The sequence below is a fragment of the Microcebus murinus genome, chromosome 2, assembly GCF_040939455.1.
Source record: "Microcebus murinus isolate Inina chromosome 2, M.murinus_Inina_mat1.0, whole genome shotgun sequence".
Taxonomy (NCBI): domain Eukaryota; kingdom Metazoa; phylum Chordata; class Mammalia; order Primates; family Cheirogaleidae; genus Microcebus; species Microcebus murinus.
Window position 1 is genome coordinate 38,752,512 of NC_134105.1, and position 118,248 is coordinate 38,870,759.

General features: G+C 37.8%; 1 protein-coding gene and 2 pseudogenes across 2 annotated transcripts; 2 read left to right on the forward strand and 1 right to left on the reverse strand.

The window, feature by feature from the left end:
- Positions 1–6,513: 6,513 nt before the first annotated feature.
- LOC105877531 (centromere protein P-like) lies at positions 6,514–7,398 on the reverse strand (annotated as a pseudogene).
- Positions 7,399–35,870: 28,472 nt separating this feature from the next.
- On the forward strand, positions 35,871–63,405 carry C2H1orf185 (chromosome 2 C1orf185 homolog). Of its 2 annotated transcripts, none has more exons than XM_012776168.3 (5): positions 35,871–35,922; positions 47,314–47,419; positions 54,072–54,213; positions 61,827–61,863; positions 63,018–63,405. In XM_012776168.3, the coding sequence occupies exons 1-5, from the start codon at positions 35,907–35,909 to the stop codon at positions 63,368–63,370; spliced, it is 654 nt and encodes a 217-aa protein (XP_012631622.1). In that variant the 5' UTR covers positions 35,871–35,906; the 3' UTR covers positions 63,371–63,405. The 2 variants fall into 2 exon arrangements, with proteins under 2 accessions (XP_012631622.1, XP_012631623.1); XM_012776169.2 differs by having other exon boundaries at positions 35,884–36,055.
- A 9,854-nt stretch (positions 63,406–73,259) lies between these two features.
- On the forward strand, positions 73,260–73,695 carry LOC109731183 (small nuclear ribonucleoprotein G pseudogene; annotated as a pseudogene).
- Positions 73,696–118,248: the final 44,553 nt, after the last annotated feature.

Below are 118,248 nucleotides of genomic sequence, written 5' to 3' on the forward strand. Positions count from 1 at the left end.
TACATAAAATTTCAAGCTGCTGCTGAACACATCAAATGCATATTTTAGTTTGATATATTTTAGTGTGTATAGTGTATGTGTGTTTACATATATAAAAAATATATATGTGTATGCTATTGTTATTTTTTTTTCCTGTTAGGTCGAGTTCCTTGCATATTCTTTTTTTTTTTTTTCTTGAGACAGGGTCTTTCTCTGTCACCCAGGATGGAGTGCAGTGGCATCATCAAAGCTCACTGCAATATCAAATTTCTGAGCTCAAGCAACCCTCTTGTCTCTGCCTCCTGAGTAGCTGGGACTATAGGAGTGAACCACCACACCTGGCTAATTTTTCTTCTTCTTCCTCTTCTTCTTTTTTTTTTTTTTTTTTTTTTTGTAGAGATGGGGTTTCACTCTTGCTCAGGTTGGTCTTGAATTCCTGGCCTCAAGCTACCCTCCTGGTTTGACCTCCCAAAGTGCTAGGATTACACAAATGAGCCACTGTGCCTGGCCTGAACCACTTATTTTGAATCAAATTCTTCTGAGGTAGAATGAAGTACACTGGTAATTGTCAAATATTACAATGGAGACCAACTCTAAGTGAAAAGATTAAAATGACAAATGAAGAATTTCTAATATGGATTATAAGGAAGCACAATGAAATACAAGAGAAAATGGAAAACAAATACAAAAAAGTCACAAAAACAATGCAGGAAATGAATGAAAACTTCTATAAAGAAATCAAGTTATTAAAGAAAAACCAAACAGAACTTCTGGAAATTAAAAATTCATTAAGAAGCTACAAAACACAGTGGAAAGCCTTTAGAATAGGCTAGATAAGGCAGAAGAAAGAATCTCAGAGCTTGAAGATTACACCGTTGAGCTAAACAAGTCAGTCAAAGAGAAAGATCAGAGAAATAAGAGGAACACACAAAGCCTACAAGGAATGTGGGATTATGTAAAGAGGCCAAACATAAAATCATAGACATCCCTAAGGGAAAAGAAGAAAACACACAGGGTTGGAAAATTTATTTGAAGGAATAATCAAGAAAAATTTCCCTGCCTTTGCTAGAAATCTTGATATCCAGATACAGGATGCTCAAAGGACTCCTGGGAGATTCATTGTAAAGAGGCAATCACCACAACACATAGTCATAAAACTGGCCAAAGTATACATGAAAGAGGCACTCTTATGAGCAATAAGGTGAAAAAAAATCAGGTAACTTACAAAGGAAAACCTATCAGACTAACTGCAGACTTCTCAACTGAGACCTTACAAGCCAGAAGGCATTGGAGCCCCATCTTCAGTCTTCTTAAACAAAATACCAGCCAGCCTAGAATTTTGTGTCCTGCAAAACTAAGTTTATTATATAAGGGAGAAATAAAGACCTTCTCAGACAAGCAAATGATGAGGGAATTTTGGCAAGACCAGACCTCCCTCCATGAAGTACTCAGAACTGCATTATACATGGATCAACACAATAGACACTCACCAGTGGAAAATCACCGAAATGATAAAGATTAGAGCCCAGATACCACAATGGCTCAACAGGTAAAACAGAGTAATAAAATTCTACACAACAGGAAAAACAGAAATGTATCCCACTTATCAATTCTTTCAATGAAAGTGAACAGCTTGAATTTCCCACTCAAGAGACAGAGGTTGGCAGAATGGTTTAAAAAAATACATCCAAGTATCTACTGTCTCCAGGAAACACATCTAATCCACAAGGATTCATTCAAACTCAAGGTGAAGGGATGGAAAGCAATATTCTATGCAAATGGAAATCAAAGAAAGCTGGTGTAGCCATCTTCATATCGGATAACATAGATTTCAAATCAACAAAAGTAAAGAAAGACAAAGATGGCCAATATTTTATTTTAGAGTCTCCCATTCTGTTTGTTATTTAGGTTGACAGTTAACATTCTTTTAATCATTATTCGCTTTTATTAAGAACTATATCTTAAAATTCTTCATAAGTCTTAAAGATATATATTTTATGAAATTCGTCTAGTATAAAGAGAAATGAACTAGAGACTTGAAAGAAATTGTTCAATTTTGCTCTGTTACATACACAGCTAGATCAGTGTAGCTATCACATATAACTAGAATCTTTGGTCCTTGCAAATTCTTCTTTTTAGAAATACTTTTTGAAAATACTATAAAATTAAATGATAGAAGTATTTTCTGTTCTATAATATCATTCCAAAAAAGTGTTCTGAAACTCAATTAAAAAATAAATTAGAATTACACTGTGATATCATGTTTTCCCTAAATTGGCATAGGAAAAAAAGTTGAATACACTACCATATTGGTGAAGATGTAGATATATAGTCATTCTCATACACTGTTGATGTTATCATATAATGCACTTCCATGGAAAGCAGTTTGGCAAAATCTATCAAAATTACAAATGCACAAGTATACCTCAGAGATATTGTGGGTTCAGTTCCAGACCACCACAGTAAAGTGAATATTGCATTAAAGCAAGCGACACAAAATTTTTTGTTTTTCAGTGCACATAAAAGTTATGTTTATACTATACTATAGTTTACTAAGTCTGCAATAGCATTATGTCTAATAAAACAATGTATCTTAATTTAAAAAAATACTTTATTGCTAAAAATGATAACATTCATCTAACCTTTCAGTGAGTCTTAATCTTTTTTCAGGGGGAGGGTCTTGCCTCACTGTTGATGGCTGCTTACTAATCAGCATAGTAGTTACTTAAGGTTGAGGTGGCTGTGGTAATTTCTTAAATTAAGACAACAATGAAGTTTGCAGCATCAATTGACTCTTCCTTTCATAAAAGATTTCTCCATAATATGTGATGCTATTTGATGGCATTTTACCCATAGCAGAACTTCCTTCAAAATTGGAGTAACCCTCTCAAACCCTGTTGCTGCTTTAAGAACTAAGTTTACATCATATTCCAAATCCTTTGTTGTCATTTCAACAATGTTCACACCATGTTCTCCAGGAGTAGATGTTTATCTCAAAAACCTACTTTCTTTGCTCATCTGTAAGAAGTCCATTCAAGTTTTATTATGAGATTACAGCAATTCAGTCATATCTTCAGGCTCTACTTCTAATTCTTTTTGGAAAATTTGTATATATTCATGGGGTACAAGTGCAATTTTGCTACATTGATATATTGCACTGTGGTGAAGTCAGGGCCTTCAGTGCATGTATCCATGGAGCAATGCACATTGTACCTACCAAACAACCTCCCATCATCGACTCCCTCTCTCCACCTCCAATTCTAGTTCTCTTGCTGTTTTTACCACATCTACAGTTACTTCCTTCAATGAAGTCTTGAACCCCTTAAATGTCATCCATACGAGCTGGAATCAACTTTTTCCAAACTGCTATTAATGTTAACATTGTGACCTTCTCCCATGAATCATGAATGTTCTTAATAGTATCCAGAATGGTGAATTATTTCCAGAAGGTTTCCAATTTACTTTGCTCAGATCCAGAGGAAGAATCACTATCTTTAACACGTATAGCCTTTTGAAATGTATTTTTTAAATAATAAGGCTTAAAAATCAAAATTACTCTTTGATCCATGTGATTCAGAATAGATGTTGTGTTAGCAGACATGAAAACAACATCCATCTCCTTGTACATCTCCATTATTTTATTTTATTTTACATATTTTTTTTTGAGACAGAGTCTCACTTTGTTGCCCAGGCTAGAGTGAGTGCCATGGCGTCAGCCTCACTCACAGCAACCTCAAACTCCTGGGCTCAAGCGATCCTCCTGCCTCAGCCTCCCGAGTAGCTGGGACTACAGGCGTGTGCCACCATGCCCAGCTAATTTTTTCTATATATTTTCAGTTGGCCAATTAATTTCTTTCTATCTATAGTAGAGACGGGGTCTCACTCTTGCTCAGGCTGGTTTCGAACTCCTGACCTCGAGCCTCCACCCACCTCAGCCTCCCAGAGTGAGTACATCTCCATTAGATATTGGTTGAGCTCTTGGGTTACCAGGCACACTGTCAATGAGCAGTAATATTTTGAAAGGAATCTTTTTTCCTAAGTAATAGGTCTCAACAGTGGACTTCAAATATTCAACAAATCATGCTGAAAATAGATGTGCTGTCATCCAGGCTTTCTTGTTCCAATTCTAGGGCACAGGCAGAGTAGATTAATCACAATTTTAAAGGCTCTAGGATTTTCGAATTGTAAAGGAGCACTGGCTTCAACTTAAGTTACCAGCTATATTAGGCCCTACCAAGAGAGTCAGTCTTTCCTTTGAAGCTTTGAAGTCAGACATTGACTTCTCCTCTCTAACTATGAAAGTCCTAATAGCATCTTCTAATAGAAGTTTGTTTTGTCTACACTGAAAATCTGTTCTTTAGTGTAGCTACCTTCATCAATTATTTTAGCTAGATCTTCTGAATAACTTGCTGAAGCTTCTACATCAGCACTTGCTGCTTCACCTTGCACTTTTATGGCAAAGAAATAGCATCTTTCTGTAAACCTCCTAAACCAAACTCTGCTAGCTTCCAACTTTTTGTCTGCAGCTTCCTCTCTTCTCTCAGCCTTCATAGAAGTGAAGAGAGTTAGGGCTGTGCTCTGGACTAGTCTTTGGCTTAAGGGAATGTTGCAGCTGGTTTAATCTTCTGTCCAGGAGGGGATGGGTATATATATGTGTGTATATACATATACATATACATATATATATACATATACATATACATATATATATATATTGAGTACGATGAGCACCATCTGCAGGATGGACACGCTTGAAGCTCTGAATCCAGCGGACAAGGGGAGGGAAGGCAACACACATAATCTAAACATTTGTACCCCCATAATATGCTGAAATAAAAATAGGTAAATAAACAAAAGAAGTTAATGAAAAAAAACTTTCTCCATATCAGTAATAAGGCTGTTTTTCTTTCTTATCATTCATGTGTTCTGTGGGGTAGCACTTCTAATTTCCTTCAAGAAATTTTTATTTGCATTGACAACTTGGCTATTTGGCACAAGAAGCCCAGCTTTCAACTTACCTTTCTTATGAAGCTTAATCATTTCTAGCTTTTGATTTCAAGTCAGAGAGGTGAGATACTTCCTTTCACTGGAACACTTAGGGGCCATTATAGGGTTATTAATTTCAATATTATTGTGTCCCAGGGAATAGGAAGGCCCAAGAAGAAAAGATGGTGGAACAGCTGCTCAGTGGAACAGTCAGAACACACACAATATTTACCAATTACTTTCACTGTCTTACATAGGTGCAGTTTGTGGGACTCCAAAAACAGTTACAGAAGTAATATCAAAGATTACTGCTCACTATAACAGATAAAATAGCAGCACAAAAGTTTTGAAATACTGCAAGAATTCCTAAAATATGACACAGAGACATGAAGTGAGCACATGCTGTTAGAAAAATGGCACTGACAGACTTGCTCAACCCAGGGTTGCCACAAACCTTCAAATTGTGAAAAACATAATATCTGCAAAGTGCAGTAAAGAAAAGCACAATAAAACAAGGTATGCCTGTATCCCATTTTCCCCAACACCATTTATGGAAAAGACTAACCTTTCCCCATTGTGTGTTCTTGGTACCCATTTCAAAGATCAGTAGACCAAAGATACATGGATTTACTTCTCAGTTCTCTATTCCATTCCATTGGTCTATATGTATCTGTTTTAAGTCAGTAACACATTGCTTTGACTAATGTAGCTTTGAAATATATTTTGAAGTCAAGAAATGTGATGCCTCCAGCTTTGTTCTTCTTGCTCAAGATTGCCTTCGGGTCTTTTGTGGTTCCCTATGAATTTTAGTAGTGCTTTTTCTAGTTATATAAAGAATGCTATTGGGATTTTGATATAGATTGTACTGAATCTGTAGACCACTATAGGCAGTATGAACATTTTAACAATATTAATTTTTCCAACCATGAATATATATACATATATATGATATCTTTCCATTTATCTATTTCTTTTTTATTTTCTTTTTTCCTCAAAAACTGGCACTGTAGTATATTTCTTCTTTAATTTCCTTCATCAATATTTCATATTTTTCAGTGTACAAGTGTTTCAGCTTTGGTTAAGTTTATTTCTAAGTATTTTATTTTTTTTGTAGCTATTGGAAATGGGATTGTTTTCCTAATTTCCTCTTTAGATAGTTTTGCTGTTTGTGTATAGAAATGCAACTGATTTTAGTAAGTTGATTATATATATATCCTGCAACTTTGCTGAATTCATTTATTAGTTACAACAGAGGTTTTGGTTTTCTTGTGTGTCTTTAGGGTTTTGTACATATATGGTGATGTTATCTGTAAACAGAAATAATTTTACTTCTTCCTTTACAATTCAGATGCTATTTATTTGGCATTTTGTATCTAGATATCTGTACTTATTTTTATCATGAGAATTTATATATAATGTGCCATATAATGCATAGACAGCATGTTTTAAGGGTGTTTTCTAAGGAGAAAAAGAGCAAATGCGTATACACAATAAAATTACATGCTCCTCAGTGCACTATCTTATTCTTACACATTCACTGTTTTGGAACTAATCATTTTCCTATGTACAAAGCAATTTTATCAGGCTTTCTAGAGCATCTTCAATTCTAAACACTCCTAGCAGAGTTCAGAAGCTGAAAGGAGTTTTTATGACTCTGTTCTTGTGCAGTTCCAGGTCTTACTGTGGGACTTTGGTGAGAAGATCTAGCTTTGGTGAAATCTTCCCTTCTTCATCTATTTGTATCCCCTAAACAATGAATAATTCAAATCCCAGCAGGCTGGCATTCTGGATCCCCAGGTAGTGGGAGGAGCCCCCCTTTGAGAGGTATACAGTATCTGGGTACTTTTCCATGAAATGTTTTTTGTGTTTTTTTGTGTTTTTTTGTTTGTTTTTTTTTTTGAGACAGAATCTCGCTTTGTTGCCCAGGCTAGAGTGAATGCAATGGCATCAGCCTAACTCACAGGAACCTCAAACTCCTGGGCTCAAGCAATCCTGCTGTGTCAGCCTCCTGAGTAGCCTGGACTACAGGCATGCGCCACCATGCCCAGCTAATTTTTTTTCTATATATTAGTTGGCCAATTAATTTCTTTCTATTAATAGTAGAGATGGGGTCTCGCTCTTGCTCAGGCTGGTTTCGAACTCCTGACCTCGAGCAATCTGCCCACCTCAGCCTCCCAGAGTGCTAGGATTACAGGCCTGAGCCACCGCTCCTGGCCCCATGAAATGTTTAAACCTGTGCTTACAATGTTCAAACCACTCCACAAAAAAACGTAGGCATGAACAGATCTCTTCTTTCTTCTGTTCTAGAAACAAATTCACTTAATTCTGAACATTCCATGGGCTCCATTATTATGTAGAGGTCAGTAATAAAAGAAGATAACCTCTCCTTATTCTGAATTCCAGAATCTGAAATTCAAGTTGAAATGTAACCATGTAGCAATTTTCTGATAATCTATGATTTTGCAGAACTTTCTTTTTTCTTTTTTTTTTTTTTTTTTGCTGAAAAACCATTTTTATCATGCATGCTATGTAATTACAATTCTTTAACCCTCAGATTGCATTTGAACTCATAAGAAGTTAAATAAGCGGTCAAAATGCATACTATTCCCCCAAACCTTCCCTCTCTTTTACTTCATGTGCCATATATTTTTTTAATTAAAAAAAAAAATTAAAGAATTCTTTAAAGTGAGTAGATTTTTCCCATGACCTACTATCAATTACCAAATCAATGAGTTTTAACTAGAAGGTCATAGAGGAGAGGAAAGTCTTGGGTGATTCCAAATTTTCTAGCCTGGGAAGGTGGGAGAATAGGAGCAGTATTAACAGAACTTTCTTTATATTCTTTTCTGTCATCTCAGTGCTTGTGAGGTCCTTTGTCTCCTTTGAATAATTTCTAATATTGATGCCAGTGGCATTCTTAGAAATGAAAGTTCTGATTCTAAATGTCCAAGCTGACTTCTCAGATCTTTTGAAGATTTCCATCCATCAGAATCTGATTGGGGTATTTCTTGAAATGATATTTGGGCTCTAGATGTCTCTTCCCAGGGCATCGGAGGCTCCTCTCATGCCACTCCATGGTGTGATCGCAGCTTGCGAGGTATACACCTTGGCTAGCTTGTGCATATATGTTTCCTGTAGCCTTGTGCTGTTTTCTCCATATTTGATGAAGCAGTCCCCTCTTCTGCACATTACTAACTGGCTTCAGTGGGGAAGGATGGTGCAAGGATGCGGACTGGTGGGCATCCAGCCTCTAGGACAACAAAGAATATAAATGGCAAGAGTGAACATCCTTGCCTATTCTTGATCTTAGTGAGGAAACTTACATGTCTTTGATGTTAGCTGTGGTTTTTCATAGATGTCCTTTATCAGGTTGAGGAAATTCCCTTCTATTCCTGGTTTATCGAACTTTTTATATATATAATGAAAGGGTGTTGGATTTTGTTAAGTGCTTTGTGTATCTATGAAATGACTGTATGGTTTTTATCCATTATTCTACTAATATGGTATATTATAGTATATGTTGTGCTTGTATTCTTGGTATAAATTCTACTTCACCATGGTGCATAATTCTTTTTATGAGAAGCTGGATTCAGTCCAATAGTATGTGTTCATAATAATAGTTTATATTTATAAAGTTACTGAAAATAAATTGGCCATTAAATTATCAAGAATACCTCATACATGATGAGCTACTTCCCTCTTGCTGCTTTCAAGATACAGAGAGTATCCTGTCACTGAACAAATAAACAACAAAAACAAACAAACAATTAGCAATAACAATAAACTTTGGAGAAGGGGAGAATATGATTTCCATAGTTATTATATTATTTTAAATGACCATTTTCAACAGAAAAGTATGAGACTCAAAAGAAAAAATGTATGGCTCATATACTGGGGGAAAAAAATCAGTCAATAGAAACTTCTTCATTAAGCTAAGATGCCAAACAAAGACTTTAAATCAGCAATATTAAATGTGCTCAAAGAACTAAAGGAAACTATTTCTAAAGAGCTAAAGGAAGGTATTTAAATGATGTTTAACTAAAGAGAGAATATCAATAAACATATAGAAATTATTTTAAAAAGAACTGAATAGAAATTCTGTAGTCAAAAAGTACTGAAATGAAAAAAATCACTAGAGGGATTCAATAGCAGATTTGAGCTGACAGAAGAAGAAATCAGTGAACTTGAAGATAAATCAACTGATATTATCTTGTCTGAGAAAGAGAAAGAAAAAGGAATGAATAGAATCTCAGAGATCTATGGTATCAAGCATACCAGTATATGCATAATGATAGTTACAGAAAGAGAGAAGAAAGAGGAAGGAACAGATAATGTGCTTGAAGAAATAATGGCCCAAACTTCCCAGATTTATTTAAAAAAAATAAATCTATACATAAAAGAAGCTCAACAGACTCCAATTACAGCTGACCATTGAACAACATAGGTTTGAACTGTGTGGGTTTGCTTATATGTGGATTTCCCTCCAGTCCTAAAATAGCAAGACCAACCACTCCTCTTCTTATCTTAAGCCTACTCAATATGAAGACAATGAGGATGAAGACCTTTGTGATGATCCACTTCCATTTAATGAGTAGTAAATATATTTTCCCTTCCTTATAATTTTCTTTTCTCTAGCTTTCTTTATTGCAGGAATACAGTATATAATACATATAACATACAAAACATGTGTTAATTAACTGTTTATCAGTAAGGCTTCCAGTAATCAACAGACTACTAGTAGTTACATTTTGGGGAAGTTAAAAGTTATATGCAGATATTTGTGTGTGGGGTCAACCCCTAGTCCCCACGTTCAAGGGTTAACTGTAGTATAAACTCGAAGACAGGCACACCTACACACAACATAACAAACTTAAGTCAGTATCTTTCCCTCTTGCTGCTGTCAAGATACTCTCTGTCATAACAATTTTGTTTTGTATCATTTTCTGATTGTGAACAATATTTTTTATCATTATGAACTCACGGATTTGATCGCTTTCAGTTTATTATGATTATGATCCTTACTGAAGCTCAATTTTTCCCATATCTGGCAGTGGGAACCACTCCAAATTTGGGTCTATGTCCTTTTGATTTAATCCTAACAATCTTTGATAGCTTCTTTGCTAACTAGCACAACAAGATGTTCCAGTCTTGCACATTTCCTGGAATGAACCATTTTTCTAAGAAGCCCTGATTTCTTTGAGTTGCAAATATTAATTTAAGACATCTGGGTATGTGGGTGCTAGGTTTGCTCATTTTTACTGGGTTATTCATTTTCTACTCCTTCTTTTTTTTTTTTTCTTTGAGACAGAGTCTCGCTTTGTTGCCCAGGCTAGAGTGAGTGTCATGGCGTCAACCTAGCTCACAGCAACCTCAAACTCCTGGGCTCAAACAATCCTCCTGCTTCAGCCTCCCGAGTAGCTGGGACTACAGGCATGCACCACCATGCCCGGCTAATTTTTTCTATATATATTAGTTGGCCAATTAATTTCTTTCTATTTATAGTAGACACGGGGTCTCGCTCTTGCTCACGCTGGTTTTGAACTCCTGACCTCGAGCAATCTGCCCGCCTTGGCCTCCCAGGGTGCTAGGATTACAGGCGTGAGCCACCACGCCCGGCCCCATTTTCTAGTCTTTTAGTGGACAGAGCTAAGATATACATCCATCCATACACATATATACATATAAATAACATCTTATAAGTCCTAATACTAATACTTCCAATTTAAATTTAGTGCTACAGGTTTTTTATGACATCTTCTATCTTCTATATTACTTTTCTGTCTCCTCTTTTCTTATTGAGAATCCTGGTTCTTAAAGACACAGGGGATGGTAGTAACAATTGGAAATTTTAATGTATCAATCAGTAATTGATAGATTATACAGATTTTTTAATGCAGTAATATAGAATATTTGAACATAATTAACAAGCTTGATTTAATGGGAACACTTAAAACATTGCATCCCAAACTGAATAATTCATGTGTCAATCAGGAAACATATGGCACATTTGAAAAAGTATAATTCAGTGAAGACTTATTTATAAAGGGATACTTATAAGGGAGTAGGTATAGGGTGACCATTAGAGATAGTTCAGTAACCTTGAGCTTAATACCTGTAGTAGCCAAGTTGTCACCACACATATACCCAGAGAGGGAAGGGAGGTTATCATAATTTGAAAGGAAAGAATTGTGTATAACTAGCTATCTATAGAAGAACAATGGCATTTATTCATTTATTTATTGTGGTGCAAAAATGTTTGATTTATTATTTAATCTCACTCTAATCTTCACAGGCTGTGTTGTTTCTATTTTTTTTTTAATTTCGGCATATGATGGGGGTACAGATTTTAAGGTTTCAATGAATGCCCTTTCCTCCCTCCCCCCACAAGTCTGAGTCTCCAGCATGACCATCCCCCAGACGGTGCACATCTCACTCATTATATATGTACATACCCATTCCCGCCCCCAGCCCAATACCCTATTACTATAGTACCTATGTGTCCACTTAGGTGCTGCTCATTTAATACCAGTTTGCTGGTGAGTATATGTGGTGCTTGTTTTTCCATTCTTGGGATACTTCACTTAGTAGTATGGGTTCCAGCTCTAACCAGGAAAATATAAGATGTGCTATATCACCGTTGTTTCTTAGAGCTGAATAGTACTCCATGGTATACATATATCACATTTTATTAATCCATTCTTGGATTGATGGGCACTTGGGCTGCTTCCACAGCCTTGCAATTATGAATTGTGCTGCTATAAACATTCCCGTGCAGGTGTCTTTTTTGTAGAGTGTCATTGGATCTTTGGCTAGATGCCCAGCAATGGGATTGCTGGATCAAATGGTAGATTCACTTGTAATGCTTTAAGGTATCGCCATATTGCTTTCCACAGAGGTTGAACTAGTTTGCAGTCCCACCAGCAGTGTAGGAGTGTTCCTCTCTCTCCGCATCCACGCCAGCATTTGTTGTTCGGGGTCTTTTTGATAAAGGCCATTCTCACTGGAGTTAAGTGATATCTCATTGTGGTTTTGATTTGCATTTCCCTGATGATTAGAGATGTTGAGCATTTTTTCATATGTTTGTTGGCCATTCTTCTGTCTTCTTTAGAAAAGATTCTGTTCAAGTTCTTTGCCTACTTTTTAATAGGGTTACTTGATTTCTTCTTCCTGATTTTTGTGAGTTCTAAGTATATTCTAGTTATCAACCCCTTATCGGATGCGTAGGATGCAAAAATTTTCTCCCACTCTGTAGGTTGTCTGTTTACTCTCATGACTGTTTCTTTGGCTGTGCAGAAGCTTTTTAGTTTGATCATGTCCCATTTATTTATTTTTGTTGCTGCTGTGATTGCCTTTGGGGACTTCTTCATAAACTCTTTGCCTAGGCCGATGTCTAGGAGAGTGTTTCCAACATTTTCCTCTAGAATTCTAATAGTTTCATACCTTAGGTTTAAGTCTTTCATCCAGCGTGAGCTGATTTTTGTGAGAAGTGAAAGGTGTGGGTCCTGCTTTAGCCTTCTACAAGTGGCTATCCAGTTTTCCCAGCACCATTTATTGAAAAGGGATTCTTTTCCCCAGCGTATGTTTTTGTCTGCTTTGTCAAAGATTAGATGGCTATATGAGGATGGTTTTATATCAGGATTCTCAGTTCTGTTCCATTGGTCAATATTCCTATTTTTATGCCAATACCAGATTGTTTTAATTACTACAGCTTTGTAGTATAGTTTGATATCTGGCATATTAATGCCTCCCATTTTGTTTTTGTTGCCTAGAATTGCTCTTGATATTCAGGATCTTCTTTGGTTCCATACGAAGCGTAAAATTATTTTTTCTATATATGTGAAGAATGCTGATGGGATTTTAATAGGTATTGCATTGAATCTGTAGATAAGTTTGGGTAGTATAGACATTTTAATGATGTTGAGTCTGCTGATCCACGAGCATGGAATGGATTTCCATCTGTTTACATCCTCTGCTATTTCCTTCTTTAGTGTTTCATAGTTCTCCCTGTAGAGGTCTTTTACCTCCTTGGTTAAGTATATTCCTAGGTACTTTAATTTATTTGTTTCTATTGTGAAGGGAATTGAGTCTTTGATTTGGTTCTCGATTTGTTGTTGGCGTATATGAATGTCTCTGATTTCTGTGTATTGATTTTACTAAATTTTACTAAATTTACTAAACTTTACTAAATTCATTTATCAGTTCTAGGAGTTTCTTGGTTGAATCTTTGGGGTTTTCTAAATATAATATCATATCATCAGCAAAGAGTGAAAGTTTGATCTCTTCTGCCCCTATTTGGATACCTTTAATTCCACTTTCCTGTCTGATTGCTGTAGCCAGGACTTCCAGCACTATGTTGAGTAAAAGTGGAGATAGTGGGCAGCCTTGTCTGGTTCCAGTTCTAAGTAGGAATGATCTAAATTTTTCCTCATTCAGTATGATGTTGGCTATGGGTCTGTCATATATGGCTTGTATCAGTTTTAGGTATGTTCCTTCTATGCCTATTTTCTTAAGTGTTCGTATCATGAAAGGGTGTTGAATTTTGTCAAAAGCTTTTTCAGCATCTATTGAATCATGTGGTCTTTGTTTTTGTTTCTGTTCATGTGGTGAATTGCATTTATAGATTTACGTATGTTGAACCATCCCTGCATCCCTGGGATGAAGCCTACTTGGTTGTGATGGATTAAATTTTTGATAAGCATCTGGATTCGGTTTGCTAAGATTTTGTTAAAAATTTTTGCAATTATATTCATTAGGGATATTGGTTTGTAGTTTTCTTTTTTTGTTACATCCTTTCCTGGTTTTGGTATCAGAGTAATATTCGCTTCATAAAAGGTGTTGGGGAGATTTCCGTTCTTCTTGATGTTGTGGAATAGTTTCTGCAAGATAGGTACTAGTTCTTCTTTGTAAGTGTGGTAAAATTCAGGTGTGAAGCCATCTGGACCAGGACTTTTCTTTTTAGGGAGATTTTTAATTGCTGTTTCTATTTCAGCTCTTGAGATTGGTCTGTTCAGGGAATCTATTTCTTCCTGGTTGAGCCTAGGGAGGCTGTGTGTCTCTAGAAATTTGTCCATTTCCTCCACATTTTCCAGTTTGTGTGCATAAAGATTTTTGTAGTACTCATAAATTATATCTTCTATCTCTTTGGGATCAGTTGTGATATCTCCTTTTTTGTTCCTGATGGAGCTTATTAGAGATTTCTCTTTTCTGCTTTTTGTTAGCTTAGCCAATGGTGTGTCAATTTTGTTTACTTTTTCAAAGAACCAACTTTTTGTTTTATTAATCTCCTGAATAGCTTCCCTGTTTTCAATTTCGTTTAGTTCTGATTTGATCTTGTTGATTTCACTCCTTCTGCTGGGTTTGGGGCTGGTCTGTTCTTCTTTTTCCAGCTCTTTGAGTCATTTCATTAGATTGTCTATTGGTGATCTTTTTGACTTTTGGTTATAGGCATTTATGGAGATAGCTTTCCTCTCAGAACTGCTTTAGCTGTGTCCCAGAGGATTTGATAACTTGTCTCTCCATTGTCGTTTTCTTCATAGAATTTTTTTATTTCCATCTTGATTTCTTCATTTATGAAGTAATCATTTAGTAGGAAATTGTTTAATTTCCACGTTTTTGTGTAGAAATGTGAGTTTCTGTTAGGGTTGATTTCTACTTTTATTCCACTGTGATCTGAGAAGATACATGGTACAATTTCTATTTTTTTAAATTTCTTGAGGTTTACTTTGTGTCCTAGGATATGGTTAATCTTAGAGAATGTCCCGTGAGCTGATGAAAAGAAGGTATATTCAGTGGATTTTGGGTAGAATGTCCTGTAAATGTCAGTCAGTCCCAATTGTTCTAGAGTTTTGTTTAAGTCCATTATTTCTTTGTTAATTTTCTGATTGGAGGATCTGTCTTGTGCCGTCAGTGGGGTGTTGAAATATCCAGTGATTATAGTATTGCTATTAATCAATTTGATTAGATCCAGTAAGGTTTGCTTTATGAATCTGGGTGCACCTAAGTTGGGTGCATATATATTTAAAATTGTTATCTCTTCTTGTTGAAGTGTGCCCTTCACCATTATATAATGACCCTCTTTGTCTTTTACTACTTTTGTTAGTTTAAAAACTAAATCGTCTGAAATTAGAACTGCCACGCCAGCCTTCTTTTGGTTTCCACTTGCTTGGAATACTGATCTCCACCCTTTTACTTTTAGTCTATATGCATCCTTGCAGGTTAGATGTGTTTCCTGAAGACAGCATGTACTTGGCCTGTATTTTCTTATCCATTCAGCCAGCCTATGTCTCTTGAGTGGAGAGTTTAAGCCATTCACGTTTATTGAGAGAACTGATAGGTAAGGTAGATTACTGTCATTCTGTTGGGTTGGATGTTGTTGCTTTGATTTCTCTCTTGAGCCATAGTAATATCTGGCCTTTACTCTTTGGGTTTTGGTTGTTTTTATATTCTTGAGTTTTTATTATGGTGTTCCGTGCGTAGCACTGTTTTGAGTACTTCTTGTAGGGCTGGTCTTGTCTTGGTGAATTCTCTGAGGCTTTGCTTGTCTGGGAAAGTCTTTATTTCTCCTTCATATACGAAGCTTGGTTTTGCAGGGAATAAGATTCTAGGCTGGGCATTGTTTTGTCTCAGAAGAGTGAGAATGGGGCCCCAGTCTCTCCTTGCTTGTAAAGTCTCATTAGAGAAGTCTGGTGTTATTAAAATTGACTTTCCCTTGTAACTTACTTGCTTCTTTCGTCTTACAGCTCTTAGAAGGGCCTCTGAAGTTGATATTTTGGTCAGTCTGATTACTGCATTACATGACGTCTTCCTGTTTGCATTGAATCTCCCAGGGGTCCTCTGAGCTTCTTGAACTTGTATATCGAGATTTTGATCAAGGCCTGGGACAATTTTCCTCTATTATATCTTCAAAAAGCTTGTCTAACCCTTGACTGATGTCTTCTTCCCCTTCTGGTAACCCTATGACCCTCATGTTAGGTTTCTTCACATAATCCCACATCTCTAGTAGGCTTTGCTCTTTTCTCTTGTTTCTCTGCTCTATCTCTGTGATGTTTTTATTTAGTTGGAGGGTGTTATCTTCAATCTCTGAGATTCTTTCTTCTGTTTGATCTACCCTGTTCTTGAGACTTTCCACTGTATTTTGTAGTTCCCTGAGTTGATTCTTCATCTCCAGGAATTCGGTTAAAGTTTTCTTCACTGTGTCGATCTCTTTAGTGAACTTTTGTTCTACGTCCTGGAGGCTTTTTGTGGTTTCTTTGTGTTGGTTATTGAGTTGTTGCAGGTCGGTGAGTGTTCTTATGATCCAGATACGAAATTCCTCTTCTGTCATTTTGGTTGCCAGGTTTTGGTTGTTGTTTGTTTCTAAGGTGCTGGTGCTGCTCTTTGGGGGTGTGTTTTCTGTTTGTTTCTTCATATTTCTGGAGTTCCTTCGCTGATTTCTTCCCATGTCGCTCAGTTGTTGTTTCTTTCCTTTAGGTTTTCGTTTGGGTAAACACACGTCTTGTTTAGTTTCTGAGCCAGTAGGTGGTGTTGCTCACTGGCGGCGGCTGTCGCTGGGCTGGTGTCTGCAGGTCTCTCTACCCACTGGGGATCCCACCAGCAGTCCAAGATGCAGTGGAGGGGAAATGGCCGATTCACTTACCCTTCCCACTTGTCTCCGGGCTGCTCTGGCGGCCTCCCGTCTTCTGCCTCCTTAATTACACAGGTGGAGATAGATGGCAGGAATGGGAACAGTTCCTATCTCAGCTCCACCCCCAAGGCGGGGCTAGAAACTTTGGAGCCACAGGCCCAGCCCCAAGTCACCAGAGTGTGTGGGTCGTAAAATCTCTCTGCCTTATATCCACCAAAGGCAGCCTCCTACGGGGCTCGGCCCTGCCCAGGCAAACTCCAGGGCCTAGACACCGAGTGCAGGAGACCTGTACAGGGAGAGACTGTCCTGAAGCCGGCAGGCCGGTAGTCAGACCCACCTATCCCCATCTTCTGTCTCTTTAATTATACAGGTGGAGATAAGCGGTAGAAATGGGAAAAGTTCCTATCTCAGGTCCGCCCCCAAGGCGGGGACAGAGACTTTGGAGCCAAAGGCTCAGCCATAAGACACCAGAGCGTGGTGGACATAAAGTCTCTCTGCCTTATAACCACCAAGGGCAGCCTCCTACGAGGCTAGGCCCTGCCCCGGCGGGCTCCAGAGCCTGGACACAGAGCGCAGGAGATCTGTGCAGGGAGAGACTGTCCTGAAGCCGGCAGGCAGGTAGCCAGACCCACCCATCCCCGTCTTCTCAACAATGGCTTTTAGTTAAGGAACACAGCCAGGTGACCTTGCAGGGAGATATCCAGGGGAATAATTACCCTGACCCCCATCTAACCCTCCCTCTAATCTCTTTTGGGGATCTTTCACTGGATTACTTATTGCAATACCATCCTAATTAGTGCCCATGCTTTTCCCACCACTGTATTCCCAACACAGGGACCAAAGTGACCCTCTTAAAATATAAAGCAGATCAGGTCACTCATAATATCCTTTCACAGTTTCCCTCTCAATCAGAGTAACAGTCAAAGTTCTAATTATGACCCACAAAGCCCTTCATGATCTGAACCCCCTCACATTATCACTTCTCTTACTATGTTTGCATCCCATATTCTGCTCCTGCCACTCTGGCCTCAAGGCCTCTGCACTTGATATTTCCATCTATCGGAATGAATTTCCCACAAATATCTGTTTGGCATTTTCTCCAATCTCCTTCAAGTATGGTCCTCCCTGCCCATCCTACCAAAAATTGCAACAGTCCCCACCACATACTTCCTACCCCCGTTCCCTACTTTAGTTTTCTATTCAACACTTATCAACTAATGTGTGACATATTTTGCTAATTTATATTTATTTGATTGCCTGTATTTCCAACCAGAATGTAAACTCCTTGAAGATGGGGACTTCTGTCTGATTGATACTATGATTCGTACAAAACAAGAAATCAACAAACATTTGTTGGATTAATGAATGGAAGAATATGATTTAAGAAGTAATAATCTATCTTTTATATCCATTCAAAAATGGCTCATGTATTTTCACCAATTTGCATGTTTTTCTGAATTGTTTACAGTTATTAATGCTAGCCTGGGCTTGCTAATCATAATTTCGAACGCTGTCTATTCCACTATAATGTTGTCTGCTTTTCCTCTGCACTGTAAATGGGGTTAAATGCACCTGGAGGCAAAAGCCAAGAACATATAGAAGAGGGACATGGACATGGACTATGGAATCACACAGATCTGGATTTACATCTCAGATACTCCCTTGATAGTATAGGTTTTTCCACCTCTTTGTGCCTCCATTGGTGTAAAGACAGTGTGAAATAGTTGAAACAGCACATTGGCTTAGGAATCTGAGAGTCTTGGATGACAATCTAGTTGTGATTTGGAGCAAGTTATTTAATAATATACCATTCAGTCTCAAATTCTTCACCTATAAGATGAGGATAATGTCTCCTTTTCAGGGCTCTTGTAAAAATGTAAAACAAAGCACCCAACATAGAAGGTAGTCAGTAAATGTTAATTTCTAACATTGAGTAGCCATGAATTTTCTGCCCAAAATAACTCTGTTCATTGGTAAGAAGACGCTCACTCTAGAAGTATTCTTTCCCATGGCTGCTACCCTCCTAAAGCATCTAGGGCAATTGTGTTTCAATATTACTAATAACCCCTATCACTAGGCACTAAAACCAGAAGCATATTCCTATTAGAAGATTTTACTCACAAATATACATTCTAAGGGAATGGAAGGTGATAGCAATGACTGCCAACTTACAACATTCTTTTTGCATCCACTTTGTTTTCTGTTACAGGTGGAATCCATTTTCATGAATACCATTTTAAACATCTGTTTCTACACAGTGAGGCTATTTTTGTGTTTTAACAGATGAGCCACAGGAACTGTGCTTTGTTGACTTAGCTAAAACAAATTCTAAAAAATGAAAATTCTTTCTTCACAAGTACTGTCCCTACAGAAATAAGTTTTTAAATAAAAGGCAATTGTCATTTGTAAGTGAGATACCTTGGCCTAGGCTAGTTCCAAGAAAACAGACCAAGGGCTGGGAGGGTAGATAGATGGCAAAGTAGGCTGGAAAGCAAGATAAAATAAAAAATAAAAATCGAGCAAAACCCTTAAGTGAGATCTGTTACAACACTTACACCACAACTCCACTTTTAAACATAACCTCTCCTTCCAGGGCTATTTTACATGTTGCCTGCTCTACAAAGCTTTTCCAATTTCCTCTGAACATATAAGTCAGTTCTCTCTCTCCCATACTCCCACTTGTTCTGAATCTGGGTAGTAGCATTTAACAGTCTTGTGTCTTGTTCCTTTATAGATAATTATTTTATGTTCTGTCCTCACCAAGATTGTGAGCTCAAAGCACTAGGACAGAAAACGATTCAACTTTCCCTATGCTCAGTATTTAGCACAGAGCTTAATACATAACAGGTGTTTAATAAATGCTCATTAAATTTAACATATAAGAAGTATCGATATGATTGAATTGGGTATGTTTACCTTAACTGGGTGCTTCCTGAGAGCAAGAACTATGTTTCAATTCCTTAGGATTTGGACAAAGATGCTCAGTGCAGCCTGTTGGTTGAAAATTTTATTGAAATTAATATGCCAAAAATTGATAAAACCAAAGTCAAAATGTTTGACCTTTAATTTCTTTCAGGACTTGGATGCACATATAAAGTTACTACATGCTTGGAAGGCTGAAGCGGGCGCATCACTCAAGGTCAAGAGTTCGAAATCAGCCTGGGCAAGAGACCCCGGTCTCTACTAAAAATTGAAAGAAATCAATTGGCCTAATAAAAATATATAGTAAAAATTAGCCGGGCATGGTGGCGCATGCCTGTAGTCCCAGCTACTCGGGAGGTTGAGGCAGAAGGATCACTTGAGCCCAGGAGTTTGAGGTTGCTGTGAGCTAGGCTGACGCCAGGGCCTTCTAGCCCGGGTAACGGAGTGAGACTCTCTCAAAAACAAAAAAACCCCACAAACAAAGAATTACTACATGGTGCTGAATTAAATGCTATTAGTAAGTGACTAAAATACACTGTGTGCCTTTAAAAGGCCCAGCCTAAGGTTCTTCACTCCAGCCACAGGCTAAAAGGAGTGGCAAAGGTGAAGATCCCCAGGACAGGGACTCAGAGGGTTTGGCACACCACTGGGTTTGGTGAGCTGCAGAAACAGGTTACCTCAAAAGAACCTGAGCCGGAAGCGGGACTGTGAAACTTGCCTTGAAGGAGCCTGCTGGCAGTGCAGCGGGAGGCTTGGGCCCCTTACCTCAGGATACATCAAACGAGGGGCTGGTGCCAACTTGAGTCAATCATTTCAAAACAGCTATGGCTGTCTGCCGCCCCGAAGACCCCGCTTCAAGCCACCTTCTGGGCCCATGCTCACTGTTTAGGGACTCGAGCTTCCAGCCCTGGAGGCTGCGGGTTTCCGCGCAGGGTTCTGGCTTCAGACCAGTGGCGGAGGCACAACAGCACTGTCGCGAAATCGCCGAGCTCGCGCCTCACCTCTAGGCCAGTCGGTTGGCCTGGTTGATCTTCCACTCCTCACTCGCCCAGGGCACGTCCTCTCTCCTTTCTGCAGCCCCAGCAAGTGTCAAACGTGCTGGGGGGGAAAAAAGTCTTCGCTCCTTTTGCTCGTAGGGACGTTGGCGGCCTCCATGGAGACTGTTCGCAGGTCTGAGTTAGACACATGGCATCCATTTTCGCTCGAGTTTTCCCTTGCTGCCTTTCTTTGGCATCCACTGGGCTTTGGGGTTAATGGCTTCCCTCTCTGATCTGGAGTTGAGAGATTCACTCACCATCATTATAGTAATGGAGTATTCTGAATTTGACGATGAATATACCTCTACCGGTATATTTATACTTCCATATGTTTTTTTTTCTTTTTGTTTGTTTGTTTTAATAGGGATATTTTCTTTTTTTTATTTTAGCGTATTATGGGGGTACAAGTGTTAAGGTTATGTATATTGCCCATGCCCACCCATATGTTTTCATGATAGTAATTATTGTCCTTTCATTTCTGGTTGAAGAACTCTTTTAAGCATCTTGTAAAGCAAGTCTAGCAATGATGAATTCCCTCAGCTTTTGCTTGTCTAGGAAGATTTCTCCTTCATTTCTAAAGGGCAGATTTTCTGGGCATAGTATTCTTGGCGGCCAGGTGTTTTTTTTCTTTCTTTCAGTACTTTAAATATATCCTCCCATACTCTCCTGGCAAGATTTCTACTGAGATGTCTGCTGGTATTCTAATGGGGATGCCTTTGGGTGTCACTTTTTCTGCTTTTAAAATTGTCTCTTCTTATGCCTTTTGAAATTTTTATTAGACTGTTCCTCAGTGAAACCCTCTTTGGGTAAACCTGTTTGAGGACCTTTGACTGTCATGGATTTGGATGTTCATATCTCTCCCAGGACTTGGGAAGTTTTTAGCAATTATGTTGTTAAATATGCTTTTGTGTCTTATTCCTTCTCTTCTCCCTGTGCAACTCCCATAGTATATTTGTTTGCTTAATAGAGTCCCATAGGTTTTTTTCTTCTTTTCTGACTCAGTTATTTCAAAAGACTTGTCTTCAGATTCATAGAATTCTTTGTTCTGCTTGATTTAGTCTGCTGTCAGAGCTCTTAATTGTAATTTTTATTTCATTCATTGAATTCTTCAGCTCCAAGATTTCTGTTTGATTTTTTCAAAATAATATGCATCTCTTTTGAGTTTCTTATTCAGTAAAAAATCAGTTTTATTGAATTATCTATCTGTATTTTTTTGTATCTTGCTGAGTTCCTTAAGATAATTATTTTGAATTTGTTTTCAGGCAATTTGTAAATTTGTTTTTCCTTGGGGTCATGTGTTGGAGAATTATTATAGTCCTTTGGTGGCATCACGTATCCTTTATTTTTCATGTTTCTTATGTCTCTGTGTTGATTTCTGTGCATCTGATGGAACCATCAGTGCTTCCAAACTTTACAAAGGTTTTTTTTCATAGGGAAAGAAAGACATTCACCTGCAGATAGATCTTAGGGTGCCAGTTGGGAAGGATGTGGTGGCTTTGGTTCCAAGTGGATGTGGTGGTATAGCCTCCATGCAGCATCTTCAGCTGCATTCAATGTCAGTGATGACTGTGTGTGCCTCATTGGCCTAAGTGTAGGAGTTTGTTGCAGTGGTAGCAGCAGCATGTACTGTTAGTGTCCTCAGTAGGAAGGGTTTTTGGGATCCTCTTTGTTGTTATTTTTCCCACAATTGGGAGTCTTAACTGAGGGGATCCCTCTCAGTGTCAGGTCTACTATGAACCACAAGCAGCCACAGTGGCACTGGGTTCCAGGGCAGGGGTGCTCAGAACAACTGTAAGCTAGGATCCTGAGCTCAGGATCTTACCAACCTACTGTGGCATCTGGAAAAGATTCACTCCCTGAGTCATGGAAAGATGCTGATTGCCCACAAAGCCAGAGTCTGTGACTCTGAGGCATGTCCTAACTGCTCTGGCCTAGAGAGCTGGGTTGTAACTTTGACTTTGGGCATAGCACTTGCCCGATTCTGGTGAAGAAGGGGTGGTTAAGGCTTTGAGGAGCAGGGAACAGATAAAGTTTGGGAACCAGAGGCTATAGGACACAATGACAACTCACACACCCTGGAGGGATGAGATACTGTGTAGTGTTAATACTGGACTATATGGGATGATAGGACACAGCAGTATCCTAGGCTCTGTGAGTCCAAGTGCAGTAGCAGTAAGGTCCCAGGAATGGCAGAGCACAGCTGTGGCTTGGGCCCTAGGGGACAGGGAGCCATACAGTGATGGCTCCATTCCCTAGGTAGGTGGGGTGCCTCAGCAGCTCAGACTAGGAGACTAGTCCAATTCCAGGGAAGTAGGGTGCTACAATTTTTCAGCCTGGAGAGCAGAGCTTTCCAGCTCAGCCAATAGTTTGTTTCCCTGAGATTTGGGGTGCCACATGGCTTAGCTGTGGGAGGTGCAGCTGCTTGGTTCAATCAAGGCACTCATTATCTTGTGAAGTGGGGTGCTGCTTCAACTCTAGCAGCAGGTGGGTGACTACTCTGGGCACCAGTTCCCCAGGAGGCACTGCATTAGCTGTAGTGTGGGGGAAGCATGGCTACTCTGCATGGCCAATGTATCACCTCCTCAGAAGGTGAGATGCCACTGCTTCAGCTCCTGTGTTGTGAGGCAGAGTGCAGCATCCCCTAGAAGGGGCAGGGCACAGCAGCCTGGACCCATTAGGTAGGGTGTAGCAGCAGCTTAGTTCAGGGTTGGTGTACTACTGAGCAGGGGTGGTACAGGGTCAACAAAACCTCAGGGATGAATGGGTGCAATGGCCACTCACCCCCAGAACAGTACACACTGCAGCAGTGGTTCTGGTTTTACGATGATGTAGCACAGTAGCAGCACAGGCCACAAGGGGCAGGTTGCATCAATCATCGACTCCTCTGATGGCAGCACAGCTATGTGGATACCAAACAGCAGCCTCAGCTGGACTTAGCACCTGTGAGGACTGCAGGAATTACCAGTGGTGAGCACTATAAGTATCCTCAGTGGTAATAGTGGCTGCTGGGTTCCTCTTGCCTACCTTTTCCTTGCAGGGAGAAGCCCCTCCTGATTGTGAGCTGGTCCTTACTGGGGGATAGATGGGGTGGCAGAGGTGAGATATTTCTTTCTCTAATCTATGCAGCCATCCTGGGTTTCTCTGTTCTATAAGGTTTATTCCACTCCTTAATATAGTCCTATTTTCCCCTTCAGTTATTTTCATCAAAATATAGTTGTTTATTCATTGGTCTCTGGCTGTCTTTGTGTGTGGGACAAGTGTAAAGGCTTCTAGTTGGCCATCTTGCTGAGGGCTTTCTCTTAAAATATGAATTAAAGGTTTTTCAGAATTCCACATTACCATTTATTATTAGTGGTATCAGTATTATTTATACTAATAAAACTGCATTTCTTCTAGATATTTACTTAAATCTTACACTAAGCACTATCATGATGTTTTGTGAAGTTGACAACTTAATGAAAATAATGAAACACTACATATTTTATTCCTGTGCCAAAAGCTTTATAAAAGCTATTTCTCAAAAACTTTGCTTCTCTGAAAAACTATGAAATAGTCGGGCACAGTGACTCATGCCTGTAATCTCAGTGACTGGGGAGGCTGAGGTAGGAAGCTCACTTGAGGCCAGGAGTTTGAGACTACCCTCAGCAAAATAGTGAGACCCCATCTCTAAAAACAATTTAAAAATTATCCAGGACCCCTTCTCTAGAAAAGAAAAACAGGCCAGGCATAGTGGCTCACACCTGTAATCCTAGCACTCTGGGAGGCTGAGGTGGGAGAATCACTTGAGCTCAGGTGTTTGAGACCAGCCTGAGCAAAAGCGAGACCCCATCTGTACTAAAAATAGAAAGAAATTAATTGGCCAACTAAAAATATATAGGAAAAAATTAGCCAGGCATGGTGGTGCATGTCTGTTGTCCCAGCTACCTGGGAGGCTGAGGCAGGAGGATCGCTTGAACCCAGGAGTTTGAGGTTGCTGTGAGCTAGGCTGACGCCATGGCTCTCTAGCCTGGGAGACAGAGTGAGACTGTCTCAAAAAAAAAGAAAATAGAAAGAAAAACAAGCTATAAAATAAATTAATGCCCACCAGAGGATGCTACAACTGCATGAAGAAAAGCAAACAATGGCCTCCGTGACCTCACATCTTCTTAACTCAAGTCAGGGAAACTAATACTTATGTATTTATCTTAGACAGTGATGCACATTTATATTTTGGCCTATGACCTACTCAACTTTTGAAAGAAAGGTTATAACATGAAGAGAACCCAGAAAAATTCAGAGGAAAGTTGAAAGATAAAATTGGAAGACTACCTTAGTGAATGTCAGCAGACTTCTGTTGTTCTCCAGTGATATCATAATATTCAAGATCTACTTTTGCATCCTTAAATGAGATTCCCTGGCACTGTAAAAAAGAGTACATTCAGTGATTGAATTGGTGATAATTATAGGTAGTATGTCTTTTATATTTACAATTCAAAGCTTTCTATATATGATAGTATGAGCTTACATCTTCTCTTAAGGCATCCTTTGCAACTTCCTCTTCGTTGTTACAATAGGTGATTTCTTCAAGACCTGTATCAATCTCTGAGAGCATCTTATTTGCTTTATTATTTGTCCCCTTCTACTAAAATATGAGCTCTGATACTCTTGTTTACCACAGTATTACTAGCTTCTATAGTAGAACATAGAAGGTGCTCACTATATATTTTTGGAATTGATGAGTTCCACTTTCGTTATATAGTGATCCTTTCGTGATATGAAAGGATCATGATATGAACTCTTCATGTTAAATCCCTGCTGTGTGCCAGGCGGCAGGCTAAATTAAGGATAAATTTAATGACTTAACATTATTTTAGTATGTATTATATATGGTAGATATACAGGTAATAAAGTGAGTGATCTATTTTTAGAATTAGGGAAGTTGACATTTATTTTCAATAGATTAATAATAACATTTTTGATGACTCTTTCCAGCTTTTAATATTTTTTTATTTATTAGCTCCTATAATCTTTCCTACAACCCCAAGAACTAGATGTCAAGAGACATAATCAGAATTCAACTCAGAACTTCTGCCATGAAGTCAGGTACCTTTTTTCAACTAAGCTAGCCTGTCTTTAAAACAAAAGACGAATCCCAAGAGTATCTGCAGTGACAACTACATTTTCTTCTGTATTTAAGTATCTGCCCATCTGATTTTTAATATTATGTCCAGAAAGACACTTTAGGATAAGTTAGCCATAAAATTTACCTGTATGTAACTGAAACACATACCTAATGAACCATATACTTGTCATTATCCATTTCAAAACTGGAAAGTATTTTCCATAAGTAGAAATACTGATTTTGGTATGCTTGATGTTAAACTGTTCTTTCTAGTTTGTGATGGTAAGAGTAGGACATTAGCTTTAAGACATGTAATCTTCTTTATCTCAGGAGTGTAACACAGCTTACAAGGGTTCATAGCCAGTACAAATTTAAAAATGTAATAAATAGTTAAGATTCAGGATTGGGAAAATATTTCTTAGAATAGAAATTCTACATAGTAACTATATTTAATCTAAAATTGTTTACATTTTCCTTTTATTTTTGTGGACATGTAATAAATGTACATATTTATGGAATACAGAGTGTTATTTTGATATGTGTTTACAATGTGCAATGAACAGATCAGGGTAATTAGCATATCCATCACCTCAAATATTTACCATTTCTTAGTGTTGGGAGTGTTCAAGATCCTTTCTTCTAGCTTTTTGAAAATATATAATAAATTATGTTAAATAGATAACCATATCTATCCTACAGTGCTGTAGAACTGCGGTCCCTAGCCCCCAGGCCATGGGCCAGTACCAGTCTGTGGCCTATTAGGAACCGCGCTGCACAGCAGGAAGTAAGCGGGTGAGCAAGCAAAGCTTCATCTGTATTTATGGCCATTCCCTATTGCTCAAATCACTGCATAAGCTCTGCCTCCTGTCAAACCAGCAGTAGCATTAGATTCGCACAGAAGTGTGAATCCCACTGTAAACTATGCATTCAAGGGATCTAGGTTGCACACTCCTTATAAGAATGCAATGCCTGATGATCTGAGTTGGAGCTGAGGCAGTGCTGCTAGCACTGTAGAGCAGCTGCAAATGCAGATTATCATTAGCAGAGAGGTTTGACTGCATGATAAATGTAATGCACTTGAATCATCCCAAAACCACCCTACACCACATCCATGGAAAAATCATCTTCCATGAAACAAGTCCCTGGTGCCAAAAAGGTTGGGCACAGCTTCTATAGAACACCAGAACTCATTCCCATCCTCCCCTTGCCCCATCTTTCCCAAAATCTAATACACACAATTCTATTTTCCACTTCAACGAGCTCAACATGTTTTTAGCTCCCACATATGAGTGAGAACACACAGTATTTATCTTTATGTGTCTTACACATTTCACTTAATATAATGCCCTCCACACTCGTCCATGTTGCCTTGAATAAAAGGATTTCACTTTTTTATGGCTGAATAGTATTCCATTGTGTATACATGCCATGTTTTTTTACCCATTCATATGTCGATAAACATTTAGCTTGATTCCATATCTTAGCTAGTGTGAAGAGTACTGCAATAAACATGAGGGTGCAGGTATCTCTGATATACTGATATCCTTGTCTTTGGATAAATACCCAGTAGTGGAATTGCTGGATCTTACGGTAGTTTTATTTTTAGTTTTTTTGAAAAAGCTCTGCACTGTTTTGCATAATGGCTATACTAACTTACATTCCTACTAACTGTATAAAAGTTCCAGTTTCTCTACATCCTCACTGGTGTTTGTTATTTTTTGTCTTTTTGATAATTGCTGTTCTAACTGGGGTAAGATGATATTTGTTTGGCCGTTTTTATTTCTTCTTTTGAGAAATGTGTATATCCTTTGCATATACATGTCTTGAGTTGTTAAAAAAAAGAACCTTTGTGCAATTTTTAATTTAATTATTTAATAGTTATTCTAACTAGGGTATGATGGTATCTCGTGGTTTTGCTTTGCATTTCACTGATAATTAGTGATGTTGAGCTTTCTTTCATATACCTGTTGGTCATTTGTATTTCATCTTTTGATAAATGTCTGTTCATATCCTTTGCCCATTTTCTAATCAGATAATTTGACTTTTTGTGGTTGAATAGTTTCAGTTCCTTATATATGCTGGGTATTATTCCCTTGTCAGATGAATATTTTGCAAATATTGTCACTCATTGTATGAGTTGCCTCTTCACTCTGTTGATGTTTTCCATTGCTTTGCAAAAGGTTTATAAATATATATATATATATATATATATATATATAGTCTCATTGTCTATTTTTGGTTTTGTTGCCTTTGCTTTTGAAGTCTTAGCTATAAAATCTTTGCCTAGACTAATGTCCTGAAGCATTTCCCCTATGTTTTCTTTTTTCTTTCTTTCTTTTTTTTTTTTTTTTGAGACAAAGTCTTGTTCTGTTGCCCTGGCTAGGGTGCCGTGGTGTCAGCCTAGCTCACAGCAATCTCAAACTCTTGGACTCAAGCGATCCTTCTGCCTCAGCCTCCTGAGTAGCTGGGACTACAAGCATGTGCCACACCATGCTCGGCTAATTTTTTCTATATATTTTAATTGGCCAGTTAATTTCTTTGTATTTTTAGTAGAGGCAGGATCTCACTCATGCTCAGGCTGGTTTCAAACTCCTGACCTTGAGCAGTCCTCCCGCCCCAGCCTCCTAGAGTGCTAGGATTACAGGCGTGAGCCATGGCACCCGGGGGCCTTCCCTATGTTTTCTGCTAATAGTTACACAGCTTCAGATCTTACATTTCAGTCTGTAATTTATTTGGAGTTGATTTTTGTGCATGGTGATAGATAGTGGTCTGGTTTCATTTTCCCACATATGAATATCCAATTTCCCCATCACTGTTTAATGATGAGGTTGTCCTATCCCCAATGTATGTTCTTGGTGCTTTGTTGACAACCAGTTGGCTGTGAATATGTGGATTTTTTCCCTAGGTTCCCTACTCTGTTCCATTGTTCTATATGCCTGTTTTTCTGCCAATACTATGCTGTTTTGGTCACTATAGCATTGTAGTATATTTTGAAATCAAGTAGTGTGATGCCTCAAGCCTTGCTTGTTCTTTTGCTCATGATTGCTTTGGGTATTTTAAGTCTTTTGTGGTTCCATATGAATTATATGATTGCTTTTTCTTTCAGTAAAGAATGTCATTGGTATTTTAATAGGGATTATATTGAATCCAAAGATTGCTTTGGGTAGAATGGTCATTTTAATAATATAAATTCATTCAATCTATGAGCATGAGATGTCTTTCCACTTTTTTATGTGATCTTCCATTTCTTTTATCAGTGTTTTATAAGCTTTCATTATAGAGATCTTTCGCCTCCTTGGTTAAATTGATTCCTAGATATTTTTTGTAACTATTGAAAATGGAATTATTTTCTGGATTTTTTTCAGATAATTCTTTATTAGTGTATAGAAACACAACTGATTTTTTTAAATTTTGTATTTAAAAAAATTTTTTTAGAGATGGGATCTTGCTCTGAAACTCAGACTGGAGTGTAGTGGCATGATCATAGTTCATTGCAGCCTCGAATTCCTAGGCTCAAGTGATCCTCCTACCTCAGCCTCCTGAATACCTGGGACTACTGGTGTGTATGACCATGCTGGGCTAATTTACTTCAGTTTCTTTTAAGTCATGGTCTTGCCATATGGGCCCAGGCTGGTCTCAAACTCCTGGTCTCACGTGATCCTCACACCTCAGCCTCCTGAGTAACTGAGATTACCGGCACAAACCACCATGTCCAGCACTACTTATTTTCGTATAATGACTTGGTATCCTGGAACTTAACCAAATGTAATTATCAGTTCTAAGAATTTTTTGGTGGCATATTTAGTATTTTCTGTATATAAGGTCATGTCACCTGCAAAGAAGGACAATTTGACTCCCTCTTATCCAATTGGATGCCCTTTATTTCTTCGTCTTGCCTAATTGCTCCAGCTAGGACTTCCAGTATTATGTTGAATAAGACAGATGAAAGTGGGCATCCTTATCTTGTTCTAGCTCTTAGGGGGAATACTTTCATCTTTTCCCCATGAAGTATGATGTTGGCTGTGAGTTTGTCATATATGGCCTTTATTTTTTTGAGGTATATTCCTTCTATGCCTACTTTGTTAAGAGATTTTATCTTTTGAGTCAGAGCCTCACTCTGTTGCCCAGGCTAGAGTGCTATGGCATCAGCCTTGCTCACAGCAACCTCAAACTCCTGGGCTCAAGCAATCCTTCTGCCTCAGCCTCCCGAGTAGCTGGGACTACAGACATGCGCTACCATGCCCGGCTCATTTTTTCTATATATATTTTCAGTTGGCCAATTAATTTCTTTCTATTTATAGTAGAGATGGGATCTCACTCTTGCTCAGGCTGGTTTCAAACTCCTGACCTTGAGCAATCTTCCCGCCTCGGCCTCCCAGAGTGCTAGGATTACAGGCGTGAGCCACCGTGCCTGGCCTTTAAGGGATTTTATCATGAAGCGATTTTGAATTCTATCAAAGGTTTTTTCTGCATCTATTGATACAATCATATATGGTTTTTGTCCTTAATTCTGTTTATGTGATGTATCACATTTATTGACTTACATATATTTAACCATCCTTGCATCTCTGGTATAAAACCCACTTGATTGTGGTGTATTACATTTTTTATGTATTATTGGATTCAGTTCACATTTTGTTGAGGATTTTTACATCTATGTTCATCAGGGCTATTGGCCTATAGTTTTTTTTTTTTGGTTTATCCTTGTCTGGTTTGAGTATCTGGGTAATGATGGCCTTGTAGAATAAATTTGGAAGTATTTCCATTCTCTCCTTGCCTATAAGCTTCCTGCTGAGGAATCCACTATTAGTATCATGGGGATTTTCTTATATGTGAATCGATACTTTTCTCTTGCTGTTTTTAGAATTCTGTCCTTGTCTTTGACTTTTGACAATGTGAGTATAATGTGCCTCACAGAAAACCTTTTTGGACTAAATCTTTTGGAGATTTATGTATCTCTTTTGGGGATTTTTTTAGCTATTATTTCATTAAATAGGTTTTCTATGCCTTTTCCCATGTCTTCTTCTTCTGTAAGTCCCCAAATAGAATATTTCTTTTCTTTTTGGTGTCCCATATGTTATTATGTTATGTAGGCTTTTTTTATTTGTATTTTTTTTTTTGTCTGACTGGTTTATTTCAAAAGACCTGTTTTCAAGTTCAGAAATTCTCTGTTTTTCTTCTTGATCTAGTCTGTTATTGAAGCTATTGTATTTTTTTATTTCATTAAATTCTTCAGGTACAGGATTTCTATTGGTTCTTTTTTATCATAAGTATCCCATTCAATTTCTCATTCAGATCATGAATTGTTTTTTGATTTCTTTGCATTTTTTTATACACTTTGTTTTCTTGTATCTTGCTGAGTTTTAAGATCATTTTGAATTCCTTTTCAGGGATTTCATAGATTTCCTTTTCTTTGGGATCTCTTATTGGAGAACTATTGTGTTCCTTTGGAGGTATCATGTTTCTTTGCTCTGTCATGTTTCTTGTGTCCTTATGTTTATATCTGTGCATCCTATATAATATTCACTTCTTCCTATTTTATGGATTAGCTATTGTAGGGAAAGATTTTTTTCCTGTAGATGTAGCTATAATGTTGGTTGGGTAGGGTACTTAGGCTTTAATTGTGGATAAGTGCAGTATTCTAGTCTCTGTATGGTTTCTATGGCCATAATCAACATCAACTGTGTGTGCAAATTCCTCAGTGGCTTAGGCTGTAGTTGTTAATGGAAGTTGTGGCAAGACTTTGCTGTGGAAAGAGACACCAGGTTGGCTGGGTTTTAGGTCCCTAAATGGCATATGCAGGTACTGGTGGTGGTGGTTGTGGGCAGGGTGTGCGAGTCCTAAGGCCTCTAGGTGGCATACATGGGTGCCCATGGCAGCAGTTGGGGTGCCCATGTGGGCTGGTCCTCAAGCCCCCAGTTGGTATGCATACGTACCACCACTGGCAACAATAAGCTGGGAAGGCCAGTCCTCAGGTCCCTTGGTATTGTTCATGATGCTGGTGATCACAGTAGTGGTGGTAGGCTAGCCCTGAAGCCCCTAGGTGGTGCTGCAGGCACCAACAGTGTCACCACTGGGTTGGGCAGGCCCATCCCTGTGCCTTTGGGATGGATGCCAGTGGCAGCAATGGTAGGTTGGTCTTGGCCTCCAGGAGCTGCATGTAAATACCAGTGGCAGCATCAGGTGGGTAGACCTGTCCTCAGGACCCTGGATGGTTGCCAGTGTCACCTGGAGGGGGAAGGGGGAAGCAGCCTCTTTCCAGTGGTTCCCAGGCCCTGGCAAGCATGCAACTCACTTTTTTTGTCCTAAGGGTAGCCTCCTTTGTGTGCTGGACCACCTGTTCCCCACAGTGTAGGACACTGCATGGGCTAAAGTGTGGGTCCAGCTGGCTTTGTGACAATGCAGCCCTCTGGGTGTACATGGGGTGATGTCTGCAGGGCTCCAGGGATGTGTTAATGTAGGGGCTCTTTGATACCTACCTCTGACCCTATACAAAAATCAACTCACAATGGATCAACAATGGATCAAAGATCTAATTATAAGACTTGAAACTAAAATTTCTAGAAGAAAATAGAGGAAACACTCCAGGACATTGGTCTGGGAAAAAATTTTTAATAATACCTCAAAAGTACAGGGAAAAGAATCAAAAATAAACAAATGAGATTGTATCAAACTAAAAAGCTTCTACATAGCAAAGAAACTATCAAAAGAGTGAAATAACAAGCTACAGAATGGGAGAAAATATTTGCAAACTATGTATCTTACAGGTGATTAATATCCAGAATATACAAGGAACTCAAGCATCTCAACAGTAATAGAAATATCTAACTTAAAAATAGGCAAATGATCTTAACAGACATTTCTCAAAAGAAGATACACAAATGGCCAAAAAGTATATGAAAAATGCTCAACATCATTAATCATCAGGGAAATGCAAATAAAATCACAATGAGGTATCATCTCACCCCAGTTAGGATGCTATTATCAAAAAGACAAAAAGTAACAAATGCTGGTGAGGATGTGGAGATAAGGGAACTCTTATACACTATGAATGTGGAGATAAGAGAACTCTTATATGCTGTTGGTGGGAATGTGAACTAGTACAGCCACTATGGAGAACAGTATGGAGGTTCCTTAAAAAAGTACTAGAACAACCACATGATCCAGCAATCCCACTCCTGAGCATTTATCCAATGGAAAATAAATCAGTATATCAAAGAGACATCTGTACCCCCATGTTTATTGCAGCACTATACACAATAACCAAGATATGGAATCCAACTAGGTGTCCAACAACAGATGGATGAATGGATAAGAATGGCTGGGCGCAATGGCTCATGCCTGTTATCCTAGCATTTTGGGAGGCCAAGGCAGGAAGAATGCTTGAGGCCAGGAGTTCAAGACAAGCCTGAGCAAGAGCTAGACTCTGTCTCTACAAAAAATTGAAAAATTAGCTGAGCATGGTGGCTTACACCTATAGTCACAGCTACTTGGGAGGCTGAGGCAGTAGCATTGCTTGAGCCTAGGAGTTTGAGGTTGCAGTGAGTTATGATGACATCACTGCACTCTAGCCTGGGCAACAGAGAGACACCTTGTCTCAAAAAAAATGTGGTGTATATACACAATTATATATACACAATGGACTACTATTCAGCCACAAAAAAGAATGAAATCCTGTCATTTTTAACAACATGGATGGAACTAGAGGTCATTATGTTAAGTGAAATAGCCAGGAACAGAAAGTTAAACACCATATGTTCTCACTCATATGTGGAAGCCAAAAAATTTTTTCATCTTACAGAAGTAAAAAGTAGAACAGAGGATGTTAGAGGCTGGGAAAGGTAGGATAAAGGGAGAGATTTGTTAAAGGATACCAAAAGTACACCTAGAAAGTAGGCATAAGGTCTAGTGTTATATACCACTGTAGGATGACTACAGTTAAGAATAATACATAGTTTCCAACACAAAGAAATGGTAAATGTTTGAAAGGATAGATGATGGATATGTTAATAATCCTGATCTGATCACTATACATTCTATGTATCAAAACATTACCATGTACCCCATGAGTATGTACAATTTTTTGTCAATTTAAAAAATAGGAAAATGTGATATATATACACAATGGAATATGTATTCAGCCATAAAAAAGAACGAAATCCTGTCATTCATAGCAACATGATGGAACTGGAGGTCATTATATTAAGTGAAATAAGCCAAGGAGAGAAAGACAAATATCACATGTTCTTACTCATATGTGGGAGCTAAAAAAGGAGATATTTCCCAACAAAAGGAAAGAAATATATGAGTTGTTGGATATCCTAATTACTCTCATTTGATCATTACTCGTTGCATATTTGTATCAAAGTATCACATGTACCCCATAAATATATACAACTATTATGTATCCATAAAAATTAAAAAGAAAAAAAGTGGATCTCATGAAGATAGAGAGTAGATTGGTGACTACCAGAGGGTGGGAAGGGTGTGGGGAGGTATGGATTAATGGGTGCAAATATGCAGTTAGATAGAAGAAATAAGACCTGGTATTTGATAGATCAGTAGGGTGACTATAGTTAACATTAATCTATTACACATTTCAAAATAGCTAGAAGAGAACAATTCAAATGTTTCTAGTATAAAGATAAATATTTAATGTGATGGATATCCCAATTACTCTGATTTGATTATTTGAATTATCAAATTATCACATGTACCTCATAAATATGTATACATTATGTATCAATGAAAAATAAAAATAGAAAAAGCTCAAATGTGAAAGGACATATGGCAGCTACATCTTTCTCTTTGTTAGAAAAAAATTAATTTCTCATTTAGAATTTCATTTAGGGCCTATTTGGTGATGTTGCAAGAGGCATCCCCAATAAAAATATTATAGCAAATATAGTAATGTTTCTTGTCAGTATATGCAAAAGATGATTCAAGTTATTTAAGAATAAATTCAAGAATCAAGGTTGGAATATCACTTTATATAAGGCTAGAATTTTGTACCAATCATGTAACTCTAAAGTTTATAACACTTTTAAATATAGGAGGAAACTCAAAAAAAAAAAAGAGAGAGAGTATAACATGAGAGAGAAGGTGATTTGGAAGAGAAGGTCATTTGGTATAGTGGTAGCTGGGGTTGAAAATTTGAGCAAAAAGATGAAAGTTCAGAACACCTGCAGTAAAGAAAGAGCTGACTGAAGATCTACATAATTCATTAGATTTAATTTATTTTAAAAATAAGCAAAGCAGAAGTCACCAAAGAAACAATTATTTCCAAAGCCTCCCTGACTACCCATGTAAACTATTAGATTACATATTCTAGATTTATATTAATAGTTCATTGGGAATAAAAAATGGAATAACTTTTCGATGAAATACATAATATAATAATGGTTCCATAATAACAAATGCTGAAGAAGATAAAACCTCTTGAGTCTTACTTTGTGGCCTTGTATATGCATGTTCAGTAGATATGTCTTTCCATTTATTATGTTATTAATTTCTTACAGTATTATTTATTCCATACTGCAATTCTGTAAGAGAAATAGTATGATTCCCATTTTTCTAGTGAGAACAGCAAGATCAACCAAGATAATAAATAACTTTTCAAAGTTCACAAATCCAGTTAGACTTATCTAAAACTAAAGGGTTACCTTTTTTTGAAAAACTGGTACATTATACCCCCTGAGTGTTGCTTTAGTGGCATTACACACATCCTGATATATTGTGTTTTCATTTTATTTGTTGAAAATATTTTCTATTTTCCTTTGAGACTCCTTCTATATACTTAGAAGTAAATATGTTATTTAGAAGTTATAATAATTTTCAAATTTCTCTATATTAGAGAATGTACCATTTGCACGTGATAAGAATATGTGGGTTTTTTAAATTTCAAAATATTATGGGGGTACAAATGTTTTTGGTTACATGTATCAATTTTGTTATGCTTAAGTCAGGGTTGTAAGTGTGCCCATCCCCCAGATAGTGTTCATTGTACCTGTTACGTAGGTTTTTGCCCATCCCCTCCTCCCAAGAATATGTGTTTTGCTCCTGTTGGGTTGAATGTTCTATAAATATCAATTAGATGAAATGACTGATAGTAGTGATATCAACGCATGGCTTCCCAGGTTTCTCTGGGGATCATCTCTGTCCCAGTCAGCCTAAAGGGAGAAAGAACATGGAGAAAAGTGCTTGGGAGGTTTTTATGACATCACTTTCACTCAAATTCCATTGGTTAGAACTCCGTCACATGGCTTCACCTAATGGTATGGGAAGCTAGGACATGTAGTCTAGTTTTTTGCCTGAGAAGAAGAGGAAAATGTATTTGGACAGCCAGCCAGCAATCTCTTTCTGTTCTCTGGAAGAGCTTGTATAAGATAAGAAATGCTTGAATCATGGGTATACAGTAGAAATTGTAAAGTTATTGGGGCCTGCTGTTTAATTTGGGGGAAATTTTGTAACTGCTGATTCAATTAATGGATACATGTTCATTTATGTTTTCTATTACTTCTTGAGTCACTTTTTGTAAGTCACTTTTTAGGTATATATCATTTTATATAAGTTTTAAAATATATTAGCATAAATTCATTGCAAGTATTTTTTCCTCTGCTTTATCTGCAATTAAGTTCTTTCTTCATTTTTAATATTGTTTACTTATGCCTTCTATTTTATATTTGGTTAATCATACTAGAGAGTTGCCTATTTTATTAGTCTTTACCAAGAATCTTAATTTTTATTTCATTAATTTCTCTTCTTTATTATTTTTTTCTCACTTTCTTTGGGTTTGTTTTGCTGGTCTTTTTCAACGTTTAATTGGGATGCTAAGCTCATTATTTTTCAAACTTCTTTTCTAATACATACATTTAGGGCTATGTATTTCCCTTAAATCTCTCCAGCTGTGTTACTGCAAGTATTTATACATAGTACTTTTACTTACACTCTTTGCCCAGGGTAGAGTGCCATGGCGTCAGGCTAGCTCACAGCAACCTCAGACTCCTGGGCTCAAACAATTCTTCTGCCTCAGCCTCCCAAGTAGCTGGGACTACAGGCATGTGCCACTGTGCCCGGCTCATTTTTTCTATATATTTTTAGTTGGCCAATTAATTTCTTTCTACTTTTAATAGAGACAGGGTCTCGCTCTTGTTCAGGCTGGTTTTGAATTCCTGACCTTGAGTGATCCTCCTGCCTCTGCCTCCCAGAGTGCTAGGATTACAGGCATGAGCCACCACACCTGGCCTACAATGTGATTTTAAATTTCCACAAGCATGCGAGATTTTCTTAGGGTATTATTTTAGGTTATTCATTTAGAAATTGTGTTGTCAGAGAATGTGGTATATGTAATTGTGATTTTATAAGACTTGTTGATTCTTGCTTTATTGCCTGGTGTATGCATGTTCAGTTGATATGTCTTTCTATCTATTATGTTATTAATTTCTTACAGTATTATCTTATTAATTACTTTCTACAATTCTGTAGGTAGATAGTATGATTTCAATTTTTCAAGTGAGAACATGATTAAAATCCAATCAATATAATAAATAACTTTTCAAATTTCACAGATCCAGTTAGACTTATATCAAATCAAAGCAGATACCTATTATAAACAATCAGTTTGGCTGGGTGTGATGGCTGAGGCCTGTAATCCTAGCACTCTGGGAGCCCAAGGTAGGAGGATTGCTTGAAGTCAGGAGTTTGAGACCATCCTGAACAAGCATGAGACCCCTGTCTCTATTAAAAATAGAAAAAAATTAGCCAGGTGTGGTAGTGCTCACTTGTAGTCCCAGCTACTCAGGAGGCTGAGGCAAGAGGATTGCTTGAACCTAGGAGTTTGAGGTTGCTGTGAGCTAGGTTGATGCCATGGCACTCTAGCCCAGCAACAAAGCGAGACTGCATCTCCAAACAACAACAACAACAACAAAAAACCCACAATCAGTTTGGTCAACTTTACATACTGGTTGCATGTCAACCCTGTTTATATTTCATTATAGATTTTTAAACCTCAAAGTAAGGATTCATTCTTATTTTTAATAGCTTTTTATTTTCCCCCTAGGATACCCTATATAGTATTTCATACATATTTGATGTTCAACAGATATTTGTTGAATTGGAGTAAACTACTTATAAATAGCATTAACCAAATACTGAAATCTGACAAAACTCCAAGAAAGCAAAATAAACAGGTAGTTTGTGAATACTCAAAAAATAAATCAGGACTTACAGTTCCATAAACTTTGAAAACAAAATTTTAAACTGCAGGTACAAACACCTAGTAATTCTTATTTAATACATAGATATATAACATATAAATATATAACACATAACTATATAAATGTATATAGATGGGCTAAGGGAGAAACAGCTACAAAGGCAGTAAAGGTATGGACAGAGAAATAGGAAAACCAAGTGAATTTAGGTTGCAGACATCAAGGGAAGAGAAGGAGAAAAGTCAGTAGTGGTCTTTAGATTTAGTGTTGATGAAGTTATTAATCACCTTGGAAGTAGAAGTTGCAAGGAAGTAGAAAATTTCTATTTTAAGAAGTTTGGCTATAAATGGTGAAAAGAGGGTCAATTGTGAGCTGGAGGGTGTTGTGGGTAGAGAGAGTTTTATTTGTTTATTTTCAGGTGGACAAATCATAACAAGGTTTAAGACTTAATACTTTGGGCTAGCTATTTCTTACATTCTGGAAGATTCAGCTCAGGTGTCATTTCTAGAAAACTGTTCTTGCACTGGGTCAAACTGCCTCTGTTGTTACAGCACTATAAATAGGTCATTATTATAGCACTTAGGATCTTTTAAGGAACATATCTGTTTAAATGTCTTGTCCTCTTCCAGATTGTATGTGTTACTTATCTTTGAATCACCAATTCTTGACAAGGATTTGGCAATCAAAAGTTCTCAGGCAATGTTTAATTATGAAGTATCTCCTTTTTTTTTTTTTTTTTTAACTTTCCCCTGTGATTCTATACATATTCCTACATCTTTATTTTCTACTTATTTCGTCCATTGTAACATCTATAATACTTTTTATTGCATTTTTTTCTATGTATGTCCTTCCTACTAAGCAACATACTTCTTGAGGGGAAGAACCTTATATTATTCATTTCTATCAGTCATTCATTGAATATGCAAACATTTCTTGAGTAAGCAGTCATTATTTTAAACTCTGAGAATACTATAGTGAAAAAGACTTATGTTCTAGTGGAGGAAGACAGACAACAGCCAATAAACCAATAAATAAAAATATTATTAATGATATTTGTTAAAGGCAAAGAGATAGGATAATATGATAGAGTGTCTATTGCAAGTGAAGAGTCATTACTTTAGATAGCACAGTTACAGGCAGAGTCAAAAAAGTGAAAATACTACCTTGTATATAATATTGCTTTATAATATTTATTAACGAAACCTTCAGAGTGGGAGCAGAACTTAGTGATCAGAAAGTCAAGGCTTCTCATTTTACAAATTGATTTAGAGAGAAAGCATGACTTGTTGAAGGTATTAGCAAATCTGTAATTTGTTATTCCCTTGGTAAAGTGTTTTGGAAACTTTCAGATTCTTTGTATCCCATTAAAATTCTCCTGAGGTGTAAATGGTCCATTTAAACCAGAGGCTGGAATAATGTACTAATCATACCTACTTTTCTTCTCTAATGAATAATTTTTAAAAGCAGGATAAATGTGAGGGCGGAGAGCCTCAAGAGTTAAAAGCTAAATGGGCTGTAAACGCAGTGATAAAAATATAGAAGGAGCTACAAGGAGACTTGTAGTATCTAAGTAGATGAGTCAGGAATTACATATGAAGCTTCAACAAAGTGTTTTATTTTTTAAAGACATTCATGGTAGAAAATTTGAATATATAGAAAAGTCTGGAGTGAAAATTTTACCTGTAAGCCCTTACTCCAGGAATAGCCAATGTTGATTATTTTCCTTATACAAATATGTTCCTCTCTTTTTTGTTTTTTTAACAAAATTATATTATTTTTACATTTTAAAACATTTGAGAAAAGCAGAAAGATGAAAAGAAAAAAGAAAAAGAAAAAGAATAACAAACACCCATGTAATCTCCTAAATGAACTTTTTTTTTATCATATAAGCTTCAGGTCTGCAATTTTTTTAAGAAATGAAACATTACCGAGAAAGTCTAAGTTTATGTTCTATCCACAGTCCCATCCTTCTAATTCCTCCACCAGAGACAAGTAATATCATACATTTGGTGTATTTTAATACTTTTATTACTTTTAATTATTAAAAATATTGTTCTTTTGTGTTTTCTTCCAATGTACATAAATGGGATCAGTACATAATTGGAGTCATTGAATATAAATTTATAGAACTTGCTTTTCTCACTGAACATTGTTTTTCAGTTTTATTCATGCTGATATGTAGCTAGATCTAGTTTATTCACAAGTGTTAAATTTGATAAAATTTCATTGAACAGACCTATATAACCAGGAGCCAGATCAAGAAACAGAACATTATGACATCCTAGAACTCCTCCTGATGTCTGTGTTTCAACTTTATATCAGCCTTCATTTGTTCAACATTATGTTTGTAAAATTTATCCATTTTGTTATATGTAGTTGTAGTTTATTCTCTCCCATTGCTATAGCATATTTTGTTTTCTTTAATTCATTTTTAAATTTATCCATTCAAGTATTGAAAGGCATTTAGGCAGTTTCCAATTTGTGGGCTATCTCAAATAGTGCTGCTATAGATATTCCAGTATATGTTTTTGTGTATGCTCTTCATTTGGGTTACTTGTCTAAGTGTTGAATTGCTAGGTCAGAGGATATGCATATGTTCAGCTTCAATAATAGTGCCAAACAGTTTTTTAAAGTATTATGCCAAATTACATTCCCACCAGCTGTGAATGAGAGTTCAGGTTGCTCTGCCTCCTTTCTAACTTCTTTCTCTTTTTAATTTTAGGCATTATGTGTAATGGTCATAGTATCTCATTGTGGTTTGATTTGCACTTCTTTACTGATGAATAAAGTTTTTGTGTTCATTGGCCATTTGGATATTCTCTTTTATGATATTCTTACATTTTTTGGTTTCATTTTTGTTTTACTATTTTTTAATTGACACAATAATTGTGCATATTTATGGAATAGAGTGTGACATTTTGATACATGTGTAAAATGTGTAACAATCAAAGCAAGGTAATTAGCATAACATTGCCTCAAACAGTTATCATTTTATCTGTGTTGGGAATATTCACAATTCTCTTTTCTAACTATTTAAGCATGCAATAAATTATTGTTAACTATAACTGTTAACACTACAGTGCCATAGAACACTAGAATGTTTTCCTCCTATCTAGCTGTAATTTTGTATCCGTTAAACCCCAACCCTTGCAGCCTCTAGTGACTACTATTTTACTCTCAATTTGTATGAGATCCAATTTTTTAGTTTCCACATATAAGTGGGGACATGTGATATTTATCTTTTTGTGCCTGGGTTATTTCACTGAACACACTGTCCTCCAAGCTTATCCATGTTGCCACAAATTACAGGACTATTTTCTTTTTTAGGTCTGAATACTATTCCATTGTGTATTATGTACCACGTTTTCTTTATTCGTTCATCTGTTGATGGACACTCAGGTTGATTCCAAATCTCAGCTATTGTGAATAGTGCAGCAATAAGCATGAGGGTACAGATGTCTCTTTGATATACTGATTTTCTTTCCTTTGGATAAATGCCCAGGAGTGGGATTACTGGATCATATGGTAGTTCTATTTGTAGTTTTTTAAGGAACTTCCATATTATTTTTCATAATGACTATTCTACTTTACATTCCAACCAACAGTATATAAGAGTTTCCTTTTCTCTGCATCTTTGCCATCATTCATCATTTTCTTTCTTTTTGATAATAGCCATTCTAATGAATGAGACAGAACATCATTGTGAGGTGATATCTCATTATGGTTTTGATTTGCATTTCCCTGATGATTAGTGATGCTGAGCATTTTTTCATATATTTGTTGGCCATTTGTATATCTTTTGAGAAATGTCTGTTCAGATCATTTTTCCATTTTTTAATCCAATTGTTTTTTTGTTTTTTTTGCTGTAGAGTTATTTGAGTCCCTTATATATTCTAGATATTAATTCCTTGCCAGATGAATAGTTTTACAAATATTTTCTCCCATTGTACAGGTTGTCATTTCAGTTTGTTGATTGTTTCCTTTGCTATACAAAATGTTTTAGTTTGATATAATCCCATTTGTCTATTTTTGGTTTTGTTACCTGTACTTTTAAGGCCTTATCCATAAAATCTTTGCCCAGATCAATGTCTTGGAACCTTTCCCTTGTTTTCTTCTAGTAGTTTCATAGTTTTTGGTATTACATTTTAAGTCTTTAATTCTTTGTGAGTTGATTTTTCTATATGGTGACAGATATGTGTCTAATTTTATTTCTCTCCATATGGATATCCAGTTTTCCTACCACCATCTATTGAAGAGGTTGTTCTTTACCCCATGTATGTTTTTGGTGCCTTTGTCAAAAATCAGTTGGCTGGCCAGGCAGGCACAGTGGCTCACACCTGTAATCCTAGCACTCTGGGAGGATGAGGAGGGAGGATTGCTTGATCTCAGGAGCTAGAGACCAGCCTAAGCAAGAGCAAGACCCCATCTCTACTAAAAATAGAAAAATTAACCAGGTGTGGTGGCACACGCCTGTAGTCCCAGCTGCTCAGAGGGCAAATAAATAAATACATATATACATACATACATACACACATACATACATAAAATCAGTTGGCTGCAAATACACGGTTTTGTTTCTGGGTTCTCTATTCTGCTCCATTGGTCTGTGTGTCTGTTTTTAATGCCAGTACTATACTGTTTGAGTTACTATGGCATTGTAGTATATTTTGAAGTCAGGTAGTGTGATGCCTCAAAACTTGTTCTTTTTACTCAGGATTGCTTTGGCTATTTGAGGTCTTTTGTGGTTTCTTATGAATTTCAGGATTGTTTTTTCCTATTTCTGTGAAGAATTTCTATTGGTATTTTGGTAGGGATTGCATTGAATCTGTAGAATGCTTTAGTTTACCCTTAAATTTTTAACACCCACACTTAATTGGTTTTCTGACAAAATCTAAAGATATTCAGTGTCTCTATTCTTCACCCAATTATTCTTCACCTTAGCAATATTTAAATTACTAGGTGGGACACAGTGGCTCATGCCTATAATCCCATCACTTTGGGAGGCTGCTTGAAGTCAGGAGTTTGAGACCAGCCTACATAACAGAGCAATACCTCATCTCTAAAAATGTTTTTCCTTTAAATTTGCTGAGTGTGATGGCTCATGCCTGTAGTCTCAGCTACTCAGGAAGCTGTGGCAGGAGGATTTCTTGAGCCCAGATATTTGAAATTGCAATGAGCCATGATAGCGCCACTGCACTACAGCCTGGGTGACACAGGGAGACCCTGCCTCTAAGAAAAAGAAGTTGCTACTGTTCCCCCACTTACCAGTTATATGCTTTTGAGACAATTACTTAGCCTCAACTTACTTCATCTGTTTTCTCATCTGCAAAGTGGGGAAATAATAGTACTTAACTTATAGAGTTGTTGTGAGACTAAATAAGTTAATATATAAAAAGCATTTTGAACAGTGCCTGGCATATATGTACTATTTACTGTATGAGTGTTAGATGTTATTTTTGTTATAGTTATTGCTAAAAGGATAGATAACATAGATCAAGGGAACACAATAAAGAGAACAGGAATAGACTTACAAAAATATAGTTAGGTGATTTTTGACAAAGTTACAAAGGCAACACAATCTAAAAAGATCATCTTTTCAACAAGTGGTATTGAAACCTTTGGATATCCATATGCAAAAAGAAAAAGAAAAATAACTTTACTCATACCTCACAGCTTATAAAAAATTAAGTTAAAATGAACCATAAATTAAATGTAACACATAATCCTATAAAAATGTTATTTAAAAAATGTAAGACAAAATCTTTGTGACTTAAGTTAGACAAAGAGTTCTTAGATAGGACCCATAAGCACAATCTATAAAAGAAAAAAATTAATAAAGTTGACATCACCTAGACTCTATAAAAGACAGTTAAAAGAATTGAAAAGGTAAGCCATAGACTGGGAGAAAGTATTTACAAATTACATATCTGACCAAGGACTTGTATGCAGAATGTGTGAACACTTCTTAAGACTCAGCAAAAATTTGAACAGATACTTCACTGAAGAAGATATATGGATGGCAAATAAACACATGGAAAGATACTCCACATTATTAATCATGAAGGAAATGCAAATTACAACCACAGTGAGATGCTAGTGCACATCTATTAGAATGGCTAAAATGAAACTGACAATATCAAGTGGTTGTGATGATACGGAGCAACTGGAACTGTTGTATGTTGCTGGTAGGAAAGCAAGATGGTGCAGCCACTTTATAGAGCAGTCTGAGACTGGGCACAGTGGCTAATGTCTGTAATCCTAGCACTTTGGGGAGGCCAAGGTGGGAGGATTGCTTGAGGCCAGGAGTTCAAGACCAGACTGAGCAACATAGTGAGACCCTGTCTCTTAAAAAAAAAAAAAAAAAAAAAGTAGCCAGAAAAAGAGGCATGCAGAAGCTGAGGCAAGAGGATTTCTTAAGCCCAGGAGCTTGAGGCTACAGTAAGCTACTAGCCCAGGTTAACAGAGTGAAACGCTGTCTCAAAAAAAAAAAAAAAAATTTTTTTTTCGTTAAAAAGCTGTTTGTCAGTTTTCATATAAATTTGGATATATTTTTGCTGTATGACCCTAGTGAAATAAAAACATATGTCTAAACAAAGACCTATATGCAAGTGTATAGTAAATGTATTCCTAATCACTATAAAATGGAATATTACTCAACAATAAAATGAAATAAAATATTGATACATACAACAACATGGATGACTCTTAAATACAGTATACTGAGTGAAAAAGATCAGACTCAAAATGCCACATGCTGTGGATTCCATTTATATGAAATTCTGGAAAAGGGAAAAGGATGGAGAGTTGGAAAATAACCAGTGGTTGCAGCAGTTAATGTGTGACCCCAAAGAGGCAGTGTGAGGAAATTTTGGGGGGGTGATAAAACTGTTTTGTAACTTAGTTGTAGTGGTGATTGAACCCTCTTTGTATTTGTCAAAATTTGTAGAACTGCACACCAATAAAATGAATTTTACTATGTATAAACTTAAAATTTTTTAATGTATTTCATGCCTTAGGTTTAAGAAAAAAAAATTTTTTTAATGTAAAAAAATCTTAGGTTATATCTCTTAATATTGAGTATTGCTTCTCTGCTACTTCTATATTCTCTCTTTTGGAACTCTTTTTAGTTTTATGGTATATATTCAACCTTTTCCATGTCTCATAATTTCTTTTTCATATTTTTCATTTATTTTTGTAATCAGGTGAATTTCTCAGTATTATCTTTTTTTTTTTTTTTTTTTTTTTTTGAGACAGAGTCTCGCTTTGTTGTCCAGGCTAGAGTGAGTGCCGTGGCGTCAGCCTAGCTCACAGCAACCTCAAACTCCTGGGCTCGAGCGATCCTCCTGCCTCAGCCTCCCGAGTAGCTGGGACTACAGGCATGCGCCACCACGCCCGGCTAATTTTTTATATATATATCAGTTGGCCAATTAATTTCTTTCTATTTATAGTAGAGACGGGGTCTTGCTCTTGCTCAGGCTGGTTTTGAACTCCTGACCTTGAGCAATCCGCCTGCCTCGGCCTCCCAAGAGCTAGGATTACAGGCGTGAGCCACCACGCCCGGCCCAGTATTATCTTTTGTTTCATTAATTCTTTGTGTTCAAAGAACAGTTTATTTCATTTTTTAATTTTTTAATTTTTTGTTTCTAAGATGCCTCAATGGTCCTTTTTTTAAATTGGCCTATTGTTGGTGGCTCAGAACTCCCTTCTCACAGAGATTTTGGTAATATAGATTCAGTCACTGTGCCAGAGAATAGTTTGGACTAGGTCTTGTCTCAGTGATAGCCTCTGTTTTGGTTAATTCATGCTTCTAGATCTCAGAGCCCAGCATGTGGTTTTAACCCTACTTGTTTCTCTGTGTTGCATTTCTTCTTTTGTCCACAGAGATCCTTATCTTATATTTGAGTATGACCATGTCTTTTTAATTTTTTAAATTATAGGTTTTATCATGTTTTTGTCATTTCATATTATCTGCTATTTCCTTATACCCCTGCATCAGTGGTTCTCAACTGGGTACAATTTTGCCCTTGAGGGCACATTTGATAACGTCTGGAGACATCTTTGGTACAATGCACAGGACAATCATCCACAACAAAGAATTATCCAGTCCAAAAGATCAATAGTGTTGAGATTAAGTAACCCTGCACTAAATAAAGAATACTATATTTTTCATATACAACATCATTATTAACTTATTTGACTTTCTAATTTGGGGCATTTAGAGTTTTTATCTTAAATGTATCACTTTGGTAAGTCACTTTATATAACTTGTTTTATACCATTAATTAATTCTTGAATGTAGGCATTTCTGAACTCAAAATTAAAATTTTAGAGGCAGTATCTTGAAGCTGAGAATTACTTAGGAGACAATAAAACTATGAAAAACAACAAAGTCTTTATCATGTAATATCCTTAGTAGAACTTGATAATATGTTCACACAAAAAGATCTTCAGTTTTATATTTCTCAATCTTTTTTTCCAAATAATATATTCCTCAGATGTCTTAAGGTTCTCCAGGGTCTGTATAGCCTCTGTGAAAGATTTCTACAGTTTTCTTTATGCTTAGGTAGCAGATTTCAGAATCTTAATGAAGACTTGACCAACCTGACTATAATTACTTCATGCTTTCTTTACTTCTAAATGTTTTTAATACATACCAGCATTAAGATGATTGGTAGCAGGGATAAGATAATAGGAAAAAACAGAGGATTGGCTTTAGTCTGCGGCATAACCTTAGTTCAGTTACTTCTCTTACAGGGACCTCAATTTTACCATCTGTGAAATGAAAGGGTAATACCTTATCATTCCTATAGGCTTGTCCAATTATAAAATTTATGATGTTATTATTTTATATTGCTTTCAATTAGCTTTTTTTCTTATAATTTTGTATAATTTTCTTATAATTTTTTCATCCTAATTTGTCCTATCAATTAGTTTTTGATCAAGATCTTTTACAGTCCCTGAGATAAAGACAAAACTTTTAAAGATTTCTAAAATTCCTCATATTTTTTACTTTATTATCCTCATCTATGTCCATGTAGGGATTGATAATACAAATCTTAAAATGAAAAATGTCTTATGTTAGAAGACTGCTGGGAATGATACTAGAGAAATAACAAAAAGCTGGACTGGGAAGGAAGAAAACCTGATAAGAAGGAGGTAGCAACTATACAAAAACAAACAAAACCTGGGTTTCAAATCCTGGCCTCATCAAAAAAAAATTTTTTTAAAAACAGTGCCCTAGGCTCTAATCAGCAGAAGGCCCTTTATAATTCACTAACTCAGGGTCTTGAAGTTTATTAGAATTGCATGGGACTAGAATTCAGGTCTCTGAATCTCCTGGTTAATGTCTTAACACTATACTATGTTATATCATTTGAAATATTATATCATTTAATTTTACCTAGAGAATGAAGATACATGCATGAAATAATCTTTTATAATTTATTTGTATAGGTTTTTTTAACCACTTAACCTATTTTCTGGCTGCTGGTGCTTTCACTTTGGGAATTGGTTTCTTTGCTTTGGCATCTGCTTTGTGGTTCCTGATTTGCAAACGAAGGTAAGGCTTATTAGAATACTTGTTTAACTTTTTTAATTTTAAAAATTCAATGAAGCACTTTTTCAAATGGTATTAAATAACTATAATAGTATTGACTCTGTAATTTGGGGTTTGGTTATAGACCCTTTGGTTGAGGTGAGGGAAGCTTTACGTGTTTTAAATATCCTGAAAAGAAAAGTACTAGTAAAAGCAATCTTCATGCATTAAGATTTTTTTTTTCCTTTTTTTGAGACAAAGTCTCACTCTGTTGCCTAGGCTAGAGTGCCGTGGCATAAGTGTAGCTCACAGCAACCTCAAACTCCTGGGCTCAAGCAATCCTTCTGCCTTACCCTCCTGAGTAGCTGGAACTACAGGCATATGCCACCATGCCCGGCTAATTGTTATATATATATATATATATATATATATATATATATATATATATTTATTTTTTTTTTTTAGTTGTCCAGCTAATTTCTTTCTATTCTTTTAGTAGAGATGGGATCTCACTCTTGCTCAGGCGGGTTTCGAACTCCTGACCTCGAGCTGTCCTCCCGCCTTGGCCTCCCAGAGTGCTAGGATTATAGGCATGAGCCACCATGCCCAGCCTGCAATAAGATTTTGAGGAATAATAAGACCTATTTTATTTCTCAAAGACATGGGTCTGATTATAATGTAAGGCTAGAAAATTTTTAAAAATTGTAATCCCAATTCATAGGTTAAAAACATTATTGAGAGAGGACCAGGTGCAGTAGCTCATGCCTATAATCCCAGCATTTTGGGAGGTCAAGGCAGTTGGATCACTGCCTTGAGTGAGACCAGCCTGGGCAACATGTGAGACCTCATCTCTAAAAAACTTTTTTAATTAGCTGGCTTGGCGCAGTGCGTGCCTGTAGTTTCAACTTCACAGCTGCTCCAAAGGTTGAGGCAGGAGAATCACTTGAGCCCACCAGTTCAAGGTTACGGTGAGCTATGATAACACCACTGCAATCCAGCCTGGGCAACAGAGCAAGAACCTGCCTCTTAAAAAAAAAAAACTGAGAGGGAAACACACTCTTTCTTTAGTAGATATTTAAGAAAAGAGCTGACAGAATGTCCTAGTATGGACTAAAATGGACTAAAAGTAGTCTCTTGCCAGAAACAGAAAAAAAGATTATTTGACACTTTAGTTCCTTTCGACCATAACATTTTGTGTTTCTAATTGTTTAATCAGTTCAGCATTTGCATTATCTGATGTTTTAAAAAATGTAAATTGTAACATAATCTTCTCATACAGTCTTCTAGTTGTTCCCTACCCAGGAAATTAATACATATTACCCATCCATGTGCACAAGTCAGAAACTTATCACTTATTTGTTCTTCCAATGAATTTGTTTATTTATTTATTTATCTATTTGGTGCTTGCCATTGTTCTAGGTATTGAGGATACAACTGTGAACAAATCAAGGTTTCTTTTTCATAGATTTGCATTGTCACTGGCAGGGGGTAGATAATGAACAAAATAGATAAAGTGGTCAGGATATGCCTATACAAATAGGTTGTATGAAATCTAAAACCTGAATTAAAAGAAGCAGCCAAACATATGAAGACTTTGTGCAAGAACTTTCTGAACTGAAAGCATAGCAAGTACAAAGCCCCCAAGGCGGGAATGATCTTGGCATTATTCAGCAAACAGAGAGAAGGCCAATGTGAAGGCCTCTTACCCATAGTGAGAGAAGAAAATAATTATGAGATTGAAGCGGCAGGTAAGGACCAGATCACATAGGAATTTTAGAGAGTTTAGATTTTATTTGTGCCACTGGAAGGTTTTAAACAGAAGAATGACCTTATCATTATAATAGCTAACACTGAATGCTTATGACATGCTAGGCATTATTCTAAGTGCCTCATATGTTATCTCATTAAGACTTAGCCCCATGGTGTAGAATTAATATTATCCCCATTTTATCCCCATTTTAAAGACTCTATACTGTCTCCCATAACTGATTTACATTTTAATACTGCTTTTTAAAAATTGAGGCATAATTTACATACAATAAACCACATAGATTTTAAATGTACAATGATGAAGTTCAACAAATACATACCTATGTAACCACCACCCCAGTCAAGATATAGAACTTGGGGAGGGAGGAGGAAAAAAAGAAAAATTTAAAAAGAAAGATATAGAATTTTTTCATTACCATAGAAAGTTCCCTCATGTTCTAGGCATCATTCCCTACCTCCTACCTCAAAGGCAAGCATTATTCTGATCTCCATCATCATGGATTCATTTTGTCTATTCCCAAACTTCATATAGATGGAACCATATGGACTCTCATATATCTGCTTTTTTTCACTCAACATAACATTTTAGAGATTCATTTATATTGCATTATTTTTATGGATGAGTAGTATTCCATTGTATGACTATACCCTGATTTGTTTATCCATTATTTTGTTAATGGAGATTGTGGTCACTTCTAGTTTTTAGCTCTTAGGGAAATGGCTGCCATGAACATTCTTATATGAATCTTTTGGTATATATGTTTTCACTTCTAAGTAAATACTTTAGAATTGTTAGATCATATGACTAACTTTATAAGAAACTGCCAGTTTTCCAAAATGGGTGTACATTCCCACCAGGCATATATGAGAGTTCTGATTTACCTTTTTTGAAAGATATTTCTTACTTCTCTGTGAAGCCTGGATTTTAATGGAGTAAGAGTGAAAGGAGAGACAAGTTAGAAGGCTATTGCATAGTCCAGGTGAGAGCCTATAGTGTCTTGAACTAACATGGAAGTAGAGGAGATGAAAAGAAGAGGTTGGATCTGCGATATGCTTTGCATGTAAAGTCAGCAGGGCTTGTTAACAGATTGGATGAAAATGGCAGAGTTAATGCTGACACTTAGATCTTCACTATAAGCAGCTGAAAAGCTAACATTCTCAACTCAGTTAAGCTGAGCCATTCACTGAGATGAAGAGATGATTAAAGCAGGCAGAAACTTTGGGGAGTGGTGATAAACTAGGAGTTGTGTTTTGCATGTAAATTTGAAAGCCTGTTAGACATCCAAGTGGAAAAGTCAAATAGGCCATTGGACATAATGTATAAACTTCAGAAGAGGATTCAGGGCTGAAGCTCTGATATACAGAGAGAATCAAGTCAAAGAATTGGATGAGACTAACCAAGGAGTCAGTGTTGAAAAAGAATAGGTCCTACACCTGTCGCCAATATTTTGAAATCTAGCAGAAGAGTGGGAAGAATCAATGTCTGAGAAGAAAGAAAAGCAGAAAGGTGTCCTATCAAGGAGGTCAAAATTTTTAAAATATTTCAAGAAGAAGGCGGTGGCAGCTGTGTTGAAGGTACTTAAGTTGAAAAAGATGAAGACAGAGTTTGGGTTTGGCAACATAGATGTCATTGGTGACCTTGATGAATAGTTTTGGTGGTATGATGGAGTTCAGAAGCCCACCTTTGAATAGAACACGAGAAGTGAGAAAATTGAGACAAGTCTAGTTATCTCTTTCAAGATTTTTTTTTAATGAGGAGGTGCTGATAAATGGAGCAGTAAATGGAGGAAAATGTGGGATCAAAGAAAGTTTTTTGTTTCTTTCTAAAAATGAAAAACATGCTTATCAAACATGCTTTCCACCCCCAGTAAATTTGAACTATCACCAATTTCTATTTATTTTACCTCATAAATCACTCTAATCTATTCATTTCTCTCATTACCACTGCCGCTACCCTATCCAAGTTATCATTATGCCCCACATAGACTACTACAATCGGAGTTATAAATGACTCCTTACCTTCACTGTTGTCCTCCTTTAATCTTTTCTCCACACTTCAACCAGACACTTTCCAAATGCAAATCTGATCCCTATTCTTCTACCCCACACCCACTATAATTTAAAGGACATCTTATTGCTTTTAGGATAAAGACAAAATTTGTAAGGGCCTTCATGATCTATTTGTGCATACTCCCCAGTTTCATCTACTGCTCTCCCTCTTGCTTTCTGTGTTTCTGCTACACTGTCCTATTCTGACCGTTAGGTCTTTGTATTTGATATTCTCTCTGCCTGCTGTAGTCTTACTTTCACATCTTTCTTTTCCACCACATTCTACCTAAAAACTACTACTTTTCTTCAGATGCCCAGTTAAATCATCCCTTCCTCAAGAAAGCCTTGCCTGACCTCTCTAACCAGGTTAATTCCCTTTGTTACATACTCACATAGTACCAGATAGCGTTCCTCAATAGCATTTTCCACAGTTGTAATTTTTTATTTTTGTGACTATTAATATCTGTCTACTTTAACAATGTTTAAGCTTCATGGGAGCAATGACAGTTCTATGAGGGTAAAGGTTGTGCTTTTTTCCCCCTTCTCCTGTATATACAACACCTAGCATAATGCCTGGCACATATTCAGCACTCAATAAATATTTGTTAAGAAAATTGAATTCAGTGAATGAGGGAATCCTTATTGTTAATACCTCATCAAGGCCAGGCACAGTGGCTCACGACTGTAATCCTAGCACTCTGGGAGGCCGAGGCAGGTGGATCACTCAAGGTGGATTGCTCAACCAGCCTGAGTAAAAGTAAGATCCCATCTCTACTAAAAATAGAAAGAAATTAATTGCCCGACTAAAAAATATATAGAAAAAATTAGCCGGGCATGGTGGTGCATGCCTGTAATCCCAGCTACTTGGGAGGCTGAGGCAGGAGGATCGCTTGAGCCCAGGAGTTCGAGGTTGCTGTGAGCTAGGCTGATGCCATGGCACTCTAACCAGGGCAATAGAGTGAGACTCTGACTCACAAACAAAAAACAACCTCATCAAGTAACATTATAGGATCTCTCAAATTAATTTGGAAATTTTCTAGTACCTCTGAAAGAAAAAATGGCAATCAACATTATTATTATTAGAGGGAAATTTACAACTGATGAATCTACATTGATTTGTCATAGTTTATAGTTTACATTAGGGTTCACTCTTGGTGTTATACATTCTATGGGTTTGGACAAATGTATAATGACATATATCTACCATTATAGTATCGTACAGAGTATTTTCACTGCCCTAAAAATCCTCTGTGTTCCATCTGTACATCCCTGCCTAACCCCTGGCAACCATTGACCTTTTTACTGTCTCCATAGTTTTGCCTTTTCCAGAATATCATATAGTTGTAATCATACAATATGTATCCTTTTAAGATTGGCTTCTTTCACTTAGTAATATACACTTAAGTTTCCTTCATGTCTTTTCATGGTTTTATTTTTTATTTTATTTCTTTTTTTGAGACAGAGTCTCACTGTGTTGCCTGGGCTAGAGTGCCAGTGGCATCAGCCTAGCTTACAGCAACCTCAAACTCCTGGGCTCAAGCGATCCTCCTTCCTCAGCCTCCTGAGTAGCTGAGACTACAGGCATGCGCCACCATGCCCAGCTAATTTTTTCTATATATTTTTAGTTGGCCAATTAATTTCTTTCTATTTTAGTAGAGACGGGGTCTCACGCTTGCTCAGGCTGGTTTGGAACTCCTGACCTTGAGCGATCCACCCGCCTCGGCCTCCCAGAGTGGTAGGATTACAGGCGTGAGCCACGGCACCTGGTCCTTTTCGTGGCTTTATAGCTCATATCTTTTTAATGCTGAATAATATTCTATCATCTGGAGGCATTATTTTTAAAATCGTTAAGAATGACTGTTGGAAACTATATTCCCTTATACATGACTGTGTGTCTTAGATCAGCTGAGGTTTTACTGGGGCTTTATTATTTTTAACCTCTCATTTGTTTGTGGTTGCATGGACAAGAAAAAATCACAGGTACTCTTCCAGTTTAAGTCATTAGTTTCAAGTCTTACTTTTAGCCAGAGGGATATTATTAAGTACCAAAATTGACCAATGAGTTGCATTTTATTTAATTTCCTTTACTATTAAAGACAAATTTATGAAAAGGCTAATTAACATTAAAGTTGATTAATTTTCTCACAAGCAAAAAGTATATCAGAGACTCCTGCTTAATATTCAAACTGAAAATACTAACCCTATACAAGTAGCTTATTTTACATTTTATGAATAAAATAAGCAGCTTAATTTACATTCTGTGAATAAAATAGGCATAATGAAATCTAACATATGAGAAGGGAGTAGATAAGTCGATTTATGCTTTTTTTTGAGTATAGGTTAGACATGATCGATTTATGCTTTTAAAAATGAATATGCTGGCAGGCTATGGTGGCTCACACCTGTAATTTCAGCACTTTGGGAGGCTGAGGCAGGAGGATTGCTGAGGCCAGGAATTTGAGACTAGCCTAGGCAACATAGCGAGAATCTGTCTCTACAAAAATTTAAAAATTAGCTGGGCATGGTGGCACATGCCTGTAGTCCCAGCTACTCGGGAGCCTGAGGCAGGAAAATCGTTGAGCCCGGGAATTTAAGGCTGCAGTGAGTTATGACTGGGTCACAGCATTCAGCCTAGATGACCAAGTGAGACCCTGTCTCCAAATATATATATATATATATATATATATATATATATATATATATATATAGAGAGAGAGAGAGAGAGAGAGAGAGAGAGATACTGTAATGTATTTATTTTAATTTTGAAACCTTTGTGTATAAATGCTAGAAACAATAATTTTAATTGGTTAATAATCTAATTCATGTTTAACAATATTCTGTACAATATATTTTTCAGAGAATTGTTTCAAAATTCCCAAGTTACTATAGCTGTAGCTGATGAGAGATGCAGGGAAAGACCATCAGAGGTGAAGATTAAATCTCATCCTCCATGTGTTTTTATTTCTCGAAATTTTCATACTGGAGCATTTCAACTACAGGTAGAGTGTAATATTTTATAACAATCTTTTTAAATAATTTCTTTTGATACCATGCATTAGCATTGCTGTCTTAACATTTGAAGGACAGATAATCTGTTACTTTTTAATTTCAGGTACAATAGTATGGAGCCAAGTTTAAATTGTCCAAACTATTTAGCATTTATAAAGTAGGAAAACTGAAAAACTAAATGAAAATATATCTCCTTCTACAGTTGCTTCTCTGTATCTCTAGCCCAAGAAACTACATTCCACATATGGACATTGCCACAGCATAAAAAGACTGACAACAAAATTACCAGGCCTGTCAAAGGAAGAAGATTTGGAGATAGATACTCAGATAACCTAACCATACCAACTAATTGAAATTATATTCACTTTGATAAGAATGTAATAAGCCTTTATTATATTCCAAGCTCTGGGTCCCCCCTGTTGGGGATAGTAAGACATGGCCTTTACCTCCAAGGTGCTTACACAGAACAAGTAAGAAAGGCAGAAACTTTGGATAATGTAGTAAATGTCAAAACAGTATTTTATGAATAAAGTAAAACAAGGCAGAGACCAATAGAAATTTAAAACTAAGATAATAGCTAAGCAAAAGAAATAGTGCTCTTACAGCATTAGTAGATAAATAGTGAGTGACAAACTGATAGGTTGGCAAAGTTTCATTATAAATCTTGAGTATTGAACTCAAGTTGAACTCAGCGTTCGTCTATTTGTTTAATTACATATGGCAGCACTAGTTTTGCCACTGAGGCTGTATAAACAAATAATATCTGAGCTGAGCTCTAAATGAGCCCAAGGCCAGTAGAGAAGGAAAAATATATAATCTAGTAATTACACCGTAATATAATAAGAGCTCACAAAGTTGAAGTAGTAGAGATGAGGGAGCCTGTGTGGAGGAGGGCTTCACAGAGAAGACATTCAGAACCAGGTTTTTTGTTTTTTGTTTTTTGTTTTTTTTTTGTTTTTTTTTTTGAGACAGGGTCTCACTTTGTTGCCCAGGCTAGAGTGAGTGCCGTGGCCAGCCTAGCTCACAGCAACCTCAAACTCCTGGGCTCAAGCAATCCTCCTGCCTCAGCCTCCCGAGTAGCTGGGACTACAGGCATGCGCCACCATACCCGGCTAATTTTTTCTATATATATTAGTTGGTCAATTAATTTCTTTCTATTTATAGTAGAGACGGGGTCTTGCTCTTGCTCAGGCTGGTTTCGAACTCCTGACCTCGAGCAATCTGCCCGCCTCGGTCTCCCGGAGTGCTAGGATTACAGGCGTGAGCCACCGCACCCGGCCTAGAACCAGGTTTTGAGAGATGAATAGAAATTTGTTAGGAGTAAACAGAACAGAGGGCATCTTATGTTCAAAGGCTTATAGCTGTAAAAGGAAGCAATAAATTCAGTACAATTGTTATAATGTTCGAAGCCTATGATTCATTGAAGAGAGTGGTAGAAAAAGCCCCTGGAGATGAGATTGTAATGAGCCTCATTTGCACCCTAAGGATTTTGGACTTTATCCCAGGGCATCATAGGAATATGGTCAAGAGCAAGATCTATAGAGTCGGATCACACAGGTTTGAATTCTGGCCCTACCACAACTAGCTATGTAATCTTAGGCAAGTTACCAAACTTCTCTGTGTCTCAGTTTCCTCATCTGCAAAATGATGATAATTTCACCCCCAGAGAGTTGGTGTGAGATTAAATGAATTATGTGAAAAAGCATTCAAAATAGTGTCTGCTCATATAGTGAGCACCATACAAGCTTATTATTATTACTGGAAGGTTTTAAGCAGGTGGATATAAAGATCAAATTAATTCTGAAGGTTATTAGCTGTGACTTTCAAATGAAGGATAGTTTGTTCTTTTTTTTATTATTGTTTATTTATTATTTTATTATTTTATTTTTATTTTTGTTCCCCCTGAAACTTAACCACTAAGATAGTTTGTAATAGAGGTTGCAGAGAAAAAATTGTTTCTATTCATTTAATATTAATTTAATTTATTAAGCACCCATCACATGCTAGGCATTTCACTGGATACTAATGAAACAATAAATGCCATCGTATTTGATGATATATATATACACAAATAGACAATTATAAAGGTGTCATGAGTGCAGTTTAATTAGGGTATTATTTATTCAACAAATATGTAGCAAGTACTTATTTGGCAGGCATTGTTCTAGGCAATTGGGAATTTGGTGGTGAACAAGGGAGATAACAGTCCATACTTCTATGAAATTTATAGTGTAGTGGGGGAGATAAGCAATGTATAAGTAAATATGAAATATTATTCAAGATTCTTTTTTCAATTATTTTTAAAATTGACAAAAAGTGTATATATTTGTCGTGTACAATATGATGTTTTGAATATGTATGCCTTGTGGAATTGCTAAATTGAACTAACATATGCATTACCTCATGTACTTATCATTTCTTTGTGATGAGAACACTTAAAATCTACTCTTAGTACAGATTTTAAGGTTTCAATATTGAAAAAAAAAATCTACTCTTAGTGATATTCAACACCACTATACATTGTTATTAATTGTCACTATGTTGTACAATAGATTTCTTGAATGTATTCTTCCTAACTAAAGTTTTGTATCCTTTGACCAACATCTCCCCACTCACCCTGCTACTCCCAGCTCCTGGTAACCACCATTCTACTCTCTGCTTCTATTAGTTCAGCTCTTGTAGAGTCCAATGAGTGAAATCATATGGTATTTGTCTTTCTGTGCCTGGCTTATTTCACTTAGCGTAATGTCCTCCAGGTTCATCAATCCTGTCACAAATGACAGGATGTCCTTCCTTTTTAAGGCTGTTATTTAGGATTCTTGATAGTCACTGATAGGAACCCCATTCAAACTGGCATGAAGAAAAAAGCGAGATGGAGTCTCACCTTGTTGCTAGGCTAGAGTGCCATGGCATCAACCTAGCTCACAGCAACCTCAAACTTCTAGGTTCAAGCAATCTTCTTTCCTCAGCCTCCCAAGTAGCTGGGACTACAGGTGAGCACCACCACACCCAGCTAATTTTTTCTATTTTTAGGAGAGATGGGGTCTCACACTTGCTTAGGCTGGTCTAGAACTCCTGATCTCAAGCAATCCTCCCGCCTCAGCCTACCAGAGAGCTAGGACTAAGGGCGTGAGCTACCACGCCCCGCCTTCTCTCTCACTCTTGATACTGTTAATTTGTGTTTTCTCTCTTTTTCTACCGAATCATTCTGGCTAGAGTTTTAAGGAACCATATTTTTGTGTTATTGATTTTCTTTGTTGCTTGTGGTTTTCTTTTTAAATGATTTCTGCTTTTATTTGCATTATTTTCCTCATCTCAGACTTTGGATAGGTAGCTCCATCCAATTCAAAGGGATTATTGACCATTGCCTAAAAGTAACTTAATGTATCTCAGTAGGGAGAAGTAAGGGATGTGATAAAAACAAATATAAGTAAAGAAAATAATTTTTCATCTAAGAAAAATGGGAAGAACGCCACTGAAGTTTTGCTATGTTCAACAGATGTGTACACTGATATTAGGAAAAGAAGAACAAGTACTTATAATTAGCCCTGGAGGTATTCCAAACTTTAAAAGTTTAGCATTAGCAGGGGGTTGGGGGTGGGGGGGTGGGAAGGGCAATATATGTAACCTTAACATTTGTACCCCCACAATATGCTGGAAAAAAAATTATAAATGAATGAAACCTACCAGCTTAAATGAAGTAGCCAATTTGCATTTGACATTTATAAAACAATTTTTTAAAAAGGAAAAAAATAAAATAAAATAAAAGTCAACATCTTGTAAAAAACACTCTTTTTTTTTTTTTGATTTTTTTTTTTTTTTGAGACAGAGTCTCACTTTGTTGCCCAGGCTAGAGTGAGTGCCGTGGCGTTAGCCTAGCTCACAGCAACCTCAAACTCCTGGGCTCAAGCAGTCCTGCTGCCTCAGCCTCCCAAGTAGCTGGGACTACAGGCATGTACCACCATGCCCGGCTAATTTTTTCTATATATATTAGTTGGCCAATTAATTTCTTTCTATTTCTTGTAGAGATGGGGTCTTGCTCTTGCTCAGGCTGGTTTCGAACTCCTAACCTCGAGCAATCCACCCGCCTCAGCCTCCCAGAGTGCTAGGATTACAGGCGTGAGCCACCGCGCCCAGCCAAAAAAACTCTTAAAAATAATGATAGAGTAGAAATATAGATAAAACAAGAATATCAGAGTGTTGGTAATTGTTGACGGTAGAAGGGTATGTGAGGTTCATTTTATTATTTTTTTTTATTATACAAATCTTTAAACACATGCAAAGTAAAAAATGTATGCTGAATTTTAACTCTGTGTTGCAGCAACAGAATCAGATATTTAGAATTCTAATATTTTGAGTTTAAAAAATTCACTTGGCTGATTTTTATTATTTTCATTCTTTGTTTTTGAAAGATAAGCTAAACAATGAGATCTCAGGCTAGGCATGGTGGCTCATGCCTGTAATGCCAGCACTTTGAGAGGCCAAAGTGGAAGGATTGCTTGAGGCCAGGAGTTCAAGACTAACCTGGAAACATAGTGAGACCTTGTCACTACAAAAACAAAAACAAAAGTAACATCAGCCAGGTGTGGTGGTGCCCACCTTTATTCCCAGCTACTTGGTACTTGGAAGGCTGAGGCAAGAAGATAACCTAAATAAGATTTCAATCTTTTTTTTCAAGCTTTTCTCTCTAAATACCACATTGCAAGTGAGGAATGTCTTTATTGCTAATAATTAAAAAGGATAAAAAAAAAAGTTTAGCATTAGCCAGTGTGGTAGAAAGAGAACCAAGAGGTATCCCAAAAGGCTAGTGAAGAAAGTGTTTAAAAGGTGGGAGTTATGAACTATGTCATATGTGTATATGTGTTTATACTTATTTTTGCTGAACCATTTAAGAGTAGGTTGTGCATTATTTTCTCTTACTCCTTAACACTTCACTGTAAATCCTAAAAATGAGATATTCTCTTATATTACTAGAATATGGTTTTCAAATTCAGGAAATTTAATATTGATTCAATATTTTTGTATAATCTACAATCCATGTTCCATTTTTGCCTATTTCCCCAATAATGTCCTTTATAGAATTTTCCTCTAGTACAAGATCCAGTCCAGAATCACATTTGCATTTAATTGTCACGTCTCTTCAGTCTTCTTTAATCAGAACAGTTCTTTAGCCTGTCTTTGTCTTTCATGAGATTGACAATTTTGAAGAATACAAATAAGTCATTTTATAAATAGTAGGTTATTCTTAGTTTGAGTTTTCTGTGTGATCAGATTCAGTTTACCACTTTTTTTTTTTTTTTCAAAACAGGGTCTTGCTGTCACCCAGGCTAGAGTGCATTGGCACTATCATAACTCACAGCAACCTCAAACTCTTGGGCTCAAGCAATCCTCCTGCCTCAGTCTCCCAAGTAACTGGGACTATAGGCCTGAGCCACCATGCCAGGCTAATTTTTTGTTGTTTTTGAGACAGGGTCTCAATATGTTGCTCAGGCTGATCTTGAACTCCTGGCCTCAAGCAGCCCTCCCACCTGCCTCAGCCTCCCAAGTACTAGGATTATAGGTGTGAGCCACCATGCCCCACCTAGTTTATCACATTTGAAGGCATACAATTTTTGTCTGTCCTTAATTAGAAATTTTAGTTTGATGGCATAATCAAGATAATGTCTGTTTTTGCCCCACTATATTATTCCTATTTTTACACTTGCAATTAATAAGCAATCTGTGTGGAGACACTTTGAAACCATGCAAATATCCTTCTCCTTATCAAATTTACTTTCTAGCTATAGAAATTATTCTGAGTCCATCTTTACTAAACTGTAGTAAAATGATGATTTTCCAACTCTACCACTCCTATCCACGATTGTCATTTGGCTTTCTATGAATATAAGGGAGTAGCTGTCCCTTCTCCCTGATTTTATTTGTTTATTGTCACTATGGACTCATGGATTACTATTTTATTCAGTAGATCATAATCCATTAGTATCATTATTTTGATGTTCAAATTTTCCCAAATTTAATTAGTAGGTACCTCTTCAAGATTGTGTCTCTATCTTTTTGATATGTTCCCACCATTTTTTGAGTTCCTCCTTACTTACTTATATATAGAATCATTTGTAATAGTTAAAAGAATATTCATCAAATTACTATCTATGTATCATAATTCATTTAACAATTTCCTTACACTTGGAATTTTAAATCGCAGGTTTTAAAAAAATGCTAAACATTTCTTCCTCCATGTTTTGTAAAAAGAGAAATAAAAATATAAAAAATTTAAAAAATTAAAAATGCTAAATAATGTTGGATGGACATCTGGTAACTTAATATTTACACAAAACAAAATGATTTTGTTGGCATAATAAATTTCTAGAAGTGGGTTTATTAAATTTCACTCCAAAAAATTCTACCTACGTACATGTAGCAGTATGTAAGAATGCCTGTTTTGTCATCCCCTTAGTTTGGATAGAATTTTGGGCAACTTATTCTTTGGTTCCCAGACCAGCAATATCAGCATTACCTGGGTGAGTCTTATAGAAATGTAGAATTTTAGACCCCACCTCAGACCTACTGAGTCAGAATCTGCATTTTAATAAGCTCCCAGGATAATTTCTCAGTGCAGTAAAGTCTGAGAAGCAATATTATAATGTAATTTATACAAGAGTCACAAAATGAATTGGTCCCAATTCCAGGCAAGGTAAGTTCAGAAGCCCATCCATACTGGCATTTCTTAATAAAAGGTGAAAATGACAAAGAATCAAAGTTGGTTTTAAGAAAAGTGTTTACGTGTTAGAATGCATTATATGTGTTCTAAGTAAGCCTTTTTGGGAGACAGGACAATGCAGATCAGCACAGAGCATTAACACCTTTTCCCCTAGAACACAAGAGATAATGTTATTATTTCTCCAGCTTCATCTTATCCTACTCCATCCCAAACACCCTGTACACTAGCCCATTGTTTCTTTAGTGGACTAAGGAAAACCAGAGTTAGACTCACTTGCAGGGTATGTTACAATGCATACTTTCAAGCCCTCCCAGGGAATCTGTTTTGGTAAGGTCTGATATTATGCTCAAGAATCAGAATTTTAACCAGCGCACTAGGTGATTCTAATGCCCTAAAGTTTGAGAACTACTATCCTACTACACTTCCCAGAACCCATCTGGAATGTATTGTTAAAGCAATGTTTGAATTGCTTTAAAAGAATATTCCCACTTTTATAAATGGCTTCAGCCAGAATTCACTTTTTTGTTATTTTTGTTTAGTTAATTAATTAAGTCTAGGAATTCTAATTATTTGTTAGCCCTCTCTAGTTCTAACTAAGTGACTCTTAAGTTAGTGAGGATGGAAAGAAGTCATCTTGTTTGAACTATAGTTCCTGGAGACTGCCTTCCTGGGCCAATCCAAATTAGCTTCAGATGATACCTCAACATTTTTCTTTTTCTGTCAATATATTTTGGTGAAAGAAATTCATATTGTAGAAATAAACGTTTCCTATCAAAAGTTATAATGTTCAAATTTATTACTCTCATATAAGTATATAAATTAAGTATATCAAATGTTATATAAAAGCTATTCAGTTTTTTAAATACAAATAACTTTTTTATGTAGGAGGAGAAAAGAAAACAGGAAGCATCACGTATAAAAGGTACTTTTTCTCAACAATTTATTAGAAGAAATCTTAATCAACTTTAGCAATTCATATCCTAAGGAATCAAGAGGCTATCCTAAATGTTATCTAAGTATTTTTAAATGCTACGAAAATTTAAAGGAAACATTAATTTATTAGTATGTGAATGGGCATCTGCTTTTTAGAAAAAGAAAACTTGCAATGTCATATCTTAAAATGTGAAATTTTAATTTTTATGTCTTATGTGTACCCCAAAGTGTCATAGTCAATGCCATATAGTAATGCCTCAGGGTCAAAAGACATGTCTTTGTACCTCAAAACATTACCTCCTACATAATTTTAGAGATCCTGAATATAAAACATAATAAGGTATTCAAAACAGCTTTAAAAATTAGTGTGGAAAATATTAAAAGTTAATATGTAAAATATTATAGAACATACTTTAGGATATTATATAAATGTGATATTTTCTAAAACTTGACATTTTTTAATGCCAATATGAAGACTAAGTAATATAATGGGAAAAACATGAGACTTAGAGTAATAACAATGTAGGCTGAAATTCATTTTGTATCTGATCTGTGATGAGTAATTTCTCTAAATCTGTTTCTTCTTTTGTGAAGTGGTGTTAATACTAGCTACCTTAAAGAATTGTTGAGAGTGTAAATAAGATATAGAAGTATATCTTTGTAAATTGTATAGCTCTGTAAATTGTAAGGCTCTATAGGAATGTTTGTTATTATTAGTAGTATAGAGCCAATGCATAGGCCTTTCCCAATGCAGACCAAATATTTTGTAATCTGCCTGCTCAAGGAGGCATGTGTTTTTTTAGCTGATTTTTAAAATAAGGAAATATTTAGCTATAAATAGTTAAGAAACTATATGCCTTTTCTGATTTTAAGCAACATTTCAGAACTGAGATTTCTAGCCTAGTTAGAATGTTTTCTTATTAAAACGGTTGGTTTTATTTAGAATAAACTTTTCTACTCTTGAGTATTATGAAAATATTGCTAATTCCTAATTACAAGTAACATTGCATGGATAATGATAGCAACTCAGGTTTTTCTTTATAGCGTTATCCTGCCCATTATAACACTGTCCTTATAATTAAGATTTGGCTTATGAATCTGTAATATTCATAGTAAATCAAGTAAATCTGCTTGTTTTTACAGCAATTAAAAAGCCCTCTAAACATGAACTCTGCCTTGCAACACAAAAGGTCACTCGTGACCAGGACCCATCAGAGACTAGCTCAGCAACAAATTGCAGCAGTGCCACATTAAGCTTATCAACATTGCCATCTGATTCTTGTTGCAGCCAAAGTATAGAAGCAGCTGATGACTGGTTTTCTGATGATTCTTTAGTGAAAAAGAACACTCCAACACCTTTTCTCACGGAACCACTAATGGAAAAAGTATTTTCATACCTGTCAACCATTTCATTAGATCAATCTGCTCAAAATGTACGGAATATGACACCAAATGATGATCAAAAAGATGGCAGCATTAAGGAAACATGTTCATGAAGAAACACAGAGGTTAAAATACAAAACCTTCAACCTAATATTGAATGACTTTTTTCTTTTGAAATTTTGTATTCACTGAAATCAGGTAAAGATAAAACTGAATTACTAGCTTCTGAGTCTCTTAACATGTCCATGCTAATATTGCTTTTATTGTTCTTTACCATAGAAGGGTCCTACTTCCCTTGTTGGTTATTGCTAGAAACAAAATTGCAAGAAGAACTAGAATGATATCATGAACATAAGCTTAACTCTTTGTATCTCATCAAAAGACATAATAAATAATAGGAATGTATGTCAACATACAGGAAAAATAATTTAAGAAATCTTCAGCCCAAAATAATATATTTTTGAATAAAACATCTGTAGCATTTCCTTATACTTTTGATGTTTTCAGTTTTATTTCAATGTGGGCAGGGCTGGGTAGAATACCTCTATCAGCTCTTCTAAATTTAAAATACATAAATCACCTAACACTCAAATATTATTATGTTATGCTTTTGGTAAGCAATATAATTTTCCTCCTGCAAGAGAGCCTGACACACTGTAAAAACACTGTAAAGAATACAGAAAATAATTTTCATTCCCCTTTCCTATCTCAGTTTCTCAGAATGGTACCCTAGCTCTCACCCTACTATAATGAAGATAGTTTATAGGTACTTGACTCAAGCTAGAAGAATCAGTTTCTCTCTAATCTGAGATATCTTTGGTCAGATTTCTATTTATGGTTGTTAGGGATTTCTGACACCCACCGTGTAATTAGTCTTTTCTTTTTTCCTTTTTCTTAAACATTCTCCATGTTATTAACCCCTTTTTTTCTTTCTCTTGGGAAAAATTATTAATTAACAAAGTATAATATTACTTTTTGTGCTTAACTTACTCATATTAGACCTTTCCATACTTTCCCAGGAGATAAATCATACCTATTACGACAAATGCAGAGAAACTTGTCTCAAGATAATAGCATTATCCAAGTCTATTATTTCTGTCCCAAGGGAAATATTAAAAGGAGTTAGAATATTTATCTCTTTTGAAACTGGTCATTTCCACACAGTGTGCTATGAGTTCTGGACACATCTATCTCCATCCACCTCTAAATCTAAGTAAGCTATTTCAGTACAAGCTCTGTAAGGAACAGTAAAAACAAAAATTTTAATTGCCTCTTGTCTCTTGGTGTCCTGAAACTTCCATCTTACTGCCTATTCCATAGAAGGAAGTTAGCTCTATTTTTGGTGAGGTCCTAAAACTTACCTAGAAATTTGGAGCTAGTGACAAGAGATTCTAGCCTTGCTCTGACTAGTCTCTGGAATAGAAGAAATATAAACTGGGATGTATGGATTGCCACGTCCCATCATGTGGCTTAGAAAGTAAAAACAGCAAATGTGCAGTGAGAGAGCAATGAAGCATTTGCAAAGTGAAAACTGGACATGAGACCTTGGAGAGTGTGACTCCTGGCTTTCTAATAGTGTTTCATTCCTTTGCTCTAGCTCTTCAGGAAGCATGGCTATAATCCCTTCCCTTGACTTGGTAAGATATTCTTATATCCTAATTATAAACTCCCTTTTTTGCTTAAGCTAGCAAGATTTAATTTCTATTACTGGCCACCATCCCTGAGGCCTGGCTTTAGCTGTTGTTCTTGGCTTTGTTAAGGTACCCTTGTAATTTTATAATAAATTCTCCTTTTTGCATGAATTAGAGTTTTGTTTCTGTTACTACAACCAAAGCATCCTGACCAAATTCTTGTTTATATTACAAATGAGAAATAAAGAGATTTATGCATATAAAGTAATTATTACATTACAATGATATAATAAATTGAATTTATTTCTTAAAAACCTATTTATTTGTGTATTAAAATGTTACTCCATATCATAGCTATATACATTGTTCTGTTTGAAAAGTCCAGTGAACAGTACTTGTGAAATTATACCAGTCTAAAATAATCTTATTCTCATGAATAAGGATCTGAGATTTCACTATGCAAGCTGACAAGTTAGCCCACAATAGTTTCATGTTCCTTGTGTTAGAGACAAAGGCCATTTTATTATTTATTTTTTATACCAATAGCAGAGTGTCATCATTTTTTCATTGTTTCCTGAGGGCTTTGCACCAGAGGGAGCTACTATATCTTCCAAGGTTGTTTGCTATATAAATATCCTTAAAAAGATAGTTTAGAACACAGCAGTTTGTGTCTCTAAACACAGACATGCAAAAATGCATGACACTCATAATTAATATTGCCATATGGTATTAATTACAGTTCTTTTGATTACAAATACCTGAAAATGAAGTCAAGTTAGCTTAAGGGAAAAAAAACTGTTTCATAAACAGAATCTGAATAATGTTTGAACAACTAAATATAGGAAGCACAAGGTTGTAACTGGGTCTCAGGAACAGGTGAAACAGGCTCAAATTCCATCAAGATTTTTCCTCTTTCTAGCAGTCAAGGTTCTATGAGGGAAGAACCACTATCAGGTATGGGATAAGAAACTTATTATAGGACTTATTACATCTTACATAATTGTAAGAAGAGCTGAGGAAGTGAAGGTTCAGGAGAGAAATTAGAGAATCAGAGAAGTTACCAGTCAGTTAATCTGAGAAGCCACCTTGTCCGACTGCCAAAATGAGACGGGAGAGGAAAGGCTTGTGGGAATGTCCGTGGAAAGCTGTGCCTTTGAGTAGCAACTGCCTTTGACAGTGTGCTGCCAAGCATCTGGTGGTAGGCCGGGGGCCACTGTTTGCCAACATGACCAGAAGTTGGAAGGAAGAAATGGACACTGGAAAGAAGAACTAGACACAAGGCAGAGGAGTGAGGACAAGCTGGAACCCCCAGCCTCTCTGTAGTTTGTTACCACATCTAAGCAGGATGAGCTTCACAGAGTAATGGCTTATACTTAAATTATGTCTTCTAAATATTGCAAAAATTCCTCTTTGTGTCAACTTTAACCCAGAACCATACAGAGAAAAGAATTCTGGGAAACATAATTTTAGCTTAACCAAATTAACACAGTACAAACCACATTCTACCCATCATCAATTTGGCATTTATTTATACTTTAACTTTGTTTGTTTATTTATTCATTTAATAAGAGATGAGGTCTTGCTCTATTATCCAGGCTAGAGTGCAGTGACATGATCATAGCTCACTATAACCCTGAACTCCTGGGCTCAAGTGATCCTCCCACCTCAGCAAAAACTGAAGAAAGCAGGCATGTGCCACCATGCCTGGCTAATTTTTTAATTTTTTGTAGAGATAGGATCTCACTGTGTTGTCCAGGCTGGTCTCAAACTCCTTTCCTCAAGCAATCCTCCCACCTTGGCCTCCCAAAGTGCTACGATTATAGGTGTGAGCCAACGTACCTGGCCACCATATTTAAAACTTTGAAATAAAAACAATAGCAAAGTGATGTCACCAAGATAGTGGAATAGATTTTCCTCTCATGCCCCCCCCCCACAGCAACATTAATTTCTTGGCCATCTACAGAAAAAAGTGTCTTTACAGGAACTTTGCGATCCACATAGGAGGTTGTGAAACACTGGTGCAGTCCAAGACTGAGGAGGGCCTTTTGAAAGGGCAAAACTGCACCCAGCTGGCAGACTCACTGACCACAGTCCAGACTATAGATCTGGAAATGGCTCATCTCCCTGTAAACTCAGCTCTGAGCCCTGTTTTGCTTTGATCCTGCTACCAGAACCATTCATCAAGGGACCAGGGAGAAGTGTGGCTCTGAAATAAAAGGAAAAACAGTTTCCTTATATGCATGCACAGATCAGTACTCAGCCAAAGATCCAGAGAGAACCCTCTGCAGGTCTCCAAAGCTCTTTCTTTGTCTTTTTGTCTTTTTTTTTTTTTTTAAATAGAGACAGTTTCGCTCTGTCATCTAGGCTGGAGTGCTGTGCCACAATCATAGCTCATGGTAACCCCAAACTCCTGGGGCTCAAGCGATCCTCCTGTCTCAGCCTTCCTAGTAGCTAGGACTACAGGTGTGCACCACCACACCCAGCTAATTTTCTAATTTTTTTTTGTAGAGACAGGCTCTCACTGTGTTGCCCAGGCTACGTAAAGCTCTGTCTTTGTGCAGTTCTCTCCTCTCTGACACTCTGCCCCACCAGTACTAGCTGGCTTAGCCTCCCCAAACTCCAATATCTGTCTCCTCAACTCAGTAAGACCATCAGACCCTTTAAATTCCCCTTCCCTTCTCTTTAGTGTGGAAACTTCCTCCAGGCAGTAATTTGGGGAAATCACGTATTCATTTTTTTCCCATTTCTCAGGGTTCATAGTCTTGCAGTGCTTGTTGCCCAACGTGCAAAAACATTGTTTCATGTATTTTGTCTGGCTTTCTAATTAAGTGGAAAGATAAATCTAGTTCCTGTTGCTACATCATGGCTGGAAGTGGAAGTCCTCCTACCTCTGGTTTTGCATTCTTCAAATCTATCTTCTTTTAAGGTCAGAGTGATATTTTATAAATGCAAATATAATATTATAATTTCTCTCTTAAAGCCCCTAAAGCCCCTCAATTGCTTCTTCCTGACACTAAACCCTTTCCTAAAGTCTAGGTTTCATTCATCCTAAGGGCTTCTGGCATTCACCGGGCTGTTTCATGTACCTGTGCCTATTTTACTCCCTTACTCTTTTATCCTTCCAAAGATAATTCTTTGTGTCCTTTGTGAAGATTTCTGTAACTACTCCCTGCATTCAGGCACAATGAATTTCTTCCTCTTTTGGACTTGCATTTTACCTTGCACGTAATTCTATTATTGTTATTATTTTAACTCTATTGTTATATGTTCATCATACTATATTATAATTATTTGTACATCTATTCCCCCTGCTGTTTTATGAACTCCTTAAAAGTAAGGACTGTATTGTTTTAATGTTTCTATCCCCAGCACAATGCATAGCACATAGTAGATGTATGAGTTCAGAATTCATCTGAATTTTCAGAATTTATTGGAGAATTCGGAATTAGTCCAACCATGTCTACCTCCAAAATATATCCCAAATTTGTTCTTTTCTTTCTATCTTATCTGTTGCCACCCTAATCTAAGTCATTATTTTATCTTGCCTAGATTACTGCAAGTCTCATAACTATCTCCCTGCTTTATCTTCAACAATGCTTCCTCTGTACAATAGCCAAAGTAATCTTTTGAAACATAAATTCTGTCATTCTTTCTATACTTATCAGTTAGCTTTCTTTCCTTAGGATCCTGCAATATAGGGTGGGATGGGGGGTGTTCCTGCAGCCCTAGTGTGAGCTGCAGTGGCTACTTCTTGGGAAGGCACAAACAGCAAACTGTGGTGGTGGCATCAGCCTGGTCTTCAAGAGCATGCAGAATGCTCAGACGGGGGGTGGGGGGATGGGTGGGTGGGGGGCATGCCTGCTCCACCTAAGCTTCCAAAGATGCAGCCAGCTGGACTGTGGGCATGGGACCCCAGCCCAAGAGAGCCAAGGCATAAGGGTGGGGGTGAGGTGGCCAAAAGCCACCAAGGGCACACTGGGCCCAGGCAGAATGTGATAGCTTTACTGTGATTATGTAGGAAAATGTCCTCATTCTTAAGAGCCACATGCTGAAGTATTTAGGGTCCTTTGTTTACCACATCTATAACAGTAATTGTTAAGTCCACCATCTTGAACTCTAAACCCTGATCATTAACTGATAATAATAAGATAAAACAATTCTTTTAATAAGATTGCATTAGAAATGATATGCACGTGGAATGAGGGAAATCACATAAGAACTTGCTGTAATATCATATAATAGAAGCAATCTGAGCTAGGTCTTGATCAATGATCAGAATTTTACTTGACAGAGAAGTAGTAGAAGAGCAACACAGGCAGAGAGATCACGTTATACAGGCAAGAAAGGCAGGGAGCTTATTTGGGATTAAATATTAATAGTTGTCTCCTGTAGCAGGAGCAGGAGTCTGGTGAAGGACAGAACAATGGAAGATAGGACTAGAAAAATAGATTGCAACCAAATTGTGGAGGGCTTTGAATGCCAACCTAGGATTTGGACTTGATTCTATAGACATAAGGCCATCAAACATTTTTAAATAGAGAAAGATGTTTTGGAAAGAAAACAATAGAGCCAACATATTTTGTATACCCAAAATCAAAATTAAAATTTTTTAAATTCAAGATTATGCAAAGTTTTAATTTTAAAGGACAAACACTATTCTGCCATCTCTTTTCCTAAATTTAGATTAGATAAGCCATAAATGACATAGTGTGCCTTAACAAAAAGTTACAAAATAAGGCCCAAGAAAATAATATTCTTGAGGGATCTAAATTTGCCAGCTAATTTTTGTCTCCTCAGGTAAGTATATCAAATATTAAAACATTTTATGCCTTTTTTTGAATCTGCTAACAAGGTCTTCTTAAGTGTTAAAGTTGATTATTTCTGTAACTCCTAAATTATTAGAATTATGCTTCATTTTCAGGGTTTCTAAGTTCAGAGGGATAGTAATTATTAAGTTTTAGGGTCTTATTTTTTGGCTCTTCTATTTAAAAACACAACAAAGTCTTTGTTCCAGTCTTGGCAGCACTATTCTTTTTTTTTTATTATTAGGTCTTACCAACATGTTTCTCTCTTTGCTGGTATTATTCTTACACACACAAAAGCTAGATGAACAAAAATAAAATGAAAGTGGCATTTTAATTTACCAAATTAAGCAAAGAGAAGATTTAAAAACATAATATAACAAAAATTTTCATATCTATCGAATCAAATAGCAGTATTTGCAATTGAATTGCAAATCAGTTACTGTTTCCTGGATGATGACAGGAGATTTGTCCTTAAGAGTCTGCCACTACCCAGGAGGCTGTTATAACAAGCCTCCTGCACACAGGGATGGGGCTGATGCTGGAGGGTGCTGGGAGCCAGATGCTTTCTCACCAGAAAGGCTAAGCACCATCAGCGCCCTGTAAACCCTTCAACCACAAACACCATGCCACAGAGCTCTCCTTCACTGACACCAATGCTAAAGAATTTTTTTTTGAAACATTTTTTTCATCCTATTTCAAACTTAGAGTATTTCATCCGATCCCAGGTTGCCTTCTACACATAAGTTCTACAGGCATGAGGAAAACTGGCCCTCAATTTCCACTGTATTTCCAAAGTATATGATGGTAATTGTAAAAATAGCTGCATTTAGATATAATTTTTGTACCATACAATTCACCCATTTAAAGTGTTTAATTCACCCAGGCAGAGTGGCATGTACCTGCAGTAGTCTCAGCTACTCTGGAGGCTAAAGCAGAAGAATCACTTGAGCCCAGGAGTTTGAGGCCAGCCTGAGCAACATAGCCTGTCTCTTTAAAAAAAAAAAAAGTGTAAAATATAATTAGTTTTTTTTTTACCATATTCACAGAATGGTGCGGCCAGTATCATATTTTTTTCTTTTCTACTTTTAAAAAATTGAGTTTATAATTCACAGACTATAAAATTAATAACCACTTGAAAGTGTATAATTTAGTGGTTTTAAATATATTCACAAGGTTGTGCAATCATCATCACTATCTTATTCTAGAACATTTTCATCAGCCTCCTAAAAAAACTTTGTACCCTCAGTGTGGATGAGTTTGAGTTATTGAAAAAATTAAAATAAATGTAAATAATATATTTAAAATTAAAAGAGGAAACAAAACAACTTTGTACTTGTTAGCTGTCACTTCCAATTTCCCCTCTCCCATCCCTCAGCAACCAGTAATCTACTTTCTGTCTCTGTGGATTTGCCTATTCCGGACATTTTATATAAATGCAGTTATACAACATATGATCTCTCACTTAGCATAATGTTTTCAAGTTTTCATAATGTTTTAAGGTTCATCCACATTGTAGTATCACTACTTTATTTCTTTTTATGGCCAAGTAATATTCCATTTAATGAAGTTGCCACATTTTGTTTATCCATCCCATTACTCTTAAGGTAAAGATCACGGTCATTTCTGTGGCTTGCAAGACCCTTGATGATCTGGTGCCTGCGACCACTCGCACCCCACCTCCCTCCACTGTTGAGTCACTGGGCTCCTTTCAGCACTTCAGCTGAGCCTCGCTCCCCTCCCTCTGGCCCCTTGCACATGCTGTCCCCTTGTGCCTGGAATGGGACACGCTGTCCTCATCCTTCAGATCTCAGCTCAAATGCCACAGTCTGAGAAACGGTGTTCCTCCTCCTCAGCCAGGCAGCTCTCCTTGTTACTCACTGTCAGAGCAGCCTGCACTTGACCTTGACAGTACTCAACTCAGCTGTAGGCAGCTCTTTTTTCCCCTCATTGTATCTTCAGTGCCACATAATAAGTGGTTGGTAAATACTTGCTGACCCCATGAAAAATTTAGGGACAGATGAGCATCTAGGAGTAAGCAGGAGCAAGACCATCAGAGACTATCTCGTTCCTTTAACTTCAGGGAAATGAGGCCTAGTGAGGGGTTGTAACCTGCCCAGTGTTACACAGGAAGCCAGGGGCAGAGCTGAGGATTCTGACTCCTGGTCCTGGGTCACTTCTATCATTCCCAGTGTGATGCTCCTCACCTCGTCCAATAGCTGCCTGTCCAAGTCTGATTCATCTTTCAAGATGGAATGGATTCCTAAACATCTCTAGGATGCCTTTCTTGCTTGCTTGCTTGCTTTTTTTTTTTTTTTTTTTTTGAGATGGAGTCTTGCTCTGTCACCTGGGCTAGAATGCAGTGGCATGAACATAGCTCACTGCACCCTCTCCTGGGCTTTTCCTGTGAGCACATTTGGGACAATAGAAAAAAAAGAAAAAAAAACTCCTGGGCTCCAGTGATCCTCTTGCCTCAGAGTCCTGAGAAGCTGAGACTACAGCCACCAGCCACACACCTAATTTTTCTATTGTTTGTAGATGCAAGGTCTCACTCTTGCTCAGGCTGGTCTCAAACTCCTGGCCTTAAAGGATCCTCCTGCCTCAGCCTCCCAAAGTGCTAGGATTAGAAGTATGAGCTACCAAGCCCAGCCTACGATGCTTTTCTTATTACATTTCAACCTCACCCCACCCTGCCAAAGTTAGAGTTGACTGCTTTTTTCTCTAACACCCTGTATCTTTGTTCTTCCCCTTATATGCTCTATTTACACTTGCGCTCTTCCAAGACAGGCACTGTCTGACTCCTCTGTCCCCGGGGTACAGAGGGACGAATTCAGATTTGACAGTACAAATACAGTATGTGAGGTATACCATGGTACAGGAAAGAGAGGGATGTGGGATTGTAAAGGAGGGATTAGGGAGGGTTCCCAGGAGGCAGTGAATTCTTAGCTGAACAAGCAGGATTAGCCAGGTGGGTGATACATGTGTGTGTGTATGTGCTTTTAGCAAAATCGGGCTAATGAGGGAGGGACTGTTTTTGTTTTATATATAACAGTTTTCTTGAAATATAATTCATATGCCATACTATTCACTCATTTAGAGTGTATATTTCAATTGTGCAACTATCACCACAATTTTAGAACATTTTTGTCACCCCAAAAGAAATCTCATACCCTTTAGCAGTTATTCCCATTTCTCCCCCAATCCCCTACCACCACCAGGCCTGGACAACCACTGATCTACTTTCTCTCTTTCTAGATTTGCCTATTTTGGGTATTTCATATATACGGAATCATACAGTATGTGGTCTTCTGGGAATGGCTTTTTCCACTTAGGTTAATGTTTGCAAGGTTTATCCATGTTACAGCATGTATCAGGACTCCATTCCCTTTTATTGCTGAATGAGTATTCCATTGTACAAATATACCACATTTTCTTTGTCCATGCATCAGATGATGACCATTTGGGTTAAGACTAAGGTTTAATGTAACTTATTGATAAATTGATACTAACAAAAGATAACAAACCAGGGACAAGCAACTGGCTGAGGGGATGAGTGACATCGGACGCGAGACGCCGGGCCTACCGTGGGAGCGTGAGGGAGGCTGCAAAATCCGTTTCTAGTCGTCTCTGATTCCGCGGAGCAGATACCATGAGCAAAGCTCACCCTCCCGAGTTGAAAAAATTTATGGACAAGAAGTTGTCATCGAAATTAAATGGTGGCAGACATATCCAAGGAATATTACGGGGATCTGATCCCTTTATGAATCTTGTGATAGATGAATGTGTGGAGATGGCAACTAGTGGGCAACAGAACAATATCGGAACGGTGGTAATACGAGGAAATAGTATCATCATGTTAGAAGCTTTGGAACGAGTATAAATAATGGCTGTTGAGCAGAGAAATCCATGTCCCCTCCGCAAAGGGCCTGTTTTACTATGATGTCAAAATCAGGTCATGTACATTTTCATATTAAATTTTTTGTTAAATAAACTTTTGTAATAATCAAAAAAAAAAAAAAAGATAGCAAACCAAGTTACCTGTGTAGTTTATTCTGAGAAGTTACTGACCCTATGCCATTATTTTTGGTATTCATAGAAGATAGTTACAAAGTAAGTAGAAACTGTATTACTTATATCCTCAAATTAAATAATGTAGAATAATCTGAAGAGAACAGATGGAAAACATGCTGAATATGTGAAAAGTAGTCATCCTAGCCAAAACTACAGTCCAGTTCTTTAAGCTCCAGTGTTAGGCTTTAGCAATGCCATGCCAAACCATATTGAAGCCTGAGACAAAAATAAACAAAAATATGCACCCTTATATACATAGTTTCATGTATGTTTAGTGGTCTTTTTTTTCATAATTAGATTTTGAAAATATTAATGAGTTTGTTTCTATTAAAATCAGAGAAGTAAAGTTATATTAAATTCCAGTTTGGTTGTTAGTAAAATATTTAAAATGAAATAATGCGAGTTTTGAAATGCCTACATTTCAGATTTTCAGTATTTTCAACTACTTTAACATTCTGGGAAATAAATCAACACGCTATACCAGCCTCATAAACTTGGTTAACAAATCCTCTCTATTTCTAGTCTCAGGAACAGCAGAATTATCTGTTCCTACAGAAAGTTTGATAAAACTCACTTGGTGTGTTATTCTGAGTACACTTTTTAAACTACTGGTCTAATTTTTCAATGGCTGTGGTTTTTATTCAGGTTTCCTATCTTGAGTTAATTCTGGTGATTTACATTTTTCTAATTAATTACCCATTTTCATCTAAGCTTTCAAATTTACTGGCATGAAGTCATTCATAATTGCTCACTTAAGATTTTTCATCTCTGCTATACATGTAGTTTTTCCCCCCTTTTCATTCTTAATATTATTTATTTGTGTCTTTACTTTTTTTCATGAAACAATCCTACTAGGGTTTATTTCACTACTTTTTTTTTTCACAGAACCAGCGTTCCATTTGTGGATGCTCTCAAATGTTTGTTTCCTACTCCAGGACATTGCTCTAGGCAAAGATTTTATGGCTAAGACCTCAAAAGCATAGGGGGAAAAAAAGCAAAAATAGACAAATGAGACTATATTAAACTAAAAAGCTTCAGCACAGCAAAGGAAACATTCAACAGAGTGAAGAGACAAACTTTTAAATTGGAGAAAATATTTGCCAACTATTTATCTGGCAAGGGACTAATATTCAGAATATACAAGAAACTCAAACAATTCAGCAGAAAACAAACAAACAAATAATCCCACTAAAAAGTGGGCAAAGGACCTGAATAGGCATTTCTCAAAAGAAGACATACAAATGGCCAACAGGTATATGAAAATATGCTCAACATCAGGAAAATGCAAATCAAAACCACAGTGAGGCTAGGAAGTGGCTCACTGTGCGAGCCACTGTGTGGCTCACTGTGTAATCCTAGCACTTTGGAAGGCTGAGGTGGGAGGATCACTTGAGGCCAGGAGTTCAATATACTAAATACTCTGATTTGATTATTACACACTCTTTGCATGTTGTACAATATCACATGTACCCCATAAATACATACAAATATTATATATAATTTTAAAAGTTTGTTTCCCATTTCATTAATATACGCTTTCTTATTTTCTTCTTTCTACTTTCTTTAGTGTTACTCTTCCCTTTTTCTAATATTTAAAATTTATTGTCTAGTTCCTTAATTTTCAACCTCTGTTTTATAATGTATTCATTGAAGATTATGTCATACAAATGATCTTCAACAAGGGTCCTAAGACCACTCAGTAGGTAAAAGATAGTTTCTTTAACAAATGATGCTGGGGACAACACCACATGCAAAAGAATGAAGTGGAACCCTTACTTTATACCATATACAGAAATTACCTCAAAGTGGGTCAAAGAACTAAATGTAAGTCCTGAAACTATAAAACTCCTAGAGAAAAATATAGGAGAAAAGCTCTATAACATTGGATTTGGCAATGATTTCTTGCAGATGACACCAAAAGCACAGTCAGCAAAAGCAAAAATTGATAAATGGAATTACATCAAACTTGAAGACTTCTGTGCATCAAAGGACACAATTAACAGAATTAAAAGGCAACCTATGGAATGGGAGAAAATATTTGCAAATCATATATTTGATAAGGAGTTAATATCCAAAATATATAAAGGAATCCTACAACTCAACAGTAAAAAAAAAAAAAAACACTCAAATGCTTAATTAAAAATGGACAAAGGCATTTATCCAAAAATTATATACAAATGGCCAACAGGTATATGAAAAGATGCTCAACATCATTACAGAAGTGCATATCAAAACCTCATATCCATTGAGATGGCTACTCTCAAAAAATGGAAAATAACAAGTGTTGGTGAGGATGTGGAGATACTGGAACCCTTGTGTCCTGTTGGTGGGAATGTAAAACAGTGCAACCACTATGGAAAACAATATGGAGGTTCCCCAAAAAGTTAAAAATAGAATTACCATATGATCTAGCAATTTTACTTCTGAGTATATGACCAAAAGAATTGAAAGCAACAGCTGAAACAGATACTCTCACACCTATGTTTACACCAGCAGCATTCACAATAGCTAAGAAGTGGAAGAAACCCAAATGTCCATTGACAGATGAGTGAATAAACAGAATGTGGTGTATAGATACAATAGAATATTATTCAGCCTTAAAAAGAAAAGAAATCCCGGCTGGGTGCGGTGGCTCACGCCTGTAATCCTAGCACTCTGGGAGGCCGAGGCAGGCGCATTGCTCAAGGTTAGGAGTTTGAAACCAGCCTGAGCAGGAGTGAGACCCTGTCTCTACTATAAATAGAAAGAAATTAATTGGCCAACTAATATATATAGAAAAAATCAGCCGGGCATGGTGGTGCATGCCTGTAGTCCCAGCTACTCGGGAGGCTGAGGCAGGAGGATTGCTTGAGCCCAGGAGTTTGAAGTTGCTGTGAGCTAGGCTGATGCCACGGCACTCTAGCCTGGGCAACAAAGCAAGACTGTCAAAAAAAAAAAAAGGAAGGAAGGAAGGAAGGAAGGAAGGAAGGAAGGAAGGAAGGAAGGAAGGAAGGAAGGAAGGAAGGAAGGAAGGAAAGAAGGAAGGAAATCCTGTCACAGGCTACAACATGGAAACATGGATAAAAATTGGAGGACATTATACTAAGTGAAATAAGCCAGTCACAAAAAGAGAAATGCTATATGATTCCAGAATATGAAATATCTAAAGTAGTCACATTCACAGAAACACAAGTAGAATGGTGATTACAAAGGGCTGTGATGAGGAGGAAATGGGAGTGATTTAACGTGTATAGAGTTTCAGTTTTGCAAGATGAAAATGTTCTGGAGATTTGGTGCACAACATTGTGAATATGTTTACACTACTGACCTGTACATTTAAAAATGGTTAAGATGATAAATTTTATGTTATGGGTCTTTTAACACAATTAAAAATAATAAAGAGTTTTAAGTAGTGGGAATGAACACAACTGATGCACACAATGTTGGTGTGCTTACCCTATGGATGTTATAATAATAAAATGATATATTTTTTAGGTGATGATAAAGAAGATTGAGGAATTGACAAAATCAGTTATAGGAAGAGCAACAAATTGGAATCTTCACAATTTGCAGTATTTGAAGCAGTGAAATGGTTAAATGATTTAATTTGGGTACTCTTGAAATTCTATTCGTCATACTTACTGTATATTTTATACATTGATACTCTACAAGATTGTATACAAAACAAAAACATATACAATATTTTATCATTTTAAAAGGCCATTTCTTTCCTTTTTCTTCTTTTTTTAGTTTTTTTTTCTTTCAGATTTTTTTTTTTTTTTTTTTTTTTTGGTAGAAATGAAGTCTCACCCAAGTCTCACCTATGTTGCCCAGGCTGATCTCAAACTACTGATCCCAAGTGATCCTCCCACCTCAGCCTCTCAAAGTGCTGGGATTATAAGAGTAAACCAAATAAATGTCTATTAAATTCATTTTGTGGCTTAGGCCTAACTTTAAATACAATTATTCTCTCTCTCCATCAACTGTTAAGATAGAATTCCACCTTATCTTTACCCCTTCTTCCCTAAAGGAGTTTTCATGTAATTTTTTGATTTTTTGGTGGAACATTTATTTTCTGAGGCATTAATTTTCTAGAGAGAAATGCCAGTGTTTGTTTATTAAAGTAACAATAATACTGTTTAAAGTGCCTACAATTTGGAACTGGAAATATATGTTACTATTCAGATGCTCACTGGCTTGACTTTTGGCATGCCTTTGTTGGGATGTAGATGATAATCTTTGCTCAGGTAAAACAAAATATGAATAACTGCAAACAAAGTAATGTTAAAATAACTCATTTTAAATAATACATATCAAATAATACATACCAGATAAAAGAGTATGAGACATGAGAACAATACCTAAGAGACTTGGAAATAATATTCATAATGATGGTGCACAAGCCAATAAACTTGTGAGAAGGAAAACACTACTTTGCTATTGTTGTCATCAAGGGAGAAAAGTACAACATAACGTTATATATTCCCCAGGATTATCATTATACAAAAACATAATTTATGCCGGGCGCGGTGGCTCACGCCTGTAATCCTAGCACTCTGGGAGGCCGAGGCGGGCGGATTGCTCAAGGTCAGGAGTTCAAAACCAGCCTGAGCAAGAGCGAGACCCCGTCTCTACTAAAAAAAAAAAAAAAAGAAAAAGAAATTAACTGGCTAACTAAAAAAAAAAAAAAAAAAAAAACATAATTTATAAAGACAGGAAGGAAGAACACACAGAGGGAAGACCATGTGAAGAAAGAGGGAGGAGATGGTCATCTACAAATCAAAGAGAGAGTCTCAGAAGAAATCAACCCTGCTGACGCCTTTATCTTGGATTTAAGCCTCCACAATTGGGAAAAAATAAATTTCAGTTGTTTCAGCCAAAAAAAAAAAAAAATGACTGGAAGAAAATGGGAAGAAAAGGAAAATAACTGCTGAGGTAGGATTAAATGATTGTTTTTATTTTAGTAGTAAAATTTAAGAGTTTAATTAGAAATAAACATTATTGGCCGGACGCAGTGGCTCACACCTGTAATCTTAGCACTCTTGGAGGCTAAGGGGGGAGGATCTCTTGAGATCAGGAGCTCTAGACCAGTCTGAGTAAGAACAAGATGCCATCTCTACTAAAAATAGAAAAAATTAGCTGGGCGTGGTGGCACGTGCCCATAGTCCCAGCTACTTGGAAGGCTGAGGCAGGAGGATTGCTTGAGCCCAGGAGGTTGTTGTGAGCTAGGCCAACACCACTGCACTCTACCCAGGGTGACAGAATCAGACTCTGTCTCAAAAAAAAAAAAAAAAAGAAAGAAACATTATTAATATTCTATTTATAAGAAGGCAAGTTAAAAACCAACCTTTTTGCCATGTTAAAAAAGAACAGTATTTTCAAACTTTTAACACTATTGCAATAGTAGGCTGGGTGTGGTAGCTCATGCCTGTAAACCCAGCACTTTGGAAGGCCGAGGTGGGAGGATTGTTTGAGGCTAGGAGTTTAAGACCAGCCTGGGCAACAGCTATATAGCTAGACTTGGTCTCAACAAAAAACAAAAAATTAGCCAGGCTGGTGACATGCACCTATAGTTCTAGCTACTTGGGAACCTGAGGCAAGAGGATCACTTGAGGCCAGGAGTTCAAGGTTACCTTGAGCTATGATCTGGCCATTGCACTTCAGCCTGGGTGACAGTGAGACCCTGTCTGAAAAAAAAAATAATAATAATTTAATTTAATTTAAAAAAAGAATATTGCAAATAACAGAAAACAAAATCTTAAAGATACTCTTAAAAAGCACTTCAAAATGTTCTTTTAATCAAAACATGTTCAATCTTCCTCGGGGGTAGGGAGAAAACAAAGGAGTTAGATGAAAGCACTCTTTGATTTATCTGAAAAGGATTTAAGCATTTTTAAATTCCATATGCTTTTACAACCTTTTGATTTATTTAATCTTATGTTTCTTGGCACAGTTGAAACTTTCGTTGCTGCTCCTCATGATAGGTATGTGCCCACATTAATAAAGGAACATGTGTTAAAGAACACATATTCATTGTCTACTTTGAATATTATTTAAGAAGGCCAATAATAATTTTTCTTTATTCAACAACTTTTAGAGAGAAATTTTGTGATTTTTCATTTTTCAAAGGTTTGAAATAGTGACTTAGATGGAAAGTTTGAATTATGTAATAAACAATGCCAAGTTTTCAGAGCCTGAAGCAAATGACCTGGGGAAGGAGGGATAACAGTGAAAGTCTGACACAGAGAGGAATGAATCAGCTACTGACCCAGAAAGTCTCTCACTGTCCTCAGACACAAGACTGAAGGATACGCCCCGTTCATTTTGGCATTCTCCATTGCCTCAGATGAGAGCTTCCAGGACTATCTGTGCTGCTGCATATTAGAGAAATGAAGAAGAGAAAAGTTTGTCAGGGGTTTGGGAAATGGAGGAGACTTGAGAACCAATGATCTAAAACTAGGGAGAGCCCTCAAATGTTAGCTACTATTATATAATTAAACTCATTGCTTCATTCACACATTACTTATGGAACACAACTGTAGTGGGAGTTCTGTGAGAGGCAGAAAGGAGGGGGCAGTTAATCTATTTTGAGTAATACAGCATCTATCAACATAGTGCTCTGGTATTTTGGTTCATCTGATATAATACGATGCATGTGTCCTCCTGTGTACAAAAGACAGCTAACTGTAAGGCAGGAATTCCCAACCACTATACCTCAAAGATTTCACAAAATTTCCCAAGGTATGTAACCCCCTCAGCTCTCAGAAAGTTGAATATGAGCAGTTGTCTATATTTATCCCACCATGTCAGTTTGGGAAGCATTGCCAAAGGCACAGGATAGTTAAAATTTTTTTAATTAATAGTCAAATGTGGATTAGACCAGACCAGAAGCATTGGCATCATCTGGAAGTTTGTTAGAAATGCAGAATTTTAGGCCCAACGCAGGCCTGAAAAGCTTGAGTACCACTGTACTAAAGGAAACATATCATTGGTTACCTAACTTTTGTTAACAACATCATGCAAAGGTAATAATTTTCTGAAAAATAATTATTTAAAGTGTACCCACTGCCGCATCAGCACAAACACTGATGTTTCATAGGTCTTGTTGGCTGACTATAAAATCATACAACCATTCTAGAGATTTTGAAAATTCAGAAAGTAGGAAAAAGTATCCATAATAAAAAATATATATATATTCATAATTCTATTTCCTTTTCTTCTATAAAACAAAACATATTTTTGTAATATATATTTTACAAAATTAGGATCATACCATAGATATAAGATTTATAGTTTATTCTTTTTACTTACTTTATCATGATCAATTTCCTCAGTGCTTTTCTGAAAAATTAAAATGGTGACTGTTTAAGATTTCCTGAGTAGGCCGGGCGCGGTGGCTCACGCCTGTAATCCTAGCTCTTGGGAGGCCGAGGCGGGCGGATTGCTCAAGGTCAGGAGTTCAAAACCAGCCTGAGCAAGAGCGAGACCCCGTCTCTACTATAAATAGAAAGAAATTAATTGGCCAACTGATATAAAATTAGCCGGGCATGGTGGCACATGCCTGTAGTCCCAGCTACTCGGGAGGCTAAGGCAGAAGGATCGCTCGAGCCCAGGAGTTTGAGGTTGCTATGAGCTAGGCTGACGCCACGGCACTCACTCTAGCCTGGACAACAAAGTGAGACTCTGTAAAAAAAAAAAAAAAAAAAAGATTTCCTGAGTATTGGCCAGGCATGGTGACTCACGCCTGTAATCCTAGCACTCTGGGAGGCCAAGGCGAGTGGATTGCTCGAGGTCAGGAGTTTGAAACCAGCCTGAGCAAGAGTGAGACCCCGTCTCTACTATAAATAGAAAGAAATTAATTGGCCAACTAATATATATAGAAAAAATCAGCCGGGCATGGTGGCGCATGCCTGTAGTCCCAGCTACTTGGGAGGCTGAGGCTGTATGATTGCTTGAGCCCAGGAGTTTGAGGTTGCTGTGAGCTAGGCTGATGCCAAGCACTCTAGCCCAGGCAACAGAGTGAGACTCTATCTCAAAAAAAAAAAAAAAAAAAAAAAGAAAAAGAAAAGAAATTCCTGAGTATATATAAAATAAAATGATGAGTATAGGCAGACCATAAATGTGACATCCAATTCTAAAATATCAAGTTATGCCCACTATCTGAAACCTTAAAAAAAATAAAAATAAAAAAAATAAAATAAAATATCAAGTTGGAGAAATTAAAGCCCAGGAAACAAAAGTGACTCATCAAAGATAATTTGCTTAGGCAAACAAATTTATTGATTGAACTATTATTGTGTATCAGGACCTGAGGTAGAGTGACCAACTGTCCCAGTTTGCCTAGAACTGAGGGGTTCCAGAAATAAGAGATTTGGGGTGCTAAAATTGGAACAGTCCCAGGAAAAACTAAACAGTTGGTTGCCCTATTGCTAGGCACTGGAGACAAAACAACTTATGAGATATAACTTCTGCTCTCAAGAAGGAAAGACAACTTTCTTAATAAATTGTTACAATATGGTGAATATGAGAAAAGCATCCACAGTGTGAATGAGGCAAGACTTTTGGGATCCTGAAACCTATAGGACAAGAAGGGAGTTAAGCAGATGAAAGCCAGAGTACAAATGGGGCCATTTGGAAAGCATCCAGTTTGAAGGATTAGTACAATAAAAGACAGAGTAGTGAAAAATAATAGCTAAGAATTTACTGAGAATTTAACTGTGTACCAGGCATTATGTTATATATTATCTCCTTTCATCTTCACAACCTCATAAGGTTGGATTTGTCATACGAGTGATGAAGATGCAATTGGAGGGTTTTAGGCAGAAAAGTAATATAATTGTGTGCTTTAAAGGTGAAGGATCACTATGGCAGCATGTAAAAGGCTTTTTAAAAATCTAATACATACACCCTATTGTGAAATACTTGTAACTTAACATCATCTCCCAAGCCTACTATCATAAAAGGGATTCCAGATTCACAATACAGTTTAAAACCAACTCTTCTATTCTTTTTATTTCCTCTGTTTTTTTTTTTTTTTGTTTTTTTTTCTCTTTCTTCTATTCTTCCACTGGCTTTCTACCAATGTACAAAACCCTGTAAGGAAGTTGTCGTTAGGTTTTGTAACAAGAGCTCCCTCTGTTGGCTGTGTAGCAACAAAACAGCAACCATTCGACATGCAGAAACAATAGCTTTGGATCTTTACTTTTTTGTTTTTGTTTTTAAAAAAAACAACCAGAGATTTGTCCCTATTTATATAGTAATTTACACAGTATTCAAATTAATATAAGACCCAATTATTATGTCTTTTAAGTTTAAACCAAAGAAATATTTTCCTACTTGCAGTCACCATTTTTATTGGCACCATTCCATTTCTTCATCAGGGGCCATTTACATTCATTAAACTGGACAGCTATTTGAATTTCATAATAGAATTATACAGACCTTCATTTCCTATTACGCCCATAGTCATACAAATGAACTTTGTTATAACTTACCAATAATAATCACTCATTGGGAATGTCATTTCTATACAGCTCCCAGATTGCCTATATGCCCATGACAGGATGGCTCCCAATTACTCCAAATAAATGCCTGGCAGAGGCTACAGTGAAAGCTCCACCATTTAGGACTTCCCCCTTAGGGCTTTACACAGAATCATTTGCTCATTCAACAAAGATCCACTGGCACGCACTCCAAACTAGCTCTGCGCTTGGGAGACAGATTAAAATATAGACCCTAAACCCAAGAACCCTTTGGTATTGTGAGTGAGATATTTAACATCTGAAGCAATACCTCCAACTTGAAGCAGACTGTGGGGAGTGTAATTACAGTGGTATAACATGTCATAAAAGCAGAAGTTAATAGTAAATATCATTGAGAGAATTCAGGCTGACATCTTGGGGAAGGTACTATTTCACTTGAATGAGACAAAAGTTCCATAATGGCAGGAATTTTTGTGTCTGTTCTGTTCACTATTGTATCCTAAGTTGCTAAAACTATGACAGGCACATAATAAGTGCTTAATTAATAATTATTGAATGAATGAGCAGATTTTTTAAATCAATAAGAATTTTACCTACAGAAAAAGGCAGGGAAAAAGACTTTCCCTTCTGAAAATAATTATCCTCAAAACCAAAACAACCCTTTTGTTTGTTTAACCTGCCTAAACCTTTCCCTTGGTTCACTATTTTCTTTAGGATAAAATGTTGTCACTGCCCAGTTCTCCGGAGTCATATTCATGTATCCCATACACAAGCCAGATGTCTCGTGTGGAACTGGACATTCTATATTTCATCTGTCTGAAAAATATAAAATATTATGGTGTTAATTTTTCATATACCAGCTAATATAAAATATGTAGATTATTAAAAAGCATACTGATCATATGCATATGTGTTTTAAGCAGAGATCCATTCAGGTGCAAGTAATATTAATGATGAATGGATTTATTGGTAAATGTAGCTGAAAGTCAAGGAATAATGCAGACTTCAGGACAGTTCAATCAGAGTTTCTCCTCAATTGCTCTTTGCTTGTCTGCGACCTCCTGCATATGTTGGCTGTATCTTTGGACTGGCTTCGCCCATGGGCACAAATTAGCTGGTAACAGAAAGGAGATTAATGTGCTTTTTTGTTTACATGCAGGGGGAGAGAGCATTATTTCTCAAAACCAGTGACTATAAGTCCCAAACTTAACTAAATTACCCCTGAACTGTTTTCTATGCCAGAGCTCTGCCAAATTTGACTGATTTATACCTCATTTACCAGAGCAAATCATTGTGTCAAGAGGGATAAGATTACTCTACTAGTCATCGTCTTCTTTTATTTTTCTTTTCTTTTCTTTCTTTTTTCTTTTTTTTTTTTTTTTTTTTTTGTTTGAGATAGGGTCTTGCTCTGTCACCCAGGCTGGAGTGCAGTGGAAGATCATAGCTCACTGTAGCCTCCAAATCCTGGCCTCAAGCAATCCTCTTGCTTCAGCCTCCCCAGTAGCTGGGACTATAGGTACACACCACCACACTTGGCTAATTATTTTATTTTATTTTTTGAGACAAGGTCTTGCTCTGTTGCCTGTGCTAAAGTGCAGTGGTATCATCATACCTCATTATAACCTCAAACCTCAGGGTTCAAGCAATCCTCTTGACTCAACCTCCTGAGTAGCTGGGACTACAGGCACTTGCCACCAAGCCCAGCCAGTTTGCCTTACTTTTTGTTGAGATAGGATCTCACTATGTTGTCCAGGCTGATCTCAAACTCCTGGCCTCAAGCAATCCTCCCATTTCAGCCTCCCAAAGTGCTGGGATTACAAGTGTAAGCCACCATGCCCTGCGTACTATATTTGACTTCTGTCAGCCAGAGTTGACCTCTAGAGCTGGGGTTGGAGTGAGTCACACACAGAAGGAGGAGTAACTTCCAAAAGAAAATATTAATAGTTAGGAAGAAGGAAAGAGAAGGTAAATGCTAGATAGGCAACTAATGAACCTATAACATATATTACCTTTTTAATTTTTGAGACTAGGTCTGACTCTTTTGCCCAGGCTGTAGTACAGCGGCACTGTCAAAGCTCACTGAAACCTAGAAGTCCTGAGCTCAAGCCATCTTTCTACCTCAGCCTCCCAAGTAGCTGGGACTACAGCCGTGCACCAACATGCCTGGTTAATTTTTAAAAAAAATTTTTTTTTAGGGATGGGGTCTCACTATGTTGCCCAGGCTGGTGTCAAATTCCTGGCTTCAAGCAATCCTCCCACCTCAGCCTTCCAAAGTGCTGGGATTACAGGCATGAGCCACAGTGCCAGAGCTACATTACGTTTTTTTTGTTTTTTTGTTTTTGGTACAAGGTCTCACTCTGTCGCCCCCTGCTAGAGTGTAGTGGCATCATCATAGCTCACTGAAACCTCAAACTCCTGGGCTCATGTGATCCTCAAGCTTGAGCCTCCTAAGTAGCTAGGACTACAGACGTAGGCCACGACGCCTGGCTATTTTTTCTATTTTTAGTAGAGATGGGATCTGGCTATGTTGTTCATGCTGATCTCAAACTCCTGACCTCAAGCTATCCTCCTACCTCAACCTCCCAGAGTGCTAGGATTAGAGAGAGAGAGAGAGAGAGAGAGAGAGAGAATGTGTGTCTCCCAAAAATAAAAAAAATAAAAACAAAAATAAATTAAAAAAAAAATAAAGTGCTATGGTTACAGTCATGAGGCACCACACCCAGCTGATATTACCTTTTTGATTGGCAAATATATATCAACTATTAATTACTAGTATTTTTGTTGAGATCATCTAGAATTCCTTCTAGGAATTCCAACTAGGCTAATAACAGGATAGAGGTTTCAGGCATCACATAATCCAGAGGAAGAAAAGAAACTCCCTCTTTCTCTGAAATAAGGAAACATTTTCCAGAAGCTCCCTAGCATACTTTCCTCATCTACTTGGCCATTCCTAAATCAGTCACTAGCAAGGGGAATCATATTACCACAGATAGTTTAGGCCAATCATCCAAGACAGAGTGCAAGTTGGTGACTGCTTATGTTGGTTAGTGCAATAAGGTCTTGATGTCTGTCACTCCTCCTTATGTCTCTGTGCATCTGCTTTTGTGACCCCACACGAAACTCACTACCCTGGTCATACCCTTGACCTTACCCTTACCAATAAATGCACCCCTCCATAATTTCAATTTCAGGCATCTCACTCTTGGACCACCTATATTTCCATTTCAGCTTCTTTAATAACAACTCCAATAATCTTTCAATCCCATAGGGATCTCTATTCTACTGATGATTCTACCACCTACTTTTTTTACTGTCCTTCGTTCCCTTCATGTTCTTAATTCCCTCCCTACCCATCTTAAATATCACAATCATTATAATATCTCATTTGCATATACCCTCAACTCCCTTGTTCCCCCTAACTTCATGGTACTCTCTTAGTAAGACTGCAACCCTGCTTATGTCCAACTCTCTGCTTATTCTGTGCCTGCACCAAAGCCCCTGAGTACGACTGGGGAAAATACATAACATTAATTAGTCTTACTCTACTCTTAATGAGTCCTTACTGCTCTGTAATTACAATACATTTCTCTAGTCCATTTTGTCTCTCATTCCCCTAGACACTCTCCTATCATATCTCCCATCTAAAACCTCCAATCCCTCCTTTCGAGTCCTTGTTTTCAGCTGCTTACTTTGCTTCTTATTTTACTGAGGAAACAAAGGCAACTAGCAGAGGACTTCCATATATTCCCACCACCACATCTAGCCACCTAGCTACATCTGTGCTCTTACTTCTGCTTTCTCTGTGAGTGTGGATGCACAGTCTGTGATCCTAGCAGACTCATCCTTCTTCTTGTGCCGAAGATTCCATCCCTTCTCATCAGCTCAAGCATATTGCCCCCAGCAATCCTCCCATGCTATCTTCTGCATCACCAATATTTTTCTTTTTTACTAGATCAGTGGTTCTCAACCAGGAGTGATTCTTCCCTCCATATACCTCAAGGAAAGAGAATGGAAGTGCTACTGGTATCTGCGGGATAGAATGCTAGGAATGTTTCTAAACATCCTACAATACAGAGGATGGCCCTTCACAAAAAAGAATTATCCTGCCCAAAATGTCAATAGTGCTAATGTTGTGAAACCCTGTACTAATTCATTCCTATAAGCACATGTAAATGTTGTTATTTCTTCTCTTTAAAAACATCCTTCCCTGGCCGGGCGCTGTGGCTCACGCCTGTAATCCTAGCTCTTGGGAGGCCGAGGCGGGCGGATTGCTCAAGGTCAGGAGTTCAAAACCAGCCTGAGCAAGAGTGAGACCCCGTCTCTACTATAAATAGAAAGAAATCAATTGGCCAACTGATATATATATAAAAAATTAGCCGGGCATGGTGGCACATGCCTGTAGTCCCAGCCACTTGGGAGGCTGAGGCAGGAGGATTGCTTGAGCCCAGGAGTCTGAGGTTGCTGTGAGCTAGGCTGATGCCACGACACTCACTCTAGCCTGGGCAACAAAGCAAGACTCTGTCTCAAAACAAACAAACAAACAAACAAACAAACAAACAAAAACGTCCTTCCCTGATTTCACATATCCCTCCAACTTCAACCCTATTTCCCCTTTATTGAAAAGTCCTCCAAAGTCTTATGTAATCTCACTGTGTGTCTACTTCCTTTCCTTTAAATCTCACTTAAACTTTTTCAATCTGGCTGTGTCCCAATATCCATTGGAATTGCTCTTATCAAGGTCACCAGTGGCCTCTATGTTGTTGAGTCCCATGGTCAAGTCTCAGTAGCACGTAATTGAGTCGATTTACTTTCTTTTCCTAGAAATGTTTCCTTCATTTGACTCCTGGAATCGACCCTCTTCTGGTTTTCTTTCTAGTTTTTTATTTTTAGGTTTGTGCTAAATCCTTTTTTTTTACTTTTTAAATGGATACATAATAATTGTACATATTTATATTTATAGGGAACATGTGATATTTTGATACATGCATATGATGTGTAATGAACAAATCAGGCTATTTAGGATAGCCATTACCTCAAACATTGAGAATATTTCAAATCTTCTAGCTATTTTGAAATATACATTATTGTTAACTGTAGTCACCCTACTGTGCTGTTGAACACTAGAAATTATTCCTTCTATCTAACTATATGTTTGTACCCATTAACCAATCTCTCTGCATCCCATATACCCTTCCCAGCCTCTGGTGACTATTCTACTCTCTACCTCCATGACATCAACTTTATTAGCTCCCACATGTGAATAAGAATATATGTCATACTTGTCTTTCTATACCTGGCCTATTTCACTTAATCTAATTTTAATAGTTCCCCATCAGTCAGTCTTCTTTTCTGGTTTCTCATATATTGACCTGTAGTGTTGGATTCCCAGAGCTCAGTACTAGATTTTTTTCTCTTATATATACTCACTCTCTGGTGACATCATCCAGTCTGTGGCTTCAAATTTCATCTGTATAGTAATAAATCCCAAATTTCTATGTCTAGTCTGGACCTCTCCCCTGAATTACAGATCTGTCTACCAAATTGCCTACTCAACATCCCCACTTAAATATTTAATATGCATATAAAGTCCAGGCCTGGTGGTTCATGCCTGTAATCCCAGCACTTTGGGAGGTCCAGATGGGAGGATCACGTGAAGCCAGAAACTTGAGACCGGCCTGAGCAACAAAAAAAGACCCCATCTCTACAAAAAAATCTTAAAAACTAGCCAGGTGCAGTGGTCCATGCCTGTAGCCCCAGATACGTGAGAGGCTGAGGCAGAAGGATAGCTTTAGCCTGGGAGGTAGAGGCTGCCGTGAGCTATCATGACGCCTGCACTCTAGCCTGGTCAACAGAGTGTAATCCTATCTCAAAAAAAAAAAAAAAAATGCATATAAATCTTGGCATGTCCAAACTGAGCTTCAGATCTTTCCCTTAAAGCCTGCTTTTTACAAAGGAAAATAATTGAATTTTTAAAAAAATAAATAAACCTGCTTTGTCCTTGCTCATATTCACCAAAGTAAACAATTGCATTTTGCCATTTCCTTAGGGTAAAACCTCAGCATAATCCTTAACTCTACTATTTCATACCCCAGTTTGACCCATCAGCAAAATATTACCAAGCTTTATCTTTAGAATATGACATATGAGCATACTTTGGAGATATTACATGTTTGGTTCTAAACCATTCAATAAAGTGAATATCACAATAAAGAAAGGCATGTGAATTTTTGGTTTCCCAATTCATTTAAAAGTTATATTTACACCATATTATACTCCATTGAGTATGCAATAGCATTGTGTCTAAAAAAAAGTGCATACCTTAATTTAAAAACACTTTATTTCTAAAAATGCTAATGATCATCTGAGCCTTCAGTGAATCATAATCTTTTTGCTGGTGGAGGATCTTGCCTCTACGTTTTTTTTAACATTGCTTTTTTTTTTTTTTTTTTGACAAGGGCAGAGTCTCACTCTGTTGCCCTTGCTAGAGTACTGTGGCGTCAGCCTAGCTCAAAGCAACCTCCAACTCCTGGGCTCAAGCAATCCTTCTGCCTCAGCCTCCTGAACAGCTGGGACTACAGGTATGTGCCACCATGCCTGGCTAATTTTTTCTATTTTTGGTAGAGACAGAGTCTCGCTGTTACTCAGGCTGGTCTTGAACTCCTGAGCTCAAATAATCTGCCCGCCTTGGCCTCCCAGATTCCTAAGATTACAGATGTGAGCCACGGCGCCTGGCCTTGCCTCCGTGTTGATGGCTGCTGACTTACCAGGGTGGTGGTTGCTGAGGGTCAGGGCTGCTGTGGCAATTTTGTAAAATAAGACAATATGATACTTGCTTGATTGATTCTTTCTTTCATGGACGATTTCTCTGTAGTATGTGATGCTGTTTGATAATATTTTACCCACAGAATTAATTTCAAAATTGAAATCACTCTTCTCAAACTCTGCCACTGCTTTATCAACTAAGTTTATGTCATATTCTAAATCCTTTGTTGTCGTTTCATCAATGCTCATGTCATCTTCACCAGTAGATTCTATCCCAAGAAACCACTTTCTTTGCTCATTCATAACAAGCAACTCTGTATGGTTCAAGTTTCATCATGAGATTGTAGCAATTCAGTCACCTCGTCGGGCTCCACTTCTAATTCCAGTTTTCTTGCTATTTCCACCACATCTGCAGCTGCTTCCTCCATTGAAGTCTTGAGCCCCTCAAACTCATCCATGAGGGTTGGAATCAACTTCTTCCTAACTCCTGCTAATGTTGCTATTGTGACCTCCTCCTATGAATCATGAATGTTCCCAATGGCATCTAGAATGGTGAATCCTTTCCAGGAGGTTTTCCGTTTATTTTGCCCAGATCCATCAGAGAAATCACTATTTACGGAAGCTCTATAGCCTTAAAAAATGTATTTTAAAATAATAAGTCTTGAAAGTTGAAATTACTCCTTGATACATGGGCTGCAGAATGGATGTTGTATTAGCAAGGATGAAAACAACATTCATCTTGTACATTTCCATCAGAGCTCCTGGGTGACTAGGTGCACTGTCAATGAACAGTAATATTTTGAAAAGTAATCTTATTTTTCTGAGCAATAGGTCTCCACATTGGGCTTCAAATGCTGTAAACAAATGTGCTATTGTTCAGGCTTTGTTCTTTCATTTGTAGAGCATAGGCAGAGTAGATTTAGTACAGGCAGAGTAGATTTGGTATAATTCTTAAGGGACTTAGGATTTTCTGAATGGTCAATGAGTGTTGGCTTCAACTTCAAGTCACTAGCTACTTTAGCCACTAGCAAGACAGTCAGCCTGTCCTTTAAAGCTTTGAAGCTAGGCACAGATTTCTTGTCTCTAGCTGTCAAAGTCCTAGATGGCATCTGCTTCCAATAGAAGACTGTTTTGTCTACCCTGAAAATCTGTTGTTTGGTGTAGCCACCTTCATTAATGATCTTAGCTAGATCTTCTGGATGAAACTTGCTGCAGCTTCTACATCAGCACTTGCTGCTTCACCTTGCACTTTTATGTTAAAGAGATGGTGTCTTTCCTTAAGCCTCCTGCACCAACCTCTGCTAGCTTCAAACTTTTCTTCTGCAGCTTCACCTCTTCACCTCTCTCAGCCTTCATAGAAATGAAGAGAATTAGGGCTTTGCTCTGGAGTAGTCTTTGGCTTAAGGGATGTTATAGCCAGTTTGTTCTTCTATCCAAACCATTATAACTTTCTCCATATCAGCAATAATGTTGTTTTGCTTTCTTATTATTGATATGCTCACTGAAGTAGCACTTTTAATTTCCTTCAAGATCTTTTCCTTTGCATTCACAACTTTGCTAACTGCCCAGGTATGGTGGCTCACGCCTGTAATACCAGCACTTTGGGAGCCCAAGGATTGAATTCAAGACTAGCATGGACAACACAGTGAGACCCCATCTCTACAAAAAAATAAAAGCAAATGAGCTGAGGCAGGAGGATTGCTTGAGCCCAGGAATTTGAGGCTGTGGTGAGCTGCACCCTGGCTTGGGTGACAGAGAGAGACTTTGACTGTTAAAGAAAAAAAAAAATGTTAACTGTTTGGCATAAGAGGCCTAGCTTTCAGCCTATCTTGGCTTTGACATGCCTTTTCCACTAAGCTTAATCATTTCTAACTTTTGATTTAAAGGTAGAAATTACCAGTAGCCCTTACTTTCATTTGAAAGCTTAGAGGCCATTGTAGGGTTATTAATTGGCCTAATTTCAATATTGTTGTGCCTCAAGGAATAGGGAGGCTGGAGAAGAGGGAGAGAGACAGGGAGACAGCTATTCCCCCTGTCAGAACACACACGACATTTATCAGCATCGATTAAGTTCACTGTCTCTAATGGACATGGTTGGTGGCACCACAAAACAATCATAACAGAAACAGCAAAGAGCACTGATCACGGATCACCATAACAGATATAATAATAAAAAAGTTTTAAATATTGCAAAAATTGCCAAAATGTGACAGAGAGACACAAAGTGAGCACATGTTGTTAAAAAAAAATGGCACTGAAAGATTTGCTAGATGCAGAATTGCCATAAACCATCAATTTGCAAAAAATTCAGTATCTACAAAGTGCAGTGAAGAGAAGCATACTGAAATGAAGTATGCCTATATCAGGAATAAAAACACTTACTAGCTTTACTGGTATCATCCTGATCCCAGCCACCACCATCTCTCTGTGGTTTATTGCAAGAGCCTCCTAACTGATCTCCCTACTTCCACCCTTCTCCTCCCTCACTCTATTATCAGTACAACAAGCAGAACAAACATGTGATATTACAAAGTAGATCATATCACATCTTAGTTCAAAACCCTCCCATAGCTACCCACCTATTTCAGAATAAAAGTCAGAATTCTTATAATATTTACTCTGCTCCAGTTAATCTAGCCTTGCTGTTGCCAGATCACACCAAGCACACTCCAGCATGAGGGTCTTCGCATTCATTCCTTTACCTGGGATGCTTTCCTTTTGTGAAAATACAAGGTCTTTGCTCAAATAGCAACTTTTTACAAGGGCTCCTCTGTCTCACAAATAATTCCTATGCCTCTTTCTTGCTTTATTTTTCTTCCTGGCTCTTCTCACTATCTAATGTAGTATATATCATACACATTTATTTATTTATTGTCTGCCTCTTTCTAATAAAATGTCAGCTCCATGACAGCAATGTCTGTTTTGTTCACTGATGCATCCTCAAAGTCTAGAACAATGCCTCACACATACTAGGGCCTCCATACTTACTTGTTGAAAGAATGGACAAACCACAATGACCAGTACAGGGAGGTACTGTGTCAGACTCTTATCTGAACCCCTGGTGCTTAGTAGAGGGCTGGCACAGGATAGGAACCAGTAGAATAAAAGAATCTTCATAGTTATTTTAAAGAGTTGTGCCTTTTGTTCACAAGGGTAGAAACTTAAAAGAAAGAAAAAAGTTGTGCCTATTTTGAGCTTCAGCGCTTTCTTGATTCTCATGGGATAATAATTTCTACTCTTTCCTCAGCCCTCAAAGATTCCTATGGAGAGACAGAGACCTTCCTAGGGTACTCTCTCTATGTCACTTGCCTGGATTTTCTCTGAATCCCTCTCCCCTTTTCCTGGAACTTTTGGGCTGATACTCTATACCCCAGTGATGTATGTCACTATCACTCCTGCAGGGGCCATTTCTGGGAAACGTCTGCTTCCACCTAATTGTAGGTGCCTGACACCCTTATCAGACTGATTTCACCTTTAGAGCAGAAATAATATTCCACTTTTCTGTGCCCCTAGTACTTGGCATCGGGCCCAGCACATATTAGGCACTCTGCAAATGGTTCTTGGACTAAACCTTTGCCTATTTCCACCTATTTCCTGTTATTTTATAGTTCTTCTTATTCTCTCCATACTCCACTGTAGCCACCATAATACCTTAGTAAGTTTATTAGTATACATGTCTACATAGTGTTGTGATTCTGAGCATAAGCTTTGGAATCCAATATTCTGCATCCTGGCTCTGTTACTTACTGGTTACGACTTTGGGCAAGATATTTACCTCTATGAGCCTCTCTTTCTTCATTGATAAAATGAAAATAATAATGTCATAGAAGGTTATGGTGAAGATAAAACGCAAAGTATATACAAAACCCTAGCACTCTGGTACATAATAGCTCAATGGATGATAACATTTATATTCCTTAGCCAATAATAACAACAACAACACAACTATGAGTATCTTGAGGATCAGGGACTGTATCTGTAGCATGTAGAGAACACAGACCTCGTGAGGGAGGGAAATGATTAGAGATGGGGCTGGTGAATTCAGTTGGAGCTACATTATGAAGGGTTAAGGAGTTTGGCCTTTATTCTTTAGACAAGGAAGAGTAATCAAAGAGTTGTATAACACCTAAAGCTAAGAGCAAGTTAAAGATGACATTTTCCAGTACCAAATGAGGAAGGCCAGGAGAGCTGCCTGAGGCCATGTTAACAACTCATTGCACCTTATGGTAATGGACATCAGTTATGCACTCAGGCTATAGTTGCATGATGTCAGCCTTTCAGATGAAAATGGAAAACTTCAGTCAAACATCTGGTTGTTTAGTCTACCCAACATCAAAGACCTGGCTGTTCTGAGACTCTCAGATGTTTGGCTAAATGGTTTAGTTTTCATCTCCATCTAAGGGGCCTGGTAGACAAAATCACTATGATTTTTGTCAGCTTTCGGCTTAAGGTGTTTTCTTTAATTATAAAAATGTTTTATGACAACATGAAAGAAATTTTAAAGAAGAATAACAAAGCCTCCCTAATTCTACCTCTCTAAAACAACCAGTTTTATTTTTGCATATTCCCTTAATAGACGTGAAGTTTACATTGCTTACCCACACAGCGAACCCATGTTTGTGCCTTCTCGTTCTACTTGTTATATTTTAATTTTAATGTAATTCATATTTTAAAATAATTACTATATAATAATATCCACTGGATATGCTAGAATCTACTGAATTTTAACATTCTGGGATTATTAGAAACTTTTGTGCCTTTAATTTTTAATTAAGAAAAATAACCTTTTTGTTTATGAATTTTTTCCTCTAAATAATTTCATAGAATATCCAGTTAAAGGTCAAAGAATTTTTATAATTAAATATAGATGTGTTAGTCTACTTTGTAGACTATAGCATTCTGCTATAGCAGAATACCTGAGATCAGGTAATTTATAAAGAACAGAGATTTCTTTCTTACAATTCTGGAAACAGGGAAGTCCAAGATTGAGGGGCCAGCATCTGGTGAAGGCCTTCATGCTACATCATCCATGACGAAGGTGGAAGGTGGAAGTTGGAAGGGCAAGAGAGGATAAGAGAAAGAGCAAGAGAGCAGACTTGCAACTTCAAACCATTTTATAATCAGCATTAACCCATTTATGAGTGTGGAGACCTCATTACCTAGACACCTCCCAAAAGCATTGCACTGGGGATTAAGTTTCCAAAACATGCTTTTTGGGGGACACATTCAAACAATGGCAGTGGATTTCTATATTGCAAAGGAATTATACTAGTTTACACGTCAACAATGTATGAGTTCTCATAATAGATTTCCCACATAAGATTTCACCACGATCTTATTAACATTGATGTTATAATTTCAATGTTTTCATTTCTGGCCAGTTGGGCCATCACTAACATAATATATATACCTATATACTCATCCCTTCTCCTCTCCCAAAACATTAATAAAGTGAGAACAAATGATTATTTTAAAAGTATAAAGTCATGGTCAAAGAGAATGTAAAAGAAGTTGTCAGTGGACACATTTTTAGAAGAAGGAGCAGTTAGCAGAGTTGAGAAAGCTGAAGTATATGCTGAGGAGAAATTCTAGTGGGAAAATATAGAACCCAGTAATAATAATAATAAGATATATATGGTACTTATTAGATGTCAGGCATTGCTCTAAGCATTTTACATATATGAACTCATTTAATCCTCACAACATGGCTAGGAGCGGTGGCTCCCGCCTATAATCTGAGCACTCTGGGAGGCCGAGGCAGATGGATTGCTCAAGGTCAGGAGTTCGAAACCAACCTGAGCAAGAGTGAGACCCTGTCTCTACTAAAAATAGAAAGAAATTAATTAGACAACTAAAAATATATAGAAAAAAATTAGCTAGGCACGGTGGCGCATGCCTGTAGTCCCAGCTACTCGGGAGGCTGAGGCAAAGGATCGCTTGAGCCCAGGAGTTTGAAGTTGCTGTGAGCTAGGCTGACGTCATGGCACTCTAGCCCAGGCAACACAGTGAGACTCTGTCTCAAAAAAAAAGTTAAGGCCGGGCGTGGTGGCTCACGCCTGTAATCCTAGCACTTTGGGAGGCCGAGGCGGGCGGATTGCTCAAGGTCAGGAGTTCGAAACCAGCCTGAGCGAGACCCCGTCTCTACCAAAAATAGAAATAAATTAATTGACCAACTAAAAATATATATACAAAAAAAAAAAAATTAGCCGGGCATGGTGGCGCATGCCTGTAGTCCCAGCTACTCGGGAGGCTGAGGCAGTAGGATCACTGAGCCCCGGAGATTGAGGTTGCTGTGAGCCAGGCTGATGCCACGGCACTCACTCTAGCCTGGGCAACAAAGTGAGACTCTGTCTCAAAAAAAAAAAAAAAGTTAAAAAAAAAATCCTCACAACATCCTTTTAGGTAAGTACTAATATTTTCTTCATTTTACAAATGATAGGATTGAAGCATGAGGTCAAATAACTTGTCCAAGGTCACATAGTCAGATTTCAAACCCAAGCTGAGTTCAGAGTCCATTCCCTTAACCACTATATTGCATTGCCTCTTGAGAAAGGCTCACGAATTTGAGGCATAGAGTGTTGTGAAAAGCTGGGATAAGGTGTGGAGACTGATTGAAAGTCTATATATGGAGAAATTAGATTTACAGGTCTCTTCCCCCAATTTACCTAGTCACGCTGCTATATCTCCCTACCTTGGAAGGAGACCAGAGATTTGATCTAGAGGAAAATGCACCAGAGGGGCGACAGCCCAGAGGAATTAGACAATATAGTAGAGGGGAGAGAAGTGCCAACTCAAAACGGGAATTAAGTGAATGTCCACTTACTGAATGGTTAAAGCCTCTGGCCCCTGTCCTACTCAGCTTAGAGTACTTGGACAGCCAGGCAGCGATACCAGTCTCTGCTATCCAAGGGAAGACACTAGAGAAACTGACCAGTCTCAGAAAGAAGGATCACAATACTGATATGTTGGGATCTTCAGCAAAATGGTCAGGTAACCTCCTTATTACCTTACTGTGGAAGCTGCCAATGAACAAGTCCCACCTGTTCACATATAGCTTCCAATCTGCTTCTTAGTACTGCATTACTAAATATGAAGGGCTGCAAAAATTTACCAGATATTTGAAAAGACTCCAGAATAAGAGAAACAAAAAGGCACAAACAGAAAAATGAACTCAAAGAAAGCACAAATCAGAGAACAGTAGAAATTTTTAAATGATCATCAGTGTACTTAGGTAAGAATAGATATTGTACTGATCAAACAAGACTAGGATGTTTTGTTTCAAAAACGGGAAACAATAAGAGAATAAGACCTCATGGAAATTAAAAACATGACAGCAGAAAAGTTTGTTTAAATCACTAAAAGGGCTGGAAATTAAAATTGAAGAAATTTCCCAAAAAGTAGGAAAAAAAGATGCAACAAAAGAAATAAGAAGCTGGAAGATCAATTCATAAAATCCAACATCCAAACAGTATGAGTTCTAAAAATCAAAAGCAAAGAGACAAAGAAAAGGAAATTATTAAAGAAAGAATACAAGAAAAAATTTCCATCACTTAAGGATACATGTTTCCAGTTTAGAAAGTCTTATCAAGGGCCCAGCAAAATGAACTTTTACAAAATCTATGTCAAGGTGTATCATTAAGAACACTAGGAGGTAAAGAAAGTATACTGAAGCTTCTGGGGAAAATAATGGTTATCATACAAGGGGTAGAGAGAGAATTAGAATGATATTAAATGCCTCAACAGAAAACACTGGAAATTGGAATATAAAATACCAATGTCTTAAAAGTTTTGTGTAAAAATTTTTTTCAGCTAAGAATTCTACATCCGTAGAACCACCAATCAAGTGTGAAAAGAAAATTAAGATGCATCAAGATTTGGAAAATCTCCAAAAAATTCTTTTTCAGAAAGCTACTACAAGATGTGTACCACCAAAGTGAGATTTGTAAAAGAGGAAATATAACACGAGAGAGGCAGAGAAGCCCTAGGATGATGGTAAAAGAGAATCCTAGAAAGACAACTGTTCAATGTGCATTAAGACTGAAAAAGGAGGCCAGGTGCAGTAGCTCATGCCTGTAATCCTAGCACTCTGGGAGGCCGAGACAAGAGGTTTGCTTGAGCTCAGGAGTTTGAGACCAGCCTCAGCAAGAGCAAGACCCTACCTCTACCAAAAATAGAAAAAGTTGGCTGGGCATGGTGGCATGCACCTGTAGTCCCATCTACTCAGGAGGCTGGTCAGGAGGATCACTTGAGCCCAGGACTTTGAGGTGGCTGTGAGCTTTGATGACCCCACTGAGCTCTAGCCCAGGGTAACAGAGTGAGACTCTGTCTCAAAAAAAAAAAAAAAAAAAAGACTGGAAAAGGAGAGTAGAGGGCTTCAGAAGTTAAATGTTCAGAGAAATAAATAGAACAGATATATTACCTGATACATTTGATACTGTAGGAAATAGTAAAAAGTAACATAGAGAACTAAGCAGATGAAAAAATGTTTTAATGTCTCCAGCAAGAAAAATGTGTACAGGCCTGGCACAGTGGCTCACACCTGTAATCCTAGCACTCAGGGAGGCTGAGGCGGGCAGATTGCTCGAGGTCAGGAGTTCGAAACCAGCCTGAGCAAGAGCGAGACCCGTCTCTACTATAAATAGAAAGAAATTAATTGGTCAACTAATACATATAGAAAAACTGAGCTGGACATGGTGGCGCATGCCTGTAGTCCCAGCTACTCGGAAGGCTGAGGCAGCAGGTTTGCTTGAGCCCAGGAGTTTGAGGTTGCTGTGAGCTAGTCTGATGCCATGGCACTCACTCTAGCCTGGGAAAGAAAGAAAAGAAAGGAAAGAAAGGAAAGAAAGGAAAGAAAGGAAAGAAAGAAAGAAAAGAAAGAAAGAAAGAAAGAAAGAAAGAAAGAAAGAAAGAAAGAAAGAAAGAAAGAAAGAAAGAAAGAAAGAAAGAAAGGAAGGAAGAAAGAAAAGAAAAATGTGTACAAAAAAGGAAATGTAATTATAGTACAGTGCTTAGCTTAGCAGTAAACAAGAATTATAAGAACTCCGTAAATTTTGATTATGCCAAAAATTATATTTTAACTACATTAGAGAAGAGAAACAGGGGCCTAGCATGATGGAAGAGGGCTAAATCCTCATCTTTCATAAAAGAAATTCAAAAGGTAGTGTCTGAAATTGATAAATCAAAAATAACAGGTGTATGCACATTTTTTTTTTTTTAGCCAGAGTCTTGCTCTGTGGCCTGGGCTGCTCACAGCATTCTCAAACTCCTCGGCTCAACCGATCCTCCTTCCTCAGCCTCCCAAATAGCTGGGACTACAAATGAGCTCCACCACACCTGGCTAATTTTTTTCTATTTTTAGTAGAGACAGGGTCTCACTCCTGTTCAGGCTAATCTCAAACTCCTGCGCTCAAGGAATCCTCCCACCTCCACCTCCCAGCCAAGCACATTATCTTTTTAATGGAAGTAAATAGTGGAAGAAATAGCTAAAAGAGTTTGGGAAGTGGGTTTGAGGTTAAGAATGAGTGGGGCTAGGGAATCACAGGTTTTTATCATAAGCCTTATAGTATTATCTAACTTTTTTTTTTTTTTTTTGAGACAGAGTCTCCCCTTTATTCCCCTGGCTAGAGTGCCCTGGTGTCAGCCTAGCTCACAGCAACCTTGAACTTTTGGCCTCAAGCAATCCTCCTGCCTCAGCCTCCCAAGTAGCTGGGACTGCAGGCACGCACCACCACGCCCGGCTAATTTTTCTATTTTTAGTAGAGATGGGAGTCTCATTCTGGCTCAGGCTGGTCTCAAACTCCTGAGCTCAAGCGATTCTCCCACCTTGACCTCCCATAGTGCTAGGATTAGAGGTGTGAGCCACCGTGTCTGGCCTAGTATCTGACTTTTTAAATAATGTGAGTATATTGCTTTGATTTTTTTTTTTTTTTAGACAGAGTCTCACACTGTTGCCTGGGCTAGAGTGCCATGGCATCAGCCTAGTTCACAGCAACTTCAACCTCCTGGGCTCAAGTAATCCTTCTGCCTCAGCTTCCCCAGTAGCTGGAATTACAGGCATGCGCCACCATGCCTGGCTCATTTTTTCTATATATTTTTAGTTGGCCAATTAATTTATTTCTACTTATAGTAGAGACAAGGTCTCACTCTTACTCAGGCTGGTTTTGAACTCCTGACCTTGAGCGATCCACCCGCCTCCGCCTCCCAGAGTGCTAGGATTATAGGTGTGAGCCACCGCGCCTGGCCTAAAATAATTTTTAAATGATATATAATTTTCATTTGAATTTCCTTAACTGAAGATTTAGATCATGTGTTTCTTCTATACTGACTGTATATTACTTAACAAACACTTATGAACCTATTAGGTGTCTTGTCCAGCACTGGCGATAAATAAATGAGCAAAAGTAAATCTTTACCTTAAATAATTCACAGTACAGATGGGAGAGAAAATAAGTAACCAAGGAATTATTAAACACATGACAAGTGCTATAAAAGAGAAATACGGAGGGCACTATGGGAGTAGGAAGGAGAACATGTCTGGCTTTGCCTTGGGTGAGGTGGCTCTGAGCTACAACTTGAAGAAGATAAGCTCTTCTTAGGGAGAGTTTTCTAGGCAAATGGACTCGATGTGAAAAGGCTTGAAGATGTCAGTGAGTTTCCCTTATCAAGTCTGGTAAAGCCAGGAGGCAGGATGTGTATGATGTGGGATTTATCTCATCCTTTGTTTAGTTTTATTAGGGTCTAGCCAAGTTTTGTGGCCTTCTGTGGAAATTTTAAAATCACAGAGATGTGTCTGTTCTCAAAATGCAGCTGGGGTCCTGGCTTTGAGGTAGAAATAATGGAAATAACTGCACATGGTGCAGTGTGTCACAAAGAGGAAAAGCAGGAAAACTCTAAAGTATTCAAATTCTCAATGACCTCAGAGTATCTGATTCACCCTGTGAGGAGGGCAACTGAGTTATAGGAAAAGTCCCTTGCTTTCCAAATTATGAAAACAAGCTTTGTATCCAAGCCTCTCCAAGCAAACAATAAGCAACATTAAATCATCTTTAAAAATATTATGTCCTAGCCAAGGCACAGTGGCTCCAGCCTGTAGTCCCAGCTACTCTAGAGTCTGCGGCAGGAGGATTGCTTGAGCCCAGGAGCTAGAGGCTGCAGTCAGCTATGATCATGCCACTGCACTCCGGCCTGGGCAACAGAGAAAGACCCCATCACTTAAGGTAAATAAGTACTAGTCCATTTATTCCTTGGTTCCCTTTCCTCCATTGCCCCTGCCACCATCCTAGTTCAGGCCTCAATATCAGACCATTGCAACTGGTCTACCTAACTACCTTCTGTGCCCCCTAGTTACCAGATTGTTCTTTCTAAAACACAGACCTAATCATGTCATTCCCTTGACTGAAACAAAATAAAACAAAAAAAGGCTGGGTCCAGTGGCTCATGCCTATAATCCCAGCACTTTGGAGGCTGAAGCAGAAAGATTTCTTGAGACCAAGAATTTGAGATAAGCCCAGGCAACATAGCAAAAACCCATCTCTACAAAAAATTTAAAAATTAGCCAGGCATGGCAGGAGGATCACTTGAGCCCAGGAGTTCCAGGCTGCAGTGAGCTATGACGGTGCCATTGCATTCAGCCTGGGCAACAGAGACTGTCTCAAAAAAGAAAAAAAAAGAAAAAAGTAAAAAGAAAAAAACTTCAGTGGCTCCCCACAGTCTACTGGAGCAAGTCCAAACTCCTTTGTCTAGCATTCAAGGTCCTCCATTAACTAGCCCCAAACTACATTACTACATTTCTAGCACCCTCCTCCTGTCATTCCTTTCTCAGCTTCTCTCTTCAGTTCCCAAAACACACACACACACACAATGTTCTTTCTCTAAATCTCAGATTCCCTTCCCTGAATGATATTCTTAGAACACAGTGAACTTCCATGTCATCAAACATTGTTTTTCTCTCTTAAATGCCCTTTGGCCCACAAGTCTCCCTTCAAGAACCAGTTTCTATCCTTCAGAAACTGGTGGTTAAAAGTATGATGTCTGGTCCACCTGGGTTCAATGTAGGCTTATTAAATGTGTGACCTTGACCAGGTTACTTAAACTCTCTTTGCTTTAATTTCCTCATTTATAAAATGTGGAAAATAATAGAACCTACTTCATAGGGTTGTCATAAAATAATACATGTAAAACACTTAGAATAATCTCAGGCATCTAATTAGAGCTCAGTGGATGTTAGCTCTGGTTTAAAATAATAATAAATTAATAATGAATAAATAAATAGATAAAATGTTGTATTTTCTGAGAAGCTTTTCTCATTTCCCCAAGGAAAATCAATAATTTCTACCAACAGCCATTCATAGTGTTATATTCCTTATGACATTTACTTTCACATCTCTTCATTTGACACAGTTTCTGAAGGATATAATGTGTTCAACAATTTTGTTTGTTTGTTTTTGTTTTTGTTTGGAGACAGGATCACACTGTCACCCAGGCTGAAGTGCAGTGTCACAATTACAGCTCATGTAACCTTGACCTCTTGGGCACAAGCATCTTCCTGCCTCAGCCCCACAAGTAGCTAGGATTACAGGCACATGCCACCAAGCCTGGCTAATTTTCTTTTTTTGTAGAAACTGGGTCTCCATAAGTTGCCCAGGATGGTCTCAAACTTCTGCCCTCAAGAGATCTTCCTGCCTCAGACCCCCAAAGTTCTGGGATTACAGGCGTGAGCCACCATACCCAACTCAAAAATTGTTTTTTAGGCTGGGCGTGGTGGCTCACACCTGTAATCCTAGCTCTCTGGGAGGCCGAGGTGGGCGGATTGCTCAAGGTCAGGAGTTCAAAACCAGCCTGAGCAAGAGCGAGACCCCGTCTCTACTATAAATAGAAAAAAATTAATTGGCCAACTGATATATATATATAAAAAATTAGCCGGGCATGGTGGCGCATGCCTCTAGTCCCAGCTACTCGGGAGGCTGAGGCAAAAGGATCGCTCGAGCCCAGGAGTTTGAGGTTACTGTGAGCTAGGCTGACGCCACGGCACTCACTCTAGCCTGGACAACAAAGCGAGACTCTGTCTCAAAAAAAAAAAAAAATTGTTTTTTAAAAATGAAGTCAGGCCGGTCATGGTGGCTCAAGCCTGTAATCCTAGCACTCCAGGAGGCCAAGGCAGGTGGGTAACTTGAGCTAAGGAGTTCAAGAACAGCCTGAGCAAGAGTGAGACTCCGTCTCTACTAAAAAATAGAAAGAAATTTGACTGGGCAACTAAGAATATATAAAAAAAATTAGCTGGGCATAGTGGCGCATGGCTGTAGTCCCAGCTACTCAGGAGGCTGAGGCAGGAAGATCACTTGAGCCCAAGAGTTTGAAGTTACTGTGAGCTAGGCTGATGCTGTGGCACTCTAGCCGGGGCAACAGAGTGAGACTCTGTCTCAAACAAAAAAAAAAAAAAAAGAAAAAAAAGAAAAGAAAAAATGAAGTCATATTCACTCTTTTTTTTTTTTTTTTTTTTGAGAGAGTGTCACTGTTGCCCTGGCTAGAGTGCCATGGCATCATCCTAGCTCATAGCAACCTCAAACTCCTGGGCTCAAGTGATCCTCCTGCCTCAGCCTCCCGAGTAGCTAGGACTACAGGCATGTGCCACCACGCCTGGCTAATTTTTTCTATATATTTGTAGTTGGCCAATTAATTTGTTTCTATTTTTAGTAGAGACAGGGTCTCACTCTTGCTTAGGCTGGTTTCGAACTCCTGACCTTGAGTGATCCTCCCACCTCGGCCTCCCAGAGAGCTAGGATTATAGTCTGAGCCACCACGCCCAGCCCATATTCACTCTTGAAGCCTCCTGAAATATAGTTTCAGAGCTATTAGACATAGATTCAAATCCTGTATCAGCTACCTACTACTACAAGTTATGTGATCTTGGACAGGTGACAAAAACCTATCTGGAGCCTCATTTTCCATATTTATAAGTAGAGATAATATCATTTATCTGATTGATAATTTAGTGCTAATTTTGTGCTCAACATCTGTCATGGTCTTCAGATAAAGTCTAAAACACAGGCTGGGGGCGGTGACTCATGCCTGTAATCCTAGCACTCTGGGAGGCCAAGGCGGGCAAATTGTTTGAGGTCAGGAGTTCGAAACCAACCTGAGAAGAGCAAGACCCCGTCTCTACTAAAAATAGAAAGAAATTAATTGGCCAACGAATATATATAGAAAAACTTAGCCGGGTATGGTGGCACATGCCTGTAGTCCCAGCTACTTAGGAGGCTGAGGCAGGAGGATTGCTTGAGCCCAGGAGATTGAGGTTGCTGTGAGCTAGGCTGACACCACAGCACTCACTCTAGCCTGGGCAACAAAGCGAGACTCTGTCTCAAAAAAAAAAAAAAAAGATAAATAAAATAAATAAAACACTTAGCCAGGCACTCAAGTCTCTCTACAACCTAGCCCCTGTCTACCTTTCCAGCTTCATCTCTCCCATTCTCTCTTTTTTAAAACTTATTTTTATTTTTAATAATTATGGGTACATAATAGTTGTATATCTTTATAGGGTATATGTGATGTTTTGATACAGGCATACAATGTGAATTAATCTTATCAGAGTAATTGGGGTATCCATCACCTCGGGCATTTAATGTTTCCTTTTTTTTATTCATTTTTTTTCTTTAAAATTTTTTTTTATTCTTCTATTCTTTATAACAATGCTATGACTGTGCTACATTTAATGTTTCTTTTGTGTTAGGAACATTCCAATTCCACTCTTTTAGTTATTTTTATTTATTTTATCCCTCATTCTTTCTTGTGCTTGCTACTTCAACAATTCTGAAATGATTACAATTTCCTAAACGTACTAGGCTTTTAAGTCTGCATGTACTGTTCATTCTGCCTGAAGTGTCCTTCCCTTCACTTCTACTTACTCAGCTTATTAATTCTCATTAAAATATTTATTGAGTACCTAATTATATATATTCTATGTTCTTCTGGTCATCCCACAAATGCCTAGATGCCATCTGAAGTAGTCCAATATCCTTCAAGTACAGTTTGCATTATAACTAAAAATCAGAGTTATTACTATAAAAGTCCATAGAATTCACCTAACCTAGCCTAACACTATCCAAGCTAGGGAAATAGTTCTGGAGAGAGAAGAGACTGATCCAAGGTCGTAGAGCATCTCAGTCATCCGCTACTGGGTAACAAACTACCCTGAAGCTTAGTGGCTTAAATCAACAATCATTTTATTATTTCTCACAACTTTTACAGATACAGGCTGCTTTAAAAAAATAAATAAATAAAAACTAAACACAGCTTTGTGAGTCAGGAATTCAGCCAGGGCCAGGCTAGTCACTTCTTCTGTTCCACCTGAAGTCATTTGGAGTCACTCAATGGCATTCACATACGTTGAGCCTTGGCACGAACGACTGGAAAGCTGGCTTCATTTGGCGCCCATGTAGTTTCAATATGACTTCTCCAGCCAAGCACATGGTGGCTCGGGGTTCCAAGAGACAGGAGGTAGAAGTTACCAGTCTCTTAATTATGTGCCCTTGGAAACTAGCACAGTGTCACTTCTGTAGTATTCTATCAGTCAAAGCAGTAACAGAGGCTACCCAGACTCAAGAGGAGACATAGATGCCACCTGTTAGAGGTAGCAATATCAAAGAATTTACAGCCACATTTAACCTGTCACAGTCTGCCCTCTGGCCACAAATTATTTACATTCCTTCCACATTCCTCCCAAATACACTCACATCTTCAAAAGACTTTTTACCCAGCAAAACTCAGCCCATTACAACATCAGACTCAGGATCAAGGTCCATGATCTCATCCTCGGAATAAGTTCCAGGTGTGGATGTGTCGCCTCAGATGGAGTTCCTAGGGTGTAGCTTCTTGAGTATTGTTCCTTTCAATCTGAAGACTTGTAAACGAAAGAGATAAGTTATCTGCTCCTCACACACCTAACTACAATGATGAGAGAAGCCTCAAGATAACTGCAACACACACTCCTGTTCGCCAGAGAGGTGGTGGGGAGCAAAGGCACACGGCAGTCACTGGCGCACAGAAATTCTGAAATCTAGCGAGGCACATGTTGCCAGTTCTCTCCTTAAGGCCTAGTTTTCCCTACAAATGATTCTATGTGACTTTTGCTTCTGCCCTCTGAGTCATCCTTCCCTTTCTATAAGAAATAGCCCATTTTCATAGCTGAGTAGTTTTCTTAGCCTGCTTTTTGCCCATAGTCGTCTGGAGGTCCAAAAACCTCTTTTTATTTGTATTGTCTCAGTAGGTTTCAGGCCAAGCTCATGTAATCTTTTTTAAATTTCAGGAATTTCCTGTGTATCAAATTATACTTCATTCCATTAGCAAAACACCACACCCACAAATCTATTTCAAATAGCCTTTCTTTACCTTGGGCCCCTTATGAAGTGGCTGTGGAACCACACCAATAAGATGCTTAGAAACCCTGTTGTTTAGCACAGATGGTCTGTGAGGCACAAAATTAAGATTCTTAGAATTCTTAGAATTGATTTTGGGCCTAGGCAAGGTGGTTCACACGAGTAATCCCAGTACTTTGGAGGTCAAGGCAGGAAGATCACTTCAGGTCAGGAGTTCAAGACCAGCCTGGGCAACATAATAAGAGCCCCTCTCTACAAAAAATTTAAAAAATTAGCAGGGCATGGTGGCATGCACCTATAATTCCAGCTACTCAAGAGGCTGAGGCAAGAGGATCGCTTGAGCCCATGAGTTCAAGGCTGCAGTAAAGTGTGATTGCACTAGTGTACACACTGCCTGGGTGACATTGGTGTAGTTCCACCACGGCAAAACCTTGTCTCAAAAAAAAAAATTTTTTTTTGGCCAGGCGTGGTGGCTTAACACCGTAAACCTAGCACTCTGGGAAGCCAAGGCAGGAGGATCACTCAAGGTCAGGAGTTCGAAACCAGCCTGAGCAAGAGCGAGACCCCGTCTCTACTATACATAGAAAGAAATTAATTGGCCAACTAAAAAAAATATATAGAAAAAATGAGCCAGGCATGGTGGCACATCCCTGTAGTGCCAGCTCCTTGGGAGGCTGAAGCAGGAAGATTGCTTGAGCCCAGGAGTTTGAGGTTGCTGTGAGCTAGGCTGTTGCCACAGCACTCTAGCCAGGGCAACAGAGTGAGACTCTGTCCCCCCACCCAAAAAAAAAAATTGATTTTGTTTGAAAGGATTTGTGGAACACTGTCTTAAATCTTTCTGAGATCTTAAAAGGTTTTATGGTTGCACCCTTGAGTTATCTTTGTCCTGTGATCTCATTTTCTGGAAAAACCTTGGATTTGATCTTTACCCTAAGGCCATTTCTTTCTTTGAGACCCTAAATACTATCTTGGGCCCTTTTTCCTTTTTTTTTTTTTCCGCTGGCCTTGAACTCCTAGTCTCAAGGATTCCTCCTGCTTGGCCTCCCAAAGTGGTGGGATTACAGATGTGAGCCACCATGTCCCATCCATTCTTCTAATTTATCACAGACAAATAAGAAAAGCCAACTGATATTAATACTTTATACATTCTGCCTGGAAACCCCTCAGCCAGACCCACAAGTTCATTGGGTGCCTCTCTATTTTCCATGTTGCCTCAAGGGACAGTGCTGCCAAACTTTCCTCCAGCTTCCAGTAATAATGCCTTGGTGGCGAGTCCTTCCCAGCAATCTCCTCCAGGCCCTTCCAGATTGCACTAACAGACTCAGACTCTCCAAGTCTCCACCATCGCCCAGTCCCAAAGCCAATATCACATGTTTTGGGTTTTTTGTTACAGAAGCGCCTCATTTCCAGGTATCAAATTCTACTCTGGTTATCAGATCCCAAAACTTAGTTGCTTTAAAAAAAATCATTATTTCTGTTGAGTTTGTGGGTCTATGTTTGGCTTGGATCACCAATTCTAATGCTCCACATGGAGTTAACTGGGGTCAGTTGATGGGATTCAGCTAGCAGGTGGGTGAGCCTGGAGGATCCAAGACAGCTTCACTCACATGACTGACACATTGGCAAGGATAACTAAAAGGCTGGGGACTCAGCTAGGTCCTTCTCCCTCTCGTGAAGGCCAGGCTTGGCCAGGCCCTCCTCCCCAGCATATAGTCTCAAAGCTTTTCCATGAGGTCTCTCCAAAAGGAATGTGAGACATCATACATGAGATCTAAGGCAGTGTTCCAAAAGATAGGAAGTGGAAGCTTCCAGTCTTTTAAGGTCTGGGCTTGAAAACTGCCACAGCATCATTTCTGCCATATTTTATTCATCAAAGCAATTATAAAGCCTGCTCAGATTCAAGGGGAAGGGGTTGCTGGGATAGCCAACAGTCTAATATCATTAATAGATATGTTCACAGATAATGCTAGACGCTGACAGAGAGGTGTACTAATTGCTGGGGGGACACAAAAGACGGAGAAAATATCTATAGTGGGGACAAGGGAGTATCAGGGTCAGCTTCCCAGAGAAACAACTGTACAGCTGAGTGTTAAAAGATGAAGGAAATTTGCTAAGAGAATAAAGGACTTTCCATGCATGTGTCAAGGAGTGGAGGGGTGAGAGCATAGTATGTCTGGGAAGCATTGAGGGGTTCACGTGATTGGTATAGAGAGTGTGGGGAGTTCAAACTGCTCAGAAATTATTTTAATGCTTTTTCCTGACACAGAGAGCCAAAGGGAGGAAGCAATTGGAGACTTCATTTCAACTTAAAGCTTTCCTTTTTATGTTCCCACTTGTAACTCACCCCCATTTCTTTATTAAATCATGGCAGTAGGATTAGAGGAAGATAAGGTAATTAGTGTTCTATCTTTACATCCACCATATAAACTTCTGTCTTTCAACATGTGTGCAAGCCCAGGTAATGGACTGTGTGTGATAGATACTAATCATGCCTTTTCATACAGGTCTGTGAAGACTACACATTGAGCCAGACCCTAGTATAGCTAGAGTAGAGATTGATGTGGTGCTACTAAGAGATTATTTGACTTGGCATCAAACTGCAACACACTAAGTTTGTAGCCTACCCCACTATCTGCAGTAGAGTCTCTGCTGTCCTATACACTGTCTTTGTGAAAATTATTAATAATAAAAGCTCTGATTGTCACGTTCTGATTTGGTTCTGAAAAAATAAAAAAAATAAAAAATAATAATAATAAAAGCTACACCATCTGGGCAGATACACTCCCATGCCAAGTTTCAGTGGCTTAGAGAGCAGCGTAAGGTCTGAATTTCAGCTGCCACTTGTTTCCTGGGTAGGGCACCTTTGTGACATGTACAGAGTGTGCAGCTCTATCCTCTGGCCTTGCCTGGTTATTGGGGTTCCATCGTTAAATTCAGAATGGAGCCTGTGGACACAGACCTGAGAGGCTATTTTCCATTTCCTTCTCCCCACGTTGCCTGAGTCTAATGTGTTCTGTTACATTCTGTTCAAACACTAAACAAATCATTCTGCTTCTCTGTGCTTATTCTTTCTCTGAAAGCTCCAAGGACTGTTCCTTCCCCCCTCGGAATATCAATCCCATTTGTCAAGAATAAGCTGGGCAAGCATAACATTCTATCCATACCTTCTCTCTCTCTCTTTTAAGAACTTGAGTGTTTATTGGTTGATTATTAATTTGGCTTTTTCTATAACTGAACAGTATTCATAGGCTATATTAAATCATTAGTATATGATTTATGGTTCAATGAACATAATTAGCTATGTTGCAATTTAGGAATACTGATCTTTTATATTTAAACTTTCATTCCTCCCAATACAAGCAGTGTAGTGGCATCTGTAGCTATAGATCCTACTGGCCATCTTCTAGCTACAGGTCAAGAAGATCCTAGCTGCATGTTGTATGACATAAGAGAAAGAAGAATGGTATAAAGTTATCGCCCTCATTCCAGCGATGTTTGCTCTGTGTGCTTCTCCCCTGGAACCTACTACTTGCTAACAGGCTTTTTTTTTTCAGATCATGAAAGAAAGGGTTGTGAGGAGGGTTATTTTCTTATTGTTTGTTATTGTGGAGACAAAGTCTCACTGTCACCCTGAGTAGAATGCAATAGCGTCATTGTAGATCAATGTAACCTCAAACTCCTGGGCACAAGCAATACTCCTGCCTCAGCCTCCCAAGTCCCAAGTAGCTAGGACTACAGGCACACCACAATACCTGGCTGATATTTTTCTATTTTTGGTAGAGATAGAGTCTCGCTCTTGCTCAGGCTGGTCTCCAACTCCTGAGCTCAAGCAATCCTCCTGCTTCAGCTTCCCAAGGTGCTAGGATTACAGGTGTGAGCCACCTCCATCCAACTGCTAATAGGCTCTTATAATATGAAAATAAAAGTGACAAACTGGCTGGGTGCTGTGGCTCATGCCTGTAATCCTAGCACTCTGGGAGGCCGAGGCGGGTGGATCACTCAAGGTCAGGAGTTTGAAACCAGCCTAAGCAAGAGCCAGACCCTGTCTCTACTAAAACTAGAAACAAATTAATTGGCCAACTAAAAATATATAGAAAAAATTAGCCGGGCATGGTGGCCCGTGCCTGTAGTCCCAGCTACTGGGGAGGCTGAGGCAGGAGGATCGCTTGACCCCAGGAGTTTGAGGTTGCTGTGAGCTAGGCTGATGCCATAGCACTTTAGCCTGGGCAACAGAGCAAGACTCTTGTCTCCAAAAAAAAAAGTGACAAACCTACAAGGTGATTGTTTTTACTCTCCTATTTGAGAACTTTATTCTTTGTTACTTGTGTAATAGACTATATACTTTCAAATCTTAATTTTATATTATTTACTGAGCAGATTATTGAGACTGTATTAAGAGATATTCTAGCAAATTATTAAATAAACAGTGAATTGTCTTTTTTTTTATTTTCTTTTTTGAGACAGAGTCTCGCTTTGTTGCACAGGCTAGAGTGAGTGCCATGGCATCAGCCTAGCTCACAGCAACCTCAAACTCCTGGGCTCAAGCAATCCTTCTGCCTCAGCCTCCCGAGTAGCTGGGACTACAGGCATGCACCACCATGCCTGGCTAATTTTTTTCTATATATATTAGTTGGCCAATTAATTTCTTCTATTTATAGTAGAGATGGGGTCTCGCTCTTACTCAGGCTGGTTTCAAACTCCTGACCTTGAGCGATACTCCCGCCTTGGCCTCCCAGAGTGCTAGGATTATAGGCGTGAGCCACCGCGCCCGGCCAAGTTTTATTTTTATTGTTAGTTTTTAACCTATTTTAGAAATCAACATTTATTATATAGTTCTATTAAATTATATTGTGAAATAAATGTTCACTATCTAGTTTTTGCTTTTGGCAAGCATGGTGACTCATGGCAGTAATCCCAGCATTTTGGGAGGCTGAGACAGGAGGGTCACTTGAGGCCAGGAGTTCAAGACCAGACTGAGCAATATAGCAAGATTCTGTCTCTACAAAAAAATAGAAAAATTGGCCAGACATAGTGGCTCACACCTGTAGTCCCAGCTACTCTCAGGCTGAGGCAAGAAGATCATTTGAGCCCAGGAGTTTGAGGATACAGTGTGCAATCATGACACCATGGCACTCTAGCCTAGGCAACAGAGCAAGATCCTGTCTGCAAAAAACAAAAAAAGGGTTTTCTTTTAATTGCACAAACCATTTGGAAACAATAATATTAGGTAAGTGGAGGGAACATTGTTAACAATCCTAGCTCCTATCAAATAAACTGTTTTCATTTCTCTACATTACCCTGGTGACTATTGTCTCCAAGTTCTTAAATTCCAGTTTCTATCAACATGTATATGTCATTTTTTCATTGTTTTAATGAGGATACATTCCATTTTCTGTATATTTTAATGAATATTATATGCCAAGAGATTTTCATATTTCATTCATATAGCCAACAAATATTCATACAGTTCCTACGATGTGCTAGACTCTATTTTAGATGCTGAGGATTTGGTAGTGAATAAGAAAAGGCCCTTGCCCTATGACCTTAATTCAGTTGAGGAGACATACAATCAATGATTCATATATAGAAAAATGTCAGGTGCTATAGAGAAAAACAAAGCAAGTAAGAGAATAAAGAATGATGTTGTGGAGAGTGACCATTTCAGAAAATACCTCATGGAGTGAATATACGATTATTACACTAAATCATTTCTGTATGATTGAACATTCAAATTGCTGTTTTTGAGACTGCAAACCTCTCCATATATATAATTTTTCCTTATTTTGTTTTTATTTAAAAATTTTCCTTTTGAATAAAGCCCCCAAGAAGAGTACTACAGGCAGTTTTGGCTCCTGATTTTTACTGTAGAGCTATTTTTTTTTTAATTGAGTAGTATTCCATTGTAAGTAGAGCTATTTTGATTACCATAATTAATTTTTTAGAGGACTCAATGTTGCCAAGAATCCAGATATATTCTATTTACAGTTCTATTTGAAGTGTATGATGACATTTCTCTCTACTATGCCTTTACCTAAGCTTTCTCTTCTTCCTAAGTCCTCTGTCTGCAGTCTTCCCCAGCTGTTCCTAGTCATCCTACAAAACTCAAGTGTCATTTCTTCCAAGAAAAAATTTTAAGCACCCAGACCAATGTTTCTCAAACTTTAATGTACATATAAAACATCTGAGGGTCATGGTAAAATTCATATTCTCATTTAGTCAGTCTCAGATGGGGCCTGAGCTTTTGCATTTCTTTCTTTTCTTTTTTCTCTCCTGTGCTTTTTTTTTTTGAGATAGGGTCTCACTCTGTCACCTGGGCTAGAGTGTAGTGGTTCACTGCAACCTCAAACTGCTGGCTCAAGTGATCCTAGTGCCTCAGCTTCCTGAGAAACTAGGACCACAGGAGCATACCACCACTCGCAGCTAATTTTTCTATTTTTTGTAGAGATAGGATCTCACTCTGGCTCAAGCTGGTCTTCAACTCTTCACCTTAAGCAATTGTCCCGCCTTGGCCTCCTGAAGTGTTAGGATTATAGGCATGAGCCACAGCTCCCAGCTATTTTATTAATACAGTTCTAACAAGCTCCCAGGTGATTCAAATAGTGTTGATCAATGGACCACACTTTGAGTAAGAAGACCTCAGTTAGAAATTCTCAACCTTTTAATCATAGGATTAAACATTATTGAGGACCCCAACAAGCTTTTGTTTATGTAAACTTTATCTGTCAATATTTATCATATAGAAATCAAAACTGAGGGTCAGGTGTGGTGGCTCACACCTGTAATCCCAGCACTGTGGGAGGTTGAGGTGGGAGGATTGCCTAAGGTCAAGAGTTTGAGACTAGCCTGAACAACTGCAAGACTCTCATCTCTACAAGAGAAAAAAAATTTTTTTTGAGACAAGAGTCTCACTCTTTGCCTGGGGTAGAGTGACATGGCATCAGCCTAGCTCACAGCAACCTCAAACTCCTGGGCTCAAGCAATCCTTCTGTCTCAGCCAGTAGCTGGAACTACAGGCATGCGCCACCATGCCTGGCTCATTTTTTCCATATATATTAGTTGGCCAATTAATTTATTTCTATTTATAGTAGAGATGGGGTCTCGCTCTTGCTCAGGCTGGTTTCAAACTCCTGACCTTGACTGATCTGCCTGCCTCGGCCTACCCAGAGTGCTAGGATTACAGGTGTGAGCCACTGCGCCCAGCCTCTACAAATTTTTTTTTAAATTAGCAGGGCATGGTAGCATGCACCTATAATCCTAGCTACTCAGGAGGCTGATGCAGGAGGATCGCTTGAGCACAGGAGTGTGAGGTTGCAGTGATTTACGATGATGCCACTGCATTCCAACCCAGGCAACACAGTGAGATCCTGTCTCAGAAAAAGAAAAGAAAAAAAAAAGAAGATTCTGGGTTTTCATAATCTGCTTCTGCATTCAATCTCTTGTAATAGTCTTAGGTATCATTTTCAAATTTAGTCTGTGTTTTATGATTAGGTGGCACTATTTGGTCTACAGGGCATTCCCCGAGGGCTCCTCTCCAAAACCAGGTTAGGACAAAGATCACTGAATAGCTACTTCCTTACATGTGCACATGTGGATACATGTTTATGCCAAAGGCATTCAAGATAAGCCTTCTTCCATTGCCTATACCCCTGAATAGCCATGTGACATCAGGCTAGTTACGTAATCTCCTTGAAGCCACATTTCTATTCCCGTAAAACAGGAATGACAATATATACCTTTCAGGGATCTATGTGTCTAGCTCAGTCTAATAAATGGCAGCTATGATTACAGATACTAAAAATTATGTTAAAATATTCATATATGATTAGTAGTTGATATACACAATATAATACAATAATAGATCCCACTTATTTTTTGTTATTACATATATTCCAACTGAATGAAATCAGGGATAGCTTCACCAAGAAAATGGCATTTAAGGAGAGTTTTAAGATGCTTGGTTTCAACGGTAGGGAACAGCATGGGCAAAAGAGCAGAGGTGGAAAAGCATACTGCAAACTGAGGCTACGCCAAACAGTGTGATGTGCCTGGAGTATAAGATGCCTGGTTGGCAAAGGAATCACATAGGAAATAAGGATGGGCCCAAATGGTGCAAAGCTTCAAGGCCATGCTACATTTCTGAATCACAAGTCTACAGATGCTCTCTGATCACATTTTTCATGGCAATAGTATGGTGAATGGATTGATAGTGCAGAGACAAGGGCTTCATTAGGAAGCTGTCGGAATAGTGCAAAGGAGACAAGGAAAAATGACAACAGAGCAAAAAAGGCAAACACCTGAAACTTTCCTCCCAAAGGATCCAATTTCACTGTCTGTCTGAGGCTGGAGAAAGTTCCATCCCTAAGGATCCAGCAATGTTGCTGTTCCAGGCAAGAAAATCAAACAATGCTTTCTGGGGATGTGTGAAAGATTCTGATACCAGCATAGCATTAGAGATAAAACTATTTAGGTAGGCATTTACTAGTGGGAAGTAAGACAAGTCCTGGGGAAGAGGGCATGAGGCAACAGGCACCCCAAAACATATCTACCATTCCCATATATCCACTGGTGTGCTGGTAATGTTTAACTGGGGAAATTATGTATATATGTGTACATAATTTAGTATTAATTTTACTGATATAAAGAATGTATAGCATACAATGTATAAATAATTACAAAACATACATACTGTTTGGTATAAATTCCATATAACCAATTGATTCTCACAGAATGCTTTCATTGATTTTTGCCAGACTCTTATACTGTAGCCAGCCTAAGGTTGCAATTAAAGAACAAGAGTAATTATGACATGAATGTTAGTTGATATTTTATTTATATCAACCAGTTAAGACAAAACTAAAACAATGAAGAATTATGTCAAAACTTCACTCATTTGTCAATGAAATGAGCTACTTTTCTACTGAATCAGATAATAGTTTTCAAATGCTGGGAGAATATTTTCTCATTTTTTTGTGTTATTCTCAATATAATAGCTACAGTTATGATATACTTCTAAGTTTAATCTGCATAACTTTTCCTATCACTTCTTAAGCATAGACAATCAACAAAACAATAAATTGGCAAGCTGGTCTGCAGGTGGTGAGTTATCTCCATTGTGGTTCACAGTCAGTTGCAGAGGTTGCTCCTTGTTCTCTTTCCCCTCTTCTCACTATTGCACTTGACTAGTCTTAAAGCAAAAACAACAAAAAAATCAAATCCTGCTTTGGAGCATTTGCTGATTTCAAAGGTATAAATATTCCCACCATGGCCAATTTCAAGCTACCAATTTGGCATGACTAAATGCAGAATTAGGAAGCGATGCCCAGCACCCCATCATTATAAAGTATTTCTACCACAGAGATACGACAGAGGTAAATAACCTCAATAACACAGATAACAGTAAAATGTAGTAAAATAACTAAGAAGTGGTGAGTTTTGTGCATTTATTATCTTCATTTTTAATATACTTATTTAGCTGTAAGTTTACATAATTTAATTTTTAGTAATGGCTGTGTTTAACAACTGGATAACACAATTCTGAAATTTCAACAATTGGCTCTTATGAGCCAGTATGAATGAACTCTATTACATCTCTCCTTATATCTTATATCATCTGTAATATGGGGATATTAGTAGTGTCCATCTCATAGAGTTGTCAGGGTTGAATGACAGATACAATTTTTATTATAGTAATCTTATTCATTGTTATCAAGACCATTTGTATAATTTTTTAAAACTATGTTTAAATTGTAGCTGGTATATTATTTATCTCTAAGGAAATAATGATCAATAAACATCTACCTTTCCTAAAATATCATTTTTATACCTCTTCTTCACGTGTGTGACTGATTTGCTACTCCTTATTATGTCCCTGTTACAGAATCATACTCTCTGTGGTAACTTAAAAAGTGATTCATAACTGATTTGAATTTCTACCAAATGAGAGGGGAACCGATATTTCAATATTGTTCCCTAACTTAGGCAGTAGCACTGAGCTCAGGGGAATATGCAACAGTCATTCTCTCACCAGACACAGGAGGTGTAAAGCTATACCTTTATGAGGTGGTGATGCTTGTGGAAGCAAAGTGGAAAAAAAATGTAACAAAGATAAAGGTCTCAATTGTAGGCTGGGTGTGGTGGCTCATGCCTATAATCCTAGCCCTCTGGGAGGCTGAGGCGGGAGGATTGCTTGAGCTCAGGAGTTCGAGACCAGCCTAATAAGCAAGAGCGAGGCCCCATGTCTACTAAAAATAGAAAAGGTTAGCTAGGCAACTAAAAGTAGGAAAACAAAATTAGCTGGCCATGGTGATGCTTGCCTGTAGTCCCAGCTACTTGGGAGGCTGAGGCAGGAGGATCATTTGAGCCCAGGAGTTTGAGGTTGCTGTGAGCTAGGCTTATACCACAGCACTCTAGCCCAGGCAAGAGAATGAGACTCTGTCTCAAAAAAAAAAAAAAAAAAAAAAAAAAAAGTTCTCAATTGTAGTCCTGCTTATTGTTTATTCAGCTGTTTTGTCTCTACCACCAGACTTTGACCTGTTTGAGGACAAGGACCATGTCCAACCAATCACTGGGCTTCAAATATTCCTCCATTCTCTGGCAAATGATCAATCTAGTTTTAAACTCAGCAACACCATTTCTTTCCCTAAGGCACTATAGAATTTTTAAGGGCTTATGATAGTGTTACCCACCTGTGGGGGAAAAAAGTATGAAAAACAAAACTTAAAGAAACTACTATCTCTACAAATTCTAGCACTGTGTAAATGGTATATTAAATCTATTATTTATAACAATTTCATTAGCTGTGAAAATAACTTGTGGGCTAGATTTTCTCACTGCAAAAATTCCAGTTATCTGGAGTTTCTGAAATTTTCTGGTAAATTTAGCCAATCATAAATTAAATGATTTTCTAGAAGCCCAACAATTTCAAAACCAAAATTAAAGATTTGAAAATTGAAAATTTCAAAACCAGTTTGTTCAAAAATTCTCTTAAAAAAGTTATATCTAATATGGAATTTGAGTACATTTAAATAAGATAGCGATTTTGTGAAACAGGGACTCCAAAGTAAGAATGCTCAGACCCATATTGGTTTAATATCGTCCTACCTCTATGAATCTCTGTTCCTCACCCAAATGAACTAATCACTATCTTCTGGATCCTCCAAAATCCTTGGGGGTGGTGGGCTCAGAAGGACTCATCTGTTTACTTGTTTTGTTTTTTTTTTTGAGAAAGAGTCTCATTCTGTTGCCCGGGCTAGAGTGCAGTGGTGTCAGCCTAGCTCACAGCAACCTCAAACTCCTGGGCTCAAGCAATCCTCCTGCCTCATCCTCCCGAGTAGCTGGAACTACAGGCCTGTGCCAACATGCCCGGCTAATTATATATACACACACACACATATATATATATATATATATTTTTTTAGTTGTCCAGCTAATTTCTTTATATATTTTTAGTAGAGACAGGGGTCTTGCTATTGCTCAGGCTGGTCTGGAACTCCTGAGCTCAAACGATTTGCCCGCCTCAGCCTCCCAGCGTGTTAGGATTATAGGCGTGAGCCGCCACGTCCTGCCTGTTTACTTGTTTTCTCAATTGGACTCTGGGCTACATCAGGAAAAAGGCAGGTGTGATAAATCAGTTTCCTAAGTGCCTAAGGCGCACATACACACACACAATCAGTAAATGGTGAATAAAAAGAAAGGGAGTCAAGATTCACTTCTTTCTTCTTGTTGAATGAAAGACTATCAGAACCACTCATCTTTCTTGTTTCCTTCCTTTGTATATGTTGTTTTAGCTGTTCAGTCAACCAAGGAGGGAGCATACTCTACCTTAGGCAATGTGCCAGGCCTTGTACAGAGAAGGGACAGATGATTCAGCTTGATCAGACTGTGACACAGAA

Excerpts from the sequence above, each read along its gene's own strand:
- C2H1orf185 (XM_012776168.3), top strand. Across the intron at positions 47,420-54,071 it reads TTCCTGATTTGCAAACGAAG|AGAATTGTTTCAAAATTCCC; the intron begins GTAAGGCTTATT and ends TATATTTTTCAG. Across the intron at positions 61,864-63,017 it reads GGAAGCATCACGTATAAAAG|CAATTAAAAAGCCCTCTAAA; the intron begins GTACTTTTTCTC and ends TTGTTTTTACAG.